The 144,179-nt window shown below is 38.0% G+C and overlaps 4 protein-coding genes, 1 long non-coding RNA gene and 1 other non-coding gene across 13 annotated transcripts in view; 2 read left to right on the forward strand and 4 right to left on the reverse strand.

Annotated features, from left to right (window-relative positions):
- Nucleotides 1-55,923: 55,923 nt before the first annotated feature.
- On the forward strand, nt 55,924-61,542 carry LOC113357136. 4 transcript variants are annotated; one of them, XM_026600426.1, is made up of 13 exons: nt 55,924-56,182; nt 57,255-57,427; nt 57,612-57,811; nt 57,917-57,974; nt 58,259-58,383; nt 58,453-58,654; nt 58,933-59,233; nt 59,308-59,368; nt 59,455-59,539; nt 59,641-59,816; nt 59,957-60,262; nt 60,340-60,558; nt 60,649-61,542. In XM_026600426.1, exons 2-13 carry the CDS (start codon nt 57,346-57,348, stop codon nt 61,108-61,110), a joined length of 2,277 nt encoding a protein of 758 aa, XP_026456211.1. In that variant the 5' UTR covers nt 55,924-56,182; nt 57,255-57,345; the 3' UTR covers nt 61,111-61,542. The 4 variants fall into 4 exon arrangements, with proteins under 4 accessions (XP_026456211.1, XP_026456212.1, XP_026456213.1 ...); XM_026600427.1 differs by having other exon boundaries at nt 60,652-61,542; XM_026600428.1 differs by having other exon boundaries at nt 58,462-58,654.
- A 101-nt stretch (nt 61,543-61,643) lies between these two features.
- Nucleotides 61,644-61,716, forward strand: TRNAR-CCU. Its single transcript has one exon. It is a non-coding gene; the product is annotated as a tRNA-Arg (tRNA).
- Nucleotides 61,717-61,951: 235 nt separating this feature from the next.
- LOC113357137 (AP-2 complex subunit sigma) lies at nt 61,952-64,379 on the reverse strand. The gene is made up of 6 exons (XM_026600430.1): nt 64,235-64,379; nt 63,990-64,088; nt 63,818-63,868; nt 62,708-62,881; nt 62,513-62,572; nt 61,952-62,305 (listed from the first exon to the last, which is right to left on the reverse strand). The coding sequence occupies exons 1-6, from the start codon at nt 64,235-64,237 to the stop codon at nt 62,264-62,266; spliced, it is 429 nt and encodes a 142-aa protein (XP_026456215.1). The 5' UTR covers nt 64,238-64,379; the 3' UTR covers nt 61,952-62,263.
- A 26,493-nt stretch (nt 64,380-90,872) lies between these two features.
- LOC113361573 (hexokinase-4, chloroplastic-like) lies at nt 90,873-94,742 on the reverse strand. Its single transcript, XM_026604777.1, has 8 exons — nt 94,441-94,742; nt 94,188-94,329; nt 93,743-93,820; nt 93,472-93,636; nt 92,273-92,359; nt 92,013-92,131; nt 91,715-91,797; nt 90,873-91,627 (listed from the first exon to the last, which is right to left on the reverse strand). The coding sequence occupies exons 1-8, from the start codon at nt 94,629-94,631 to the stop codon at nt 91,581-91,583; spliced, it is 912 nt and encodes a 303-aa protein (XP_026460562.1). The 5' UTR covers nt 94,632-94,742; the 3' UTR covers nt 90,873-91,580.
- Nucleotides 94,743-95,685: 943 nt separating this feature from the next.
- Nucleotides 95,686-99,049, reverse strand: LOC113357138 (hexokinase-2, chloroplastic-like). Its single transcript, XM_026600431.1, has 9 exons — nt 98,477-99,049; nt 98,243-98,393; nt 97,950-98,132; nt 97,795-97,869; nt 97,150-97,314; nt 96,830-96,925; nt 96,559-96,689; nt 96,268-96,349; nt 95,686-96,181 (listed from the first exon to the last, which is right to left on the reverse strand). The coding sequence occupies exons 1-9, from the start codon at nt 98,779-98,781 to the stop codon at nt 95,822-95,824; spliced, it is 1,548 nt and encodes a 515-aa protein (XP_026456216.1). The 5' UTR covers nt 98,782-99,049; the 3' UTR covers nt 95,686-95,821.
- Nucleotides 99,050-144,159: 45,110 nt separating this feature from the next.
- The window catches only part of LOC113357139, a 4,922-nt gene continuing 4,902 nt past the window's right edge, over nt 144,160-144,179 (reverse strand). For all 5 annotated transcript variants that reach the window (XR_003363511.1, XR_003363510.1, XR_003363512.1 and 2 more), the window contains one exon: nt 144,160-144,179. This exon is cut by the window's right edge. This is a non-coding gene — a long non-coding RNA (uncharacterized LOC113357139).

Here is a 144,179-nt window from a genome sequence, read left to right on the forward strand (position 1 = left end):
TGTGATCTTTCTTATTGTGACATTAAACAGAACTAATCATTAGCATTCAACAGAACTAATCATTAGCAGTTATTAACTTCCCAATCATTACACAGAATTAGCATTTATTAAACAGAAGTAACAGAACAAGCATTAAATTTCCACTAACAGTTATTAACATTCAATGCATTGACTTCAGGTTAGCATCAAATTCAACACAGTCTTTATTCCTGAAGCATTAATCACTAACTACTAATCATTTACATTAACTGAATCATTAACATTAACATTTATTTCTGGAGCACTAATCATTGATCATTGATACCAATCATTCACATTAACTGAATAGCAGACTTGGAGGCAGGACATTACACTAATTCAATCATTGAGATTGAAGCAAAGTTACACAGAGAACTGAAGATGAACAAGCAAATGAGGAGGGGAAAATTTCTGAACAGTAATAAGGATATGGTGAATCAGATGAATGGAAACTAGGGTTGAGAATTCACCTCTCAGCCCATACTAGCATGTGAACCAATGAACTACTTTAGTTTCTTTGAATAGATAAATTACCTCCAATCACTAAATCAAGGCAAGCATTAGTTGTCTGTTTAAAGCACAACTAATCAAACACAATAACAAGCAATGTAGAGTCAGTGAACAAACATAGAGGAATTCTAACTACCTAGGATGCTTGACATTCTAGGTGAAAGCAACATGTATTCATCAACAAAAATTCATCTTACACAATTATCTTGGCATAAACAGCAGCACATCAGCACACAAATTAGCATTCAGGCTAAGGGTTTCATCTTAGCCCCAGTTAAGATGTTTAGTTCATAGTTAGAGAGCCTAACATGATACTAAGAGGGTTATTATACATGGAGAAAAGCTACAGGGACAGAACACAGAACAAAAACCAATTGATAGAGAAAATTCTTACTGAAATTAAACTTGGGTCTCCTCCCTCTTTTTTCACAATGTTACACAGTGTACAATTTATACCAGAACACTAACCCTAATTGTAAATCCCCAAATCAGAAAATTAGGGTTTTTTTAAATTACACAAAATTTAACTTACAAACTCCCAAAATCTGCTCGACCCATGCCTCCTCTAGTCCTTGATGCTCTTCCTCTGCTCCTATTGTCCCCTAATTTCGAGTTATTTTACTCACCCCAAAACCTAGGGTTTCAGAGGTTGTGAGGAGAAGAAAATAACTAGGCTAGGGATATGGGGGTGTTGTCGGTGAAGAGATAGTAGTGGCAGTGATGGAACTGGTGGTGGTGACGGAAGTGACAGCGGCAGAGAGGGGAGGTGGTGGAGTTGCAGAGCTCTGCAACTGTCGGGTGAAGGAGATGAAGTTTTGGGAAGAAGGAGGTGTTTGGGTGGTAGTATAGGCATCGGTGCTAGGGTGTGAAGCGGGAACATCTGATTCGATGTTTGGCGAGCTGATCCGTAGGATGTGACGATGGTAGGTGGATCCAACGATGAGATGGGAGGCTGTGGGTAGCGACCGTCGGATGGAGGAATGCAACGAAAAGGACGGCCCAAGATGGAGATCGGCGTTGCGATGTAAAGCGGGAGCTTCGGAGTTTGATGTGCGATGATGGAGCGACCGTAGGATGCTGAGATGCTTCAATCTGACGGCTGAAATCCGATACGGGCTTGGGTAGTGGAAATGGGTTTGAGAAAGGGTTTTGGGCCTTGGGTATGCCAGGCCCATAACTTCTTTAAGAACAATTCCTCCTTCTTGAGCCCATTTCTACCCTCTTGGTCTTGTGCACAACATTCTTCGCGGCTTCCTTGCGTAATTCCTCCCGGCTTTTCACTACTTTTCTGCTCTTTTTGCTCCTCACTTCATCCAGATTTTATTTGTTACCTAAAAATGAAAAATTAAGTAAGAAAAATATTTATTCTTGAAAACAATGAAAATACAGAATATGGGATAAAATGTAGAATTAATGCACAAAAGATGAGTTAAATGCCAACAAAAATATATATAAATATGCACTATTTAGCACTCATCAAATACCCCCAAACCTGAATTTTACTTGTCCTCAAGTAAAACAAAACTAAGGAAATCCTACCTATACCACTGTCGCTGGTCTCTCGAATGCATTTAGCGTATGCACTAAGCCTTTTAAACCACTAAGTGTCCCTAGTGGACGAGTTGAAGTCTCGTGAAGGTTTGCTTAGAACGTACCTACAAAGTTCTAGGTCAAAATATAAGCTCAGATTCCATCAAATGTGACATGTGCAAGACAGTAGAAGCTCACAGCAAAATGGAGATGTCAATCTAGCTATCAAGGCACAATCCTAGCACTGATAACAAATAAGGACATGTGATAAGAGTGTAAAGTGTATCTACACATGTGTAAAGAAAGATCTGAAGTCATGACTACTAATCACCAAGAGATAGTTTCTCAGGCTAAGAACTGAGGTCGAAATCTAGCTAGCTGTCCGGACTTTACGAGAATTGTGAATGAGTTGGAGGTATTTCACAATTTCTCGCGTTGTACATCAATGGCATACACCCTCCTTGCTTATTACAAAAGAAACAACAAAAGATGATTATTTACATGACTCTTATTTACATTGACAAATCTCTTTTTATTTTTGGAACAAGAGATGATGGAATTGATAAATACTTGATTTTTTTTTTTTGGTATTTTTCTGATATTTTTTTTTTTTTTTTTCTGAATATACATCGTTTTTTTTTTTTTTTTTTTTTTTTTTTTTTTTTTTTTTTTTGGATAGAGAACACAGAACACTTTTGATACATAAACAACAAGAAATAAAATTACATGACACTTTGCAAGAGGTAGCCCTTTTGATGCACCCAGTTAAATTCGATGGTTGTTTTTCTTAATGTAACCTCCACCTTCTATCCCAACCAACCAAAGAACAAGCTAGTCAAGTTTCGTTCAGTATTCTAAAGTGATTGGCAATCGTAACTTCCTATCCAACACCTTGAAGATCGAGGCCATACATGTATTGGTAGATCGTGCGCGTGCAAATTTCTTATCACTATGTGAATTGTGCTAGAATCAGGGTGCCTAAATATCTAGACTAAGACTCCTAATAAAAATACATATTTGCACAAGAGTCAACATTTCAAGGTAAATGAGCTCCATTTTTATGTTTTTTTCATTTTTTTTTTTTTTTTTTTTTTAATAATTTTTTTTTTTTTGAATTTTTCGATTTTTTCAAAAAGAAGAAGGAGTTCGTTTTCAATTATAGCATATTATCATGGTATCCATTCCATACCCCCAAACCTAAACTAAACATTGTCCTCAATGTTTCAAAACATGGAAAGAATTAAAATGCAACATATGGAAAGGGACATGCTGAGTAGAGTAAAAGGAGAGAGAATACCCGATTTCGGCGAAAGCAGAATTAAAACTCCGTTATTCAAGGCAAAAATCCAACATATTTCAGCCGAGATCATATTGGATTAGCAAAATATATACAAAAGGAACAAAAGGGTTTTTAAGAAATTTTATCTACTGGATTATATACAAAAATTCACCATACACTAACAATCTAAAGAGTTGAGGATCAACCCAAAAGACAAAGTGTAGCGGTTTCAACAACTTCACACAATAATAATATGATAGAAACGCAAGTGAAACTGTGAAACAAAATGAGCTACCCCCAAACCTGGATTTTTCAACGGATAAAATTTTGGAAACAAAATCTCGCAGTTTTGGGGGTTCATCATGTACAAGGTCTAGCTCAAAGTGAACTGTGCTAGGGACGGGCAAACATGCTAATTCCAGCTGTGGTTCCTCAAATGTATTATACTTAGAAGCAAAATAGTCCAAGAGGACTTGGGAAGCACACAGTTCCAAACCTAGATTAGGGACTCTCAGAAAAGTCGGTTTGACAATATGGGTACAAACCAAATCTAGGTTGGGTGGAAGGCCATCAGATTGTGACTTATGTAGGACGATAGGCACATCATTATTAATCAAATCAAAATCTCCTAAATCATCTACACATGTCACACCATGCTCACAATCATCAAACAAATTGGCAAGATCACAATCAGAGTCATCGACATCATCAACAGATTCATTCTCATGCATCGGCAAATCAGGAGAAATATCACAATGTGACCTAGGTAGAGAATCAGACACATCAAATATATTTTCATGCATATTAGTGTCTACAGAAGATTCAACTATTCCTATGTCATGCTCATCTTCACAGAATAATTGTACGAATCCCATGTCAATATCAAAATCATATGAATTACAATGAGTATTAGAAAGAACAACATGCATGACGGTCGAGGGCGAGAAGCCATATGTTATTGAACCAACAGGTTCCACAATATTTTCATGTTCTTCTAACACATCATCATAATCATCATAATCATCATCATGGTAGCATGCATATTGGTCCTCATTAAAAGTGGTGGTGTCGTTAGTCAATTCATGTTCCTCTAAATTAGGTTCATATTCAACATCATTTACATGAATGGGACTAGACACTTCATTAGGGACAACATACATTTCCTCATGAATTTCCTCCTTTTGTAGGTGAAGCAAAATCTGATCTAAATATGCCTGAATTCGTGATGTAGATCTATCGAAGTTTTGCTCACTGAGTCTGAAAGCTTCTGTGGTGGAGTCTAAATTCATGGGAGTACAAAATTCTTCATGTTCAAATTGTGGTGATTGGTACATGTGTGCATGGTCATTAGGGTTTATAAAAGATTGATCGCAACCCTCAAAGGATTGATTATGGTCCCAATGACTACCATTCTCACAATTTATGGGCATTTCATACCTTGGATTTTCTCTAGATTCCCTAAAATTATGCAAAATATGACAATTCTCAACAGGGTGGTCTAAACTACCACATGCGGGACATGCATAGATTTTAGGTTGCCTAAGGAAATTAGATGTGACAGACTCCTCATGTGATTGCATTTCTAAAGCTGCGATTCGAGCTTCTAATTGATCCACAAGAGATGATTGTGTGAGTGAGGCATTAGCAAAATGTTCATTTTCACGTTGTGGCGAATGATGCATGTGTGAATAGTCATTAGGGTTCATGTATTGAGGCTCGGGACTTTGAAAATGTCCATAATAATTCCTATGACTATTGACATCATGGTCTATGGGAGGTTCATAACGTGAAGTTTGTCCATACGCAAGTTCTCTAAGGGATTCGTTGTATTCCCCAACTGTAGAAAAAGATCTATACATGATTGGGCTCAAAGGCTAAGTAAAGAGTTTACAAAGCTCAAAATTTGGTTTTTAAGGGATTGGACTTTTTGGAAAAATTTGGTTTTGTTGGGAAAATTTTGGTTTTGGCGGGAGACATTTGAAAATTTGGTTTTGATGGGAAAAAGAAAAATTTTGGTTTTTAGGGAAAGATTTGGAAAACTTTTTGGTTTTTATGGGAGAATTTTGGTTTTGTCGGGATAAGGAGGAAGAAAAAATTTGGTTGTTAATGTGGGAGCAAAATAAAATTTGGTTTTAAAATCTGGGAACAGGTAAAATTTTTTTTTTTTTTTTTTTTTTTTTTTAGAAATTATCCTAGCATAAATTAGCACAACCCATAAAAGAAAATAAAAACAACAATAATAATTACAAACCCAAAAAAAAAAAAAGAAGAAAAAGAAAAATTATTACAAGCCCAAATAAAAAAATAAAGAAAAACAAAAATTATTACAAGCCCACAAATTAAAAATGGAAGCCCACAGGTTGGGTTCTCTTAATGGGTTTAGGCTTACTTGCTTAAGCACAGCCCAGCTGCTCAGTTAGGTTGCAAAAGCCCAGTTGGGCTTTGGATCATCCTAAGCTTTGGCTTTTCTGTGGCCCAATTGGGTATTTCAGTTGCAAAGCCCAGTTGGGCTTTGTTCTTTTTCAGCTGCTTGGAATCAGCCCAGTTGGGCTTTGGATCAGGACCAGCAGGGGGTAGCAGCAGCTTGCCTTTGCACAGCAGCAACAGCTGAGGCACAGCTTCAGCAACAGGAGCAATTCAGCAGCTGCACCAGGGTCAGGCAGCTTCTCCTAGCACCAGCTCCAACAGCACCAGTAGAAGGCAGAGCCCATCAGTTGGCAGCCCAGTTCAATAGCAGGCTTAGCAACAGCAGCAGATTTTCAACAGCACCACAGCAGATTTCAAGCAGCAGCAGCAGTTCAGTGGCAGACTTAGCAACAACTCAACAGGAGTTACAGCAAGCAAAATCAGCAAGCAAGCAGAGGAGTTACAACAAGCAGAGTTCAGTAACAACCCAAAAGAAAGAAAGAGCAATTGCGCCGCAACCGAGTCCCCGGCAGCGGCGCCAAAAACTTGTTGGGGCTAGAAATGTAGTCCTAAAAATTCTACTGCAAGTGCACAGTGTCGGCAAGCAACACAGGGCAAGCACAGGTCAGTTCCACAGGGACAAGGGGGAGCAAGTGTGATCTTTCTTATTGTGACATTAAACAGAACTAATCATTAGCATTCAACAGAACTAATCATTAGCAGTTATTAACTTCCCAATCATTACACAGAATTAGCATTTATTAAACAGAAGTAACAGAACAAGCATTAAATTTCCACTAACAGTTATTAACATTCAATGCATTGACTTCAGGTTAGCATCAAATTCAACACAGTCTTTATTCCTGAAGCATTAATCACTAACTACTAATCATTTACATTAACTGAATCATTAACATTAACATTTATTTCTGGAGCACTAATCATTGATCATTGATACCAATCATTCACATTAACTGAATAGCAGACTTGGAGGCAGGACATTACACTAATTCAATCATTGAGATTGAAGCAAAGTTACACAGAGAACTGAAGATGAACAAGCAAATGAGGAGGGGAAAATTTCTGAACAGTAATAAGGATATGGTGAATCAGATGAATGGAAACTAGGGTTGAGAATTCACCTCTCAGCCCATACTAGCATGTGAACCAATGAACTACTTTAGTTTCTTTGAATAGATAAATTACCTCCAATCACTAAATCAAGGCAAGCATTAGTTGTCTGTTTAAAGCACAACTAATCAAACACAATAACAAGCAATGTAGAGTCAGTGAACAAACATAGAGGAATTCTAACTACCTAGGATGCTTGACATTCTAGGTGAAAGCAACATGTATTCATCAACAAAAATTCATCTTACACAATTATCTTGGCATAAACAGCAGCACATCAGCACACAAATTAGCATTCAGGCTAAGGGTTTCATCTTAGCCCCAGTTAAGATGTTTAGTTCATAGTTAGAGAGCCTAACATGATACTAAGAGGGTTATTATACATGGAGAAAAGCTACAGGGACAGAACACAGAACAAAAACCAATTGATAGAGAAAATTCTTACTGAAATTAAACTTGGGTCTCCTCCCTCTTTTTTCACAATGTTACACAGTGTACAATTTATACCAGAACACTAACCCTAATTGTAAATCCCCAAATCAGAAAATTAGGGTTTTTTTAAATTACACAAAATTTAACTTACAAACTCCCAAAATCTGCTCGACCCATGCCTCCTCTAGTCCTTGATGCTCTTCCTCTGCTCCTATTGTCCCCTAATTTCGAGTTATTTTACTCACCCAAAACCTAGGGTTTCAGAGGTTGTGAGGAGAAGAAAATACTAGGCTAGGGATATGGGGGTGTTGTCGGTGAAGAGATAGTAGTGGCAGTGATGGAACTGGTGGTGGTGACGGAAGTGACAGCGGCAGAGAGGGGAGGTGGTGGAGTTGCAGAGCTCTGCAACTGTCGGGTGAAGGAGATGAAGTTTTGGGAAGAAGGAGGTGTTTGGGTGGTAGTATAGGCATCGGTGCTAGGGTGTGAAGCGGGAACATCTGATTCGATGTTTGGCGAGCTGATCCGTAGGATGTGACGATGGTAGGTGGATCCAACGATGAGGTGGGAGGCTATGGGTAGCGACCGTCGGATGGAGGAATACAACGAAATGGACGGCCCAAGATGGAGATCGGCGCTGCGATGTAAAGCAGGAGCTTCGGAGATTGATGTGCGACGATGGAGCGACCGTAGGATGCTGAGATGCTTCAATCTGACGGCTGAAATCCGATACGGGCTTGGGTAGTGGAAATGGGTTTGAGAAAGGGTTTTGGGCCTTGGGTATGCCAGGCCCATAACTTCTTTAAGAACAATTCCTCCTTCTTGAGCCCATTTCTACCCTCTTGGTCTTGTGCACAACATTCTTCGCGGCTTCCTTGCGTAATTCCTCCCGGCTTTTCACTACTTTTCTGCTCTTTTTGCTCCTCACTTCATCCAGATTTTATTTGTTACCTAAAAATGAAAAATTAAGTAAGAAAAATATTTATTCTTGAAAACAATGAAAATACAGAATATGGGATAAAATGTAGAATTAATGCACAAAAGATGAGTTAAATGCCAACAAAAATATATATAAATATGCACTATTTAGCACTCATCACCTGCAACCTTTGGATCTCAGAAAGACCTTCACAGAACCAGGAGACGTTGAACTCAAAGCCTACGCACATATCCCGGTGAAACTTCCAACTCGAGATTATATCTATGGAAATGGTATGGCCAGTCACGTTGCACATATCATGAATTGAAGATAATGTTTCTTCCACCCGCTTAACCAACGCAAACCGGCTGGTGATCTTTTTGGTTGTTGCGATATGACCATACCTTTCCCATATTCTGGTATACAACTCTGCATACTTAGTTGGTACACTGAAGCCTCCGATCTGCACATGATATTCATGAGGAGTCAAAAATGGAGGGTCGAAAGTGGCGCCTGCAACTGATTTCGCGACCAGCAGGGATTCCTTGGCGACAATCGCACCTGCATCCATGGGAGCGTTTTCTGTCATTTGAAATGTAGCAGCATCTTTACGACGATCAATCTCCATCTCCAGATTGCTAGCAGGTACGACTTCCATGGTTGGAGGAAATACCACATCTTCATTGCGACGAATCTCCATCTCAGGGTTATCTTCGATGCCTTCTTCATGAGATAACACCGATTGAGTATTTATTCCGAATAAATGAATAGTATAAAAAAAAGGGCGTGGCAAACTCACCGACTCATTTGTGGGCCCACTGGAAGAAGACTCTCTATTCCATTCAGAAGTGCTCCTCTCACCACCGGATCTCGAACTTTCTTCCTCCTCGGATTCTTCTTCAAGAGATTCAGTCTTGTCACCTCCTTCCTCAAGAGGCGTCGGCTTTTGGTCGTGGGAAAGTATAGCAAAGATATTCGAGTTGTCAAGACCCTGAGTAAAAAAAAAAAAGGAGTCAATGACGAAATGGAAAATCTTTGTAATTCAGCCAGAGAATCATACACACCTGCGTGTTGAAAGAACTGAAAGTCACAAGAGCCGTCGAATCCGATTGGAAGCCACCTGCACGATTTTTCGACCTTTGCTCCTTTTTCCGGGGACTGTCTGCATCCGAGCTAGAAGATTTTCGCTTTCCCGAAGGAAGCTTTCAACAATTTATGCTTTGCTAGAACCGTAGAGGAAGGTTTTCCACGTGGCTTTGTCACAACATCCTGCACGAACTGATGAATGGCGAGAAACTCATCTTTACAGAAGACATTATATTTGGGAGTCTTCACGGGTTTTCGTTCTGAGAGCAGGAAGGGAAGACTTTTATCTGGTGCAAAGACGTTGTAATCAAGAATGGCGGGTAACAATTCATCTGGAGCTGTCAGTGGGCGACGAAATGGGACTCCCTGATCAAAGCATATATGTCGAGCAGCCCTGTCAATGTTGTAAGAGATTATTCCACAATATCCCATGAAAAAACATGGCACATACTGATCGCAGTCGTATGCGTCAAAAATAATTTCACTTTCCTAAAGTATATGATAAGAAAGAGTTCGTTTCCACAGAGAGGCAATTGTAGTTATTATGTATTCAATTTCCTAAAGTAACCAATTGGGGGATTTCTGATTTTTATGTAAACAATAAAAGTAAATCAAAAGCAAAGTAAATTGGAGAAATAATCAATGAGAGAAAGTATTGGTCAAGGAATTCATCTTCAATCTTAAACGAGTGCTTGCATACATGATTAGAGTTACAATTTAATCTCTTCATCATCAAAATCCTAGAGTATCAAGAGAGCAAGATATTCCATTAGTTTCCTAAGTTTATCAACACACACATTAGAGCCGCGTATGTGAATTATACCTAAAGAATAACCTAACGCCTTGTACTAATTAAGTTCAATTCCTAAGAGCATTAAGTTTTGGAAATAGGCTAATCAATGAAATTGCCATACATTGCGCATGACAATTCGGACAATGGTCAAACTCTACATATGATCACGAGAGTGTATCACTACAAACCGTGATCATATTATGCTACTTGTATTTGGGGTTATCGCTCGATGAAAAACCCTAAAATAGCTATGGACAAGGATGCAAGTTCAATTAATTGGCCACTTAACTAAACGAACACCTAAATCCTATCACAATACATCAATCATGTGATTATTAAAAACAATAGAGATTTGAAATATAATCAAGATAGAAAACTAATGCATTAATCAAGCACAAGTTGTAGATATAGGACTACATCCTTAACCAATAATGAATAAATTAGCTACTCCTAGCTATGGAGTTCATCATAATCAATAATCAAATAAAGAAGATGAAAGCAAAGCAAACCCTAGTAGCGTAAACAAAAGCGGCTCTCACCTTAGCTCCAAGTAGAATACGTGATGTGATGTTGTAGAAGATTTTTTTCTTTTGTAGCTCCTCTTGTCCAAAATTAGGTCCAAGTCTTCAAAGTCCATTAGATAAAAATCCAGCAATCCCATATGTGAGAAAAACCCACGTAGAAATTATCCCAAAAATATGTCGCCGGAAAATTGGGTCCACCACCGGAAATTGGTCGGAAGAGTAGTCGGAAAGTAGCTCAAGTGACCGGTAAAGTCCGCCCGGTCATCGGTCAACAAGTCAGCTCGGTCGGGTCAACTGAATGAACTCGGGTCAAGCACTGAGTCATACCGAGTCATCTATTTAACTCGGCTGATTGGTCTCTAGGCCAGAGCTGTTGCATATCCTGAGCCATCTTGCACAGGCCGAACCTTTATGTTGCATAATGATTGCACTTCACAGCTTCAGTCACAACCATGATGGTTGGTCATTCTCTTCTCTTCTGTAGCTTCTCCACTTGCAACTCTAATCACAGCCAGTCCATTGCATCATTCATCTACAACATTCAACAACACAACCTCAAGATACTTCCTGCAACAACACACAACTCCACCAACAATATCAGTGCACCAGTTCTCAGCTCAAAGCCTCAAACATTGGCAACTGCATTTGTAGCTCCATCTCCGAAATCAACATCTCAAGGGAATCCACACATCATTCAATTCTCAACTCAAACTTGAGTGTACCCCTGTCAGCTTCAGCCTTGCGATGCCTCAAATTCATTACCAAAGAAAACCCATATCACCAATTCCCTAATTGATTCTCGCCATCAACACAGCAAACATTATTGATTCAGCATCACCATTCCATTACCACCTACACTTCCCTGTCTATCCAAACTCGATCTCTGCCAATCTTAGATTCAAATCACAGTGATTAATAACATCAATAACTCTCCTCAAAGTCTTCTGCAACCACCACCAATGCCTTATTGCAGCTGCAACTCAGCCAACAAACCACATTCATCCATTGCAGTTCAATCCTGCAATGCAGCTGCTCCATTACCCATTTCAATTCAGTTCCTGCAATTCATTTATACCCAACCCCCAAAGTCCATTGCAGTCACTATTTTCAGCTGTTCTAACACCTCAAGCACCACAACACCGCAAACTGCACATTCCATTGTAGTTGTAGCCATCAATCATACCACCTGCAATTTCCTACACATACATCTAAAGCACTCATTTCATGCACCTGCCAATTCACAATACAGTTCCTTCACCTTCCACAGGACTTCGAATCACCCTTAGCAACAACTGCACCCTTTCCTGCATTCTACTTCTGTCTCGGACCATCTTCCTTCATTCTTCAACGCCCTTAGTCTTCACCAGAGACCACCATTAACACCATCTGTATCTACAACTTCACTACAATATATCACTGCTTCAGTCCATGGATTAATCACCAACACAAACTGCAGCCCTTGCTTACAACTGCATTTGCACATTCGTCATGGATAATTCTGATGCTCTCTGCCTCTCTTACAGCATCAATGGAATCAAACTCACTTCGAATTTCAACCCCATTGTAGCTTCAACTCTTCCTCACTTCTTCTTCTTGTTGTCTGCAACAACAACATTAAACTAACACATCCATCTCCAGTTCACCCACCAGAAACACTGCTACATGTCATTCAGTTGCAACTACTCCATCATACAAGTACATACCACCATCAGCAAACAACATAACCACAGACCAATCCACCATCTGAACCCTTCCACCATCTCTCTGGGTTGGATTCAGTTCAATATTCAAACCAAATCAATTTTCACATCAAACCATCATCAAAACGTCCAATTTTATTGAATCTGAACCAAACCCAAATTGACAGATCTTATTTGAACCCAAGAACACCCAATTCAGCTTCAGAAACCCTAGTTTCTTCATCTGCACTTCAATTCCCTCTGCCATCACCATTTCTGCTTGAATTCCAGAACCCTTGCCCTATCATACATCTAAATCTTCTCATGACTCGACTTAGACTCAAATCTGAGATGGACCCCTCTGATTCTTCATACTCACGACCATCGACAACAACAGATTCCTCAGTATTCATAGAAACTGAATCTAATCATCTCTTCTCTGTGTTAATCACTCAAACATCATCAGAACTCGATCCTCTCTCATGAATTTTCTATTTCTTTCTCTTCAGTAATGGTGCCGCCATCCTTTATCTCGGTTTCAGTCAGAGCAGTAATGAGAATATAAGAGAAAATGATTTCTCTGAATTTTAGGTTTACTGTAGGAATGAGTATGGCTATACCCATTTCATAGACACATTTTTGTGTCTAATTTGTCCTCAATGTTCTGTATTGTTAGTACTCTATTTCGTACTTATTATGGTGTTTTATGTATTTGTAGATGTTTTTGGAAAAATAAGCTCTTGCGGCGAAATTGGCTCGATAAGTGGTGTTTTACACCCCCGAAATGTGTTAAAAGGCAGCCCAGAAATGCACTGAAGAAATCCCAGAAAAATTACTATTTACGCCCAAAAATACTATTTGCACCCCAGGGAAAGTGCTAAAGGGACACCCGTACAGGATTAAGGGGAGGACATCTTCTTCCCAAAATTCAAAAATGAAAAAAGGCGGGAAAAATGGCAGCAACAATGGCAGAGTTTTCGATCGGATTTTGGAGGAGTTTTTGTGTGATTCAATCGCTGAAACTTCATGGGTAGTTGTGATATGTCCTAACAAAGCTAGTATGGGTGTTTGTTTCGATCAAATTTGTCTGGATAACTTGGTTTAATCCAAAAAGGGAGTTGGAGGAAAAACATGAGCTTACACGAGTTGTGGTGAATCTAAACGTGTACTGCACGTGTTTGGAAGCCTTAATCAACACTTTGGAACGTGAAGAATATTTATAAGGAATTTAATCCAGCTACAGATGCGTAAAAATCAAAATCATTGATAACAAAAGAAAGAAAATATCCTGAGTAAAAGAAGATTATTTGGGATTAATGGAGGAGATTCAACGCGTGTTTTTTATTTAAATAGATTCCATGGGAGTCCTAGAGAGGGGGTCGAGATTTTGGGGGGGATTTAGAAGGGCTGAGGAGTGAGAAATCAAGACGAACAACAAGCTTCCTGTTGTTGTTTTCTGCTGTTGTTGGTGTTGAAGAACGCGAAGAAAAGACTCTCAGAGACAGTTGTTTTTTAACAGTGTCAGCGACACAGAGGCGAGGGTCGCAGCACAGTGTTTACAACACTTTCTGTCTGTCGTTTTCTGTCACAGCTGGTTTGTAACACTTATAACTGTTACAAACCCGGTTTTATTGTATTTCTCATATTCTCATCATTTGTAAATCATTTTTTAGCATCAATGAAATTCTTTGAGAGGTTTTCCAACATGATGAGCGGCTAATTCTCTCACAACCAAGGCAATGAGGAAGCTATTTACGCATGAATAATTGGTAATTATCTATTCTCTCTAATTTATAATTTATAATTCACTCAATCACTGCTTTTGCGGAGTTTTTAATTGTTTGCAAAAAATTTCTTCATTAGTTGTGATTCAATTAGATAGGTTATGCTTTGTTTAGATAATCTATGCTTAGGGGATACAATTAATTTTTGAGAATTTTCCAGATTATTTGTGAATTAAGAAATAAGAGTCTTAAAAGATAATTAGAGTTTTGAAATATGTATCATTCAATTTTGCGTCATAGTAGAATCTAGTGTCTTGGTTACCTCTCGCCCACTTTGTTAATATTTTTGTATATAATTTTATTAAATCTTTAAATTTAATCTTCACAAGTCCGAGAGTTTGAACCTCATTACTACAACATCATTCTTATCATCAATTTTTGGCGCCGCCGACTCGGATTTGTTTATAGATTTGTTTTTAGGTTTTATTTTATTTGTTCTTTTTTACGCGTTTTGGTACTTTTATTTGCTTTCAGATTTGGAGCTAAGCTAAAGAAAAAGAGAAGTGCTGAAAAGAAAGGCGAAGCCCAAAAAGGAAAGAAAAGAGAAATCCAAAAGGAGTGAAGAAGAAGATTTTGTAAATAATTTTTTTTAGAAACTGTAATTAAGTTTTTTTATTTTTGTAAAGTTTTATTTTTGGACATTTTTATTTTTGGACATTGGACATTTTTTTTTTAAAACCCTACGGAAGGGTAGTTTTAAATATAAACTGTGTGTAGAGAAGGACGACGATTACGATATCGTCTCGGCCCCTCGGGTTCGTACAATGACATTGGAGTCGGTGGCACGATTCGACTTCAACGGTTCATCCCCCGTCTGGAACGGGAGGTAAGAATTCTAAACACCCGCGAATCCCCTGTCAGCGGGTTTACTAGATGATTTTGTATGCCTATATGTTGAGGACCTGAAATCGGATTTAATTTTCTAGTAAAGGGCAAGGCCTGGAAAAATCAAGATAAGGACTCGGATTTCATCACCATTTCCTTCTTTCCCGCCTTAGGAACACGTAACCTACGCGAACCTAAGCCTAAAATTTTGACTAGAACGAGACCAATAGGGTAACGAGCTTAATAGGAAAGTCATTCGAGAAATATTGGTTACTCTTTTAAGCATACTTCGAAGTTCATGATGGTTTCTGTGAGTTGAATGCGTGACTGCGCCGCCTTGTAATGCGGTGAGGCCTTGGGTATCAAAGCTCCATGCAGCTTCCCTCGCCTCTATTCAACTTACTTTGACTCGGATTGATTCCAGAGGGGTTTGCTCAAATTGTAACGAATTCCCTTTCGAAGGAGTAGAAGTTGTTCTAGAAACAATCTAAGTGGAGCCATCATGCTTTTTGTTTGCTAGATAAAATAAGCTTGTTGTGGTCGAGTCAGCCTTCTTTGTGTTTGTTTAGAATTCTCTTGCAGTTAGGATGTCGAACTGGTATTATAATAGCCAATACAATGAGTATCCGACTGAGCAACTTAGACATTATCCTTTTTATGACCATAGTGTGAATAGATTGGGAACGCGAAACCTTTGAAGGTTATGGTCCATACCATTTTGAGCCCAATTACTATCCACATACCCACAGGTCATACGAGCAAAACAATCCTTCTATTTCTCTAGAAGAGTCTCTCAGGAGTTTCAATGAGTCAACACGGAAGTTATTTATGAAAGATACTTATAATATTCTTCTCCCAGAAGAGTCTGTAGAGCAGTCAACTAAGATATCTCTAGAAGAGACCCTCAAGCAATTTACTGAGAGTACAAATAGGATTGTGGAAAAACTTGCTCAGGATAGTCTTAATTTCCAGTGTAGTTTTCCCAATACCACCCTCGAAAATAAGGATAGTTTTTATTCACATAATCAAGATGACGAGGTTAGAATTGGTAACACTACTTGTTTTGATAAGGTTCGATCATTTTCATGTTATTATAGTGATGATTATGATGAGGATAGTATCGATGAAGAACATGAAATATGTAGGCATAGTGATCAGGAATTTGTTACTCTGATTTAGCTTTATAATGATAGTGTTGTTTCTAGTACAAATCCAAATAATTTTAATAATTATTCACCTATTCAAAAGGATGGGGATTTGACTAGAGATACCACCGTTTTAGACGATGTAGTTCATGATCCTTTAGCCTGCAGTATGTTGGATAATCCATTATTTGATGTGCCTATCAGTGAATCGAAAGAAGTAACCATGATTAACACCTTAGTTAATGAGCCTTTATATGAAACTTTCTCTGATAATCCTTTATATGATTGTGATGATGGTTTGGAGGAAAGAGTTTACGCTGAGAATATTTTTTTAGAGTCTAGCGATTTAGAAACACTAATCTTAGAAGATGATAAACTCGTAGAAATGAGTGAGGATGAACCCAACTTAGAAGAATTTATTGACCATTTCCAGGAATCTGATGACCTAGAAATTAGGGAAGTTGTGACTAGTCTTTCTAGAGACACGGAAAACTCTAAGTTTGGGGGTGATTATCATTCTCCGTGTGCTTTAACTCTTAGAAAGTACCCTCCTGTAGGACTTGACATTTGTGCCTCAACCATCTTACAAGATTATCTTCATACACGTTTTCCCGAACCTAATGATGTCCAGAAAGAATCTCAGTTGTTAGAAACCCATCCTCTGGTTGATGTGGTTAACCCAGGTTATGATACCAAGATTGACTTTGTTTTCCCACCAAAAACTTTTCTTCCAATTGTGGGAACTTTTGATTTTAATATGTGTCGGTTATAAAGTTTTGAGACTAAACCTAATCACTTTAGGATATTAGGGTCGACACATTTTCTTAAGGAAGACCATCTCTTTCATTGTGGTCAGCTGTGTGAGTCAAATCTAATTGACTTAGAGGATCCCCAATTATTCAGGTTGTTGTTATGTGCTTCTAAGTTCTTAGTTGAGTTTTTCCAGACTCTAATACCGAACCGGATCTTAGCATTGAGGAAATCTAACCGATGAAAACCTGTTATCTAGACCCAGTTATATAACCTAAACCTGAGCCACAACTAGATGTAGTTGTCTTAAACAAGGGTAAGTTCGGTATCTTTTTGGTCTGTTGCAGTTTCCTCTTCTTGTGGTTAATACTTTTTGATCCAGATGACCCACAGTTATTCCGGCTACTTCTATATGATTCTATGAGGTGACAAATTCTTCCAATGTCTGGCTGAAGACTTTAAACTTAGCACTTCTTGGGAGGTAACCCAATATTCTTGCGACACGGTAATATGTTTCCTTATCTCTTTTGCTTCAAGTGGTAACAGTTTCTCCTTGTTCATGCTTTTAATTTTATCTTTAGAACATTGAGCACAATGTTAGATTTAAGTTTGGGGGTATTTTATTCGCATTTTTGAAACTTCTAGCGTCACATGGTATCCGGTTAGCTAAGTTTACATACTGTTTCTCACCGACAATATAGAAATTGGAATGCTAAAGATAACAATCTATTGAGACATTAGAGAAAAATACATTGAGATCCTTGAAATTCAGGAGAGAACTTGTTCCTTTTAGAGGGTAACCGTGATGGACCTAACCATCCATGATGGAAAGGCAAGTGCGTCAGGAAATGCCAGAAAGACAAAGCAACCTCACAATGTAGTCTTAGTTACTGGATTACGACTCTCTCTCAGTAGAAACTTATCATCATCAACAAGCAGAGCGACATCAAAATTTATGAAGAAAGTTGAAGACGTTTAAGGTTTAGAAGCAACAATAGAAAAGAATAATTCAAAAAAAAAAGCTTGGGGGTATTTGATAGACACATTTTTGTGTCTAATTTGTCCTCAATGTTTTGTATTGTTAGTACTCGATTTCGTACTTATTATGGTGTTTTATGTTTTTGTAGATGTTATTGGATAAATAAGCTCTTGTGGCGAAATTGGCTCGAAAAGTGTTGTTTTACACCCCCGAAATGTGTTAAAGGCACCACAGAAATGCGCTGAAGGAATCCCAGAAAAATTATTATTTACGCCCAAAAATACTATTTGCACCCCAGGGCAAGTGCTAAAGGGACACCCGTACAGGATTGTTGAAGTTCTGATACCAAGTTATAAGAGCAAATGATATAAGTTGTTGAAGTTCATGATACCAAGACATCACAAGTTGCGAAGATCCAAGTTCTAAAGTCCTTCTATCATGGCCATTTAAATTTTTGTCTTGTTATTTTTGTGTTGAAAAAAAAAATGAAATGAAAAATGAAAAATGAAAAAAATCATCGTTACGTTTTGTTCAATAAGGCCAACGGGAAGTAGAAATTTATAAGTCAATGAAGAAATCGAAGAGAAGAGTTAATTGTCAAGGTTCTATGAGGTTCGATAGTTTATCATCAATAGTTGAAGACCGAAGAAGACGTTGTTTCTACTGAGCACTATGAGAGATTCGAAGAAAGATACATTTGGTTGCTTTGTTAGTCCGCTTTCAATCTGGCACAAGATCTTTCTAGCACTGGTTTAACTCATCGCACGTAATTAGTCCAGCTGTGTAGCAGATATCCCTCTCATCTTTATCTCTCTCCTAATCTTATCCAACTGTAAAGCAGCGGAGGCATCTTACAACGTTTATCTATCTGTGTAGCGGATATCTCTTTATCTAGCAGTGTTGCGGATGTGTCTCCCCTTTTCTTCAGTCAGCTTTAGAGCTGACACCTTTAATTTCTCTGGCATTATAGTTACTTGAAGATAGGTTGAGAATATGTATGTCCTCATAGCTCTTTGGATACTTGTGACCAATTAGAAGTAATGGTTTTGTGGGTACACCTCTGGTAAACCCTCCCGAGATTAACTCGGTTTTATTTTTTATTAGTTTTGCTCGAGGACTAGCAAATAATAAGTTTGGGGGTATTTGATAGACACATCTTTATGTCTAATTTGTCCTCAATGTTCTGTATTGTTAGTACTCGATTTCGTACTTATTATGGTGTTTTATGTTTTTGTAGATGTTACTGGAAAAATAAGCTCTTGCGGCGAAATTGGCTCGAAAAGTGGTGTTTTACACCCCCGAAATGTGTTAAAGGCACCCCAGAAATGCGCTGAAGGAATCCCAGAAAAATTACTATTTACGCCCAAAAATACTATTTGCATCCCAGGGCAAGTGCTAAAGGGACACCCGTACAGGATTAAGGGGAGGACATCTTCTTCCCAAAATTCAAAAATGAAAAAAGGCGGGAAAAAAGGCAGCAACAATGGCAGAGTTTTCGATCGGATTTTGGAGGAGTTTTTGTGTGATTCAATCGCTGAAACTTCATGGGCAGTTGTGATATGTCCTAACAAAGCTAGTATGGGTGTTTGTTTCGATCAAATTTGTCTGGATAACTTGGTTTAATCCAAACAGGGAGTTGGAGGAAAAACATGATCTTACACGAGTTGTGGTGAATATAAACGTGTATTGCACGTGTTTGGAAGCCTTAATCAACACTTTGGAACGTGAAGAAGATTTATAAGGAATTTAATCCAGCTGCAGATGCGTAAAAATCAAAATCATTGATAAAAAAAGAAAGAAAATATCCCGAGTAAAAGAAGATTATTTGGGATTAATGGAGGAGATTCAATGCGTGTTTTTTTCTTTTAATAGTTTCCCTGGGAGTCCTAAAGAGGGGGTCGAGATTTTGGGGGGGCTTTAGAAGAGCTGCTGAGGAGTGAGAAATCAAGACGAACAACAAGCTTCCTGCTGCTGTTTTCTGTTGTTGCTGGTGCTGAAGAACGCGAAGAACAGACTCCCAGAGACAGTCGTTTTTTAACAGTGTCAGCGACACAGAGGCGAGGGTCGCAGCATAGTGTTTACTGCACTTTCTGTCTATCGTTTTCTGTCACAGCTGGTTTGTAACACTTATAACTGTTACAAACCCGGTTTTATTGTATTTCTCATATTCCAATCATTTGTAAACCATTTTTGAGCATCAATGAAATTCTTTGAGAGGTTTTCCAATATGATGAGCGGCTAATTCTCTCACAACCAAGGCAATGAGGAAGCTATTTACGCATGAATAATTGGTAATTATTTATTCTCTCTAATTTATAATTTATAATTCACTCAATCACTGCTTTTGCAGAGTTTTTAATTGTTTGCAAAAATTTTCTTCATTAGTTGTGATTCAATTAGATAGGTTATGCTTTGTTTAGATAATCTATGCTTAAGGGATACAATTAATTTTTGAGAATTTTCCAGATTATTTGTGAATTAAGAAATAAGAGTCTTAAAAGATAATTAGAGTTTTGAAATATGTATCATTCAATTTTGCGTCATAGTGGAATCTAGTGTCTTGGTTACCTCTCGCCCACTTTGTTAATATTTTTGTATATAATTTTATTAAATCTTTAAATTTAATCTTCACAAGTCCGAGAATTTGAACCTCATTACTACAACATCATTCAAAATTATCATCACCATTCGAGTGAAGTAGATAGGGGATACCCAGAATAACTCTAGGCACACGTGAATAGGATAAAGGCCAACCAAATGGCAAACCCTATGTTGACTTAGCTCGACCCCATGTCATTTGCGTGCACCCCTACACTGCAATTGAACGCTTTCTCCTTCTCTCGAGTTCCTCCACTAGCAGGAGCCGCCTCTTACTTCTCAAACCCACTTCATCTCTTCAATTTCTATTCATCACTAAAGCAGTCGTACTTTTCAGACAAAAATTGCATCACTAAAGCCGACATACTTTTCAGACAGAGATGAAAAAATAAAAGCAAACAATGAGAAATAATCCGCCTCCAACAGCATTTGCACCTTTTTGCCTTGTTTCTTCTTCTTTTGTTCCAAATGACTCCAAAGTACCTAAATACTCAAAAAAAAACATAAGATACATAATTTACAAGAAAAATTTGCAAAGAAAGCATAAACAATAGATAAATATTAAGGTGTTTTAGACACCTATCACATAACCAGGTATGCAGCTTCGCAAGAACACAGTTTCTCCAATGCTCATATTCTCGTCAGCAGAATGCAATATCATGTTCGGTGCAGAAGCAAAAGTGTTTGGTTGAACTATGGAGATGTGAATCGGAGCCCAGGGACGAAATTTAACTGCATGCGCGTTGTCGAGAAAGTCAATGAGCTTTGAGCCAGGCCTTGGACGCCTATCCAACCAACGGAGTATCCTAGAGCCGCCATATGTATCAGGAAATAAGGTTTTCGACTTAGGAGCATAATGTTTGAAATGCTTCCACAACCATGCTTGGAGAAAGGAGACATGGATATACGAGTCTACTTTCATGTACCCATTAGAGACATACATGTCCGCTACCAAGTGATCCAGATGGGTGTACAAAGAGCCAAGAAACAAACTACCGATAGGAAGAGCAACGCCTTTCGCTAGCTTGATAGCAAATTTGATGAGCTTCTGCCTTATCTCCTTCTTGCCAAAACCATCATCAAAAATGTCTCTGGATAGCCATAGAACTAAAAATGCAGCAACATGGAGTGTATCATCCAACACTTGATCCGACTCTGTCTCATCAGGGAGCCACTCAGACACCCCACCAATTATAGAAGCACTTTTCCTCATAATTCTTTCGAACATATCCTGTTGTTTTCGTAACCAAAGTGGCATGTATTTCTTCTTCTTCCTGAGACAAGACAACGTCAAGTTTCCCAATTATTGGAAGACTCGACATAACGGCCACGCTTTCCAAGGAAATAGTTATCTCACCCCATCTACATATAGCCGCGTGAGTTTCCGGACACCATATGGAGATGAAAGTAATCAAGCCTGCAGCGTCTTTCCTAATTTGAAGTGTTGCAGAAGCCATGACAGCATTCACGATTTGCGGCCCAGTCATATTAGATCTTACATGGTCTCGGCTCATCATGAATTTCATCAATTTGTTATAAGAGCGCAATGGGCTATGACAGATTTTCAAGTCTATGGGAGAAGCTAGATACTCTTTCTTCTGAAGGAAAAACCTCACTATACGCCCTGGATAGACTGATGGGAATTCTCCATCATTCTTTGAATCAGTCAGAAGAGTTGCCACAAATTTAGGATGGGTCCTTGTAACCGTAGCATACTTCGTAAAGAACTCATCATCTGTGTTCGGCTTGGAGTTTTTAACACTTCTCGGTGCGGCGGCAGAACTGCTTTCAGGTGACATCTTAACAAAATTCCTTATACTATTTCCACTTTCGAGGTAACTACAACAAAGCAGAATGAAAGTTACTACTTTGATGAGAAACATACATGGAGATTTTGTCAGGATCTGGGTACAATAATCAAGAGACAACAACAAATTTTCTACGGGAAGATTTTCCTTTGGCCACATGTTATGGCACTCACGGATAAAAGGAATGGGGACTGATGCGTGCTCAACGGGATACATGTGATGTCGCGGGAGGTATGCTCTTGGCCGAAACTAGACAATGTCGCGGGGAACATGTAAAACCGCGGGAAGTATGCCCTCGGCCAAGTTACGCTTGGGCAAGGGAATTGTGCTCATGGACAAAAGGAAACCCTACATCTAGGTTTTGATGGAGGAAAGAACAAACGAAGTCAGCCTCCCATACATGCTCACTTAACACAATAATTGGTTTCGTTGTTGTGGCTAATGCTACTACAATACTACTAGCAAAGAGGAATCATTCATATTGAAGTATTTTTACAAGTTCATGGAGGTCGTGCCTATGGATAGGGTTTACACCAACATGGAGGAGCAAACAAAGGAAGAAACGTTAGAATACATACCTGAAATATGCTTGCTTCCTCTTGATGCCTTTTTCCTTCCGATTGACTGGCTCACGATCGACGCACCTTACTGCCAATATGAAGACGCACGAACAAAGGCAACGATACAAAAAAAAATCTAGGCAACACCTTTTATATGCAAAGTGCTTTTGGAGTTTGAGTAGGAGGAGGTTTCCTTTTTGGGCCATGTGCTGAAAAAGGCAGCTGGGCCCGCAGAGGCAACGCTCCATGGCGCCAACAGTCCGCGTCTAAGACAGTGCCAACAGCCCGCGTCCAAGCCAGTAGCCATCTCTGTCGTTCCGCATCCATGCCAGCAACACCACGCCCGTGCCAAAGTCCGCGTACCAAACAAGCCAGCGCCAACGCTCCATGGCTCCATCCTCACTCGCTCCACAACCAAGCCAGCGCCAATAGTCCACGCCTTAACCAACATCGCCATTGATCATGCCATATCCAGCCAAAGCGGCGCCATCTACCTTTCCTATCCAGCCAGCGCCCGTTCCACAAACAAGTTGCAGTGCCACCTCTGCCGATCAGTAGCAAAGTTGCAGCGCTGATGCCAACACCCTATGGCCAAGTCGAATTTATGCAATGCAAGGATCACAAATTCTTCATACCTCCTGACAAAGGTTAGCCAAATCTTCCTGACAATCTCTTCATGACGTGCCGTTTTCGATTTTATCCTTACCTGTCACCATCTAATGCTTACCCCGCAACAATGCCACTGTTCCGAGCTAAGCATGGGACTTAATGTTGATGGTGGTTTGTAGCTTAGGGTTAAAATTGTAAAAACCTTGCATCTGATGTGACGTCACTCTGTAAGGAAACGGAGCCTTGAGTGTTAAACTCTCCACTGACATATTTATTGAGCCGTTCAATATATTTACATGAAATTTATCCAGACTGGCGCATGTAGCAACCATCCCAGATGTTCTGTAAATTTCGGCGCCTTGCCTATATTCACTTAATATAAGTTTCTTTGAATACTTTATGTGCTATGTTCCTCGGCTGAACCCTTAATGTTGATATGGCATGACAATTTGTGTTCACTCGCAGCAGAGTAGCAGGAATTTCCAAATATCAAGGATAAGGTCTTTGCATAAGGTATTCAATCAGAAAGCATGCTGCTCTCTGGAAATGAACTTAAAAGAACTCTTTGTCAACACATAGAATTCAATCGATTACCCTGACTAATTTGTAAAAGTTAGGATTTTGCGCCTTGCGCAGTACATCAGACCTTGCTTGTCGAAATTTAAGCCTAGGAAAACTAGGTAATTAACCCGCCACGGATTAGTAGGTGCAAAACCTTGCCCAGAATCAGCAAACAAGGAGCCACAGGACAGCAAAGGGAGGCTTGGCCATTCTTTAGGCTAGTCGGCGCCACTTGCCATTGGCCACACCCCCATCCTAAACCGGCCCTACTTCCGTCGACCAATCAGGTTGCCTTAAAACCGCCACGCTCACACCAGTTGTGGCTGGGCCCATACATGCCGTCCCCAGTTTCCATCGACCAATCAGGTCGCTCTAAAGCCGCCACACTCACGCTGGAAGTGTGGCCACACCATGTTTGTTCGGCCTTCCCTTTTTTCGACCAATCAGGTTGCTCTAAACCTACCACAGCTTTAAAAGAGGTGTGAATATGTCGCCATACCATGTTGGCTTCCCGAAACCGCGCCAACATACTAACGGCATGCCAAGCATGCCAATCGCACACGCCAAACAGGCATGCCAAGTGCACGTACCAAACATGCCACTTACCGCATCAACATGCTAACGACATGTCAAACATGCCAAAACACGCCAAACGTGCCAAAGCGCCATAAATAGCGCCCTACGTGCTAACCTACCTCCTGTTCGGGAAAAACGCCATGACAAGCTAAAATTAAGGTTTTCTAGTCAGAAGCACGAACCTGCATTAACCAAAACCCTAATTTTCGCAACACAAACTATGCCACTTCGGCCCCACAACATGCCACGAGCCGTGTGGGGAACAGGAAATCCTAAGAATGGCGCCATATCATAGCCACCCACGACAATCCTTACTCATGTGGTCATTTCCACTCTATGGCCTCGCTATAGTTCCTTTGGCATAGCTATGGCACCGTTTGCACAAAAAGTGTCGCCATGTCGCGACCGCATGCCACACGCACCAATTAGGGTTTCGACATGCCAAACCCTAATTTGGGCAAAGTTGCTACGCCAACCAAGCCAAGTAACGTTTCCCGGAGCGTTGGGATTGATGTGGCAACATGGCCAATGTTGCCACGCCACATTTGGGTCTAACACCGATGTGACAAAGTAGCCATGGCCGCTACTTCGTGCCACTGGCATGTGCCAACTATGCCAGCCACGCCACCATGCCACAGTCATGCCGCATGTGATACATAGAGTTGCGATGCGCCAAATCATAATTTAGCTAAAAGTTGCCATGCCAACTGGGTCCAGTAACTCTCCTAAGACCTCAGGATTAACTTAGCAACAGGGTGAATGCTACCAGAGCTATATTTGGGTCTAACACCAATATGCCAAAACAGCTGCCACGGTTACGCCACTGACATGCTGCTATGCCATGGCTACGCCAGGTGCCAATATGCCAATGGCGCCACTTTGCTATACGACAAGATATGTCCATAATCAATGGTCATCCTTCCTCATGAGATGCAATCTCAGCCGTCCAAGTTCGCCACTGAACTGACAGACTTGTGGCAAGCTTCAGGCGACCAACTGCCTAAATCTAGTGGCCATGGCTACGCCAGGCGCAACTTGCACCACCGTGCCACTGGCATGCACAAGCCATGCCACATTTCCACTGGCGTACACCAAAACGCCACTGCGCCATTATCAGGCGCCAACACAAGGTATCCATAATCAACGGCTACCCTTCCTCATGAAATGCGGTCTCATCCATCAAAGTTCGCCACCAAACTAACAGACTTGTGGCAAGTTTTAGGCGACCGTCCAAGACGAGTCTAATAGCATCACATGCTATTTTCCTACGACAAACCTCTTGATTTTAACTTGCCACACGTAGCAAAATGCTACATGTTTTCCACAAAAATACTCAAGACATCAAATATGTCACAAACTGGGGGATACTCATCAGGGTATTGGTCTGGCGGTTTACAGCGTGCCGCGTGCAATACCTGTTATAAGAAAGTGTCATGAAGTAGGACAATTAACGGCGGCAAGAAGTAACGGGTGTAAACGGATCCACTTCCTTCATCATGGAAGCATGGGTTTCTGACGATTATACGTTACTCCATTCTTCCACCACTCAATAGTCTCCACTTCCTACGAGACCAGGATACGTTTCAATATGATTTGTATAAATAGGCTTCACCTATTTTCACCAAACATCACATGGTAGTTTTCCATTTTGCTAGCCAGTTCTACTTTCAGATACAAGTCATAAACAACCACACCTTCAGAATCAACTATTCCGGTCTCAACACTCTCTTCGCTTCCCTCCCTAATACCAACCCTTCTCATTCACTTTGTGACCGAATTAAGCCTGGAACAGCCATTTCTTGGTTTAGGCCAGGATTGTACAGATTGATCTCTCGAATCAAAAGTACTCCCGTGCAGTGCATTGTTTAGGGTTTAGATTTGTTTCTCATCCACACACCCGAAATTACCAAAATCAGCAGAAACGATTTTCACCCACAAACATCATCATTCTGGATAAATTTCATAAATATGTTGAATTGCTCAGTACATATGTAAGTAAAGAGGTTTATGCACTCATTACTTTTAAACGGCCTTTATTCCTTTACAGGATGACAACGCTAAATATTGGGTTTTACGATTCTAACCCTGAACTGAAAACCACCATCAACACTTGGTAACAAAGAATTCAATATTCACTGTTAGATGAAAACCTGATTAGACTCAAGCTAATATCTTTCAACCGTTAGATCGAACTTAGCTTGTTACACACAAATGAAAAGTGACTTCATTTAGATATGAGTAATCGTACCTAAAACATGTGCACCTTTTTTGGCCCAACAATAGTTAATCGAAGTTAGCCATATGAACACTTTCATATCAACCTTATTCATCCTAACCATAACTAGTTCAAATGACTCAAATGAAACTAGTTCTAGAGTTGTTCAATTGTTTATATTCTCATAGACGTATACAAGACACAATTGAAGCAAAATTGATTTTGGTTCACTCGAATCAATTCATAAACATTATAGCCATGTTTTGCAAAAGACAGCATTCCCTATTATATAAATGTATTAGTTCTTGAACAAACCGATTTTAGAACATAACCTACTCAAGTATGCAAACGGGTACGCATACATTAAGTGGCTGGACTAAGTTTGGGTTCGCCAGTACGCGAACGGGTATACATACCACCAAACTCAGTAAAGTCCCGGAACTTGAACCTCACACCAGTACGCGTACCGGTATGCGTACTTAGTTCCCGGACCTAACTAAACCAATCAGTACGCATACGAGTATGCATACCATGGTTCCCGGACTTGGATTACACATATGCGAGCACGCATATTGTGCTTATATCCAATTGTTCTAAACTCTCATTTCAACCATTGAAACATTATCGGAAGACGACAATAGCTGTCTCACACCAACTATTAGCCTCAAAGCAATTTTCAAGTGATCGAATGATCAATACGAAACATTCCGAGTCTACATCAAATGACTGTCTCACACAAATCATGTAAGATGTTTCCAGGCGAGTTTCACATGATCATCTTTTGACTTTCGTTAAGAATATAAGATGAACTTGGTTAAAGCTAAAGCTTGCCAACACATATTTCGAGAAATATGTAAGCGAGTTAAACTCAACTCGAAATATCAAATGTGTGTAATTGAAGTCTATATAGCTATACGACTTTTGTTTCAAATAGGACATAGAGTAGACAGACTTTTGAGTGATAGATGAGTTCAAGTCTCCACATACCTTTTGTTGATAAAGTTCCACAAGCTCTCCTTAGTAGTTCTTCGTCTTTGATCGATGAACGTCGTGAAGTCTAAAGCTCAACTACACTTTCTATTCTAATCCGAGACTTAGCTATAAGTAGACTAGAAATCAAGACTTATAGTTTTGACAACTAAACTTGACAACAAGCTTGAGATAGCAACGCTTGCGAGTTCGACCGAGCAGTGCTCTAACAAAGTTAACTTCGGACTGGAATATAGTTGAGCCCTAACCAATCTCACACTGATTAAGAAACAGTCGTATTCCTTACGCCTTTGAATCCCAGCTGGACTCTACGCACTTGATTCCCTTAGCTGATCTCACCCACAACTAAGAGTTGCTACGACCCAAAGTCGAAGACTTGATAAACAAATCTGTCTCACACAGAAAAGTCTATTGAATATATAAATCTGTCTCCCATAGAAATACCTATGAGTTTTTTAGTTCCGTTTTTTGATAAATCAAGGTGAACATGAACTAATTGATACACCGGACTTATATTTCCGAAGAACATACTAGTAATATCAATCACCTCACCATGATCTTAACCGTATGGTAGCGGAACAAGATATTGTCACAAACGATGAGACAAAGATGTTTGTGACTACTTTTTATCTTATATATCGGAGATTGAATCTCGAGCAAATCTTAGAGAAGATAGTACTCAATACGATAGAATAAAGTAAGATCAGAACACGCAACTACATAGAAAATAGTTGGGTCTGGATTCAGAATTCCAATGAAGTCTTTAAGTCGTTAACCTACAATGGTTTTAGAAAAAACTAGGTTAAAGGAGAATCGACTCTAATCGCAACTAGTATCACACAGGAGGTGTGGGGATTAGGCTTCTCAGTTGCTAGAGTTATCCCTTATATAGTCTTCAAATCAGGGTATGCAATCAATGCTATCTCGAGCATTCAATATTCATCGTTAGATGAAAACCTGATTAAATTCAAGCTAATATCTTTCAACAGTTAGATTGAACTTAGCTTGTTACACACAAATGAAATGTGCCTTCATTTAGATATGGGTAACTGTACCTAAACGTGTACACTTGGTTGGCTCAACAATAGTAAACCGAAGTTAGCCATATGAACACTTTTATATCAACCTTGTTCATCTTTATCACAACTAGTTCAAATGACTCAAATGAAACTAGTTATAGAGTTGTTCAATTGTTTATATTCTAATAGAAGTATGCAAGACACAATTGAAGCAAAATCGATTTTGATTCACTCGAATCAATTCATGAACATTATAGCCACGGTTTGCAAAAGATTGCATTCCTTATTATATAAATGTATTTGTTCATGAACATACCGATTTTAGAACTTAACCCACTCAAGTATGCAAACAGGAACGCATACTTAGAGGTCCGGACTTAGTATGTCCGTCAGTATGCGAACGGGTAGGCATATTGTCGTTCACAACCGAACTCAGTTGAATTAGTATGCAAACGAGTACGCAAACTAAATTCCCGTACTTTAATTGTTAAGCCAGTAGGCCCAGTACGCATACTGGTATGCATACTAAGTTCCCGGACTTCAACTGTTAAACCAGTATGCACACGAGTATGCATACTATGGTTCCCGGACTTGAAATAACTTACAACAGTTAGCATACAAGTACGCCTACTATGCTATATCCAATCAATGGTTAATTGTTCTAAACTCCATTTTAATCATTGAAACGTTCTTAGAAGACGGGAATAGTTGTCTTAATAGGTGTAGAATACATCGTATTTATTATCTATGGTTTATGCTTTCTTTGCTATTTTTCTTGTAAATTATGTATTTTACGTGTTTTTTTGAGTTATTAGGTATTTTGGAGTCGCGCGGAGGAAAATAAGTAGAAATCACCCAATTGTTATGGGAAAAGGGATTCTATTCCTAAGAGGATTGCAAGGAAATTGAAGCCTATAAATAGAGAAGTTCTTTACTTTTCTCTATACACTTCGACACCTCCACACCTCTACACACACAACACTTTGGTTTTTACTCTATTTCTTTTCTTTATTCTTTGTGAACTCCAAATTATGTGTGGCTAATTTTCTTATTGATTGGGGATGAATTCCTAGTTCTTGACGTGATTTGAGTTTTGTTTTAATTCTATCTTGAAGTTTTTCACATGATTATCGTTTGTTTTTGCTAATAAGAATGTTTATGCTTGATTAAAAGATCTTTTAGGTGGCCAACTAAATTGATTTTTTAATTGATCTAAAGCTAGTATAAGTTAGGGGATAAGTAATCGTTTCTTGACTATTTACATAAGTAGAAAACACGAGACCTTGTGGAGGGATTCCGTGGAGCAATTGTGTGTGAAAACAACGTTAGCAAGTAGACCTTGATCTAAGAGTCTAACTACTAATATCAACCTAATAAATTCATAAATCTTAATGCGTTTAACTAAATTATATCTTGAGTGATCTACTACTAGGTGGTTTGGTAAATAGAATCCGGTAGTCGAGAACTTCCGTATCCGGTGATACCAGGGATTTAGGGGTTAGTACTGATCTAGCTGCTATACCTATGGTTGGTGATAATTGACTAATAAAAAGTGGAAAAGAACATAACTTGAAACATTGTTTTGCAACGAATATCGATTCCTTGATCTTGTCTCTCTTATTGATTTTCCTTTATCTTTTAATTGCTTTATTTATTTATTTTTCTTTATAAAATCTAAAACCAAAACCCTCCTTTTTTTGATATTATAAGACAACTAAAACCTCTTGCTCCTCGTGGGAACGATCCTTACTATCGCTATACTACTAGTTAATTAGTGAGAAATATCTTAATTAATTTGGTGTGGTTACGACACGCATCAAATTTTGGCGCCGCTGCCGGGGAGCAGCGGAGCAGCTTTAGTTGTTTTTCTTTTATTTTCTAACTTAATTTTCTAGAATTTTTATTTCAGGTACTCCATGTATGGTGTATAAGCGCAAGCATATCACAACAATCAATACGATTTGCAACCTCAACATTATGGAAACTTCAACCATCCTTAGGATACAATCAAAACCAATCTTTTGGCTATGATCAATATCCTACGGAACCTTATGGATACTCTCATGCATATCAACAACCTTATGACGGGTATGTAAGTGAACAATCACGAGGATGGAAGGATAGTTATACTTGTAATCAGTTGTTTTCTAGTGTTGCGCAAAGGACCAAGAGTTTGGAACTAAAAACTTATAATACCGAAATAGGATATACTCCTCTTCATCGTGCTTTTACTTCACTCTTTCCAAAAGAGGAGGTACAGTCTGAAAATTCTATTAATGGTGGAAAGCGTATTAACGTCAGAAAACTCTATGCGCGATACAACCAATTGGAAGAAGTTGGTGCATCAGAAAAGACTCTTCGAGAAATTGACAAGGTCATAGAAATGGAATTTCAACATCGTTGTGATAATGATGATTTTGAAGAGGATTCCGATTGTAATGACGAGGTTATTGAAGAGATAAAGATTGAGAATGAAACCAAATTGATTGAAGTCGTGGAAGACCCAATTAAACTTGCCAAGGATTATAATGATTCTGAAATTTTGTTTGAAGCAAAAATTAAAAGTTTGATAGAGGACCACGATATACAAGAGGTAAGTAATTCACTTGAATTCTATAAGGATGAAGATGATTCCATAAAACAAGAGATTGTGCAAGATTTGTCTAACTCTTTGCATATTGATTCTTCTCCTTTACCTCTTATTGGTTTGAATTTATGTGCTTCGGAAGTATTTTTGAATGATTTTGTTTCTCGATATCCGCCATTGGAAACACTTGATGCTAACACCATGTAGGTTTGCCAAGAGGAATCCGAAGAAATTCCCAAATTCTATGTTCTTTATACACTTCCGAGCGTGGACAAGAATAAGTGTGCGGGAAATTTCTATCAAGCGATAACTGAAAAGGCGAGGGTATCCAAATATACCTCAAGCTAAAATATTTCCTTCCTATAAGTCCTTTCTCCGAAAGTGATTGTCTATGGACTGAGTCGAGACAATACAACTAATCGGTTCATACTTCGTGTGATCGTCTATGGATACGAGATCGAGACAATACAACAACGAAGTATGTTTACTTGATATAAAGGTTCGAATTGAACCAAACACAATAGGATTGCGTATCAAGTAAATAGGAGTTAACGTTTGTGTAATTACTTTAATTATAATAAAACAATTATAATGCGTAAATATAAAGCAAATGACACAGCAAGATTTTGTTAACGAGGAAAACCGAAAATGCAGAAAAATCCCGGGATCTTGTCCAGAATTGAATACTCTCAAGATTAAGCCGCTATACAAAATAAACCAACTTCGTATAGTTGAGACCAATCAACTAAACCTATAGTTCACCTAGTTTCGTCTGTATTCCCACGCCTCCGACCTGTAAACAAGTCACGTACTTGGACCAATTCCTCTGGTCCGTATTCCAAACAGTAAAGGAACAACAAATCTTTTTGGTATCAACTCTCTTCAACCAAGTGATATGAGTTGGACAAATGCTCTTTTGTTTATCTTAACATAAACTCCTTTGCCAGGTTCCAAGATCTATCTTATGTTCAATTACCAAAAGGTAATCTTTAATATTTTGCAATTAATACCTTTAATCCCAAGGAAACGTATTGATGCCGATCTACACAACTATTCTATCAAAATACCACAAGGATAGATCGATTATAGTTGGATCCTCTTTTACCGAAACAAGTATTGTGCACACCAAAGATTTATATAACCAAGTCAGAAATCTTTTATCTCTTCTTTGTCTTCAAATCTTCTTAGATCTTCAATAAACACCTGCACACAACTACTTGAATCTCTTGTGATCAATCACACACAGAACGGAGTCTGTTAACAATGGATTATCACAAGATCGTCTTTAGCACTAAAAACAGTCTAAAGATCCCTGTCGAAACTTTGAACTAGTTTGAGTGCATCTTTTATCAGAAGAGAAGATTCTCAAGCATAAACAAACTAGGTGAAATCAAAGTTCAACCACCGTTAGTCAATCAAATCAATATGAAAATAAAAGATAAACCGCAATTATCTAGTTTCCCACCAACGGTACGCGCTAGAGATTCTCAATTCCAAAGAAGACATTAAACTGAGCGGCAGTAAGAGATTTCACCTGATTAGGTTACTCTCCTCTCTGAATAGGCGGCTTCGCCAGTAACAGTATAACAGAGGAAGTTTACTGTCACGAAGGATTAGTTTGCTATAAAGGAAAACTTCAAGTATAGACAAGGAAGTTTGGACACCAAGGAATTTCCAAAACCGAAAATATTCTCAAGATATTCTATAATAATTTCCATATTCAGTTTTCATAATTCCTGAGAATGCTCTGTCCAAAATAATGCGCATAATTCCTGAGATATTCTTTAACTAGCAAATGCACATTACTAATTCTTATTTTCCATATATAATTAAAAACCTTAATTAAAAGATTCTTAACTTATTTAAATTTGATCCTGGGATTTACTTCCTTCTTAGCAGTTAAGGAATATCTTTGAACAATAAAAAATATACGCATTACTGCATGTGTTCAAAGTGTATCGACATCCTTTCTTTGTAAGTCCTCTTTCATACTTACTCACTTGAAACCGATTTACCACATTTCCAAACAATTTTAGAATTGGTTCATCTGACTTTCAAGAGCTATGCGATTGATCAAGAACTTCTCAATCATAAATCATGGGTTTAATAGTTCTACCAAAACAAGTTTCGGTTCTACCTCCATGTGAGTACTGTGCATAGTCACACTAGCTTCCCAAAATTCGGTTGAATAGGTACTAGGATCGATTCCCCACATGTATATGGTATCTAACTCATATGTGTTGCACATGTCCATAGGATCGGTTCCCCTTTCTGCTATTAACCTTGTTTCACCCCATACAAGGATCGATTCCCCTTTGTGACGTGTTGCACCTCTTACTAGGATCGGTTCCCCTTTACCCAGTGTTATGCCTTACAAACTACACAAACTCGATCGTACCAACAGGTGATTACTTAAGATCGGTTTCACTAATAAAAGTGATACCAATACAAAAGTCAGGCTTCATGTGAATAGTTTTACCAAGAACACAAACAAGTCATGAGCGGTTATACTAATCACACATATTAGTCGTTCATAAGATATGCAATGAAGAACATCCCCAATAACGCCTGGAGATTTCCTTTTTGGTTCAAAAACAAAGTTCATGAACTTACTTCCTTAAAACACATGTAACAACATTGTTTCCTAGGATGAAATCCTCACCTCATACCCATGCATAATCACAATAGCATTCATATGATAATTGATGTGTTTTCAAAGTTGTTGTAGATAGTGATAAAAGGGTTGTTTTAAGACTTGTGAAGGCAACGAATTTTAGACTTAATAAAAATTTAAAAAACAAAGAAAACTTATTACAAAATTGACTTCAAAATATTAGAAAACAACCAAGACACTGATTTCACTATTACACATGAATAAATTATGGTAAACAATCCAAAACTCTAATTATATTTTAAGACTCTTATTTCTTAATTCACAAATAATCTGGAAAATTCTCGAAAATTAATTGTATCCCTAAGCATAGATTATCTAAACAAAGCATAACCTATCTAATTGAATCACAACTAATGAAGAAATTTTTTACAAACAATTAAAAACTCTGCAAAAGCAGTGATTGATTGAATTATAAATTATAAATTAGAGAAAATAAATGATTACCAATTATTCATGCGTAAATAGCTTCCTCACTGCCTTGGTTATGGGAGAATTAGCTCATCATCATGTTGTAAAACCTCTCAAAATATTTCATTGATGCTCACAAGTGTTTTACAAGTGATGAAAAGGAAAATAATTGAGTAAATCGGGTGTTTGCAACACTTATAATTGTTGCAGAACACTATTACAGAAACGATAGAAATAAACTGTTGTTGACGGTAATTCTAAGACCCTCACGTGTTAGTCGTTATCACTGTTGAAGAACGACTGCCCTGGTCTGTCCGTTCTTCGTGTTCTTCAATGGCAGCAGCAGCAGCAGAAACTTTCCTGTAACTTGATTTTCTCGCTCTGTTAATGCTCTATACTTCTCCCAAACTCTCAATCCCCCTTTCTGCTCGACCCCAGTAGCCTATTTATACACCTTTGGACTAAGAATCTTCGCTCATTACTCCAGAAAATCTTCCCATATCTCGACAGTAAAGAAAAAATAATAAAGGAAATTTTCTTTCCTTTCTTGCCTCTTCACACGCCTGCTGATGTCGATATACTCTCAGGGCATTGTTTTCACGTTCCACCAGAAGTAAAACTCTATCAATCCACACGCCAACTACACAGAACTCGTGATGGAGCAACCAAAACCCGAGCAACCCTGTTTTCTTCACTGCCGATTATCCAACCAAATCCGGATGATTTTGAAGCCCATACCACGCATGTATATCTCAGTCAAGTGTTCCCGTGAAGTTTTAGCCATTGAATCACACTATAACATCTTTAAATTTCGATCGAAAATTCTCAGAGAGCTGCCACATTTTTCCCGCCAATTTTTAAGTTTCAAACGAAGAAGATGGTGTCCCCCTAACCAGTTGTGGGGTGCGAATAGCAGCTGCCTTTTTGGGGGTGCCCCTTAGTAATTGAGGTGCCCCTTAACCAAATCTGGGCTCCGTATAGCAAGTGTCCTCCGGGGGTGTTCCGAGTGATTTTTCGAGCCGATTTTTCCAACAATATTTATTTTCCAAAAATACCTAAAAATACACAAAACACCATAATAAGGACGAAAACGAGTACCAACAATACGAAACATTGAGGACAATTTAGGCACATAAATGCGCCTATCAATTATGTTGATGTCTTATCTACAAAGTTTAATGGTTAAGCAATAAACCTCGTATTGAATTCCTTAATACTATGTCTATATAGAGTGTTCATGCTTCGCAGTTTTGTTTTCAACATGCACGACTTGAAAGATACGTTAGGGAATGAAACAAATCAAGTCAAATATCACTAACCTCAAGTGGAAGGATGATGTTGTGGTTGTAGCTCCGTACTTCTTCACTTCTTCAAGTCTTCGCAATACTTGTAATGTCTCATATCCTAATACTTTCAAGCTAACCTATACGAAGTTGACTCTAGTACGTTTAATAAAGCGACTCTTAAATGAGTTTTGGTTCACTAAAACATGACAACCAAACTTGACATACCAACGCTTGGTGGGTTCAACCGAGCTATGCTCTAACAATCTCCCCCTTTGTCAATTTTAGTGACAAAACTCTTACAATCATATGGATAAAGAAATTACAAGAATTCATTACACATACGCTTGATTCCCGAATTCAACAACACATAACCTGCATACATTCAATCCTTAAAAATGCAACAACTGTTGACATTATAATAACAAAGCTCATACTCCCCCTAAAGGTGAGATAGGTAGATTTGTAATCCTCGTGTATTTGTTATACCAAATCATATGATATGTTACTCCCCCTTAGTCTGTGTTTTTCCTCATTCGTAGATAAACGTTCAAGCACCATTGTCCTCTTCCCTAGTGACACCAATCAATATAAATTGACATCAGCATCACTTGTTTACTCCATATATTTCTCCCCCTTTTTGTCACAAAATTACAAAGAAACGAAAAAATAAAGGACAACACGAAAAGGATCTTACAAATCTCAAAATAGACTTGCAACCTGTTGAGTCAAGCACGAGGGTTCCACACACCATTTTTGATAACCAATATCAAAACCAAAACTACAAAGTAATTATGTTTTGATATGTTATCATGGAAACAATTGCCCGAAGAAATTTTCCCAACTAGTTTAGCAAACCAAAAATCAACTAATCACATTAGTTCCTTTGCTAAACCGATTGTATAAATACAACCGCTTCATTCGATAAGACCAAAACAAAGATAAACTCTATTTTTCTCATCAGGTTCTAATTATCCATATAAGTTAGACCTTTAAATTTTAAACAAGCCAAATACTAGGTTAGTTAACTAGCGTTTCCTTGTTTATACATTCGATTAGACTTGAATAACCGAAACCTCCACTTTGATAAGTCTAACTAAGATCATAATTAACTTAGTTTATCTTATCCGGAATCGAATTGGACTAAACAACTCATCTAGTCAACATATTCTTTTGTCAAGCCATAAATAATTCATACAAACCAAAACAAATCAACTTGCATAATTATTCACCTCAACCGGAAGCAATTGAAACAACATAAACATTAAAGCACTGTAATTGCACCTTACAAATTTTGTAAGCCTAAACGATTGATACCACACACCAAAGTAGGATAACAATAGTTTTTCTTAACCGGAACCAATTGAATCGCACACACATCCATACACTCATAATGGAATAAAAACATCAATTGTACCGAAATTTTGTTAAGCAAAAGCAAAAAGATACAAGCAATAACATTAGGCTTTTCTTAAACAGGAAAACAATTAACTAAAAAGATTGTTACCTCAATTTCGCATCTAACTTCTCCAAAATGATCGCATCTTCTTCTTCCGGGGAGAATTGATATCGAAATACCATTATGTTGTCATCCTTATGCAAAAACAAAAGAATAACAACAACCAACCTTTATCAGAGAAAGGTTGAAAATCAGTTTTTAACTATTGCAAGCAAAAGTTGAAAACCTGCGAAACACATATGCTTTTATGCTAAACCAAAACCGATCCAACGTATTGTGACTTTTTCACATATTGTTTTCTATCAGAACCCCTCATGATCCTTTGATAAATCCTACCAACATGGGCTAGAACTTAATCCTGCTAAATCAAAAATTCGCCCAAACCATAAGGGTTCACATCATATTATGAGATCGAATATCAAGGTAACAAAACCGAAATCAAACATCCCATAAACATTCATAGCAATAAATAAAGCATTCAAGCACAAGTTATGAAAATCAAAAACTATCACAAGAAAAATTACCAATCAAATAATTTTTATTCATAATAGTTTTTATTTATAATAGACTTAATACAATCAATGAAAGAAATCAAAAATTGCAGCATATTCTTGTAGATTAAGTATTACAACAAATAACTTAATCTCTAGTGGTGCTCTTGTTGTTCACCGAGGTTTCTTCAGTGTTCAAACTTTTAAAGCATGTCTCAAGAGACTTGTCTGCAACCACTTCTTGTTTTTCAAGATCTTCAATTAGAACCTTAAGTTCAGCAAGATCTCCTTTTGATCCTTCAATCTTTTCTATTAACCAATCTTGATGTCGAATAGTCATAACAAGATTGGTTTCTAATTCTTCAAAATCTTTGATATATTGAGACATACTGTCCGACCGAATCCACTTGGTTTTGGTTGGATCTTGCTTATTGTAGGCCAACAAACATGACTCATCTTGTGATCCTTCTGAACTATCAGAATCATAATCAGACATAATTTATGATATATTTCTCTTCTTCCTCTCTGTATTGATTCCTTGACAATCTTTGACCTTTTGAGTTTCCTTCTTATCTGCCTTTGAGATACTGCGAGTTATTGGAGGCATGCTCGAATATATATATATATATATATATATATATGTATATGTATATATAAGGGATTAATCAGGGTTTCAATAAAGAAGGCAGGAGATAGTTTTTTTCCCTTTAGAAGAGACAACTTTCAGACTGAAAACCGAGAACCGAAAATATTACAGAAAAATATTTCGTTTCCTTTTGTCCGATCTTTTCAAGACGGAAGGTTTATTAAAATTCGAAAACTCCAAATAAAACCTTATTTCTGAAAATCATGTTAAACATGAACATTTTAATCAACCACGGATTCACAGCTATCCATAAAATGTCACAACTTTTCTGATAATCAACTACACAAACATATGTGCTCCAGATTTATTGTGCCTTCCCATCCATGAATATGAGCACGGAAAAAGGATGAGGGTGCATAATTTTGATACAACTATGTTGCATCGGAATAAGCTTTTTCAAGCTTACAGTGAATATCAGAAACATAGTTCATGCTTCTTTTAGGGAATTTCTGCCCAATATATTTTCTCCCAAGACGATGATCTTTTCTAACTTTAGAGATATGATCATGTGGAGAAACTGTAGTGATATGAGAATTCTCAAAGATTGATAGATCTCTATTTATTCTTTCAATGAAATTTTCATATGATTTTCTCATTCTAAGGACTTCCTTATGATTCACATCAGTGTGATTATCTGAAACAATTATTGGAAATTCCTCATTATTTGTTTTGGCAGAGATTCTTACTTTCCCTTCCTTCTGGAATAGTTCTTCATCAAAACAGTTGTTTTGATGTGGGTGTGGAGGAACCTTTTTCCAGAAGCGATTATCAACTCTTTCCTCTTATCCTTTTGAGTTGATCTTATTGGGTTGTGGTTCAATCTGTCTTCCTACTGAGAAATGGTCTTTCAGTTTTTTAAGACAAGAAACTTCCTTCAAAAATTTTACCACGGTATGTTGAAGAAGTATAAGTTTCCTATCAAGTGACTGAAAGTTGTATTCCTTAAGATCACCATTACGTAATCGGTTCAAAGTTTCCTTTGCACAAGATTTCGTTTGATCATCAGTAGACATAGAAGCTGGTTTCTTATCCTCTTCTGACTTGATGTAGTTAGGCAAACTACCATCATATTGATTTGTTTCAGTCGTGACCAAACCAGTTTTATCACAATCTATAAAAGTCGAACAGGGACTTTTAGTTTCCTCAGTATCAGAAGAAATCACAACAGAATCATTTGTCAGAATCATAGGACATGACTCTTTTCCTTGAGTAACAGATTTACCAAGAGCTTCTAATTTGATAGTGAGATTTAAATTCTCTTCATCCATACTATGCAGTTGACTGTCTTTATCTCTGATCTCCTGTTTAAGAAGATTTGTCTCTGTCTTCAATATAAGAACTTTAGAAGACAGAGATTTTATGGGCTTTAGGAGTTTTACCAACCCTTTATCAGCATCTTCCTTTTCATCAGAAAAAGACGTAGATGTTTTCGCAACTCCTGGATCATGAGCTAACGAAGTATTAACATCTTCAACTTTTGAGCATTCAAACTCTTGCACAACATTAACCGAATCGATCATAGATTCAATTCTTATAGGATGGATCGCACCAAACATAGATTTTTAGATCTTTTCGTGTTTGCCTGCTCTGATACCAATTGGAAAGGCGAGGGTACCCAAATATACCTCAAGCTAAAACTTTTCGTTCCTATAATTCCTTTCTCCGAAAGTGATTGTCTATGGACTGAGTCGAGACAATACAACAAATCGGTTCACACTTCGTGTGATCGTCTATGGATACGAGATCGAGACAATACAACAACGAAGTATGTATACTTGATACAAAGGTTCGGACTTAACCAAACACCATAGGATTGTCTATCAAGTAAATAGGAATTAACGTTTGTGTAATTTACTTTAATTATAATAAAAGAATTATAATGCGGAAATATAAAGTAAATGACATAGCAAGATTTTGTTAACGAGGAAAACCGCAAATACAGAAAAACCCCGGGACCTTGTCCAGAATTGAATACTCTCGGGATTAAGCCGCTATACAAAATAAACCAACTTCGTATAGGCGAGATCAAGCAACTAAACCTATAGTTCACCTAGTTTCGTCTGTATTCCCACGCCTCCGACCTGTAAACAAGTCACGTACTTGGACCAATTCTTTTGGTTCATATTCCAAACAGTAAAGGAACAACAAATCTATTTGGTATCAACTCTCTTCAACCAAGTGATATGAGTTGGACAAAGACTCTTCTGTTTATCTTAACATAAACTCCTTTGCCAGGTTCCAAGATCTATCTTATGTTCAATTACCAAAAGGTAATCGTTAAGATTTTGCATTCAATACCTTTAATCCCAAGGAAACATATTGATGCCGATCTACACAACTATTCTATCAAAATACTACAAGGATAGATCGATTATAGTTGGATCCTCTTTTACCGAAAAAAGTATTATGCCCACCAAAGATTTATATAACCAAGTCAAAAATCTTCTTAGATCTTCAATAAACACCTGCACACAACTACTTGAATTTCTTGTGGTCAATCACACACATAACGAGTCTGTTAACAATAGATTATCATAAGATCGTCTTTAGCACTAACAACAGTCTAAAGATCACTGTCGAAACCTTGAACTAGTTTGAGTGAATCTTATATCAGAAGAGAAGATTCTTAATCATAAACAAACTAGGTGCAATCAAAGTTCAACCACCGTTAGTCAATCAAATCAATATGAAAACAAAAGATAAACCACAATTATCTAGTTTCCCACCAACGGTACGCGCTAGAGATTCTCAATAAAAAGAAGAATATAAACTGATCGGACGTAAGAGATTTCTCCTAATTAGGTTACGCTCCTCTCCGAATAGGCAGCTTCACCAGTAACAGTACAACATAAGAAGTTTACTGTCACGAAGGATTAGTTTGCTAGAAAGGCAAACTTCAAGTATTTATACACAAGGAAGTTTGAACACCAAGGAATTTCCAAAACCGAAAATATTCTCAAAATATTCTATAATAATTTCCATATTCGGTTTTCATAATTCCTGAGAATACTCTGTCCAAAATAATGATCGAAAATCTCCTTGGAAAATATTTAACTAGCAAATGCACATTACTAATTCTTATTTTCCATATATAATTAAAAACCTTAATTAAAAGATTCTTAACTTATTTAATTTCGATCCTGGGATTTACTTCCTTCTTAGCCGTTAAGGAATATCTTTGAACAATAAAAAATATACGCATTACTGCATGTGTTCAAAGTGTGTCGACATCCTTTCTTTGTAAGTCCTATTTCATACTTACTCACTTGAAACTGATTTACCACACTTCCAAACAAGTTTAGAATTGGTTCACCTGACTTTCAAGAGCCATGTGATTGATCAAGAACTTCTCAATCACAAATCATGGTTTTAACGGTTCTACCAAAACAAGTTTCGGTTCTACCTCCATGTGAGTACTGTGCATAGTCACACTAGCTTCCCAAAATTCAGTTGACTAGGTACTAGGATCGGTTCCCCACATATATATGGTATCTAACTCATATGTGTTGCACATGTCCATATGATCGGTTCCCCTTTGCCTAAAAACGTGTTGCACATGTCCATAGGATCGGTTCCCCTTTCTGTTATAAACCTTGCTGCACCCATACAAGGATCGATTCCCCTTTGTGACGTGTTGCACCTCTTACTAGGATCGGTTCCTCTTTACCCAGTGTTAGGCCTTACAAACTACACCAACTCGATCATACCAACAGGTGATTACTTAAGATCGGTTTCACTAATAAAAGTCATACCAATACAAAAGTCAGGCCTCATGTGAATGGTTTTACCAAGAACACAAACAAGTCATGAGCGGTTACACTAATCACACATATTGGTCGTTCATAAGATATGCAATGAAAAACAGCCCCAATAACGCCTGGAGATTTCTTTTTCGGTTCACAAAAAAAGTTCATGAACTTACTTCCTTAACACATGTAACAACATTGTTTCCTAGGATGAAATCCTCACCTAATACCCATACATAATCACAATAGCATTCATACGATTATGTTGATGTCTTATCTACAAAGTTTAATGGTTAAGCAGTAAACCTCGTATTGAATTCCTTGATACCATGTCTATCTAGAGTGTTCATGCTTCGCAGTTTTGTTTTAAATATGCACGACTTGAAAGATAAGTTAGGGAATGAAACAGTTCAAGTCAAATATCACTAACCTAAAGTGGAAGGATGATTTTGTGGTTGTAGCTCCGTACTTCTTCACTTCTTCAAGTCTTTGCAGTACTTGTAATGTCTCATATCCTAATACTTTCAAGCTAACCTATACGAAGTTGACTCTAGTACATTTAATCAAGCGACTCTTAAATGAGTTTTGGTTCACTAAAATATGACAACCAAACTTGGCATACCAACGCTTGGTGGGTTCAACCGATCTATGCTCTAACAATAACATCATTATTACTTTCTTGTGCTAATATTTGTATGAAGCTATTGTGTGCAAAACAGGTACCATGGGTGGATCCCCAAATTTTCCGATTGTTAGTATATGGGGAATGAATCTTACAAGTGCTAAGTCGGACCGATGACGTTAAACAAGCGCTTCATGGGAGGCAACCCATTGGTTTTGTGTTTCTTATCCCTTTGCTTTTTATTTTGTTTATTTTTCTTCTTCCATTTCATGTTAGGATTTCCCACCTTGACTATACTAGTACGATTCAATTACATTGAGGACAATGTAAGGTTTAAGTGTGGGGAAGTGGTTAAGCATATTTAAAAAAAAAAATTCATAAAACCTCCAACTTGTAGAGATTTTAGAGTCACTAGCATACTTCTAGGTATGTTTACATAGAGAATTCTGACCGACATAACTGAACTTGGAAGTGTTAGGGAACTACATTCGGATTTCATACTTGTTAAAGTGTTAAATAATGGATTTAATCATGCTGGTGGCAAATGAGGTGCATCTAGAAATGCATTATTAGAGTTGCTGATCAATCATTAGTGGAGACTACCCGTATTTATATCATGTGAGGCACCAACCAAAAATTCTGTGTAGCTGACTAAAAAAGCTTTGTTTTGAGTGTGTGTCACCGTACGTTAATTCCGGGTAGAATGGTGAGCTACCCAACTTCACACCAATTTCCAGCACTATTTTTGATCTCTTGATTGCTAATTTTGTCAATCATGAGGGTGACGTCTATAGATGAAAGCCTCCTTCTTGCTGTTCGATTTGCAGTTAGCACCATTCTCTCGACAACAACGGATCCATAGAAACACCATTATCATCAACAAGGGAGCGACATCAAAATATACAAGGAAAGTTGAAGACGTTTAAGGTTAACAAGCAACGAAACAAGAAAATAGAAAATTTCATATTCAAGTAAAGCAACATACAATGAGCAGATTTTGATATATAAGTTGAAGACTTATTTACAAGAGCAAAGGAAATAAAAAGGTGAGAATTATTGAAGTTTATGATTTCGAGACGATACAAGTTGTGAAGAATCAAGCGGTAAAGTACTTTTCCCATGGCCATGGTTTGTTTTATTTTCACTTTGTTTAAAAAAAAAATTCTCTTTTTAATTTGAAAAAAAATTGAAAAAAAATGAGACAAGAGAAATTTTAGTCTTGTATTTGTTTAATAAGCCGTGGGGAAGGAAAATCTATAAGGAAGTTTCAAGCGACAAGGATTTAAGGGAAAGGTTACAAATTGTCAAGGATCTACGAAGTTCGAGAGTTTATCATCAATAGTTGAAGCCGAAGACTAAGACCAAGAAGATAAAGACGAGGAGCGGAAGACATTTCTATTGGATGCTGTGAGAGTGGTGTTATCATCATTGCAGCCGGATGTGAAGGTGAGTAAGTAATCTTATCCTCGATAATAGTGGTTGATTTCCTTTCTTAGAGATTGCCAGAAAAATCATTTTTCAAAATGTTAAAAGATGTGGGTTTTTAAAATATTTCAGAAGTTGTCCTTCCCACCATTCAACGTGTTGCAGGAATTCTCTCTTCATTCCCACATGCACACATGTGATAACCACAAAAGTACGTCTTTTGAGTGCAATTTCATAAAACCTTTTTTGGTGAGGCAGAAGTCGAGGCGAAATGTTTATTGATCGCTCTCAAACACGCGTTCTCTCATTATGGTGTGGTTATTTCTCACTCAACATTTAAGAATGAGAATATGTTCTTTAGTATTTCTAACTTCTTATTACTAGCATGCAAAAATCTATGTTCTCATAGCTCTCTGGATGCTTGGGATGCTGGAATGCTTTGAAGTTGTAAGTTTTAGTTTGATTTGATCGAGGATTAGCAAAGTCTAAGTGTGGGGGATTTTGATAGTTGTAGAATACACCGTATTTCTTATCTATAGTTTATGATTTCTTTGCTATTTTTCTTGTGAATTATGTATTTTACGTGTGTTTTTGAGTTATTAGGTATTTTGGAGTCGCGCGGAGGAAAAGAAGTAGAATTCACCCAATTATTATGGGAAAAGGGATTCTATTGCTAAGAGGATTGCAAGGAAATTGAAGCCTATAAATAGAGAAGTTCTCTACTTTTCTCTATACACTTCGACACCTCCACACCTCTACACATACAACACTTTGGTTTTTGCTCTATTTCTTTTCTTTATTTTTTGTGAACTACAAATTATGTGTGGCTAATTTTCTTATTGATTGGGGATGAATTACTAGTTCTTGACGTGATTTGAGTTTTGTTTTAATTCTATCTTGAAGTTTTTCACATGACTATCGTTTGTTTTTGCTAATAAGAATGTTTATGCTTGATTAATAGATCTTTTAGGTGGCCAACTAAATTGATTTGTTAATTGATCTAAAGCTAGTAAAAGTTAGGGGATAAGTAATCGTTTCTTGACTATTTACATAAGTAGAAAACATGAGACCTTGTGGAGGGATTCCATTGAGCAATTGTGTGTGAAAACAACGTTAGCAAGTAGACCTTGATCTAAGAGTCTAACTACTAATATCAACCTAATAAATGCATAAATCTTCATGCGTTTAACTGAATTACATCTTGAGTGATCTACTACTAGGTGGTTTGGTAAATAGAATCCGGTAGTCGAGAACTTCCGTATCCGGTGATACAAGGGATTTAGGGGTTAGCACTGATCTAGCTGCTATACCTACGGTTGGTGATAATCTGTGACTAATAAAAAGTGGAAAAGAACATAACTTGACACATTGTTTTGCAATGAAGAACGATTCCTTGATCTTGTCTCTCTTATTGATTTTCCTTTATCTTTTAATTGCTTTGTTTATTTATTTTGCTTTATAAAATCTAAAACCAAAACCTCCCTTTTTGTGACATTATAAGACAACTAAAACCTCTTGCTCCTCGTGGGAACGATCCTTACTATCGCTACATTACTAGTTAATTAGTGAGAAATATCTTAATTAATTTGTTGTGGTTACGACACGCATCATGCCTCACACAAACTATTAGCTTCAAATCCATTTTCAAGTGATCAATATATCAATATGAAACATTCCGAGTCTACATCGAATGACTGTCTCACACAAATCATGTAAGATGTCACCAGGCGATTTTCACATGATCATCTTTTGACTTTCGTCAAGAATAAAAGATGAACTTGGTTAAAGCGAAAGCTTACCAACACATATTTCGAGAAATATGTAAACGAGTTAAACTCAGCTCGAAATATCAAATGTGTATAAAGTAAAGTCTATATAGTTATACGACTTTTGTCTCGATAGGAGATAGAATAAAAAAAAGACTTCTGAGTGATAAATGAGTTCAAGTCTCCACATACCTTTTGTTGATGAAGTTCCACAATCTCCCCTTAGTATTTCTTCGTTTTCAATCGATGAACGCCGTGAAGTTTAAAGCTCAACTACACATTCTATCATAACCCGAGACATAGTTATAAGTAGGCTAGAAATCAAGACTTATAGTTTTGGCAACTAAACTTGACAAACAAGCTTGAGATAGCAACACTTGCGAGTTCGACCGAGCAATGCTCTTACAGTGATGAATGATGGTTATAGAAGCAAGAAGATGAAGCTAAAGAAGTTGAGGGACACATACAGTGGGACCAAAAAGATTTTTGATGAGGAGGGAAGTGTGGACGAAGTGCGAGTCAATGCTATCCTGTCCGCTTATTTTCCATACGTCCTGGGTAACTGTGTCTTCCCTGACAGTTCTGGAAACTTGGTCGATGCCAAGTATCTCCAACTATTGCATCCCTTTGATGAGATGCATAAGTATTCATGGGGTACTACGGTGGTTGGCCACTTGAATGCAGAATTGACGAAGGCTTCAAGGTCACTAGTGAAGCAAGTTAACGGGAATCTAAGCCTATTTCAGGTAATTCAATTGTCTAAATCATTTATATTCGCAAAATATTTGTGTAGTTAGTGTTTGGTAAGATGAGATTCTTACTATAGTTAGTGTTTTCATATATTTGGATATGCAAGAACTTCCTATCCTTGGTGAAAGACAACCCCAACATCAAAGTCAAGACTGACCTTGCAAAGCACAAGCCTAGAGGACGCAGGTAAACTTTTACTGGATGTCAGGATAAGGATATGCCTCAGCAGCTTATTAACATGCGAGTTGCCTTGCACAACATGACTGTGGATGAGGTAATCTTCGATCTGATCGAGACAATAGAAAAGATAAAATAATCATAATGAGAAATGATGTTACATTTTACTACAATCCCTTGTTTTACCCCCAAGAATTTTCAATGTACGATCCATATCGAGTAATGCAACAAATCAGATACATCCAAGAAGAACTCCATCCTGGTGATCAAACATTGTTTAAATTATTAAGGGAGGAGTACAACACGTCCCAAAAATCTATTGACGTTGTTTACGTTCTGAAAAGGAGAGGGTACCCAAATATACCTCAAGCTAAAAATTTTCCTACATATAAGTCCTTTCTACGAAAGTGATTGTCTATGGACTGAGTCGAGACAATGCAACTAATCGGTTCACACTTCGTGTGATCGTCTATGGATACGAGATCGATACAATACAACAACGAAGTATGTTTACTTGATAAAAAGGTTTGGACTTAACCAAACACAATAGGATTGTTATCAAGTAAATAGGAATTAACGTTTGCGTAATTTACTTTAATTATAATAAAACAATTATAATGCGGAAAATAAAAGTAAATGACACGGAAAGATTTTGTTAACGAGGAAACCGCAAATGCAGAAAAACCCTGGGAGCTTGTCCAGAATTGAATACTCTCAGGATTAAGCCGCCACACAAAATTAAACCAACTTCGTATAGTTGAGACCAAGCAACTAAACCTATAGTTCACCTAGTTCCGTCTGTATTCCCACGCCTCCAACATATGAATAAGTCACGTACTTGGAACAATTTCTTTGGTTCATATTCCAAACAGTAAAGGAACAACAAATCTGTTTGGTATCAACTCTCTTCAACCAAGTGATGTGAGTTCGACAAAGGCTCTTCTGTTTATCTCAAATAAACTCCTTCCTCGGGTTCTTAGATATATCTTATATTCAACTACCAAAGGTAATTGTTAAGATTCTGTAATCAATACTTTTAATCACAAAGAATTGTATTGATGCCGATCTACACAACTAATCAATCCAATCTACCACAAGGATAAACCGATTATAGTTGGATCCTCTTATACCGAAACAAGTATTGTGCACACCAAAGATTATGAATCCAAAATCAGAAATCTTCAATATCTTCTTTTTCTTCAAATCTTCTTAGATCTTCAATAAACACCCGCACACAACAACTTGAATCTCTTAATCACGCATAGAACGGAGTATGTTAACAACGGATTATCACAAGATCGTCTTTAGCACTAACAACAGTCTAAAGATCCCTGTCCAAACTTCGATCTAGTTTGAGTGAATCTTATATCAGAAGAGAAGATTCTCAAGCATAAACAAACTAGATGCAATCAAAGTTCAACCACCTTTAGTCAATCAAATCAATCGAAAACACAAGATAAACCGCAATTATCTAGTTTCCCGCCAACGGTACTAAAAAGGCGAGGGTACCCAAATATACCTCAAGCTAAAACTTTTCCTACCTATAAGTCCTTTCTCCGAAAGTGATTGTCTATGGACTGAGTCGAGACAATGCAACTAATCGGTTCACACTTCGTGTGATCGTCTATGGATACGAGATCGAGACAATACAACAACGAAGTATGCTTACTTGATAAAAAGGTTCGGACTTAACCAAATACAATAGGATTGCTTATCAAGTAAATAGGAATTAACGTTTGTGTAATTTACTTTAATTATAATAAAACAATTATAATACGGAAAATAAAAGTAAATGACACAACAAGATTTTGTTAACGAGGAAACCGCAAATACAGAAAAACATCGGGACCTTGTCCAGAATGGAATACTCTCAGGATTAAGCCGCTACACAAAATTAAACCAACTTCGTATAGTTGAGACCAAGCAACTAAACCTATAGTTCACCTAGTTCCTTCTGTATTCCCACGCCTCCAACTTATGAATAAGTCACGTACTTGAAACAATTCCTTTGGTTCGTCTTCCAAACAGTAAAGGAACAACAAATATGTTTGGTATCCACTCTATTCAACCAAGTGATGTGAGTCAGACAAAGGCTCTTCTGTTTATCTTAAAATAAACTCCTTCGTCGGGTTCTTAGATCTATCTTATATTCAATCAACAAAGGTAATTGTTAAGATTTTGCAATCAACACTTTTAATCACAAAGAATTATATTGATGCCGATCTACACAACTAATCAATCCAATCTACCACAAGGATAAACAGATTATAGTTGGATCCTCTTATACCGAAACAAGTATTGTGCACACCAAAGATTATGAACCCCAAATCAGAAATCTTCAATATCTTCTTTGTCTTCAAATCTTCTTAGATCTTCAATAAACACCTGCACACAACAACTTGAATCTCTTGTGATCAATCACGCACAGAACGGAGTCTGATAAAAATGGATTATCACAAGATCGTCTTTAGCACTAACAACAGTCTAAATATCCTTGTCGAAACTTCGATCTAGTTTGAGTGAATCTTATATCAGAAGAGAAGATTCTCAAGCATAAACAAACTAAGTGCAATCAAAGTTCAACCACCGTTAGTCAATCAAATCTTATCTAGTTTCTCACAAACGGTACTCATAGAGCTTCTCAATCCCAAAGAAGACCTTAAACTGAGCGGCCGTAAGAGATTTCGCCTAATTAGGTTACTCTCCTCTCTGAATAGGCGGCTACACCAGTAACAACAGAACCGAGGAAGTTTGCTGTCACGAAGGATTAGTTTACTAGAAATGCAAACTTCAAGTATTATAGACAAAGAAGTTTGGACACCAAGGAATTTCCAAAACCGAAAATATTCTCAAAGATATTCAATATATTCCAAATTCGGTTTTCATAATTTCTGGAAATGCTCTGTCCTAAATAATGACCGAAAATCTCTTTGGAAAATCTCAACTAGTAAATGCACATTACTAATTCTCATTTTTCTAAAATAAAATTAACAACCTTAATTAAAAGATTGTTAACTTATTTATATTTCGATCTTGGGATTTTCTTCTTGTAGTTATTAAGGAATAACTTTGAACAATAAAAGATAAACATTACTATACGTGTTCAAAGTATGTAGACATCCTTACTTTGTAAGTCCTCTTTCATACTTACAACCTTGAAACCGATTTGCCACACTTCCAAACAAGTTTAGAATTTGTTCAACTGACTTTCAAGAACTATGCGATTGATTAAGAAACACTCAATCACAAATCATGGGTTTAACGGTTCTACCATAACAAGTTTCGGTTCTACCTCCATGTGAGTACTATGCATACTCACACTAGCTTTCCAATATTCGGTTGACTAGGTACTAGGATCGGTTCCTCACATATATATGGTATCTAACTTATATGTGTTGCACATATCCATAGGATCGGTTCCCCTTTGCCTAAAAACGTGTTGCACATGTCCATAGGATCAATTCCCCTTTCAGCTACAAACTTGTTGCACCTCATACAAGGATCGATTCCCCTATGTGATGTGTTGCACCTCTTCATAGGATCGGTTCCCCTTTATCCAGATTCGGTTCAACAAATCACAAACTCGAACATACCATCTCAGGTGATTACTTAAGATTTGTTTCACTAATAAAAGTCATACCAATACATAAGTCAGGCCTTTGTGAATAGTTTTACCAAGAACACAAACAAGTCGTGAGCGGTTATACTAAATCACACATATTGGATGTTCACAAGATATGCAATGAATAACAATCCCAATAACGCCTGGAGATTTCCTTTTCAATTCATAAACAAGTTTATGAACTTACTTCCTTAAAACAAATTTAAAAACATTGTTTCCTAGGATGAAATCCTCACCTCATACCCATACATAATCACGATAGCATTTAAACGATTATGTCGATGTCTTATCTACAAAGTTTAATGGTTAAGCAATAAACTTCATATTGTACTCCTTCATACTATGTCTATCTAGAGTGTTCATGCTTCGCAGTTTCGTTTTCAATATGCACGACTTGAAAGATAAGTTAGGGAATGAAATAGTTCAAGTGAAGTATCACTAACCTCAAGTGGAAGGATGATGTTGTCGTTGTAGCTTCTTACTTCTTCACTTCTTTAAGTCTTCGCAATACTTGTAATGTCTCATATCCTAATACTTTCAAGCTAACCTATACGAAGTTGACTCTAGTACATAATCAAGCGACTCTTAAAATGAGTTTTGATTCACTAAAATATGACAACCAAACTTGACATACCAACGCTTGGTGGGTTCAACCGAGATATGCTCTAACAGGTACTAATAGAGCTTCTCAATCCCAAAGAAGACTTTAAACTGAGCGGTCGTAAGAGATTTCACCTAATTAGGTTACTTTCCTCTCGGAATAGGCGGCTACACCAGTAACAACACAACCGAGGAAGTTTGCTGTCACGAAGGATTAATTTGCTAGAAATGCAAATTTCAAGTATTTATAGACAAGGAAGTTTGTACACCAAGGAATTTCCAAAACCGAAAATATTCTCAAGATATGCAATATATTCCAAATTCGGTTTCCTTAATTCCTGGAAATGCTTTGTCCAAAATGTTGACCGAAAATATCTTTGGAAAATCTTTAACTAGTAAATGCACATTACTAATTCTTATTTTCCTAAAATAAAATTAACAACCTTAAATAAAAGATTCTTAACTTATTTATATTTCGATCCTGGGATTTTCTTCCTTTATCTATTAAGGAATAACTTTGAATAATAAAAGATAAACATTACTGTACGTGTTCAAAGTATGTCGACATCCTTACTTTGTAAATCCTATTCCATACTTACAACCTTGAAACCGATGTGCCACACTTCCAAACAAGTTTAGAATTGGTTCATCTGACTTTCAAGAACTATATGATTGGTCAAGAACATTCAATCACAAAACATGGGTTTAACGGTTCTACCAAAACAAGTTTCGGTTCTACCTCCATGTGAGTATTGTGCATAGTAACACTAGCTTTCCGAAATTCGGTTGACTAGGTACTAGGATCGGTTCCTCACATATATATGGTATCTAACTTATATCTAACTTTTAATTAAACTAATTAATCTAACAACATTAATTAAGTAAAATAGAAACAAATTTATTAGTGCTAATTAAACAAGGGCAGTTTAGCCATTTTTGAAAATATATGGATAAGGGGCTTTGGGTTTTGCTTCCTAATGACCCTATTTTTTATTTATTAGGTTTACCCCAAATTAATCTGGAATTTGGGAACATACATTTGAGGGTTTGTGAGGTGGGTATGCTACTACCGGTAATCTGATGGATTGTGAGGTGAAATAACAAGAGGTTCCAAGAATCTACAATGTTATGACAGTGAAGCAGAATGTGAGCGGACGTTGCAGGATTAATACTGCATTGTGGGCATAGGTTGGAGTCGGTTAGGTGGATGCGGTTGAGAACATGGAGGGTTGGCAAACCATCATTAAGTGCTTTCCAAGAGAAAATATGTACTTTTTTGGGACATGGAAGTCCCCAAAGGAAGTTGGATGTGGAAGGGGTTTTTGTTGAGTTTTCCCTGATGTGCCGATGAGGCTGTTGTATCATGATGTTGTAGTATATTTTCCGTTATTGGTGAAAGACCATATAATCTTATACGGTTGGCTATCTCGGGTAACGTGGATGTTAATGATCCGCTGCATTATGGATGTGGGAGTAGGTTCAATTTATTATGATCCCAGTTCCTCGTTGACGGGTCGATAATGTCGGTAACTGATTGGACGGGATAACATAGCGATGTGTTAATGTTATTATTGAATTGTGGGATCCATTTTGCCTGGATAGAGTTAATCATTCCAAATCTGATAGAAGAGATGATGTTTGAAGATTGATATGAGGGAAGCCAGTTACCTCCATTCTGGGATGGGTAAGGACGGAATGGGCAGGATGTTTTCAAAAATGAGGTTCTATTTAAGATATTTTGAGTTATGTAAGGTGGATAATGTATAGGTAGGCTTCCCGTGGAGGTTCCAAATTGTTTTCATGAGTAACACCTTGTTGTGTTCGCTGCTGCTTCAGATGCCAAGTCTTCATTGAGCTTTTGATTTGTGGGGCTTACCTCTTCCTAGAAAGTGAAGTTTCTTCATGGAGGAGTCGTGTTCCCAGAAAAAATTCCGAGGGATATGATCCCTTTTGTGGTGGATGTGTGTAGGAAGAATTTGGGTTTGCATGAGATGGTTGGCGGTAGAGGTGAGGGATGATTTTGTGAGCGCTATTCTTCCCGCCTGGGTTAAGCATTTAGTCATCCACCCTTTCGCTTTGCGTGCTAGCCGTTGAAGATTAGGGTAAAAATATGATGAAAGGATCTACCTTGCTTAAACTGCACGTCTAAATAAATAGGAGGGGTTGATGTTGTTGGCATGCCGAAAACTTGTTTTAAATCATCAAGCCGACGTTGTTTAATCTTTGGGTGATAGATTATCGTGGATTTTGCACCGTTGATGTGTTGACCTGTTAAGGTGCCATAAGCTTGTATGAGAAGCTTAAGATGAGTGGTGCCTTCCGGAGTTTCTTTATATGTTGTTAAATGGTCATCCACATACATAAAATGCAGAATTACCGGTGCCTTTTGGAAAATGCAGAGTCCCTCTAACTTTTTTGGGTTTCCAGGATACATAGGTTCTTAGATAGTATTTCCGCACAAATAATAAATACATAGGAGGAGAGGGGGTTGCGTTGCTTTATTTCCCTAGTTTGGGTGGTGTAACTATGTGGTGCGCCATTGATATTGATTGAGTAGGTCACTGTTGAAATACACAACATAATATAATCTACGAAGTTTAAAGGGAATCCTAAGCTGGAAAATGCCCGTTTGATGAAACCCCAGTCCAAGAAGTCATAGGCTTTTTGAATATCTGATTTCAGAGCTACTCTGGGGTCTTTAGTGCAGTTTGAAGTTTTGATGGTGTGAAAAAGTTCGGCAGCAATTTCTTACTCATAAATTAGATTTTTGGAGAGGGTAGAGGATGCTTCTAAACTCTTATTTTTTTATCCATAGATTAGATATTTGGAGAGGGTATAAGAAAAGGTGAGGAAAATAAAACATAACGTTCAATATATTTCAACCAATATATAATTGTAAAAGTAAAGTATTTTGTGATATACTCCATCTGATTCTGGAAAAAAAGATACTATCACTTTTTCATTTTAGCTTAAAAATAGGTCAAATTGAAAAATGATAATTTTGTGTAGTTTACAAATATCAATTTCAAGGAGATAAATTGTTTACTTATTTGACATGAGATATAACAAATACCAGAGATTTTCAAACAATTTTTTTTTTTGTAAAATGCACCAAGTTCGTGACATTAATTCACATTTGGACGAAAATGCTTTGTTACAGAACTCGGAAGATTTTATTCGTGTAACCTACAATTTACCTTATTTGGGTTTCACATAAGGGTCAGTGAATTTCCGAGAATTCAAAAAATCAGTCCGAACTCGTATTTAGTTTTTATCCGAAGACATAACTTGTCAAGTACAATTTTGAACACAAAATTATCCGCGTCCAAGTTATCTGCATCCAAAATTAGATATAATTGCCACTTATACAAATGCTCTGCTTTTAATATTTATTTATTTGTTTATTTCAAAATATTATTATGATTCTATAAAGAAAATCATTTATGATTATCTTAATCTCCAATTTCTTATTACCATGTGGTATTTAATTCCTTGTAAAAATACAAATAATTTATTGTTTCATTTTGTTTAGTAATGGGGAATTGAATATTGTCTGATATGTGGATAAAATTTTGGGATCAAATTTGAAGAAAAAAGGAACTAGATTTATTATGATTTTAAGGTTTTCGGATATGAATTCAAAATGAAAAAGAATTATATTTATTTTGGTTTCAAATTGAATTCGTGTCTTGGATGGTACTTTTAGATTCGAAAATTGAATTCGGGTCTTGGATGGTACTTTTAGATTCGAATACGAAAAATATAAATGCGTCTTTTCTATTTTAGTTTCATCTCCGAGAAATTTAAGGATTTGGGGTTTCGGTTTTCAAGCAAACTCCACGACAACACGCAAGCAGCGACGTAGCTATATATGGACAAGTAGGTGCTTAGACTCCACTTATTTTCCTATTTTACGGAAATTTAAACTTAGTCTTACGTCGGAACGAAACAGATACAGAAAAGTAAAATTTTAAGTTTTTTTAATGGATTGACCCATGAAGAAAAAGGTCTGGCTCCGATACGGCAATACTATGGACTAATGAAGGATGATATGATTTCAGAGTAAATGAGGGAGTCTTTCGTAATAAGGCAAGCAAAAACAGAAATAACGAAAGTCACTCAGTGGAATGACTTTCCTCCCACGACTCTCAATTTTCTCTGCCCGAAGAATCAAATCATCACTTGTGCTTCCTCTCTCTCTCCGTCAAATAAATGCCCAACCCAACCAACTGATTCACAAAAATTTCTTGCTCCAGATGACTAAATCTCCGCTCTTCCTCGTCTCCTTTACTACTACTAGACTCTCCCCCTTGATCCTCGTTTCCCCATTTTCCATTTTTCAAGCCCCACCGATCCACTCAACAATTAAATTCCTACACATTTTAGAGAGAAAAAGAGACTACCCAGTCAGAAAGCGAGAATATTGTCCTTTTTGCAGAACAGATAACACGAAAAGCGGGTGCATAGAAAGATCTGTATACTACGGTACACGTGTCGTCCATCTAAACACTCTTTAAATATCACCGGTTAGATTGCCGCCTACATGAAGGTTTCCCTGTGCTTGAGTTTCAGTTACTGGATTTGAACTAGGGCCAGCGTGCAGACGTGCAGACAGACTTTTCCAAGTTAACCATCCCCATCACATTGGGGAACGCTTGGTACGATCTATTAAATGAATGATATCATCCAACGGTTACGATCGTCTGTTGTGTTATCATAAAAAGCATCCTGACCACTCACTAGAGGAGGTGCCACGGCGATTTCATAAGTTCATTTAAGATCCGACGTGTTTATGACACGTGGATAGTCTTGTCGGATGAGATCTAACGGTGGTGAGAAGATGTGAGGTTTGAAACGTTAGATGGTTGGTAATGAAGTAGACTGATCCACATAAATGCTGAATGCTTGTGATTCTTGTATATTATATTTACACAGAAGGAAGGAGAGAGTGTTTTGTTTCTATAGAGAGAGAGATGGGGAAAGCGTTTGTTGTGAGAATTATTATGTGATGCATTAAAAACGCGAGTATTTTGGCAGAGAAGAAGAAGAAAGCAAAGCTTCGGTTTTGCCGTCTCTTTCTGAAGCAGAAAGGCGATTCTGTAAGCTCATCGAAGAAGAAGAAGAATCAGATTTTCTACTACTTGGTTCTTCATTATCAGAGAGATCGTAGTAGAATTGTTGTACTTGGAATTATATTTAAAAGGTTAATTGATTTTACTCTCTCTTTTACTGTTATAAAAAAGTTGATTAGATTCATTCAGGGGAAAAGAATTTTGGAATTCGAAAGATTTTTTTCATAATTTAATAATCTGGGTTTTTTTTAATTGTTGTTTTTGAGATGGGTTTTGTCTTCTTCACGTTGTCTGATATTGTTTTCATGAAGATCCATCCAACTAAACTGATAACAGAGAGCTATAGAAGAGAAGAAATGAAGTCTCTCTTATTTCCATTTCTGTTCTAATTACTCTGATCATAATAATAATAATGGATAGGTTCCCTTTAGAAATTGAGAATAAAAAATAAGCTCTAGATTTTTTTTATGATTTTTAATGAAGTCATTTTTTTAATTGGTTTTTAATGGATGAGATCCAGTCAATTTCTTAGGATTTTTGTTGTCTTTTACTTTTTTAGCTTTTTCTCTAAGATTCTTAAGGGAGAGTACTAGTACTACCCTATACGCCCCCCCATTGTTGTTATTATTTTTTCTCTGAGTCTGCTTTAGGTCTGCTTCTGCTATAAAGAAAAGAAAAGAAGAAGAACCTTATTATTAATATTATTATGAAATCGGAGCTGCTATTCCGCACACTTAATTGCAGCACTACTTAGCACTCAATCACATCCAGACCCTAGATTTAGGGATTTTGGTGAAAAGTTGGGTCACAGCTTAACAATCTTGACCAATAATAATGGGACACATGGATTTGAGCTGTAAGTAGTGTGATTAGAGCACTGAATAGCATTACTGTTATGAAATATTCTTCTTCTTTAGAGTTTAACTCATTCATCTTTTTCTTTTTCCACTTTCTGTGAGTTTCTCTTGTTTTCCACTTTTCTCTACAGAGAGAGAGACAGAGACAGACTGAGTTTTCTTACTTTCTTTAGATACCCAAACTTCCTTTTTCTAATCCGACTTTTTTTACGCTACAAAAAGTAAAACCAATCTCTCATAACTTTACTCTTCTTCTTCCCCTCCTTCACTTCTTCTTCTCTCATTTCCCCTGTTTTTCGAGCTCTGTTCTTTTACATTATTGATTTTTATTTATTCTTTTGTGAAGGAATTAAGTTAATTGCAGAGAAGGAAGATCAGGAGAGTTGTCATTGATCTAGTAGTAGTATTGTTACTGATGCTAATAACAAGACACAGAAATGGACAAACCAAAGAAAACCAATCGATTCTTCTCAACACCTTCCTCTAATAAGAAACAACAACACCTGTTGAAACATTCTGGTAACCAATGCAATTTATTATTATTAATTTACAAATATCTCCTTCATTTCTTATCCATTTTACCAGTTCTGAATCTTCTGATGAACTCAAATTTTGTCTTTACTTAGTAGTATATTTTCTGAGTTACATGGATTTTTTTAATTCAGTTTATTTAATTTGATCTTTATATAATAATAAAAACCAGGTTCGAAAGATGGTGGGGACGTGGAAGTAGTTATGGAGAGATCAAAGAGGAAAGAAAAAGTTAAAGGTTTAAGTTCAATTGGTAGTGCAGCTAAAGAAAATAGTCAAATGGGTGGTGGTGGTGGGTCTGATGATGGTGAAGAGGAGCTGCTGCTTAAGACTAGTGCTACTGCTGCTAAAAGATTCAAAGTCCACAGTAAAGTATGTTATACTTGCCATGTGTCTCTGATTTCTAATTTAATGGACTAGATTATGATTTTGACTTCTGTGTGTATTCTAATTTCTTGGGTCTTATTTTTATTTCAGCCATTAAATGATTGTAATGCCATTGATCTTGCTGTTGTCCCTCGGAAAATACGGTCAGGTAAGAGTCTTATGGTACAAATGAGCAATGGTCTTACTCTTTTTTTTCTTTTTAGAAGTAAGAATTATTTTGTTTGAAAACTAATTAAAGCATAATAATGGAGAATCTTGAATTTATGCTAATATACTTTTTTTAGGTGTAAAGTATACTAGATTTTTTCCTCGTAGAATCATTCTTTTCTATTAGTTCTGTCTGAAGATATTCAATATTTGAATTGAAGAAAGCAGAAGTGTAGGTAGGCATAATTCAGGTTTTCATAGTTACTGATGTGCGTGTCTTCTCAGCTATGATCAAGAGGAATCGCGAATCTCTATCTCCACCTTTGCCTGAAGCTAAGAAACCCCACCGTACACCCAATGGAACACATCAGCCTCATCTCAGTAGTACGCAGAAAGCCAAACAAAAGATGGTAAGCTACAGTTTTATCGGATTTCTTGTGCACTTCTATGTAAGCAGCTTGATTAAACAGTTCTTGTAGTTATTCCAGAAACAAGGAGTCCCCGGGCAGCTTGAATGCATTCCAATTACCAAAGATGAGGAAGAAGTTGCGGAAACCTTATTTGCATTGGCTAGAATGATTCCCGACAAGCCTGTTAATTATCGAGTTGATCAAAAAAATACAGAAGCAAAGCCTTCTCCTGTGCGGCGAACAACTGAGGTTCCCATGCTTGCATCTGAAGGTGTAGTTAATTTCCTTTTCTTGTCCTCTTAGCTATATTTTCATGATATAAAGTCGGATTATATATCTGACATTGAATCCACGACTTAGCTCAGGAGAGTGATTTTAGGTTGAGCTTGACACTGGCCAATGGTCATGGAGATTTTAGACATTCTGTCGCATTACGTTTTTTCTTTTTCTTTTCCTGTTTCTGTTTTTCTGTTCTTGCATTACCCTGAATGCACACACACTTTTAACTATCTAGTCTGTGCTGACACGTCAATTTATCTGGTTCTGCAGCTTTGAAAAACGAGAGTGCGAAGTCTCTGAAGGAGGATATTATTGTAGAAGCTACTAATATTCCTTCCAGTGTAGAAGGATCAGGTAGTGATGCAGGGACGGTCAACTTTCTACCTGATACCTCTATGATGCATCGGCCTTCCATCATCAGGAATTCGAAATTTATGCTTGATCGGGGTATTATAGGACCACTGTCAGATTCTAGAATTTCCCAGTTCCAAAAGAATGAGCATACGGATCTGACATCCTTGAGTGTTGCTTCAACATCAGGGGTTCTGATCAATCCATGTCACACAAATAGGTTGGTATCTTTAAGGTTCACTTTGAAACTGACAAGAATTACTGGTTGATCGTGCTTACTCTTGCTTCCAACAGCCGGTTACAGGGCACACAACATAAAGCCTCACTTTGTGATCAGAAAACAGAATTGTGGCCGGTATGCGTTTACTTTCAGATACCATTGCAGCAACACTATCTAAGCAGAATAGTTTTGATTTAGAATGGTAAATTGGATTCTTTCAGGTTGCGGCCATTTTGAAGAAACAGGAGGAACATTCTATGAAGGAGAATAATGATGGGGATAAACGTTTCCCATCATGTATGGAAGGTACTTTGTAACAAAAACGAAATATACTTGAAACTGCTGAATAACATACAGGATTTTCCAAGCTAACTGTCTGACAAATCACACATGTTTTCTTCCAAAAGGTACTCCAGCCTTATCCCTGATAGAAGGAAACAACCACAATGGCAGTGGATTGGGCTTGTCTTTGGCGGGTTCACGCGACCGTGAATTAGCTTGGTCATCCGAAAGTAAAGTTCCTTCTTGGCTGAATTCTGCTAAAAAACCCGATCTAGCTGGGGATGGCGTCTTAAAAGAAAAGGTGTAATTGACTGATTACTATAAATATTACAAGTTCCTTGTGTCGTTTTTTTGCAACAAAATCATTACAAGTCTGTGTCTAGGGGTACTTCAATTTTCTTTCATCATGCTAATGACTCGTGTGATATTGTTGATTCACAGGTTAATTCAGTTCTGGTCGGTAAAACCCAGCCATGGAAGAAATGTACCACTCATGTCCACATAAGTCGTCTCATCAGTGTGCACCAAGCTTCAGAGGAAAAGTCTATGTTGCCACCTACCACCAATCAGATGCTACCAAATGGGACAAAGCATGGTGCCTCAGCTCCTAGTAGCTTGAATGGGCTTATTTCCTTGAGTGACAAAAATGGACTTAATAGATTTATATCCATTGATGGCTGCTTAAGTGATGGTGACGCAGGAACGAATATGCATGAAGTACGAAATAGGATTCTCCGGGACAAGCAGGTTTGCTTACAACCTTTTTTTGATTCTCTAAGGACATTCCTCTTCTCATTCTTCTAATTGGTTCTGTTTGCTAGCAGAATCGTGATTTCCTGTCCTTGTCAACTGGTGGAAGCCTGGGATCCGCAGCTCCATTTAACGCTGTTAATCAGAGAACAAATAAATTGGACTCCTCAGTTCAATTTCATGTACCTTATCTGCATTCAGTCGCCCAGAATCCATCTCCCGTGCCTTTTAATGTCCATGGCCGTTCTTCCTCTCTTTATCCAGACCATTTAACAGTCAGAGCCACACAACAGGTCTCTATAGGATTTTCAGTAGTCATTTGATTGCATCATATTTTCCGGCTTTCAAGATGATATCTGATGCGATTTATATTTTTGAATCAGCAGTTGAAGTCAGAACAAATGGCGAGCCCATTCTGTAGCCCACAACATGCGGTTCATGCCAATTCAGCAAATCATCATCATCATCATCAGCAGCAGCAGCAACAACAACAACAACAGATGTGGGCTGCTCATTACATGTCTGGACGGAACTCCACGGCGTCCTACTCATCAAATTGGCAACACGGGAAGCAGGACTCTCCTATTTATATACCTGGGGAATGCAGTCAGCCACCTGCCCACTCTTCATCATCTCTTCGTCATGAAGGTTTTAGTGCGAAGTTCCCCTCGAACATGCAACTACAACAACAGCAGCAGCAGCAACAACAGCTCTTTTTTCTCTCTTCATTATCTGCATCATCATCTAGGGGAAAGATGCATCATCCTCACCACCACCCTCACCACCTTGCTGGCGGCTATGATGGAGCCAGTGGAGGGTCCATGTTGACAGCTCGTCTCACTTGAAGCTGGTCTTGTCTCACTTGAAGCTGGTCTTTAATGGCGCTGAATTTTGCAAAGAGCAAAATCACGTAATGTTGTTCCATATGGAACCAGGGCTGTGGACCACCTGCGGCATCACGATTTAACGTGATACACTCTGGCTGGATGAAATAGAGTTTGTGACAAAAATGTTGAATGACACCGGAGGCTAAAATTTGGCAGGAAAACCGCAGTTAAATCGTTAGAACATGCATTGTCAAGACGTGGTTGACAGTTTATATTAGCATTGAAGGTATAGCTCAGTTCGTGAAAAATTCGGAGTCACGAGACTGGAAAAACTAAGAGTTGTAGTTTAGACTCGTAATGTATAAGCAATATTACATCACAGAAATATATAATATATAGAGTTTTTATGAGCAGTCAGATTTCGTGATCTGCCTGATGAATTTGGACGTATAGATTCTTGTTTCTGGCTATCGCTTCTCTTTTTTCTGATTTAGAAGGGCAAGCCCTTTAAAAATTAGTGTGAAGATGTCCAGTGGTTGAAAGTGTAACTAGCGCCTGTAGCTCAGTGGATAGAGCGTCTGTTTCCTAAGCAGAAAGTCGTAGGTTCGACCCCTACCTGGCGCGCATTATGTTTTTGGGAGAGCGTTTCCCCTTGCTTTTCTGGCATTTTTTTCAGTGAGGATTGTTTTAAAACTACATCTAATTACAAATGATAGACCATAATTCCTGGTTTCACTGCAGAAAACATGAGAGACGCAAATAAAAAGTAGGATCTTCCAAGTTTTGCTTATGTGCTGGTCAAGACCAATTTAGGAGGGTAAGAATGTACGGCGGTATCTGTTGATGATAAAAGAATTCATAGAAAGAAAGAAAATAAAATGTTTTTGCAACAAAATCAAGGGATAACAACTGAGAGCTTCCTGTTAGTGATGCAACTCTATTCAAGTACAGATATACAATACAAATTACAAGGACCTTTCAACTCATGGGATCGCCCATAATAATAATCTCTCTGCAGCAACCAGCTCACCATTTCAAGGTCAGCTGGCTTCTTACGTCAATAATGGCGTAATCTCACACAATTTTGTTCATTCTAAGAGAACATATAACTGCAGAAGGCTGTGGAATAGAAAGAAATGCACCACGACTCATTCTTTTCCTCAACCATTTCTCACTCTTGCTTTTCTAACTCCCCCATTCTCTCAATGATTGCCTGCACGTTTAAAATGCTGTCAGTGATTCAAACTTTTAAAGTGATAAAAACTACTTCAAACGTATGAACATTCATTTATATACTGTGTAGTTATAAATTTAACGTGCAGAGATAATAGGACATGATGTAGCTTGTGTTCTCACACAAAAATGAATAATATGACTAATAGGGCATGGCATTAGCGAGTTAAGTTAAAAAAGTAAGCACCTTCTTGCTTGTCTCTTGGAGCTCCCCAGCAAGAATGAATTCATCGAGTATCAAATAAACCTTTTACCAAGATTTCATAACTGGTAGTTAGTGGGGAATAGGAGCAATAATGGAATGGATTTAAAATTCCCTCTTGATAAACACAACCAATGCGACCACGCGCTTAAAAATTTAACTACAAAGTAGATCACAAACCTTGTGAAAGTTAAAAACCAAATCTAGCTCACAAACATTGCTGAAGAAATGGTCCAGTATCTCCACAAATAGATGGATACACTCCAAGTAAGCCAACTCGTTATCTGTGATGTCCACACACGTTGAAAAGAACAACCCTGCATATCGCCTGTAGATAACCTTGTGTGTACGAAACTGCAGTAACAAACATGTCACTCCTTAAAAAATCACATGTAAAATAATCAACTGTAGTTCTTGCCTTCTTAGCAACTGAACAGTAAAATGAAATAACTGGGATAAGAAAGTTTTACGCTATTAATAGAAAAAACTCGAAATTCATCTTGTTTAAAGAGGATGGGAAAAGCATTGGCTGAAGAAGCTGTCACTTATTGATTCCAGTTCACATGGTTACATGAAAGCTTAGCGACGCACAAATATACTCTAAGGAATCCTACAAAGGCTTGTGGCCTATGGACTGACCCCCAGTCCCCCGTGCTTAAATCCTAGCCTTCTAGATAATTTTTCTGTCCATGAAGCACAGTTCCAAAACCTCCTCTTCCGTAAAAGAAGAGCACAAACCTTGAGCACATAAGCCACCTCCGATACTAACAGCAATAAAATTTCTTTTTCTTTATAACCCGACCAACAACGGTTATTATTCTTACCCTAATTGCACCAGTGATGGTGGAACAGCCTGAAAGGGCTCTAACATTCTAGCTCGCTGAACTTCTTGTCCAATTGGTAATCAGCCATGTCCGGTTATTGGTGGAAAATGCATCGAGGAAGTGACTGTGATATGTTGAGAAGATCAAGAACCTAATTCTCAACAAATATATCCCAAGAGGCTTAGACAGCTAAAGACCAACAGCGTACAGACTTCACAACATTGACTCCAGAGTAGACACAAAATTCAGTAAGCTGAAACATTACCAGCCCTATAGAAAGTCTAAATTACAGTTGGGGTATCGAAAGAATGCAAAACTAAACAGGAAGCGGGCACCCCCATGGATACTCCTCCATGGCCTTGTTTTCTTGGCACTAATGCAAATTGGGCATTCTTCTCTGATCAAACCAATAAGTACTAATGTTTACCATATTCACATTAAACCAATAAGTAAAACCATTACCAACCTCAACAAAATTGGTGAATTTAGGATCCCTGTTAACTACCAGACGGTGCACCTGTAGTGTACACAAGTCCAGATTTCAGAACCTTAGATTAATTTCATATATTCACTCCAAAAATAAAATAAAATTGAGATTTTATGCAAAAATGAAAAGAGAAGGAAAGAAGTTAACGAACCTCATATTCAACCTTGTGTTTCTCAGATTCTTCTAGAGGAACATAATACTTGGCAAGACGAGTCTTACCTTGTCTGTTCTGTAGCAATATAAATCGGATCTGCCATCATCATTAAAGACACTCCATATCAGGGAAAGGGATCATCAATCAATCAATTATATAAAGGAAAGAAATTTCTAAGTTGTTTAATCTTCTTTTATTCATCAGATATTAAAACACTACTTTCAGGAATTGACATAACCTACCATTTTCAAAGCGAGGAAAGGAAATATAAACAGCGAGGAAGTTTACAGAGGCACCAGCAAGCTTTTTAGAATTTAGAGAGAGAAGAAAGACAAAAAAGGACTTCCTTCACTCTGACGATCAAAATGTGTACCTCCCACCCGGGCCTGGGTTTGGACCCTACCGACAAAACTATCTAACACGCTTTTTTGTCTTACAATTTTCATCGCAAGGGTTGTACGTCTGTACATGATAACAATTATCCGCTAAAACCGAACGAACCAAGCTGATTGGAGGAAAACCGAATTGGGTCATTTACTAATGGTTGATTTTGATTTTAGAAAATAAAAATTGAGATTAACGACTTCTGTTTTGGTTTGACGTAAAAACCGATAGTAATGGTTTCAGTTTTGGTTTCGCTTAATAAGTCATCGTAATTTGTGTGCTAGTAGCAATGCGTCGTGGACTTTTACTTGGCCTAGTCAGTAAATCTGCGAATTTCCTTGTCTAATTTGCAAATTTGCCCGTATAAAACGTACATTTGGTATTTCAGACTTTATTTTTCGATTTTTGGGAAAACGATATGTCTATTTAAGAATCATTGGATTACCATTTCTTGTTATATTTTGATTTTTAAAATCTTACACACGTGGATACACCAATTTAATGTTTATATTACTTATATTGCACTAGTTTAGTCGCACGCATGATGTGCCTGCCAATCCATTTCATAATTACTCAATAAAAAAAATTCTGACAACAACTTCAAGGTGTTTAGTAAAATCCAACCCGGCGTACAACATCATTTTTTGTGCTCTCCATGCATGGTCGAACCTCTAATGGTATCATGTTTGCATCTCTTAAGCGTCTGGTTTTGTGGCAGTGGGAAAAACGTATACACTAGTCCTTCCTCCACATGTTCCTACAGTGAAATATATTTTATTAATGTTACGTAAACTCCACCGGTAAAAAACCTTAGGGCAGTTACTAACTCTATTTATGGTAATCACTTGGATAACGTAAAAATAAAAGAACAGTTAGCACAAACGTTAAGGACCGATATATCAAGATAATCCATTAAAAGTAATTAAATTATTGCATATTGTATTTTATTAATTACTGCATATTAACTGTTGTAATTACAGAGTATGTCTTGCCATCCTTAATTGAAAAAAATATTACCACTAACAATTGCATTATCTTGAGAAGTAATGCTTTATTTGTTATTCTGATCGGATTCACCTGTATTAGACGATAACAAATTGTTCCTCTGATGTATAAGAGAAATAACCAACACGATGATTTTTTAGGATATAGCCAACATTTATAAGGTTAACGTTGTTACTACAATACATCAACATAACATCTAAGCATACATAAATGACATAAAACTCATAGCCGGAAAACTTTCTCATGTGATCCATCAAATGTCAATACATTTCTTATTGTAATTGAGGAATAAATTGGTGATAACAAAGGCTTTTTTCGTACCATATATTCATGGGTCACGAAAATTGGTTCCAACAATATAAAAAGGGTCCTTCCCCTGCGACAAGAATATTCTACCATTACCTAGACAACCAATAATATCCCTTTGTAAATTTTACTTTTTCTAGATACTGACTGTACTAACATTTCTCCGGCACACTTAGAAATTTTACTTACTTTGAATACTGACTCGATATATATAAAAGAAAATATCACATAAACTTTCTCTACTTTTAGGTTAGCAATTTCTGGTTCAAATTCCCAAGACTTGCTAGGACAATTATTAGCCACAATAAGAAAAATATGCATGAAAAACTGCACTTTGTAATTAGGGAAAAAACAACACAAACTAAACTTTTCTTTCGATTATGTCGGTACACATTAAGACCTAATAAGTCTGTGTTTGAAGTAGACTGACTATATTGACATGAGTGCAATCTCTATGAATGTATCACCAACGTTTCATGGCTCAAATTACTTATGGTGGAAAATCGCTATGCATTCCTTTTTACAAGCCTGTGACTTTGAGACATGGAAACTTGTAGTTATTAGATACGAAGCACCAACATTTGTTAAAGCAGGAAATACTGTTGCGAAGCCATTAAGAGAATATAGTGAATCTGGGATAAGTGTTGTAAAGCATAAGGGATAATTGGAGTTTGGTACTCAGATTTAGACCAACACTGGACTTTGATCTAACATTTGTCCAGCGTTAGGGCTTGGTACCTGGACCAAACGTTGACTCGGGTTGACTGTCCTGATAATTGATTTCTGTCTAATTGTAATTAAAAAGTTTTCCAAAAAAAGTAGATAAAACAAAATTACCAAATCAGTTTACAGTCATGCCCTTAATTTTATCATTATTTACATCATAACCATATAAGGTGTCACACGCCTGACCTATAATACAAGGCCAGGAATCATCTTCTATTCATTCTCCAAACCCATCACCATTTTTTTCTCTCTATCACTACCAGTAGAACCACCATGTCTATCACCATTTCTCCCCACGGGACCTTCTACTCAATAACTACATCACAACTTCTTTGTATTAAGAACACCAAAACATCAAATACAATTTCAATTTCACATATCTAAACAATCACTAAACCAGGGTTTTGTTTGATTCGGTAATAAATATGGGTTTTGTTTGCTTCAGAATTGGGAATTTGATTTGGAAAAGTAATTGATTAAATCGCTTTGTGACTGAAGAAACCAGGGAAGAAGTTGATGGGGTTTGAATCACCAACAGTTCCTTATCAAATTCAAGAATCACACAAACCCTAACCATTCTTCACCTGTAATTCATGTTCTTCAAAACTCGGTTTCTCTGTCTAAACACCAGCAGCTTGAATTTCTTATTCCGATCTCGGTCAAACCCATATGTTCTTCTCAATCTCTTGTTCAATTTCAGATTCCTTAAAACAGCTTCATTTCACAATTTCAAACTCGAATTCATCTCACAATATATTAATCTTCTTTGAATCTTGCAATAACATCATATCTTCTCGATCTCAAACTGAAGCGTCTTCTGCAAATCAAACCCAACAAAGATCTGATCCATCTCGGTTCTTCAGTCAAACCCTAACCAATAAATTCAAACCTTCCCAAATCACCATGAAGACCTTCTCTGGCTTCACAAAAACAAATTAGAGTAGAAAGAAGCACAGGAAACAACACCTGATGTCCATGTATACAGGTGATAGACGCATTTATGTGTCTAATATAGCTCATTTGTATATATTGTTAGTACTCGATATTGTACTTATTTGATTATTTTATGTATTTGTAGGTGTTTTTGGAAAATAATCACTTGCGGCGAATTTGGCTAAAAATGTGGCATTTGGACCTCCATTGATAACGACACCTGATGTCCATGTATACAGGCAATGCGAATGCTGCTATTGAGATGTGAAAACAGTGAATAAGAAGATGTTGGTTTGGTGGAGAAATACAGGGATTTCGAAGTTAGAAGGTAATGAAGATTGGGTAAAATTCTATTTGGGTTTACAACAAAAATTGAAGCAAAGAAAAAGTAAGAATTTCAAAATTAGAAAATGGGTTTGATTTGGATTTATGTCTGTCGGAGAGATGGCTTGAGATTTGAGCTATTCTTGAACTGTAAAATCGAACCCAAGACCTGATTGAAATTGGTTAGAATGGGTTATTGTATATTGTTGAAATCTCTGTAGGGAAGGCAGGATTGAATTGATCTGGGGTTGTATCTGTCATTGATATGAATGTTAGGAATGTATGAACTGAATGCAGGGAAGGAGGTATAACAAGGGTTAGAAGAGAGAGACAAACTCATTCGAGTCGTTGACTACATATATTTTTTCTAGGGCTAGACTTGTAAACTCACTATTTCTACAGATTTTTATTTTACAAATTTTAATTAAAGTCAGGTCATAGACAGTCAACCAGGTCAACGTCTGGTCCAGGTACTAAGCCCTAACGTTTGACAAATGTTAGACCAAAGCCTAGTATTGGTCTAAATCTGAGTACCAAACTCCAATTATCCCAAAGCATAATTATGACGGGTTGAACGTTATTATACACACCATAATCCCAGATCTTCAGCACCATGTGACCTCGTGCTCTAAGTCTAGAGATGCTTGAGATATCTTAGAAACCGTATTTGAAGGAGATACCTCAGAGAAAGATGTTAGGCTTCAAAACCTAACTTCTGACTGGAAAAATCTTCGCATGTCTGATGAAGATTCGTTTGAAGAACTTAATCAAAAGGTGTCTAGTATTGTTAATGCTTGTTTTGCATTAGGGAAGAATATCTCCCAAAAGGACATTGTAATGAAAATTCTCCGATCTTTATCAGCAAGATACGAGTCTAATAAACATGCCATCATGAAAGGAAATAACCTTGATACACTTTCCAGAAACAATCTCGTTGAAAAGTTAAAGATCTTTGATCTAGAACACAAAATAGACGTTCATTATATTTTCAAATGTGGAAAGAAATTTTAGTGACAAATTTATAAGTCCTGAAAAATTGATGAAAAAGATGAGAATATCCTTAATCGAACTCTGTCACTGTTTATTCAACAGATGAAGAAAACTCTTAGACAGAGAAAAAGGAAAAATCATAAAAAATCATCAATCAAGAATAAGGATAAAAGTGTTCAAATAGACAACGATGCTATCGTCTGTTCAAAATGTCTTGGTCATGGTCGTCATATATCCATGTGTCCCAACAAGGACCATTGTGAGAAAACTAAAGCTTGGATGACAACCTTAGACTATTGTCCCGAGGATGAATCACCCAATGCAGTTCTTCTCAATATGTTGATAATGAACAAAAACATGATTTAAACAATTTTAGCAAATCCGCATTGGAAAATGCACCTTCCATAAAAGAAAAAATCGATCTCTTGAATGACGAAATTCGTCCGGTGAAGGCTGAATTTCAACAAAAAAGGGACATGTTGACTAAAAGAATTGAGAATCTAGAATGTGAACTGGAGAAATTGAAACATGAACAAAGATGCTCATGTCATCTGGTGGAATCAACTGTTCATAAAAAAGAAAGAAACGGTCTCGACCGAAAAACTCTTGTAAAAACAGCAAGTACCACTCTTCGTATGATGTCTTGAATGAATCCCCCACACTTAAACAAGATAAATTTAAGACTAGGAGTAAGAAGATGATATGCAAACCTCCAAGGGTCCTGAACGAAAATCATACTTATCCAAGGGATAAAACTGTTATAAAGTCTAACTCCTTTACAACTATATTATTTCAAAAACATGAGAAAATCCACAAAAGGGAGATGTCTGAACTCTCAAGAGAAGTGAACAGGGAGATTCACAGACTACGAGGAACAACCAACAGGTTTAATAAGACATTACATGAGGCAAAGGTAACAAATTCACCTCATGTCTCTCAAACCCTTATCAAGTTAAGTAGAAGATATAGACTAAATAAGTTTGTTCCCAAAAAGCCACCTGATCCTTCACAATGTGGAGGAAGTTGACACATGCAGTAATTCTCTAGTTGGTTCTTATCCTTCCCTTGGATGAGAATTAAAACTTAAATGGGAATGAGTGTCAAATTTTATATATGAGTAGATGGTAGAGTTTCACTCCCTAAAACAATCTATGACATAACAAGTCTGATACTCCTTGTGCTCTAAATTTATTTATTGAGCTAAGTAAGAAAATTATTGTGACAAATACTTATTTATCCCACATGATCATGTGAGGTTGACAAACTTCTGTAAAATACCTCAAGTCTAGGGTAAAGGATGTAATGGGAATTTATCAGTAAACTCAAAGATATATTTGAATTCTCTAAGTTCAGTAACCTGGTTTGCAAAAAAGTTTATTTCTTTTTCAAGAACCATTTTAGGTTCGGTAATACCTCATGTCTTCTTCAAGCTTCTCAAGCAAGGAGGATGAAGTCTGGATTGTCCAATTTCCAACAAGGAAAATCAGGTTTGAATCATCAGAGAGTAATTCTTGTCAAGACAAGGGTGAATCTACACCTTGTGACAATCAACCTGGATCTCAATTTGATAAGTTATCCCTCAAACTGAATCTTGTTCTAGAACCAGTACAAGCACTATGCTCTGAACTACAAGCCTCCACAAAAAGGATTGAAGAGAAAATAGAACCAGTTGAATCCAGATTGGATCTTATTGTAGAGGAACTTGATGACTACAGAAACTATAAAAATAGACTGGGAATCTCAGAGTAAACTAGATCATTTTTATCTAGCAAACTTCTTTTGAGAATAATTTCTTGAGAAGGATAACTAGGGTTTTGTATAGCAAAGATTGTGATTACACATAACTATTTCCAACGTTTTTCATCTTGCATGTTTTTAGATTTATTTATTTAAATTCTAGAGTTGTTGGAAGATGAATTTGCAGTATGTAATCATTATTGGTTTAATAATTGCAAAAGTCTTAATGAAATATTTGTGCGCATTTACGTTCTCGTGAATCGAGTTAATATTTCATATATGCTCAGAAGTTAAATCTATTATGTTTTATAAACGGAAAATATAACAAATTCCTTGCGATTTTTCTTATAGTATTGATCTACTTGTGATCACACTTTTATGTTTTTGCTGCTTGACACACTCCGTAAAATTCTCTTATGTTGAGTAAAATCGAGTAAAATTGTCTCTTTGTTCGTAACTGTCCTTGAGATTAATTTATGTCGATACTTCGGATACAAATCCTTGTGGTTTGTTAATGTCCACCAAAATCCTTCTTTTTTCACAAAAGCGAGGTCACTCATGTTGTTCTCTTGAGAATGACATTTAAAGGGGATGCCTGTATCTTTTTAATCTCTTAGGATGAGCGCTAAGTATTTATCACTATGTGGTATCATATAAATAAGTTGATATGAGGAGTTGCATTTTAACTATGTTATTATGTAGTATCTATATCTTCCTTAAAACTTGAGATATCTTTTGGTTGTATTCATTAAGATACCGCGATTTTCGTACCTTTGTTAATTTTATTGACAAAAGGGGGAGAATTATCTAGTATTTTCATACTACATATGTAATACCCCGATTTCGGCAGTGGTTCGCCAATGGAATAGAATATAGGTAATGGTTTGTCCTTTCCTAACACCGAGGCGTGATGGGTATACTTGACTGAGTTGCGGGAAAAACTTCTCAATTAAGCATGCTCGGACGAGAGTAGTTACAAGATGGGTGACCTCTCGGGAAGCTGCTGCTAGATGACCAAAGTAGTGCCGTTAAAAATCCCACACTGCTGGATAACTGCAGCGGGTAAGTGAGAACAATATTCGTATTAGTTGGGATACAACTAGGAACGGGTTGCTTGTGCTCGGATGAGAGAGTATGCTAGGCCTTTGAGCTAGATACTGGTCTCACAAGAGGTAAGGAACGTCTACATTATACCCAGGCCTTTTCAGCACCACTGGCTCCGAGTTGGCAGAAAACTCTGCAGTTAAGCGTGCTCGGGCGGGAGTAATCCAGGGCTAGGTGACCTCCCGGGAAGTTGCTGCTGGATGACCGCAGCGATGCCCGTTCAAAACCCCACACTGCCGGATGACCGCAGCGATGCCCGTTAAAAACCCCACACTGGCTAAGTTGGGACAGTATCGATGGAGGGACCGGTCATTACAACATACATATGGTTTACAGATCATTATGTAAGGGGGAGTCAATCATTAAGAAATATGTTTTACTTATTGTACAAAAGATGTAAGTGTTGATTAAGGGGGAGAAACATATCACCATAGTATTACTTCAGAGTGGAGATACAATTGAACTTTGGAGAGAAGATAATAATACTATGTTTTTGTATAACGATGAAAGTTGTTATAGATACGGATCTTCAACAACAACGATGTTGAGTTGAACACGTTCAGAATCATTGCAACTTGAAATAACGAAGAATTCAAGGAGAGTTGAAGAAACCAAGGAAATCAAGGCATGATGGATCAAAGAGTTTTTCGAATTTTCGGTATCCATATGTATTAATAGTTTTCTCACTAAAATTGACAAAGAGGGATATTGTTAGAGCGTTGCTTGGTCGAACTCACAAGTGTTGTTATCTCAAGCTTGTTGTCAAATTTAGTTGTCAAAACTATATCTTGAGTTCTAGTCTACAATTAGTTAAGTCTCGGTAATGGTTTGTCCATACAGATTGACTACGAAAAAGTTGGTGCTGTATTTTGGTACCCCTAGTGTTTTCACTGATAGCGGTTGTTTGTCGATATAATAGTATGCAATGTTATTTTGTGACGTAATGACACACGTAACATTATATTATAGAAGTCTGGTTGATTTTCTTTAGTGTTAAAATAAACTTTGTTATATTACAAAAGAGAACATGAGCATGAGAAATAATTTTCATCACTTTATATAGTAACAACAAATGAATGACACATGCAAGGTAGTTAATAACTTGTATCGGTCTCGTATCGGCAGGGTCCGATACACTTATACAAAAGATTATATCGGTTTTATCGGTGATACACCATTAAAACTAGAATTTTAAATATTTATAATACTTTAGTAAAAAATAACAAGAATCATACACATATCTCAAATTTCCAAAATACAAGGTCGTTTATTAGCTAGCATCTTGATTTCTGTCTCATTATGTCGGAAAATCTTTCTTATTATCCTTCACTTTTATCTTTTATATTTCCTTGCCTTGCAATTGAATATGGTTTCCATCTTATATCCTACCATATAGTCATTGATTTTACATCATAAATATATATTAGGAATTTTTACCTTCTCCAATTGCCGTTGTATTTGTCTGTAAAGGCTAGATGCATGTTGATGAAAAACTTATTCACTGAAACCGATATTATCAATGTATATGTAAAACCGATTATCGTCTTGTACCGACCTGTACAACCGATAATATCGTTCCGTCTTTGTATCAGCAATATTTTCTATATCGTATAGTTATTTTCCGGTACCCGATAAAAACTTGTAATATCGGGCAGTACAACCAATATTGACTACCTTGGACACAGGTCAAAACTAACTAGAGTTGCACAAAAACACCCGATGAACCGGTGGGTTTTTAATCCGAACCCACCCGTAGGAGTTGGTAGTTGGTTATGAATATAAAAACCCAATATAGATGGGCTGGTAGTTGGTTATGATTCTAAACCCGCCCGAATCCACCCGATAAACCCTGTAGATACAACCTAGCCCTCCACATTTATAACAATAACATCATACCTTTCTTTTATTCATGCATAGCACACTTTAACAGATTCAGAATCAAAATTAGCTATCATATATGATAAGAGAGAAAGATACATCATAACTAAAACACCAAATTGAGATTTTTTTTTTACCACTATAGATTGTAATCTCATCTGGCTGGCTTATACCACCAAAATTGAGACATCACCATCAGATTTAGCCTATATTACTTCATCAGTTCATCTTACTCTGCAGAATTAGTCAATCAAACATTAATAAATCACAATCAACAAAATTAAACTCACACAAGAAATCTGTTGGTAATAAAATAAATTAATAATAGAAATGGAGAGTGAAATGTGAGTGAGATTCACCAAATTCCTAGTAGTTCAATTAGGATTCGACATCACTTGATTTGACCAGAGTAGTTGTGGGTTGCTGATAGGCTTTGGATTCCTAGTAGTTCAATTAGTTTGTAAATGTTGGTTACAACCTGAACCGGGTTAGCACGGGTTTAAACCCGAAACCGATCGGCTTGTAGCGGGCATGTCTTTGTTATGAATATAAATACTCGATATAGATGGGTTGGTAGGTGGTATTAGATGAAACCCGAACCGCCCGATCCATGTGCGGCTCTAAAACTAACATGCAATCTTATTTTACTTATTATGGAGTCTGTGCCTTTATGACACGGGTTAAACTCTATTACATTTATAAATAGCATTGCAGCAATTTTTTTACCTAAAATCATTAATAGAAGTTGGATTTTTCACTTTTGCAATAAGAGTAACAAATGTGTTATTTACCTCTTTAAAAAGATTATATTTATTAAAGAAATTCAAGCATCACCTACAACCGACCAAACTATTTTAAAAAAATAATTGGAAAATCCATCAGGTCCCCGTGAATAAGAAGACTTAATAATAGAGAGAGTATACACCACTTTATCCCTAGAAACAAGTCTAATTAACTTCTCAACATCAGAACTACCAAATTTTTTCTCAAGAACGAATTCATAATAGACACTATATCCTTACAACATGAGTCATTCCAACGAATTTATCTTACTTTGCATTTATCCAGTTTTTTTTTTTGTTTTTGTTTTATTGATCTAATTTATCCAGTAAATTTTGCCAAATAAAACTAACAATATTGCTAAATAAAATTTTTGTTATAGGGAAAGCTGATTTATTTAGAGGGAAAGCTGAAAATATTTGACTACAGTATATCTCGTTTGACTTTGGGCCGTTAAAGGGGAGGAGTAAAAAATTGTTTTCCCCTTACCAAAATACTGGAATTTACCGTTTGGTCCTCAACTAATTAACCTAATCTTAATAATCGGTCTTAACCTAACCCTATAGTTGAGCTACTGTATGATTAACCATGATTAATCGTTGTCCATTTTTATGGTTAAATCCATCTTTCTTCCCTTCTCACAAAATCCAGCATACAAGAAGATACCGGCTGGAGCTATATATGTACATCAATTACAAAATCCAAAATCCAGCAAATTCTCCCTTTTCCAATGGAATATGGTCATTCGCTAATTCTTGAGACATGAATATATGGGAAACACCGTGCCTCTTTATCACTATGAGAAAGTTTACTTAAGCTCAATATATAACTCTAGTAACGGATTAAAGTTCTGTGTGGATCATAGATTTTGTTAAGCTAGTTCGAAAATGAAGTAATAAATATCACCAGGAAAGATATAAGTCATCCATCTATGATTGATGCCAGTAGATTTCCCGAGTAATTCATTCTTTTCCGAAAACAAAATTCTTAAGAACATCAGAAGATTCGTTGGTAGCATAAAATAAAATTTCATTAAGCCATGATCAAAGAACACGAGATAAATTTAAGAAAGAATATCCAGAAGATACTTGTGTTTCTTTTCCTCTTTTGGGTGAGAAATTCTTTTGTCGGCTGTAACATTGTTCATGGTAGTTGCGTATAGGTTCGGTAAGAGGATAAATGGATAATACAAAATAATATATGAAAGACAAATTCAGTGATTATTTCCCCTATACATATCTAATTCCTGGCTAAATTGGGGTCTAAGCCACTTAATTGGAGCCTATGAATTTTTTCATCCACCCCATAAAGAATGATAAGGGGTGTCTAAGTTTGATCAAACTACCATTTTACCCTCTATCAAATATTAATGCTACTAATTTGTCCCCATCAAATCCTAATCATAAAATTAAAAACTAAAATCAAAATCATAAAACTAAAATCATAAAATTAAAAACTAAAATCAAAATCAAATTCATTTCCATCTCCACTTCAACTGATTCTTCTTCTTTTCTTCTCAACCCAATCCTATAAACTAGGTTTTAGTAACATAAAATTGCTCAAAATTTGAAAATTTTGAAATCAAATTTTTCCTGGTTTATCAGAATCGGTTAACGTTAATGTATTTGTGATCCGATTGCAAATAGAAACGGTTTATGTTCATGCCCACAAAGACCGATTGTCCTTGATATGTTTTCTGGTTCGAGAATTTGAACCAGAATCGGATTACATTATCACTTATAAAAACCGATTGTTGATGTATAATGTTAGAATCAGGTTTTATGTGTGTCTAGTAAACCGATTGTTGTTCTCAATTTTTCAGTATTTTTTTTTTGTTAGAATCAGATTACATGAGCATTCTTATAAACCGATTTCTGATCGTTTAAGAAGTTTATACCAATGACAATCGGTTTATGTTCATGTCCATATAAACCGATTTTGGATAATCGGTTGATTTTCATATCCAGATAAACCGACTCTGGGTAGAAGCAAGTTTCAAAAAATCTCTGTATGTTTTTGAGGTTACAATCGGTTTATACCAATGACAACATAAACCGATTCTTAGTTAGTGTTCTTCAAAAAAAAAATTAATTTTTTTCATATTCAGATTATTCATTAACACAAGTTAATTTCACATCTAACACGAAATTTTATCACTAATCATCTAAATTAACACTAATTAATCAGGGGTAAATTTACCATTAAAAAAATAGTTGATTAAGGGGTTTTCCATTTTACTTCACAATGTCTCTTTTTTGTCACGTAGTGATAAGCCCAAATTAATTCCTATAGGCCCCAATTTAGCCAGGTATCTAATAACAATAGCTTTTCCCTTAAAATGCTTTCCTCCTAAACAAATCAGCTTTCCCTATAACAAAAATCTCAAATAAACTAACAATAAAAATAGATAATTAATAAGGGGAAAACCACATTTACTAAAGAAAAAGCTGACTTTGGGGTGAATCAAAAAAAGATCTCCCAAACATTAATCATTTTAAGTAGGAATCTTATTATACCCGCGGTAAAATATATTAAAGCATAATGAGTTTAGAATACACAGTCAGTCTAGAACTGCATCAGCAATCAAGTAATGCCTTAGAGTAAGTGGATTCTCTTTCAAGAACTACGAGATTTTTAATCAAGCTATATACTCACAAGTGTAGCTTGGACCGAATCAAATTACTTCCCTGCAACGGAATGAAACAGCTTCGTAATAAATGAAGTGAAATCTCAGGACATGGTCCAAGGACTCGCCCCTGTTTAACAGCAAACTTGGAACTCAATGTTATAACGACAGTGTTGAATCCACTAGTATACAAGAACGATCAAGCCTTGAGTAACACCCAACCTTCCCAATTCTAATTTCATAGAGACTCTTCGACAAACTGCCGTAGTAATTCTGCAAATCTAGCAACGTACGTGTAATGTCATTTTTGACCGTGTACACCGAATTTTCACCTTAGTTATCAGCTTATGTTATCAGTTGGATTGTCTTTGTGAACACGTACATCACCAAGGCATCTATATGTTCACAAACAATGTTCGCATTCTATACACGTGCTCGCACTGATGAGACGATTGTATTGATTCTTTGGCTCAAAACCTTCCGATTTATCATTGCCTCGTCTAATATCATCACCAGAGGCGTTCACATAGAGGAAGATAAAGAAAACGAAGTGTAAAAGTAATACTCGTGGAGTATGAACTGGATGTAAAGTGCTGAAATGTAAATAAGACTGGGATTTACGTGGTTCAGCACTAAGGCCTACATCCACGGGGTTGTCGTTTTCACTATGCATTTGATGATTACAGAGGTAGTCGAATGACTTTGGAGTTTACATAGGTCTGCGAATTTTAAAAGGTAAACTTACACTAACAATTCTTCTCTCCCGACTTCTCTCTAAACCTCCCTCTGTTTTTCGATCCCCTCTCTCTTGGTGGAGAGGGGGTATTTATAGGGTTAGAGTGTGGGACCCGTTTCTGAGAGCCGTTGGAACCTTATCTTCTTGTGCTTTGTGTCCATCACGCAGAGGTCTTCGTTCATTGCTTGATCACGCAGAGTCATCCTCGTTCGTTCCACGGGTTGATCGACACGTACACTGCTCAGAGTGTTTAATGCGGGTAGTTGAGACGCATGCTCGTGTCAGACAAGTGTCTTCTGCCCATGTCACGTCCATGTCAGTCAACCTTATCTTCACCGTTGATCTTGGCTTGTTTTGGGGATAAGATAAAGCAACTCTTCGGGAGTTATTTGGTGCTCCGCAGTACACCGTGCTTTTGGTACATCCTTTAACTTCTGCCCTTGGATTTGTTCGGGCGAAGATCCGACGTCGACGGGATGGGCTTCTTGGCTGTGGGCGTGTGTCATCATGTTTTGATGACTTGGTCCGCATGCTCTCCACGTGTCTTCTCACATACACGTATTTGATGATGAAATATGTACACACAATTTGCCCATTTTCTTCGGGCTTGAGTGTTTAGTGGGAGCATTGAAGAAAACAGACGTTACATATTCCTCCTCTCTCCTAATAACTTCTCCTATATACTTGGGTACGTTTCTCACTCGTGCATTAACTGCTCATTTAATGGGCACGTTTCCTATTCCTCCATTAACTTCCTTCTCTTTCTTTCGAGTATATAAAGGAGCGGATAAAAAATTAATTTCATTCTCCTTGAAAATTAATTTCATTCTCCCTGTCAGACTTCATCATTTGTTCTTCAACCATTAAATTCTCTCTGCCCTAGCATTAATCACGCTCGTTTCTTCTTTGTTTCTGGTTTGTTCTCTCATTTGTCTTCTTTTGTGATTTTGTTTGTGGTGGTAAGGTTTCTTTTCTTCGTTTCTGTTGTTTTAAATTTTGTGTTGATTGTGTTGATTGTAAATTTCCCGCTGCTGTTGTACCTTGTTTGTGATGAAGAACATCTTTCGATGCATGTATGCTAGTTTGCCCCTGTTCTTCTTCTCAAGTCGAGGAGGCCAGTATTTCAATTGTATTGATTGATTGATTTTTTTTTTTTTTTAGTTTTAGAGTTTCTGGGCTATGCTGAGATGAACTGTTAATTTTGTGGTTTTTTGATCTTTGGTGATGCCCTCGTGTTTGCTTCTAACTTGTTTTTTGTACCTCCTCGCAGCCATGTCTGACCGTCCGCGACTTCCTTATCAAACTCCGCCTTCCAGTCTGCCGAGATCCCCTCCGCGTAGAGAGTATGATACATCTCCACATGGGGGAGATCTCTCTAAATTGTGGCAGATGGATCCCCGCGGTAGTAGAGTTTCGTCTTCTTCTGGGACGAAGGCTTCACCTCCTAGGAAGGGAGATCCATCGAAGGGCCCTTCCGGGTCTCGATACGCTGCCAGCCGTGCTCCTTATCGTCCTCGTGATGACTCCAGGTGTACGCAGACACCTCCTCGCGGTGACACCTTCGATATTCCCCCTCTTCGTTCTATAGTGCCCGTGCAGAACCCTCTGCCGCCGCCTCCAGTACTTTCTTTCAAAGGGAAGAACTCCAAAGGTGCTGTGCCGAGAGCTGAAACATCTAAAAATTCTCCTTTCAAAAGAAAAGCTTCCGAAGCTTTTGTTGGTTCGTCCGATCCCGCGGAAGAAGAGGAGGCTGTCCCGGTGATACGCAGTGTTTCGGTTAGCAAGAAGAAAGTCACGTTTGAGCACATTGACCTTGAAGTTTTCAAGGAAAAGCATGAGATCCAAGCCTTCGAGGTTCGTTTCTATGCCCTTGAGGATGATATTACTTACGAGCTCATCTCGAAGTATCAGTTTGATGAGTTTCATCTGTTGACTACGGTTGGAGCCTTCGAGGCGGGTCTTATGCTGTCGTTGTATATGTCTGGTGATTCCTTTTATTATGATGTGCTGGCTGGTCGCGAAGGCTCTTCCACCAATACTCATAGTCGTTCCGTGTCGCAATTATCGGGGAACTATCTCCGTGCACTGAGGGAATGTTATCTGCGGAGTAAGGGGAGACGACGATGACATGTTACATTCCAAATCCCGCTGAGACGGAGTGGTATACTCCTGAAAACTTCAACATCTCCTTTGGGTATTATGTCAATAGTAGGAACCGTAAATCGTGGAGTGTTAGTCTTCGTAACCTCGCTGCTCCTCGGGGCGAAATTCTTCTCTTAAGTGAGGTGAGCGATGTCAAACTGAAATACGTTCCAGGCACCGAGGGGTCGGCTCAGCGGAAACTTTTTCCTGCTCGTGAAAGGATCAAGCGTGACCATGATTATGAGTGGCATGCCACTGTTATTGAAATTGTTGGTCCTTGGGCGTATGGTTGGATTCCCGGTCCGCGCGGTTGGCGTCCTTCTGAGAGTAGCAGGCCTCGTGAATCTCCTCCTGCTCGTTATGGAGATTTCTGTCCCTGGCGTTTAAATTTCGAGGGCATGAACTTTCCTTATGCTCTCGACGTTGTTGATGGAGACGAGGAAGAGGGTTCTGGTGCTATACTTCCACCGAAGAGTGCCGCTACTACCAAGGTATGGTTATTGCAGATTCTGGCCGCGCCCCTCCTTTTTTGAAAATCAAACTTTGTGTATGAGGAAATAACTCTTTTTGTGGAACGTGTATTGGTTTGCAGGTGTCGAAAAAGAAAAAGATTGGGCCCAAGCAGTCTTCTACCATTGTGACGGGTGAGGCTGAGGTTCATGAAGAAGTTACCAGTCCAGTGAACGAAGAGTTTGCCGAGGATGAGGCAATGTCTGATGGGGAAGAACGCACTGATACTTCCCCTCCTGATGTCGAGGAAGAGGTTGGTGCGGGTTGTGATGGTGTTGATGGGGGAAATAATACCGCGGTGGCCGAGGGAAGTGTTACCGCGGAAATGTCTGCTCCTGCTGGTGATAACCCTGGTGGTCCGGAATTTATCGGAGGGGGTGAGGCTGGAAACTCTCCCCACCATTTCTCAAGAGTTCTCCTTTGACAGGATATATTCCGCAGGGGAACTCTTTGATGATGCCCTCGGTTTTCCCGAAGACTTTTCTTTGCTTTCCCCCAATGATGATTGGGATGTGCTCGGGGATTTTGGTAAGGAAAATGCTGCTGTTCAGAATGAGGGCGCGGATGATCACATTGCGCGTGGTGATGCCGAGACTTGTGCTGATGGGGAAATGACAGCAAAGGGGAAGTCTGTGGTTGACTCACCTTCCGAGGATTTCCCTCACTCGCTGATGTTTGAGGGTGAGGATGCCATAATGGATTGGCTCAAGAAAAAGAGTCTGTGTGTTTGTTCCCCATCCTGCCCCGGTGGTGCTGGCGAGAAAGATTCTGATGCTTATACTCGTCGGATGATGGAACTATCTTCCGAGGCGCGTGTTGCCGAGATGTGGGGGAAAAGCTTGAGTGTTCCAGAGGCTACCCTCGTAGCGGACCCTCCATCTTCTGTTGCTGAAATGATGGCCATAGCCGATGGGTACCAATATGGTTTTCCCCAGCAGCGTGTCTTGGAGGTAAGTCCTCGTACATATCTCTTCGTGACACTCGAATCCTTCGGTGTAATAATGTTTGCCGTTTGATGTGTAGATGATGAGGAGTGAGCATTGTAACCATGTGTTGTATCAATTCTTTAAAGCGAAATCTTTGAAGCTGGAGGCTAAGCTTCGTCACAGGGAAAAGGCATTATCTGCGGCTGAGGTGGAGATAGAAGAACTGAAGAATAGCCTTAAAGAGAAAGAAAGGCTGGGTGAAGCGGAGGCTGGTCTTCGTTCAGAGCTTGCCACCGTTCGCGCTGAGTTAGAGCAAACTCGCGGCAAAGTTTCAGCTTTCACAGGTTTAGTTCTTCTCCATCTTTTATCCCTCGTAATTCCTTTCTACTACTTTGTTGTTCTGTCTGAGTCTCCCCACCCTATCTTCAGTGGGTGGAGTCCCCGAGCTGATATGGCTTCGGAATGAAAGGGCACGACAAAAATCTCGTATCAAAGAGTTGGTCGAAAAAATTAAGAGCGAAGCCAAAAAGTGGGACGCTCGGGCTGAGGGATGGCGCGCAAGGCATGTTCAGATGGTTGATATGCAGAATCTGTATAACCATGACCGTATTTTGTTCAATGGTACGCTGTGGACACGTGAGAATCTGCGGGAATCCCGTGAGCGTACTTCGTTATTAGAGGCTAGAATACATCTTCTGGAAGAGGAATTACGAAAGGCTCGCTCCCTTCCGTTTCCGGGAATTAGGGAGAGTATGTTGTGTCTTACCAGAGAAAGGGACGATGCCAGAGCCGAGGTTGGGGCTCTCAGCAAAGCCCTTGCTGCGTCTCGCGCTGAAATAGCCCGCCAGGCTGAGTCTGAGAGAAATCTCGAAGTATGCATGTACAGACTTAACAAAGGGGTAACAGAGATAAACAACGAAGTCAACCATCTTCGTCACATGGATTCGATGAAGCAGGTAGAATTAGATGCAAGTCAATTTGCTCTCACCAACCTTCAACTAGATTATAAGAAACTATCCGAGGAATATGACTATCTTGACGAAGCGCGAGACGCGGTTGTTAATGAGTATGAAGAGGCTTCGGCTTGTGTCGAAGGTATAACCTCATTTCATCGAGTGTGATTATGTCTTTTCTGTGCTAACTCCCTTGTGTTGTCTTTTTCAGAGCTCGAGGGACAACTCCGCGCTGCAAATGAAAAATTTGAAAAGGCTCAATCTTCCTTAGTGCAGCAGGAAGGACAGACTAATTATTTTAAGAGTCTGGTGGCATCCCGCGAGGAGGCCGTTGGTGCTGCTTCTAAAGAAGTGAATCGTCTGTCCTCGTTGTTATCTCAAGCCCACCAGCGAACGACAGTTATTATGCATAAGGCTCGGTGTCAATTGGCGGAGGAGACAAACAAGATGCTGGAGAAGATTGAGCTTGGCCTTAAGACCGATCATGGCCTCGTCAAGAGCTATCCGCGTCGTCCTGTACCTGCCTCCTTGCCTGGCTCCTCGGGACCCTCTTCTGGTGGGAGCGTCCCTTCAACTCTTCGGAACAACCCTGCTGATGGGGCGGCATCTTCCAAGTAGAAACCACGGCATTAGCCTTCAGTTAGATTTTGCTAGTATTTTGTAAAGAGAATGTTTTTGATGTGTTTTTTCTTTGAATTGGCCTTGCCGCTCTTTGTAACCAACCCTTATGAAATGGATCATTCTTTTGGTATACCTGCAGTATCAGTTTGTTTTTTATTTTAAGCATTGTGAGGAAGGACATTAAAAACAAAAGAAGAATGTTTTAAGTGTTTGGGTGCGATACCGAAGGGAGGTACCTTCGTGATCGTCTTGAGACCTGTCACCCGCTGGCGAACCCTGGGCCAGAGGATTCCCAGACGGTGGGGGCCGAGGCAACGTTCTAGGATATGGGGTTAAAATATTTACATACACCCATTCCGTCGACCCGTTGCCTTAAGATTGGTTGGGTATCTCTTTCTGCTGGGTGCCTTCCCCCTGGTCTTACACTCATAGACACTGATGGGGGAGCCCTGAGAGATTGTAGATTAACTACTTTCCCCAATATTGATAGTTTATTACTCGATGTGCCGTATGTACAGGTGCTCGTCCCGCGGATCTGTTTGTTCATCCCGCGGAATTGCTTCGGAATTTGCAAAGAGTTCGTTTGATTGATAGATTGAGGTCTGCTAATCCTCGTCCAGAGATAGAAACAAGTAAAGCGGTTACGCTGCCTTCTTCTTCTGGTATTCTTCACGCAGATGCAAAGCTGCGTTGCTCCTATGGGTAGTACGGTTTGAGCCACTTAGCATTCCAAGGATGCCGGAGGACCTCGCCTTTCAGATTGCGAAGATAGTAGGAACCGTTTCCCGCAATGTCGTGTATTATAAAAGGTCCTCCCCATGTAGGTGCTAACTTTCCCCATTTCTTCTCTCGTTGATACTGTGGGATTGTTCTTAGCACATACTGCCCTTCTACAAAATTTCGAAGCTTTACCTTTTTGTTGTACTCCCTCGCTAGTCTTCGTTGATAATTTTCCATCTTCTGCAATGCTGCTTCCCTCCTTCCTTCCAGGTCGTCCAATCTCTCTAACATCATGTCTGTTGTGAGATTTTTCTCCCATGCTTCGGTCTTTGTGGTTGGCATGAGGATCTCTGTTGGGATGACTGCTTCAGCTCCATAAGTGAGGAGAAACGGGGATTCCCCAGTGGCAGATCTTCGTGTTGTCCTGTATGCCCATAACACATTGTGCAGCTGTTCACACCATCGCCCCTTATGTTCGTCTAATTGCTTTTTGAGGATAAGGGCGAGGGTCTTGTTAGTGGCTTCCGCTTGTCCGTTGCTTTGAGGGTATATGGGGGTGGATTTGTTCTTCCTTATTTTGAAAGTATCGAAGAGCATGTCTATTTTTCCCCTGCAATTGCTTACCATTATCGGACACGATTTCCGCTGGTATGCCGAACCTGCAAATGATGTTTTGGAATATGAAAGTAAACACATCCACGTCTCTGATCCTGGTTAAGGCTTTAGCTTCCACCCATTTACTGAAGTAGTCCGTGGCTACTATCAAAAATCGTTTTTCCCTGATCCTTCGATGAAAGGCCCGACGATATCTATGCCCCATTTTGCAAATGGCCACGGGCTATCTACAGAATTTAACGTTGTTGCTGGCGCGTGTATTTTTGGCGAAACGCTGACATTCTTCACATCGTCGGGACATTCTTGCGGCATCCTGTATCATTGTGGGCCAGTAATATCCTTGCATTTTTGCTTTGTCGGCTAGTGATCTCATGCCGCTATGATTCCCTGCGTCACCATAATGGATGTCGTTTAGAATTCGATGCCCCTCTTTCCTGGATAAGCAACGTAGTAACGGTCCGAGGAAGGATTTCTTGTACAGGACCCCATCCCGAAGATCATATCTTCCTACTTTGGAGAGTATTTCCTGGCTTGTTTATGATCCGCGGGTAAGGTTCCATCTTCGAGAAACGCATGGATCACCATTCTCCAATCATCTTCGTTGCTGAAATCTTCGTCTTGATTTGCTCTTGACAGGATATCTTCTTCGTCAAAATCGTTATGGATGTCTTCTCCTACCTGATCTTCGATATTTTCTTCCACTGTATCTTGATTGGTAGCAAAGGAGAATTGCGATGCAATTGAAGGCTCGTATACCCTTGTTATTTTAATAGCTTCGATGCTTTTGTCCTTCAGCATGGATGATATATATGCTAGGGCATCCGCGTGCCTGAGATCCCTTCTGCATAAGTGCCGGAACTTGATGTTCGGAATTTGTGATGCCAATGTTTGGACCAAGGCCATGTAAGCTGAGAGGGTGTCGTCGTACACATTGTACTCGAGCCCTATTTGCCGTATGACAAGCTGCGAATCACTTGTCAGTCTTACATCGGTTACCCCCATCTATTATTAAGCGGAGGGCATGTACGACTGCCTCGTATTCGACGATGTTGTTAGTATGCTCTTTGAATTCTAACCTGAGTGCCTGTACGATCCTTTCTCCAGTTGGGGTGGTGATGACAATGCCTATTCCTGCCCCTTCCTTATTTTTGGAACCATCGACGAAGACTTCCCATTGTCTTTGACTCGCGGGTTCGAGGACATCAATTGGATCCTTGCTTTCTTCATCGGCTTCTGGTATTCCCTTAATCTCTTCGTCGTTGTCCAGGGGGAGGTCTGCTAAGAAATCCGCCAAAACTTGGGATTTTTGGGAATGTTGAATTTCATGAATGATGTTGAATTGGTCCAGGTGGGTGTTCCACTTGGCTATTCTGCCTACTTTTCCCGCGCTTTTGAGGACTGCTTCCAGTGGTGCTTTGCATGGGACGCGGATGAAGTGAGTTAGGAAATAGGTTCTCAGCTTTTGAGTAGCCCACACCAATGCCAGGATAAGTTGTTCGATTCGTGTAGTTCCTTTCCGCAGAATTGAGGGTCTTACTGACATAATAGATAGGTTGTTCTATCTTCGTATTGGTTTTGACCAACACTGCGCTAACTGCGTCTTCTGTCGCTGCTATGTACAATGCCAAAACCTCATCAGGATCAGGCTTCTGCAGGATTGGAATTGAAGCCAGGTGTTCTTTGATTTTTTGGAAGGCTTCTTCGCATTCTGCGGTCCATTCAAACTTACTTCCTTTTTTGAGAATATTGAAAAAATGTTTGCATTTGTCCGAGGATCGGGCAATAAATCTGCCCAAGGCTGCTATGGACCCATTGAGCTTCTGCACTTCTTTTAAATTCTTCGGGGATGGCATTTCTACTATGGCCTGAATCTTCGCTGGGTCTACCTCAATGCCCCTTTTTGTTACCAGATATCCGAGGAATTTCCCTGAGGTGACACCGAAAGTGCATTTTTCTGGATTTACTTTCATGTGATGTTTCCTCATTGCTTCGAAGATATCTCTCAGATCCTGGTGGTGATCTTTGCGCAGCTTACTTTTGACGAGCATGTCATCAACGTAGACTTCTAAGGTACTACCAATCCATGGCCTGAAGATAGCATCGACCATTCTTTGGTACGTTGCCCCTGCGTTTCGAAGTCCAAAGGGAATTCTAGTGTAGCAATAAAGGCCATGTGGGGTGTAGAATGCTGTGTGTAGTTGATCTTCTTCTGCCAGGGCTACTTGGTTGTAGCCAGAATATCCATCCATGAATGACAGCTCTTCGTATCCTTCTACTGCTTCAACCAGCTGATCTATGCTTGGCAGGGGATAACTGTCCTTTGGACATGCCTTGTTGAGGTTAGTAAAATCGATGCATATCCTAACCCCTCCATTTTTCTTAGGAACAACGACCATGTTGGAGATCCATGTAGGGTACTTGACTTCCTTGATGAACCCTGCTTCTAGTAGTTTCCGAAGTTGTTTTTCCACTGCCTTATGATACTCCGGTGCAACTTTTCTTATTTTCTGCTTGAAAGGTGGCGTGCCTGGTTTGATGCGCAGCTCGTGTTGGATTATTTTCGGGTTAATCCCGGGCATATCTCCTAGCTTCCAGGCGAATACATCCACGTATTATTTAAGTAATTTGGTTAAGGAATATTCTCTTATTTCGTCCATTATGGTCCCTACTTTGATCATCTTCGGGTTTTCTTCCGTTCCTATGTTGATTTCTTTTACGGGCTCTACTGGTGTGAACACCGGCTTCGGATCCCCGAGGACTGGGACGTTCTTTGATTGCTATTTGGTATGTTTCTGTCCTTCGTTGGCTGCTGAAGTACCTGTTTCTGTGTTTATGACATTATCATCTTTTGTCAAAACCCTCCCTGTGGTTTCCTTGAGGAACAGATCTATGGCCTTTTCTTTCGCGGCTTCTTTATTTTTAATTCTTCGGGTTTTTTGCTGCTCTTCTTGTTCGCTGTTGATACGATCCTGAGTGGTTTGGCACTCTTTTGCAGAGACCCGATCTCCCTTGATTTCCATCACTCCCTCAGGTGTAGGGAATCTGAGATATTGGTAGTAAGTTTCCGCCACTCCTTTGAGTTTATGTAACCACTTTCGTCCAATAATGGCGTTATAGGGGGATGGGGCGTCAACCACGCTGAATCGTGTTTCTACTTTCATGGGTCCGGTGTTAACCTGCAACACGATGTCTCCCAATGGCTTCGTGGGTGCTCCATTGAATCCGTAGATGGTGTAATAAGAGGTCATTAGCTGTTCATCATGGAGCTTCATTCGTTTGAATGCGTCGTATAATAGAACGTTTACTGAGATTCCCCCTCTATGAGGATCTTTTTGAGGTTACATCCAGCCACTGGTAGTGTTAGGACCAAGGGATCGTTATGATCTTCCATATCTTCTTCGATATCTTCAGCATCGAAGATAATAGGTGTGTCCATCCACTCTTCATGTTCGTCCACCTCTACACCATCAATCTTATATAATTCGCAGTGGTCCTCGAATTGCTTCCGTAGCCTCTTTCCTATCTGCGCTGTAAGGGAGAGCCCCGCGGCTTCGGAACACGAGATGGTGTTGATTGTGCGGTTTCCCTCTGGAAGTTGGACTGGCTTGGTCCGTTTGGATCTATCCTCGGCGACCTCCTTTCGTATGTAATGTTTGAGTTCGCCAACATCAATCAGTTTTTGGATTATTATTTTGAGGTTTTTGCATTTTTCGGTCTGGTGTCCATTGAAGCAGTGATATTCACAGTAATCTTTAGACTTCTCGGTTCTTGGGGGCTGTTTTCCCTTAGACCACGGCCACTCCAAAATTTCCCTTCCTTTGATCTCTCGCAAGATCCGAGCGTAGCTAGCATTGAGCTTCGTGTAAACTTGATCTTCGAATTTTCGATCGTCTTTTCGTCGTTCATCTCTTCGTTCCTTCCTATCTTCGTGAGGCCGTTCCACTGAGCTATTTCTTTTGGCCTCATTGGTTTGTTCTGCGGAATTAGTACGGTGAGACCTCTGCATGTGTGCCCTCGGGTTTTCACGCTGGATTTCTTCAAGACGAGCGTACTTTTCAATAATTATTCGAAGATCTCCTTCTGTCTTAGGCACGCTTCCATGAATCTCAAAAAATAGTGGACTCATTCGGTCTAATCCCCACTTGTAGCAGTTGATACTTACTACTGGGTCCACACTCCCTATGGCTTGGCAGATCTTGTGCCATATGTTAGTGTATTCCCTCGTGTTTTCCTTGTAGCCAATTGCCATAGAAAAAAGCTTATCCATTCCAGTGTTGACAGCTTTGTTGTACATGTATGTCCTCAGAAATTTCTCTGCGAGTTGATCGTAGGAGTTGATGGAATCAGGTGGTAGGTTGTCAAACCAAGACAAAGCCGATCCCTTCAGACTTGACGGGAAATATCTACATAGGACGGCGTCGTTATGACTCCATCGGGCTAAGATACGGTTATAATACCGGATATGTTCCGCGGGATCACTGTATCCGTCGTAGCATTCAAAAGTTGGGACATGGCACTTTAACGGAATGGGGGTATTTGCCAGGCGATGAGTTAGGGGCATGGAGTTAGCTTATTTCATCACCTCTTCGAGCCTTCCTCCGCCTTGTCTGGATTTTAACTGTTTGATCTCAGCCATCATATCATCGCGCAGCTCCTCCATTGCGCGGTAATATCCCATGTTCTCATGCTCAGTTGAGCGTTTCTTTCTTCGATCTTCGCTGTCATAATAATCTAACTCTTCGGTGGCATATTCCGGATCTGATGCGCTGCTTCCCATGGCGTCATTTTATAGGATGACTCTTCGGTCACGATTGGGCTCTGGCGCTTTAGAATTTGCTTCGTCCAGTTGTTGGCTAGTCTTCGTGCTTTGGGAAATCTTATCTTTCAAGTCTTGGTTCTCCCTGGCCAGAAGAGCTACGGCATCTGCATAGACCTGCTGGCTCTTTTTCAATTCTTCGAGCTCTACCATCAGTCGGTGGGATTGGTTTGATCCCTGATTGGGAGTTCCGGCTGGTACCCCTACGGCCACAGTTCCCCATTCGTCTACAGTGTGTATTAAGGGTGGCCGAGGATCTGCTTCAATCGTTGATATCTCCAAGTTTGGTCCCCTCGGTTGAATTTCCGCCCGTGGTCCTAAAAGCAATGGTATGGTTTGATTCTGACCGTTGGTTGACGACATTCCGAAGATTGGTGGATGTGCGGGCTGATGCGTCATGGATTCTGCTACCCCTTCTTTTTGTTGATGGATTTGTCTTGGGACCCAAGTCTTGTTAGCTTCTGTAGTCTGGGGGGCCACAACAGTCTTCGTGGCTGCAGCTTTGAGGGCCGCGACTGCTATGGAGTTAGTGTTCATAGGTGAAGTGATTTCCGCAGCATCCTGCCTCTGAGCAGTTGTTTTAGCTTTGTCTCCTTTCTGCTTGCTTCGGGTCATGACCGAGGTAACCCTCGGTGTCTCCTTTGATGAGGCTTTGGTTTTTCCTGCCTCTAATATCTTTTCCATGTTTAATCCTTTCCTGCATAGGGAAATAAATAAGAAGAACCAAAGATATCCACGAGGATAGGGTTAGCGTCATTCGTACCCGCAAGACTATTGGAATAGAATGAAATGAGTTGCCCAAGGGCCCTTAATAGAAGAGAAATGCAAAGATTTCATGGGTCTAGTTTTTGAAATACAAATCTTTTAATAAACGATCATGAATCTTGTTTTCAGACTAATTTTGAAAAAGAACTCTTGAAAAGGCAGATCTGTCACGAGGACTCACGAATCTGGATTATTAAGTCTTAGTTGGAGAAAACACCTCATGTGCAAATCGGTGATAGATAGCCGCGGGTTTGTCTGCTTTGAAATGGTGTTTGTGAAAATGAAGAACATGAAACCAAAAAATAAAAAAGGTTTTGAAGACACGCTGAACCCAAAAAAGGGCACAACCATAGTGCGTGTTCTAAGGTGAAATCACAGGATAAGATAAATCTTTTACCGGGACAGAGTCCCTTTTTCTAGCCCCAGATTTTGAACACGTAAATCACGAAGGCATCTATATGTTCAAAAAAAATGTTCGCATTCTACACACATGCTCGCACTGATGAGACGATTGTATTGATTCCTTGGCTCAAAACCTTCCGGTTTATCATTGCCTCGTCTAATATCATCACCAGAGGTGTTCACATAGAGGAAGATAAAGAAAACGAAGTGTAAAAGTAATACTCGGGGAGTATGAACTGGATGTAAAGTGCTGAAATGTAAATAAGACTGGGATTTACGTGGTTCAGCACTAAGGCCTACATCCACGGGGTTGTCGTTTTCGCTATGCATTTGATGATTACAGAGGTAGTCGAATGACTTTGGAGTTTACATAGGTCTGCGAATTTTAAAAGGTAAACTTACACTAACAATTCTTCTCTCCCGACTTCTCTCTAAACCTCCCTCTCTTTTTCGATCCCCCTCTCTTGGTGGAGAGGGGGTATTTGTAGGGTTAGAGTGTGGGACCCGTTTCTGAGAGCCGTTGGAACCTTATCTTCTTGTGCTTTGTGTCCATCACGCAGAGGTCTTCGTTCATTGCTTGATCACGCAGAGTCATCCTCGTTCGTTCCACGGGTTGATCGACACGTACACTGCTCAGAGTGTTTAATGCGGGTAGTTGAGACGCATGCTCGTGTCAGACAAGTGTCTTCTGCCCCTGTCACGTCCATGTCAGTCAACCTTCTCTTCACCGTTGATCTTGGCTTCTTTTGGGGATGAGATAAAGCAACTCTTAGGGAGTTATTTGGTGCTCCGCAGTACACCGTGCTTTTGGTACATCCTTTAACTTCTGCCCTTGGATTTGTTCGGGCGAAGATCCGACGTCGACGGGATGGGCTTCTTGGCTGTGGACGTGTGTCATCATGTTTTGATGACTTGGTCCGCATGCTCTCCACGTGTCTTCTCACATACACGTGTTTGATGATGAAATATGTACACACAGTCTTCATCCTGAAGAGCACAACATGCAATACATACGACCATCAAGGGTTCGTTTCCAATTTGATTATATGTAGTTTTAGACGGTGATATGACGGGGGAAGTTTTTTTTAAATCCACCCAGAATTCATCTTTCCCTCTAGTAAAAGGGGCTTTTCCCCTAACAATTATCTAAAAATATACTAGTATTAAAATCGACATTCATATTGCTTCTGATTGCTACTCGTCTTCGGGCTGTTTGTGTTTTATTTGGGTGGGCCGTTAAGGTCTCCTAGCGCCTGCAGCTACATGTTAAAAGCTAATCCGTTCACTCACAAACCTCACGAGGCAGATGATACACTTTGGAATTAGTATCGGCCAATAAAGCAGCTCCAACTCCGGAAGCATCATGGAGTTGTTGTATAACCACATATTCAAATTTCTCTGGACCAAGCAGCTCCTTAACTGCTTCTTTGAGATATAATTTGTACTGTGGATATTGTTCATATAAACTTCCATCAATGGCCACCACGGACCTTTTCCCATAAATAAATCCCTCCGTATCTTGTTCCATTTTCTTAAGAATTCCGACTATGCCTGCACCAGCTAATCGTGCTCCTCTTTTGACAATAGCATCAATCACCTCTACAGCAGTTTTTCTCGTGCTTAGGGTGGTCTCGACCTGTTCACAAAATAAATACATGATATCTATTGATGATTTTAAGTAGAAAACTGGATGTCTGACAGACAGACAGATAAGAGAAGTTACCTTGAATGTTTCTTTTAATATTGATCCAACACTTTTCAGGTCGTCGGAATCGTCCTGCTTGCATTTCATTTAATTCCCGTGTACTGTAAAATAGAATTGCAGACTTCAAATATTAGGAGTGGTATCTGTTATCCTACCAAGTTCGTTTTTTACACAGAAGTATTCTATTTAGAGTGAAAACAAAGAAAGTCTGCCGTGGCTAGTGCTGTTCTGTGCGGCAGTACGCCCAGACCTGCCACCTATGACCACAAAATCGAGTACGTATGCAAAACAAAGATTTAGTAGGAATAATATTTGCCTTAGTACAGCAGAAGGCGTGTCGTGTTCACCAAACAAATTCTCCGATTCAGCCATCTTGAGCAAAATTCTAGTCACAATTTCCCCCAGGTATTTACCAGATATCATCTTCTCAAATATCTGTTTACGGCAATTGAGAATACATAATATCAGTTTAGCTTATTTGCAAGGGAAGCTTCGGCAATTGAGAATACATATAGCATTCCTACCAGACCACATAACAAGCAAACATTAAGTACGAAAGATTGAGGGTTGTCTTACCTGTTTACCCAAATCAGTACCCAAGTCTTGATCAAATTCTGTTAAAGGAAGTCCTTCACAAAATGCTCCCCACTCTGTATTAATGATCTGAAATTCAATGAAGACATTCGTCAAAGTAGGGCTTCAAACCAAAAAGAGTATGCTGCAACACTAGTATCATTTTTAGAGCACAAACACGAATCAAATTTCAAGAATTAATCTATTTACGACGAGTCTGAAATCCTGACTATCAGGACTAAATGATGGAATTAAAATGATAGGTACAAGAGCATAGCTTAGTGGTATCCCATCAACTCCAGTAAGGAGGAAGTCAGGGGTTCAATCCCCGCCGCCATAAAGATTTGTAGTAGATTAATTGTATAGTGGGTTGAGCGATGTTGGGTCCAAGAGCATAGCTCAGTGGTATCCCATCAACTCCAGTAAGGAGGAAGTCAGAGGTTCAATCCCCGCCGCCGTAAAGATTTGTAGTAGACTAGGTGTGACGCCCGTGCTCTGCACGGGCCAAGATATTTGCAATATTTTGCTTCCCGTAAAATAAAAATATATTATTTTTTGCCGGTGAAGTATTTTTTTCACTCGAGATTTTTTTTTTTACCCATGAAGTATTTTTCTGCCACTCAAGATATTTTTTCCTTTTACCCGTGTATATGTTTTTTTTAACTCAAGATATATGTCTTTTTCCAAAAGAATAAATTAATAAAAGGATAGAAAGATAAAAAAAAATTACATGATAAAAAAAAATTGCCCGCAAAGTATCGTTTTTATTCAATATTTATTTTTCTTTTACCCGTGATTTTTGTTTTTCTTTTACTTAAAAATTATTTTCAGGTGGGGCCGGTAAGATTCTTTTATTTAATTTTTTTTTTTATATTTAAAAAATTATTTATGGTGGGGGTCAGAAACTATTATTTACTATTGGTCTAAATTTTTTCAAAAGATTTTATTGGTCTAAATATTTTCTGATGGGGCTAGAAGTTCTAAGAAGAGAGCTTGATTCAGCTTTTAACCACAGAATAGGAAAATCACCTGAAATCATATTATTAATAGTTGTATAGTGGGTTGAGCGGTGTTTTGTCTGGCAGTGGGGCCAGTCCAACTGGCTGAGTTCAGTTAGGGGTCTGGATCCTGCTTTCGCGTATAAAAAAAAAATAAAAAAATAAAATAAATACCATGGAATTAAAATAGAATCGGTTACACACCGTATTTCCAGTAACGTGACCCTGATTCCCCTGTCTATTGAGTTTTGGAATCACATCCGTTCGTTCTCTGTAACACGCGTTAGTTCCGGTGCCCCAAATGACAGCAACTTTCACATCACTGTCCTTGTATCTTGCTCCAGCGAGCGTTCCCACAGTATCATTAACCTGCAAGCATTCAGCAAGTGTAAATTAGTTGTTCTAGGCATCATTCACTTAACTTTGTGTCGCATTGAAGACACTATGCTACAAGCAGACGACCAAGAAACCTTACCAGCGCAGTTACAGAAAACATATCAAGTTCTTGTTCTTTCATAGCTTCTACCAAACAAGCAACTACATCTTCTCCTATCTGCAGGGGTCATCAATTTCTCAATCCATTAAAACTGACAAATAAAAAGGAACATCAATGAAAGAAAAAAGAAATACGCACTGTATCTGAGATATTGAATTCTTTTGTCCATTCGATTAATGTCCCTTTATTAATAGACGTCTGTTCCACTGGGAATGAAAATGTAAAACCTATATCCCGTTTCGTATGTTTTTGAATACCAAATTCCTCAAATTCCCAATTTACAAGTTCCCGTAGACCCAAGGCAATAAAACCAAATAACTCCCGACGTTACACAAATGCAAACATCTATAAGGTTTCAGAGGAAAACAGAGAAATCAAAGGAAGAAAAAAGAGTGAAACATAAGAAAAAATGACATACTATTACCTTAGAGGTACCAGTTTTCAGCAATGCTGGTATCTCCCTGGATATTTTATGGATGTCAATATCTTCCCCATCTAACTTAACCCTTAACACACGACAATTCGTCCCTCCAATATCCAAAGCATAAAACAGCCCCGTCTCCTGCCTAATCAACGAAGTTCAAAGTGATACACATGTTAAACACCAGATAAGAGCAAAGCAATAAAATGAAGGAATTAATCAGATAGGTCCAGTTAAGATTAATTGAAGAACATACTTAGTAGGCAAGCTATTAACATAACTTAGAAGCATTTTAAGATCACGTGCACCATCAACATTAAATCCAGCTTTCATATGAGTAATCATTGAATCTGCAACGCGGTTGAGTACCTCAATAGGAGTAGCACACTCATCCTGCAGGATTTCGAGGATTGAATTTTCAGAAATGGTTTTTGAACAATCGCCCATCCTCCGTCTTCCGCCTCGTTTGGGAGAATGTAAAAATTGCTGGTGATAATGATAACAATAGTGACAGTTAATGGTGATTGTTCAGCAAATTCTCTTGTAGTTGAAGATGACCAGAATGTGGAGAAACTAGAATATATGTATAGACCGCGCTTGGATAGAAACTTTACAGATAAAAGAAACTTTTATTAGCAACTAACATTAAAATATGGATCGTGGTTAGATAATGCATGTACATACTGTTAGCATTTCCTTGGTTTGAATGAAAATGAAATATTAGATTGTTTGTCGCATTCTGACTATTCTGTACGGCGGAATGATTTATTAGATTAGAACTAGATTATTAGTCGTATACTGACTTTTCTTTCAGCACAGTGGAATGCTTTATTAATGTAATTGTCAATTATTTTGTGGTGGTTTGCGCCCCTAGTTAGTTATGCCAAGATGAAGATCAATGGTTTGATCAATAATACTAGTATAATTTCGCAAGCATGATGACGTATATCCTGATGATTTCCTAGATATGTCGGAGAGTGAACCACTTTGAATCTCTGACCAGAGAAGAGAAGTCAGAAGTGACTTGGTCCCTTAAGGTGACTTTGGATCAAATGTAGTGCAGAAAATCGGAACCTTTTCTCGGGCATTCTCGGTAACTGCCAAGTAACTGTCACACACTCGAAGACAACAGTTGAAGAATTTCCAACGCCGGGGCTATTTATTGGTTGAAGTCTGAGTCATCGGAGTAGTCATTCAAGAAAGGGGTAAAGAATAAAGAGGCCTGCAGCAATGGTGAGCCGAGTTAGTGAGACGAAACAAATTAGTGAGTGAGTTTTGTTACCCTGTCTATCTTGGCATGAAGATTACCCAAGGATGTGGTGTAAGGGAATGATTATCTTCGTGGGAGTTATTGTGGATAGTCTCGGTGGAAAAATCACAACAATCCTCCTAATTTGTACTTCCATGAAGTTAAAAAGTCCTACAACTATACCATGTTGTCTTTTTGCAAGAACTATGGACCGGTGCACATAGTCATGACTCATGTGTGGCGAGTACGCAATTTGTAAAAATATATCTCAAGTTAATCTGTTTGGATGTCCAAAGTCCAAGTTACACGAGGCGAAACAAGACCTCAACTCACAAAAACATCAAATGAAAAGAATATCGCAACTACAAAAAAATGTACTGCACAAATTTTACAGAATGGCTTCTCCCTTTTGATAATCGTTAGTGTACTTGGAATTAGAAGCGGCCAATAATGCTGCTCCAATTCCAGACCCATCCTTCGAGTGCTCTATTATCACATTTTTGGAGATGTCTGAACCAAGTAACTCAGTAACTGCATCTTGAAGATATTCTCTGTATTGTGGATAATTTTCATATAAACCTCCATCCATGGCCACCACGGTCCTTTTTCCGTATATAAGTCCCTTATAATCTTCTTCCATTTTTTGAAGAATTCCAACTATACCTGCACCAGCTAACCGCCCTCCTCTTTTCACTATGGCGTCGATCACCTCTACAACAGTTTTCCTTGTGCATAAGTTGGTCTGTACCTGTAAGGGAAATGGTTCAAATTGATTGGTAGTTTGGATCCAAGCTTTTCCACAATTGAATTATGAATGACATGTAAAGGGTTTACCTCAAATTTGCTGCTTAGTATTGAGCCCACAGATTTGAGATCACTGGAGTTGTCTTGTTGCATAGCACATAGATCAGGTGTCCTGTAAAATATGTTTATATACTTCAAACTGTAAGAGCATCTATCTGAAATGGTTTATTTTCATCTACCATAACTAATAGCAAGGAAAGAAAATCCACTAGGTACTATGTGAAACGGCCAATTGGCGCCCACTGAACCTAAAGAGGGTCACGAAAATTGACTATACATGCAGAAGGACACAAATAAAAGATGGAGAGGTATTGAACGTGCCTTAGAACAAGAGGTGTTGAGAGCTTTTCGGGTATAGATTCACCAAACAAATTTCCCACTTCAGCCATCTTTACTAATACTCTCCTAACGATTTCACCTAGGTACATTCCCGAAATCGTCTTCTCAAATATCTGTTTTGTGCATTTTTGAGTGAAGAAGAAAAGAATGGATACAATTTAATTGAGCGTGATGTGAAATCAGAACATCATTTGTCTGTAGTTTGCAACCTTAATATAATGACTTATTTCCGGTTTGGAAGTGAAGGTTTTACCTGCTCACCAGGATTAATACTTGCATCATCCATATCTTTATCAAAATCTGTTAAAGGAAGTCCTTTTGAAAATGCTCCCCACTCAGTGTTAATGATCTGCATTATTGTGAAGAAGCTCGTTAGTATTCAAACTTGAAAACTATATAAACATCATTTCTACATGCGAACCATATCAATATTAAGAGCAGGTTAAAGTATGAACCGTCTGAAAACAGACTAGGCTATATCTTTGGCAGTCCGTGGAACACTACTACAAGTGAGCAATTTGAGGTTAAAGTATGAATCTGAAAACTTTTGATTGACTAGAAATTTGCTTACACAGTACTCCCAGATATAGGCACTTGGTCACCCTGGCATTGCAGTTTCAAAATAGCATCCATGCGTTCTACATAACAAGCATTTGTTCCAGTCCCTAAAATGACAGCAACCATCACATTGTCGTCCCAATATCTTGCTCCAGCGAGCGTTCCCACACTATCATTAACCTGTGTTAACAGTTCAAATCACACGATTATATATGAACTGTTGGACAATGGGTTCAAATAGAGGATGAAATAAATAGAAAAGAAATTGTTGTACTCCTGACTTTCAAGGCTCGAATAGATTTCTTTTAGACGATTATTTCTATCCTCCCAATATCAATTGGCGATTGCAACAGGTACGTGAAATAATGCTTTCAGGATAAAATGCAAGCCCTACAACAGAGAAATTGGATTCAAGGTTTGCACCCCTTGACCCAACCAAGAACACACGAGAGATGTTTCTGATGATGCTTTAGAAAGAGAGAAAACAAGTTGAAATTGATTGTAAGAATAGGAGAACGTCTTTCATTCATCGACCCCCTAGACCCCCAAAATAAAACCAGGTCGATCACCGTAAATTCTGCGTAGCGGCAAACAATATTGAAAATATCTAACATTCATCGATCAACTTAATAGCGTAGATAAGCACATGTTTGAATTTACCAAAGCAGACACCCGCATATCAAGTCCTTGTCTTTCCATTGCTTCATTCAAACAAACAACTACATCTTTTCCTCTCTGTCATTAGTCATCAATTCACAATCACATTTAACATCAACACATACTACAATCCAAAAGAAAATGTGATCATAACCCACCGTTCCTGAAACAGCAAACCCTTTAGTCCATTTAATCAATATTCCTGAATCAATGGCAGTCTGTTTTACTGGGAAAGAAAATGTAAAGCCAATTTCCCTTTTCTTTCCACTTGGAAAACCAAATCTCTCGCTTTCCTTCTCTACGAATTTCGACAAACCAGAAGCAATAAAATCAAACAACTCCTAAACAGCACCACAAAAAAATAAATAAAACCATATAAGAAATCAACATCAGTTAATTAAGACATTTGAAAGATGATCCAAAAATTAATTATGACATTGATATATCAGACCTCTGAGGTACCAGACATAAGTTGTTTAGGAATGGACACTTGGTCGAATTCTGTATCGACAACACGTCCACTTTTCCCACCTAATTGTACCCTTAATACACGAAAATTTGTTCCTCCAAGATCTAAAGCGTAAAACAACCCATCCTCATTCCTATTCAATCAACCAAAAAGTACCCAGTTTGTTCCAAGTTTAGTGGAAATTGAAATTTAGTAATTTGAGATGCAAATACATACCCAGTGGGTAGGCTGTTGACATAACTGAGAATCATTTTAAGAGAACTACCACCATCAACGGCCAGACCAGCTCTCATATCATCGGTCATTGAATCTGCCACGTGGCGAAGTATAGGAAGAGGAGTAGCACAGTTATTCTGAAGGTTGGTTAGAATCGAAGTAGTACTTACAGAGAGACTATAACTGTTACTTGATCTGACGGCCATCATCCTTAGCTGTGACTGTGAAACTCGTTTAACTGACCATACTGGTGATAGTGGTGAGTATGATCTGACAGATACTGATGATGGTGACGCAATTGCCATTTTAATTGAGATCTGAACAGAAAATGGAGATGAGACATGAGAGAAGAGAGTAGAAGTCTGTGATCTCAATTTCTCCTTCTCTTCTCTTCTCTCGGGCAACGTTTTTCTTTCCTGGCAATTCCGATTAATAATATAAAACGACAAGACGTATCAGCAGTAACTTAACGGACATTTTTAAGTAATTTTGCCGAGTCATGTTCATTTTTGTCTGAACTTCTGGCTCTAGATCTGAAGAAGTCGGTATTAAGGACTTTTGGCTACATCTCAAGGCAGAATAACTGTATGCTTGTCATTTACCGTTGCTATCGACGAAGTAAAAAACGTTTATGTTATCCACTATGGAAAACTATCCACATGCTTAATTACTAGATTGAGCCAATGAGAGCATTTTGCTCCCACTATGGACTCAACAAACATGAAAAATGAATGTTCAAACCAACAAATTTGTTGGTTTGTTCATTGAGTTGGAGGATGTAGCGAGCGTTTGATGATAGGTCGGGTGATCTTGCCTCAAACGCCAGCGTTTGAGACACAAGCGCTGGCGCTTTCTCAGGCAGCGCGCGATTTTCACAAAAACGCCAGAGCTTGTCCTTCCAGCGCGCGTTTGTCATAAAAGCGCCAACGACTGAATCTAGACGGCCAGAAACTCTTGTGATCTAACGGCTATAATTTTTGAGTTCTATAAATACTCCTCATTTCAACTCCAAATTCACACATTCTACACATTCTTCACTCTCAAATCATCTACAAAAATGCCTCCTAGAGTTTGTGGTGTTAGATACACTCAACAAGAGGATTTAGCTATTTGCAGAGCCTACGTTATTCACAGTCAAGATGTTGCCGATACCGGTAGGAATGTATCCCAATCGACATTCTGGGAGAAAGTATTTGAAATGTTCGCCGCTGAAACGATGAACATTCATGGGCGTGATTGTCACGGATTGGTGCATCGTTTTAGTGTAATTTCGTGTAATGTATCGGAATTCGTCGCTCAACTAATGGAGAATCACAAAAATAAGCTCAACGGTGAAGCCGAACATGAAGTGTTGCCCAGAACTCTAGCGATGTGGCCAGCATCTCACCGCGGTCGTCCTTTCGACTTCCATGCTTGTTTCAACATTCTTAGGGTGCTCATCAAATACGATCCCTACATCGTCCTAGAAATTCCACCACCCGCCGAGAATTGACGCCTATGTAGTAGTTGTTTTAATTTAATGTATTTCTTTTATTCTCATGTATGATGTGGTTGTTCAATGCAGTATGTTTTTATTTATGAAATTGATGGTTCAATGTTTAATCGAGGAAAAAATTTAAATTACTTATGATATTGATAGTTTTAAATAATCGTAATAACAAAAAATAAACAACAAATTAAATAATATAATACCATGGTGAATCGATTTGTACTTCAGCTTCAATCAGCCCACTCCACCAAAAAACAATTAGGACATTCCCAGAAATGCCTACCATATGTGTTTTCTTCATAAGAAGTCCGCAAATGCATAAAAGTCTTGCAATAGGGCGTTGGTAATTCAAACAGACGATTTTAGTAAAGTCGCGCGGTTTTACCAAAGAACGCCAATTCCTATGGTAATTCAAATGGGCGCTTAAAGGAAAGTCGCGCGCGGTTGTATTACCAACTCCAACGGCTAAATTCCCAACGGCTCGATTTCTTTCTCGACCTATAAATTCCATTCCCCCCATCTCCAAAATCACATCTTCTTATTTTTCTTCTTTTTTTTCTAAAACTCTTCAGAAATGTCTGTTAGAAATCGTGGTCCCAAGTTTACTGAAGATGAGGATATAACTATATGCAAAGCATATTTTTTTCATAGGGTAATCACTGGTGTTGTTATTTTTCATGACGGTTCTTTTTGGGAGAACGTTTTCCAATGTTCGTCTCACTGACGGGAAACCGAGATGCTCGTCGATTGCGTGCTCGTTTTCAATCTATTAGACTTGCAGTCAAGCCATTTCATGTTCTGGTAATGGAAATCGATCGAGAAAAGTTCAGCGGTGTAACTGAAGATGAAGTGATCCAAACAGCTCTTGATAATTGAGAGGAAGTTCACGGTAAAACTTTTCGTTACGAAGCATGTTTTAGAATTCTAAAAGATGGTCCATCTCAAGCACATCGTTACTGCACTCGAATGTCGCTCCTTGTCTTTACAATAGAAGAAGATGTTGCTCTTGTTCGATGTTGGTTACATCGTATGATGAGACCAATGAACAATGACGATTTTTGGGAAAGAGTATTGGGACATTTTGTAGCATCGCGGAATGAAGCCATAAGAAACAGTAAGAGCCTAGACCTAAGAATTGCATTCACCACTAAGGAAGTCAAACATTATATGGAAGTTTTGTGGATGGTTCACCGTAGCTATTCTGGATTATCCAACGAAGAACTGGTGAGTATCTTACCTTTTTCCTCACTGATCAACTGCATCATAAATATCTGAACTTGTTGTTTATCTGTTTTACAGAAAACCATCGCTCAGACCAAGTTTACTGAAGAAAGCAGAAGAGAGTTTAAGCATTTTGAATGCTATGAACTCTACAGAGAGAATGTCACTGGATTTGATGTAGTTTGATGTTTTTGTTGTAGATTGATATTATTTTCAAGTTCAAATTGTAATAAATTTCGCTTAATCTGAAGTGGAAATCTCTATTTTAAAATCTAAATATTTTCGTCCATTGATGCCAATTCTTTTACAAGATATAAACTTAGGCAATAATAAAACGTACTAAACAACTTCAAATAAAAATCAAGTACAAGTTTTGTCTCCTGTTTATCTTCATTTGACGTATCTTCCATTCAACGCGCTCTTTGACAGTTTCGCCTTTGTTTTTGAATATTTTGTTGTTAACTTTCAAAACTGGAGCTCTTCTTTGCCTTTTAGCGGAACATTTTCTTGGAGCAACTTCAAAAACTTGCACTTCCCTCTTACAATTTTCAATCTTTTTAAAACTTCAACATATCTTAGAAACAGCATCTTCAAGTTTTGCATGGAAAAAAAGTGTGATCGCCTTTTCAGCCATTGAGAAATAGATTTTAGAAGAGAAAATTCAAGAGAAGTGAATTTTGGTGTGAGTGAATTGTTTGAAATTGATGGTAAATTATAGAGGTAAAAAGTGAATTTTGAATTCTAAAAAACTACCCGTTGACGTTTTTGCTTAAAACGCCAGTGACATACGTTCAAGCGCCGCGTTTGTGCTTTAAGCACTGGCGCTTGTCCTTCCAACGCCGACGCTTTTCGTTCAAAATCCATCGTTTGTTTTTCGCTCGCGCGTTTAGTTATCTAACGCCTAGTGCTTTATCATAGTGGAAAAACCAGTTTGGCCATCCACCTGGCTCAACAAAGATATGGGGTTGTTCATTCCCATAAGAATTGCCCTAAGTGGTCAATTAAATCAGCATACATCAGATTTAGGTCAAATGGAAGATAAGCGCCCAATATTTCAGCATTTTATGTAATATTTTGTTTGATCGATAAAGGAATTATTCCTATCGTTTTTGGAAAAGACTTACGGACCTTACGGTAGCAAAACCTCTTTATATTAATATTTTTGAGCATTCATAAAATTATTAAATATCCGGTGTATGTTCAATGTACTTATTGTTGTATCTAGGGATGTATAGGAACCGTCCGTCTCTTGGAACCGTACCAGAACTGAAGGAACCGTAACAGTACCGTCCCGTAACTGAGGTTAGATGGGACAGGAACAAGTACCAAAAAAAGGAACCAGGCCTAGAGTAGGTACAAGTAACGGTCCTAGGCTATTCCTGTCCTGTCACGTAGTACCGAGGATCTGTATCCGTTGATATTAGGGATTAATTCCAGCCGTTGATAGTAGGGGTTATATATATACCCTTTTTATCCTATTCTCCTCCATCTCTCCTCATTTCCTTCTTCTTCTTCCCTCTTTCAGCTTTCAGGCTTTCTTCTCAGAGAAGAGAAATACGTCTCGTAGACCATCATCCACCATCTTCTAATCGTCATCACCAGATTTACCACCAACTTCTCAGCCACCATCTGACCATCTTCTAATCTTCATTTTCTATTTACTGCAAGTCTGCAACGGCCAACAGGTAGTAACAACTAATAATAGTTAGGGTTTTTGAAAACTAATTAGTTTTGATTTTATTTTTTTTTGAAAACTAATTAGTTTTTGTTTATTTATATTTAATTTTTGTTTATTTCTTTAGATTTGAAACTGATTGTAATTTTTGATTTTTGATTTTAAGGTTTTGGAATCTCCGGTGTGGTTCATAACGTCATATGGACTGATGGTTTGGTCAACAACAAACAACAACAGGTAAACATTAAAATTGAATCTATTGATACATCACACATGTTCTGATTTTTTCTGTTGATGAATCTAATTTTTGATTTTAGGGTTTTGATGCATTTGAACTGAATGTATTTATGTTAGATTTTGTTTGTTGTTTTGCATGATGGGTTTTCTGATTTACTCAAAAACATGAGTGTGATTGGTTTCATAACATGAGTATGTGAATGCTATAATGTTGGCCCTGTTATACTTTCATAGATGTCCAGTGTATATATTCATGGCGTTTGTGTTGGTTTATGAATGTAAGTTAGGGTTGGACATGGTTTAGGAGCTCTCAGCTTAACACTTTAACTTGTATTTTCATTTCATATGGATGCAAATACAACTCAAAGTCAAGATGCAACTGAAGTTGGTTCCTTTATTCACCCTACATTTGTACATGCTTCTACTGCTAATGCCCAGCAAGTTGCACCATGAGATCCAAGTGAAGCTACAACTGTTGCTGGTGATGTAGCCGTGAAGCCGAAAGTCAAATCAAAATTTTGGGAGGATTTTATAAGGATAAATGGAGAATGGGAACAATGTAAGCATTGTAAGAAGAAATCTAAAGCCGGGAGTCAAAAGAACGGTACTTCTGGATTATGGAAACATTCGAGACTTTGCTCTGTTGTCAAAGCTGGTTACAGAAACCCATTGATCTTCTAGCTGTTTCTTACTTTGCTTTCCGTTTTTTATATTTAAGCCTTAAACAGTTGAAGTTGTTGAACTTAGAACTTTGAAGATTTTTTTGCTTTGCTTTCTTTTTTATAATTTTACACATGCTACAGGTAAAGGACCGGTCCCGTCCCGTACCGAGTTAAACAGGTACATGTCATGTCCCGTACTCCATAGGTACAGGTACATGTTCCGACTATAGGGAGGTACAGGTACTGAGCTAGACAAAAACTCGTACTGTCCCATATTGTGTGCATCCCTAGTTGTATTAGATGGCGCACATATATTTTTTATTGCTACGTACACAAATACATGTATGTAGCTAGAAATTTGTAAGCTACTAGTGAATTTTTGATGTTTTGTACAGCTATAAAAAACATTAGGTGTAGTAGAAAATAATATAGCGGTTTAATTTCTTTCCAACAAATCAAAATGTTATCGAAGGTTAGGAAAAGAACTTATATAGATGATATAATTTGTGTAGCAAGATTTATAGTTCTAATACCGATTGTTCATATATGGAGGTACATCCTTTAGGTGGAACTGAAAAAAGAATCATTAATATTAAAATGTAAAAGTTATTACTGTCTATCAATGGCGCAAATTGGGACCATGATTTTTTATTAATATGTAGAGGTTATTAATATATGGAGTATCAATATATAAAGGTTATACTGTATCATTTTTTTCAATTTGGCATAATTTTACCTTCCTAGTTCGAAGCATGTTACTAAAAGACAAAAAGGGCCATTGGAAATTAATTTCACACAACCGCAACCAATTATTCTCTTACACCTATTTTCCCCTAATTAATTTACGGTTAATTGATCGTTTTAGGTGTTACTTAACCGTATTAGATGTGAGATCAACTAATTAAAATCAATCTTCAAAACAACAAACAATTGAAAATTTTTGATTTCTTTTTTCCGAAAACACTGCCAGAATCAGTTTACGTTCATGCACTCGTAAACCAATTCTAGGTTGGTTTTTTGTAATTCATGAAGGACATCAAGAACCGTGCATAGATAAAATCTGATTCTTATAATCGGATTTTTGGCGTCATATATAAACAGATTGTTTCATTTTCGTAAAAAATAAACAATTTTTCATACTTTCATTAATTTCAAATCTACTCATTTTCGTAGGAATCATGGATGCAGTTAGCACATGCATCAATACTTTGAACCCCTAGGCGACCCTAGTGGACGAGTTATAGTCTCGCGAGGGTTTACATAGAGATCTACACACAAAGTCTACACGAAAACTCCTAAAACTATCAATCTTCATCCGAGGAATCCGAGTGTGACTCACCCACCATAAAGTCAGGGGCATACTCCAGGATTTTGGATATCATGAAGTGATAGATTTCATCGAATATGAATGCTTCCCCCTTTTCCTCTAAGTAGCGCGCTTTCACGGTTTCATGCTACAAAAACATGACACAAACTTACTTTGTTAGTTGCAAATTGATAAATATAGATTGTGTAGAATAAACTATAAAGATACTTACAAATTGTTGAAGGGACAAGCTAAAGTGGTTAGGGTTCAAAATCCGTTGTTGGATAACTATAAAAGAAACTATCGCATTTTGGATGACTTGGTGCCTGTCGTGGATTTGTTGAAGACTTCTTCTCTTCGGGTTCCCATAATCTTGCCTATATTTTTCATATATCTTCGCCCAAAAGGTTTCGGATTCTATCCATATGGGGGAGTGATCTACAACTCGACTTTAGACGTATTATGCTTTGATGATTGCCAAATCTTCGGCGGAGTGAAACGATGCCATGCTTGTATATGGAGGTATGAAATGAGTAGTAGTAGACTATATGGAATACGAGTGAATATAATGAGAAAGTTTGAGGAAAACTAGGTCAGGGTTGAGGTCTCTTTATATAGAAAAATACCCCAATGAGTAGTTTTTTTTTCCGAAAAAAGTGAAATAATTGAACACAATCGGTCGTCTCGAATGTCCATAAAAACCGATTACGTTTTTATGCCCAACAGAATCGGTCTTTATGTTTGGAAACATAAACCGATTGAGCCTGAAAAGTCAACATAAACAAATTGAACTTTCCATTGACAGTAATCGGTTCATATATTTCACATGTAATCCGATTCTCGCCAGAAAAAGATACAGAAACCTGACATTTCTGAGGCATGAAGAATCATATTATACTGATAACCATATAAACTGATTCCTTGATGAAGCCTCAAAAATCGCTTTATAGGTGCAATCATATAGCTCGATTGTCTGCCTGTATTTGCAAAACAAAGTTTGAAGCATGCATAAACTTATTTTACCATAGACCCATTATACACATAACTATAATTAAAACTTTAAGTGCATTTAAATTCACACCATAATATCCAAAAAATAAACCATAATTATCCAAAAAAATGTTAAAAACCTAAAACTTGAACCACCAAAAATCTTAAAACTTAAACTTATAATATCTATAAGAAAGCATCAATATCATGGAGCAGTAGCATCATGAACAACAACATCACCTGCATTGGCAGCAACAACTTCAACCATTTCTTCAAACAGAATATTCAAATGTCTGACGTGGGTCCTCTGAGCGGCAATTTCATCCTTCATTCGCCTGGCAAACCTGATGAGATCAACGATCTCTTCAAATGCAAGCTTGTCATCCAGGGCTTGCTCCAAATGGGTCTCACAACCATAGCCGGACTTGTACATGTTTCTAGGTACCATGACATGTGGCCTCTTGTGAACATCCTCCTGTTGGAGCTCTCGAGAATAAAAGGCTAAGTGTCCAAAGTCCATATCTACAAAATATATATATATATATATATATATATATATATATATATATATATATATATATATATATCTAGTTCAACAATCGGTCCATAGGATAACATATGTAATCCGATTCTTAGAAGAAAAATACACAGGAAAATAAAACACCAGGAATCGGTTTATATGCTAAAAATATAAAAACCGGTTGTGATATGGAATCTGAACAGATAATTTCTAAATCGGTACATTAACCACGTACATAAAAACCGATTGTAGGAGCACAAAGTTCAAAAAAAATTAGAACCCATAATCGGTTTATGTTGATGGACTTATAAATCGATTCTAGTGATGTCTTTACATATTCTGATTCTACCCAGAATCGGTCGATGCTAATCGTCCTATAAACCGGTTCCTCTACATGTTCTTCATGGAACGAAGAATAAAACCCAGAATCGGTTGGTACGATAGATACACATAAACCGATTCAAGGTAAATCAAAGATTTTGATTTTCAAAATTGAGGTTTTAAACATGTAAATCAATGAATAAATGCTAATAATAGAATGGGCTGATGGAGATTTACCTTTTCTTGGTTGGATCAGAGATCGTTGGACGTGAAGATCAACAAAAAAAATTTGATTAGGGTTTATGGAATTTGGAAAGATTAGAAGAGCAGGTAAAGTTTTTTTTTCTGTTTTAGGTTTTTAAGTTTTTGGTTTTTTACTGAAAATGGTAATGGAGGCGTATTATATGGGTTAGTATTAGGATTAATTTGAAGCTAAATTAGTTTTTTTGTCAAATTTGACACCACTTAGTCATTTGCAAAAGTTGGGAGAGGAAATTGATAGGCCTCAATTAAAACCCCTAAGCCTCAAACTAGGAATGTATTTTTATGCTAAAAATGAAGAAATGATAGTACCTCTTTTTCGTAAGTGGAACTAATATTATTTAAAACTAGGTAAAAAAGTGCTAAACCAAAAAAAAAAAAGAAAAAATCACTAAAAACTAACGAAAATGTAAACCTGCTGCTTCATATATAACAAAACGAAAAACTTATGTTTTAAGTCGAATGCTTTATTACCTAACAATACCAGATATCTTCAAAATCCTTGAAAACAAGAGCCTAAGAGCAAGTGCAGTGGTGCGAGTATAACCAAAAATTAAAGACAAAAAAAAACGATCAAATTTGAGTTTAGTCTGGTGTGTGACGCTACGGGTTGAAAACTAAATTTGGTCGAGTGTACACTATACGTTCGCCTGGTGTGGGTCGTAAACTATACGTACGCCCGATGAAATTCAAAAAAAAATAAAAATAAAAAATAAATAATGGGGCGGAGTTATAAAGCCCGCCCCATATATAAAGTGAATAAAAAAAAAGAGTGGGGCGGAGGTATAAACCCCTCCCCACCCAAAAGAAAAAAAATAAAAATAAATGGGTCGGAGGTATAAAGCACGCCTGGTGTGGGGCGGGGACTTTATGCACGCCTGGTGTGGGGCGGGGACTATACACCCGCCTGGTGGTGGGGCGTTAACTATACGTTCGCTCGACTATATTTGGTTTTGGTCTTGGTCTTGGACCAAATATAGTCTGGGATTAGGTCTTTGGTCCGGATTTTAATCGATAGTCTGTCCGCTGTATCTCGTTTTTTGACCAAATATTTGGTTATACTCGCCCACTGTGGTTGCTCTAAGAAAAAAAATTCTATTTGATATTCTGAATCAATTGAATAACAATCTTCGGTTTGGATTAAAATATTCTCGAGTTTCTTTTTGCCCACAGACTCTAAACAATAGCGGCGAATAATATTTCTTTGAAAACAAATTATTTTCCTAGGAATAACTGCAGAATCAACATTTGTGGCATAGCAAAAAACTAACCAAGTTGCAATTTTAAAAAAATAAATCCAAAATTCACTCACAAAAAATCAGTGCAGAACAAATGTGGTGCAGTTTTTTTCGTGATAACATAAAACACAATTAGGAGGAACAACAATACATCTCCGATAAACAAAATCTCTTGTGGTTAGATTACCATGGAACAAAAACCAGAAAAGGCAGCCTCCTTTGGTGCTTTGGTGGAAACTTTAGGCCCAAAATAAACTTAGATATGTGTTACTTATACATCGAACTCACTACAAGATAAGAACTCACAATGAATAACTTCTTTAAAGCTGGATACTACATTATGTCGTTTATATCAGCGTGAAAAAAGATGGTTCTAGTTAAAGTAATAAGGAAGCATAAGCGTTGGTGCATGTAGTACTTAAGCATCTTGGGAACTCAAGGTTCCCGGCGATTCCAGTATCATGAACAACAACAACTCCGACAACATCCTTATATTTGGAATAAGCTGCAAAATAAAAGGATGGAAAAACATCCTTCCCATATATATATACTTAGAACTCAAACATCCCCAAAATAAAACCATGTACCATATTTCGATCAGAGCTTCGAGTATATTGCTTAAAGGAATCAAGTTTTGCATACACGATACCGAATTGATCTGTCATATGGACATCTTCGGGTTCTATGAAAACCAGTTATTGCCCATGTCATTTTTATTAATCATGTTTCTCCACAAATTTATTTGAAACGTAGCAATGAAAAACAAATAAAATTAAATTTAAAATTATCGAACATAAATTGAAGCAATATTGATGGACATAGACACTTGTCCGAGTTGTCCTTTGAAAAATATTGCATGATTACTCTTCAAAAGAGTGATGTAATGATCTAACATTGCACTTATGTCTGGGATAAAACTGTTTGATGTAATTATGAATAATACACCACATATCACCTAATTATTAGCACCAGAGAAGAAAGAAAGAAACTAAACACACAACATGCAAAAGAATGCATGAGGTGAAAAAATAATAGGACAATAGTTGGTTCCGGGATGAGAAGAAATATACTCAAGTTTGATTTTTCATAGGCAGATTCAAGAGGTTCACTGATGGTGTAATTAATCAAGAATAAACTATAATATAAGTAGTTTTTCGAAGTACAAACGGTCTAAAATGTTTTGAAAATAAATTAAGCTCATATATAACAAAATTAATTTATGTTTTATGTTTTAACTTTCGTTTTGAATTATAAAAATTGAAATAATTAAAGTTTGTCCAAATAATAAATTTTAGTGTATCGACACCTTCAACCCATGCTCACACCCCGACCAATCCCGTGTAGATAGAGATTGTTCTGTATTACCGTTAGCCAATTTCCTCTTCAAGAACCAAGAACTAAGCCTTTTCGTTCCAAACAAGTTTGGGTAGTCTAGAAATGAAAGCCAGTAAACAAGTTGAGGATGGCTCGCCTCACTTTTTTTCAGCATGACGCGTCGCAAAGAGGGTAATTCTCTAGTGCTATATCTTTTGGGTTTCATGTGGTGTGATATGAACGAGTTTTACGTTGCTCGTCAAGCCTGTCACTGCCTTGTCCTTTTATCTTTGGTTGAGGACAAGCTATGCAAGAATCTATGTGTTGATGGTGAATTTTCGACAAAGGCTAAAATCGTAAAATCATGGTGTTGCATATTTCTGACACGACTTCAGACACGTATGTGAAATTCATATTTTAGGATTCGTGAAAGCTCATTTCACAATCTCTGATCGAGCGTACACCCTCTAAGAGCATGCATGAATATGTGTTTCGTAAAGCCTCTCAACTGAGCTTTCGATACTTCGCATATTTCATCAATACTTCTGTATAGGAGTCAATAATGATTGGACGGCTCCTACACATATTTCATGCTAGTATAGAGAATTAACATCTTCAGGTTGTCTCAATGTTCCCTGACTATACAGAACAAATATTCAGAACGAGTATGATGTCTCTATCATATCATACCTCGATTCTCGAACAAACGCTCCTAGACATATTACATGCTAGTATAGAACAACTCATAGATTAATTCTAGCGCAACATTCATCAATTGAATTCCTAGAAAATAATCTATTTCATCCCATTACTCCGTTTCATGGCTTATTCTCAGCTGAATTCCATGAATTAGTAATAGATACCCGATCTATCTCATTACTCTGTTTCATGGCTTATTCTCAGCTGAATTTCATGGATTAGTAATATATATTCACTTTTCGGGCACTTAGGCCAGCGGCCCAGCACCGAGAAAATGGTGCGAGTGTACTTAACAATAATGCACTAACGAGCACCCAAGTATGCATGAGTGAGCACCCAAATGCTTAAACGAGCGTTCAAAAATATGGACGAACGAGGAAACCTATGCAAAATAGGGAAGAAAAATAATAATAAAAATAAAAATAAAAGAGAGGCGCGCACGGGACGGGGCCCACCGGACGACCAGTTATGCTGCCGTAGCCGGTCTCACGCCTCCCCTTTTATTTTTAAATCTTATTTCATTATTTTCCTTGTCTCATGAAAACTCCTTGTTTGAGCAAACTTCCTCGTTTGAGAAAAACTCCTAGTTTTTCCATATTTCCTCACACAATGAAAAATAATAACATAAAATAGGGAAGAGTGTCACGGGACCGGGCCTACTAGCCGGCCGGCCATGCCCTAGCCGTGGACGGTCCATTCCCCCGTTTGGGAAAAAAACCTATTTTTTCCATATTTCTCCAATTTTGCTCAAACTACCAAAAGGTCAAAAAGTCAAATGGTCACACAACCATCCGGGATTCTCACGGAAAATATTAGAATATCATTAATTTTAATATTCTCAGAATTTTGGTCGCACGAGCAAACTTCTACTTGCTCATTCAAGCAAAATCGAGAGTTTCAGTCAAGATCAAACTTTTATGAAAATCCAAAATATTGCTCGAACGCGCACCAAAAAATACGAAAATTTTCAGAATTGAGTCACGGAAAATATAATGACACGGGCATGCTACCTTGACCGACCAAGGTTGTCCCACACCCTATCATAATTTTGACCTAATTAATCTTCCATAATTCATATTGGGTTCAAACTCTTTCCAAACAACTTGGAATTTGATCAATTGACCATCAGTTGGTCCCACAACTACTAGGGTCGGTTTCATATCCCTTGGTCGGTCCCTCCTCTCTCCATAATTAGGTTTTACCACCTAATGCTAAGACGATCACTATTCTAATGATGATTAAATGAGCATTTAATCATCCTTTCACCAACTGGTCTATAAAGGACTTTGGTGTATGCTCGTTCGAGCACCTGGGCGCTACATGGTCGTCCCATCATCCCATGCAGCCGGTCCTTCTCTCACTCATTTGGTTGATTTTCAGTAAATCATCAATTGATCAACAATCAATCAAAATTAGGGTTTCAAACCAAATACTCTGCAAACCATAATTTTGAGCAAGTTCAAACACTAATAATTTTATGTTGATCCAACAATCAACATCTTGATTAATTATATATAATATTCGGTCCAGCTACCAATATTTTCAATTAATATTTTATTTGGTCCTGCTACCAATAATTCATGAAACAAGCAATATTTACTTAAACTAGCAATATTTATTTTGCTCATCTATCAACACTAAATTGCTTAAGCTAGCAAAATACACAATCAACTGGCTTCAGAACTCATTGATTCAACTATCAATTGCTCGACCGAGAAATATTCCTCATGTTGATTCAACTATCAACATTCTAGAATTCTGTAGATCCAGCAATCAATATTCTAATTTATAGTTGATCCTGCTACCAACATTTTTTCTCGACTGAGCAACATGGTTCGAACAGACGACCATTCAATATTTCTGATTGATTATTCATGATATATTAGATCAGAAATGAGCATTCTGTATAATTCAACAATATCTTTGATTTTATCAAAATAAGTCATTGATCGAGTAATCTCATCGACGCCTGATCCAAATATCATTATTACTTCGACTGGTAAAATGATATATCACTATTCATCAAGTCTCATCATCTTTCCATTATTATGTCCCAGCAAACACCTTATGCTCAATCCATGAGTCTCAGAGTAAACCATATTCGTTCATTATGCTCGACTCATCAAGGCTAAGACTCATCATCTAGTCAAGTCAACAACTGACTAATTTATACATGTCTTCCTTGCAGACTCCACACTCGTGAGACATCAATCTCGTCACATGGGGGATAATCACTAGGGTTTTGGTATGGCGGCCTACGGCATGTGCGTACACCCGCGATGACAAATGTGTGTAAGTCGTACAAGCGGTTTAGGAAGTCAGCAAAGTAGTGGATGGAAAATCAACCAAGTCTTCGCATGACATGAAACTAGTTTAACCACGATTTCTCACTTTTCCACTATTTCACTCCAGCAACCGTCACACTTACCAGGATCAAATTGTATACTATTCTGGCAATATAAATAAGTTCTGAATCCACGATTGAACAACAATAATTTCGACCAACAAGAAAATATCGCTCAATCAATCAAAACTCGTCTCAGAATTCAATAGTTCTCACAAAATTTGTAGAAATCATCAACACATACGCAATCCTTGATCATCATTAATCCCCCACACACTTCTCAGCTTCCCTCCTATAGATCGACCTTCATCCCTCTTTATGACCAAATTGAATCTGGAACGACTATTTTCTTGGTTTAGGCCGGGGTCCTACAGATTCATCTCTCGAACTCAAAGCACTCCCGTGCAATGCATCTATTTGAAAAAGGTTCCCGTGCAATGCATCTATTTGAAAAAGGTTTAGGCAATTTTCTCGGTCGAGGAGTCTCCGCCAGCACGCTCGAGTTTTCATTTTCCTAATAAACCAGCAAATTGTTTTCACCCATCAACAGATTGGTGACCACCGTGGGAGATTAATCTCTCGGTTGCAATCTTAATTTTCACAAATATGGTCGGTCTTAGGTCTGATCCACCTACTCCTGATTCCGATTAGAATCTTTCGAATGGATATACTCTTCATGCTCCTTTGAACAATTCCTGTAATGGTCATCGCTCCTATTTTACCACTCCCTTCGTCTCTATTGATGCATTCGATGAAGAAATTCCAACATTGGCTGAACTAGTACAGAGGCAAGAGATTCCGCCAAGAAATGTGAATCGACTGAAGGGAGAAATTGATAATCTATTCAAATGCATGCTGGATTTGACAAGAATTTTGGGAGCTCAAGTGGTGGAACGTTCATCTCCTGATACCACTGATTCCCATCCTCAATCCAAAAGTTTCACTACTTATGGGAAGCCGGTGGATCATGAAGTTATACATATAATCAAAAATTTATGTGAACTCCTGCATTTCTCCAAAGTCAGCGTACGAACACGTTTATTGCACTCAACCAAATATCATCTGATGTGCAAATAAGTCCGTCGTCTCTAGCAGTTGAAGAAGTATCCATGGTGTCTGAATATTCGATACACAATATTACCTTCACTGAAAAAGATCGAATGGCAGAATAAGGATGTAATCCAGCCTTGTACGTGACTGCTTTTATCAAAGACTCTGAATTCAGGAGAGCTCTCGTCGATACAGGCCCTTCTACCAATCTTATCTCCATGAAAACTCTCAGGGAGGCCAAAGTCCCATAAAGAAAAATCGTCCATCATCCCATATTGATGACAGGGTTTGAGGGAAGTCAGATCCATACATACTGGTACGCCTGTGTGGATCTGAAAGTGGGACCTACTCAATCAATGATCAAATTTCATGTGATTGAGAAAGACCCTGACTATCACATGATACTCGGAAGACTATGGCTCCATGATAACAAGGTCGTTCCCTCGACATATCATCAAAGTATGAAGGCTCTTCTCAACAACAAGATTGTCTGAATTGCATCTTCATCATCTCCTTATGCTCCAATTTATAATGTTGAGTTCCTCGAACCTTAAAAAAGCATCACTGAACCTCCAAGCAGAGTCTACAACACTCCGCTCCCGAGATGGAAGTCTACAGAAAAAGCTTCCGACAAACCATCATCTTCAATGGATAATGTTAGATCCTCCAAGCTACCTGCCACACCGCTCAAGCGTCACCAGGATCAAGTCTCGGCTCACGATCATACTAAGATGGGATCTAACTTTATAACTAGCTACGATGCGGAAGGAAGGATCATTTACCTCTGATGCAGAGATTATCAATTAACATGAGAGGTCATAAAACGTCTCCCCGCTCTGAAGAGTCATGTCAGAACAAAAAATCGTCTGATGAAGAAATTCAAGATGCTTCACAGCAATTGTAAGACGACACTGACTCCACTACTGACGATCTTGAAACAATCAACATTGGAACGTAGGAAGATCCAAGACCAATCTTGATCAGTTCTGCACTGTCACCAGATGAACGAATAGGATTGATAAGCCTGCTGAAGGAGTATCAAGATATTTTTGCTTGGACGTACGAGTAAATACCCGGTCTGGATGAAAAATTGGTCACGCATCACTTGCACATAAATCCCGGATTTAAACCTGTCAAAAAACCGCCCATGCAGTTCAGGAATGAAGTCGAGGAACAAACTAATGCTGAAGTTCAGAAACTACTAGCAGCAAGATTCATTAAACCCATTCAGCAACCGACGTGGCTGGAGAATGTTTTCCCGGCCAAGAAGAAAAATGGTCAGATCCGATGTTGTGTAGATTTCATAAATCTGAACAAGTGTTGCCCGAAGGATGACTTTACCTTACCCAACATTGACATGCTCGTAGATGCAACCAGTTGTCATGGCATGTGCTCATTTATGGATGGATACAGTGGCTACAACTAGATCAAGATGTATGAGCATGATGCGTAAAGCTGCGTTTCGAACTCCCATCGGAAATTTTCAATATACAGTGGCTATAACTAGATCAAGATGTATGAGCATGATGCGCAAAACTGCGTTTCGAACTCGCATCGGAAATTTTCACTACACTGTGATGCCTTTCGAATTGAAGAATACAGGGTGATACCAATCAATGAGCACTGAATGTTATCTTACATGACATGATGCATAAAAAAGTAGAAGACTATGTCGACGATGTGGTTGTCAAATCGAAAACTCGATCATCCCACATAGATGTTTTGAGACAAGTTCTCGAAAGATGCAGAAAATATAAATTGAAGATGAATCCCATTAAATGCGCATTTGATGTTTCTTTTGGAAAGTTTCTAGGGTTCCAAGTCACTGCAGAAGGGATCAAAGTCGACCCAGACAAGACAAAACCTATTACCACCATGCCTCCTCCACGCACTATGAAAGAGCTTCAGAGCTTTATGGGCAAGGTAAATTACATCCGACATTTCATTCCAGGATTAGCTTAACTTATTGCTTCATTCACTCCTATGCCGAGGAAAAAAGCAAATTTTGTATGGACGATTATCCAACAAGATGCTTTTCAAAAGATCCAGCAGATACTATTATCACCTGCTGTCATGAAATCCCCGGTGCAAGGACGATAGTTGATACTTTACACAAGTTCTAGTGATGTTGTTGTTGTTGAGGCTCTCCTTGCCCAAGAGGACGAGGAAGGTGTCGAACATCCGATGTACTACTTTAAACGTACAGTGAGAGACGTTGAACTATGGTACCCTATAGCTGAGCATACTTAGCATTGGTTCATGCGATCCAGAAATTTAGACATTATTTGGTGTCAAACAGAGTGGTGCTCATTGCTAAAGTTGATCCTATAAAATTCTTACTATCAAAACCAGCCTTGATAGGGAGGCCTGCAAAGTGGCTACTTCATATGTTAGAGTTTGACATAGCATGTGTCTCACCCAAATAATTAAAAGTCCAAGTAGTTGCATACTTACTCGCTGCCTTTCCAGGGGAAGACATCACAATGCTGCATGAAGATGTGCCGCGTGAATTTCCAAAAATTTCAGTCATTAAAGAAGAAACATGGTTGTTATACTTTGATGGATTCGCCACTCCTAAAAATGATACTGGTGGAGTAGGCGTGGTGTTAGTATCCAAAGTATTCTCACATTCGTTCAAGTTGGATTTCCACTGCACCAACAATTCAACAAAATACGAGGCTTTCTTGTTATGATTATCCCTGGCCAAGCAAGCAGGAGCAATGCATCTAGAGATAAGAGCAGACTCAAAGTTATTAGTCAATCAGATGAATAATGTATACTCTCTAAAAGAAGTAACACTTGCTCCATTCAGAGCCGAAGCGCAATGACTATTGGCCCATTTTGCCGATGTAACGATCGTCCATACCGATCGTACCAATAACAGGCATGCTGACTGTTTGGAAACTCTTGCTTCCAAAATGCAATTTGAAGGATCAGAGAAGTCCATTACTGTACAAAAATATTCTGTGTCATCCACCTGGATCACTCAAGTTGAAGATGCTCAAGCAAGCGACTGGCGGGCACCTGTCATTCATGAATTGAGCAGTTCTCTTAGAGAAGGGAAAATTAGCCTCAAGGAATTAAAGAACTTTTTTCTGCTATATAGGGCATTATATTAATGCAACCCTGGTGGATCTCTGTCGCGATGCCTCAGAGATGAAGAATCGAGCGAGAAACTCAAGCGCATACATGGGCAAATATGCGGACAAATGTTGGTGGTGACACTTTACAGGATGCTCCAAAGGCTCAGGTACTACTGTCCGTCCATGGAGGCTCAGTCGAGGATGTTGCGAACACCGCCTCATCATTTAGAATCTTTAACGATCCACTATATTGAGGACTGGAGAGAACCTTATATCAAATACCTTCACGACAAATGATTTTCCATTAGAGAAGAAAGAAGCAATCAAACTCTCCCAAAGAGCTAAGCGGTTTGTCTATCTAGAAGGGATTTTGTATCGCAATAACTTTGGTGGGAACTTGCTGAGATGCCTACCCAAGCAAGAAATCCCAACAATCTTGAAAGAAATGCACGAATGTTACATCAAGTAAAGAGGAAACTATTTCTTCAGATTCATGAGAAATATTATTGGCCGACCATGGAAGACGATGCAGCTGCCTATGTTCAGAAATGTCATCAATGCCAAGTCCATGGTAACCTAATTCACACTCCTTGTCTCCCATTACATTCTGTGATCAATCCATGGACTTTCTACAGCTGGGGACTGGACATCATTGGAAAAATCAATCCAGCATCTTCGAAGCAACATGAATACATCATCACAACAACTGAGTATTTCACCAAATGGGTTGAAGCTATCCCTCTTCAAAGCACCATTATAGTCACGATTGCAGCTTTCATCAAGGAATATATCATATGTAGATTTAGCGTTCCTAAACATCTTATCACAGATAATGTAACTCCTTTTGCCAACAAACATGTGAAAGAATTGCTTGAAGAATATGGTATCAAACAAATTTTCTCTACACCGTATTATCCCCAAGGAAATGGACAAGCGGAGAGTACCAAAAAGACTTTGATCCAGATTCTCAGTCGAACGGTTCATGATAATTCTCGAACGTGGCATGAACAACTGCCCATGGCTTTGTGGGCCTATCGAATCGCACCAAGGAGTTCGATTAGAACTTCACCATACTCCCTCGTTTATGGTGCTGATGCTATTCTCCCAGCCGAGATCAAGATCCCTTCAACAAGGATTGCAACATCCAGTGGGGTACAATAGGATGAAACTGAAATGTCTACTTCAAGGATTGCTGAATTGGACATGCTCGAGTCAAGGAGGGCCAACGTGGAAAAATATGCAGAAGCTTACAAACAAAGGATTTCCAGAGCATACAACAAAATGGTAAGACCTCGAATATTCCAAGTAGGAGATTTGGTGCTAAAAACAGCAAAGCATATTCAACAAGACATGTCTGCTCCCAAGTTCTCTCCAAAATGGGAAGGGCCATACGTAATCATCAAAGAATTATCCAGTAGATATTACAAAATTTTGGCTGTTATTGGAGGAGTGGAAGGGAACATAATCAACGGCAAGTGGCTCAAAGCATATTATTCCTGAACATGCAGTAAACAATTACTTTAATTTCGAAATGTAATTTCTATTCCTTCAAAGAGCGTGCAAAATGCTCATTCGTTCAAAACTCAAAAAAGATTTCATTAATCTAAACAGAGAAATTCCTTCATTAACATCATGATTAATCATTCTACCTCATTCAAAAAAAAAAATCTTATACCTACAGGAAACAACCTCAAACGCTCATTCAGAGAAAACCATTTAGCAATGGATACTTTTTGTCGAATACCATTTTGATATTATTCTGGAAATTTTCAGTTTTCACCATCAATTCTTGGATTGCCTTGTCAACCGTTATTGACTCTAGCACGAGTGCCTTCTCTTCCTTCATGATGGTAGTTGAAGCAGAAATCATATTAGAAGCAACAGCCGCTCTATCAATCTTGATAACCTCGAGCTGGAAACGGAGCCAACCTATGTTGAACTTCAAGGTCTCACAGTTCGAGATCATGTCATCCCATCGGAAAATCTCTTTGTTCTTGACATCTCGCAAATTTTTATTGTTCATTTCATCAATAATGGGCAACAGTTTAGCAGCTGTGGTCAAAAGAGTCGGTAGAAAGTTCTTCCACACTTTAGTAGTGGAAACATGCCCGTAATTTCTCCAGATCCTGGTGTAGAGAGGTGCATAACACTTGGCCATGATGAAGCCGCCAACGAGTTGATTATCTGAGCAAGAATTTTCCATAAGGATGTCAAATGGGAGTCCAGCTGCCGGGTACTCACGAACAGGAGCTCCAAGATCAGCATCTACAGAGCTGATTGAATTATTGCTAGCACGATCATCATCATCAGCTATAACCGTGGACTTTCTATTTGTTCTCTTCTCAGCGTCAACAACGTGAACATCAACCTGCAACGGAGAGACATCTAAGTTTAGTGAAGGTTTAAAGAATTGCTCAAATAAATCTCTGATTATAAACACACTCACAGATGTTCCAGCGTCCGTACGAGCCGGTTTGAACCGAGCAGGTATTTTGACGGTCCGTTTGGGTCTTAAATTATAAGTAGCGGAGGAAAGTCGATCATCATGATTTATCTGCAACAAATATTCTTAATCAGCCATTGATCGCACAAAACGAAAATAAAGGGAAAAATACTTCATACCAGATTATTCACTTCCTCGCCTCGTTGGAGATAGGCTTTGGAAAGATGAACTATTATCATACATTTTGTTACGAGGTATGATTATGATTAAAAAAATTTTTGTGCGGTTAAGCTCAATATGGAATAAGATATACTCGTTTAAATAGAAAACCCTAAGTCTTGAAGGTTAATACATAAGACATGGTGGATAGTTATCCTTTACAGATAGTCAAATCAGGTACGATTTCTACTTAAACCCTAAATTTCAAACAAGATTGATATCGGTGAAGCATAGGAAAAGTAATAATATTAGGGACTAACGGTCCAAGACCATGACTAGACGCGGTCAAGGGTCAATATATTAATTTGGGATTGATTGTGTGCATGTCACACGTTTTTCCTTAGCTCATACAATGTTCGTGCATATCATACTTCAAGAAATTATGATCGACTTTCATGCACATGGACATTGGTCCACTTCATTCCATCAAAGGAGATGGACATTCAAAAATCTTAATGCAATATCTACGCAACAAAGTTGCTCGAATGATCAAGATAACATCTACGAAAAATGAAAATGTTCAACTAAGAGAGATTGCAAGAAGACTAATCATCAGATTCGTCGTCTCCATGGAATCTTCATCAAGTTCTTCTTCGGAGTTAGAATTCTTATAGGAACTTCTTCCAAGTGGTCTTCAAGGTCATCATAAATTGCATTTAAATATTCATGTTCTTCAAATTCGGCCCGGAGATCAGCTTTGGCCAATCGTTCAGCCTTCATACTAGGTGGATATGGCTTAACTTTGCGATTAGTGGGTTTCCAGACAGACTCAACTTCTTCAGAGTCTGAATCAGAAGCTACACCATCGACACGAGGTCGAGCCTCATCTTCAGTCACTAGTCTCGCTTGGTGGAGTCGACGCCGTTTCTGCTAATAAGCTGCGATCTTTTCATCTTCGGCTATTTTCCTCTGAGATATCTCATCACGTCTCTGCTTCTCTTCCGCATCCACTAAAGCCAAGAAAGCATTGATTCCACCACGGACGACTCACAGATGATCAAGAGACATACCATGTATCAGCTTTCCAGCATTCCTGAAAGATTGATTTACTTTGGAACGAACATTTGTAGAAGTTTTCATCTTTGGCCTGGTATTTTTGGAATGTTCCACAAAAGAGCCAGAAGAGTGGTTGTGACTATGAATCACCATTATCTGGGGCGAAAGATATGAAGTCACAGATACGTCAAAAACAAACACGCGACAAAAAAGGTAAAAATCCAACTTTACCTGTTTACAATTTCACTAACAGTAGTGATTATAACGCAAACGCTTCGATAATTTGTTCGTTCATTCAAACCTGTAAAGACAAGCAAAATTCATTATCCAAAAATCAAAACTTGATTTTTATAAACTGTGAACGACTTGCGTAATTCTTTACTGTGTGAACATCCACTAATTTTTATGAAACCGTGAACAATTCACATAATTTTCACCGTGTGAGCATCCACCATCAAATTATGAAAATTCACATAAAGATATTATTTCGTTGCAAATAATTGTTTATTTTCAACAATTGTTCAAAATCAAAATTTTATTTTAAAAAAAAACAAAATCAAGTGAAACTCACGTAAAAATAAATAAAATAAAAAATCTTTTCTCGTTCGAACGAGCATCCGTCTATGAAACGAGAGTCTTTTCTATTTCTGCGAAAATCCGCATATTCAAAATAAAATTTTGTTTTCATGAAAGCTCATAGAAAAAATTTTCTTCACTACAATGAGATCATGTTTATTCAAAAAATACATATTTATCTCTCTTATATTAGGGATTATTGTTCGTTTCTTAAACGGATGGACGGCCGAACGTCTGTTCGTTTCTTGTGCAAAAACTCACATCTATATGTATACATATACACATGATTTTTTTTTAAACATGACCATTTCATGAACGTAAACAAAAATAATTTTTACCTGGTCGGCGTCGGCCGGAACTTGTCTGGACGGTGGCAGTGACGGCTGGTGGCGACGGAACTCCGGCGAATTTTTTCTCCTCCACTGCTCGGACGTGAGGGATATGAAGAGAGGGGTTGTCGGTCAGTCAAAAAATAATTAAAAAAAGGGTTTCTTCCCTTTTATAATAATATATTTATTTCCAAAACCTAATTAAACTCTTTTTTTTTTGGGCCCGGGCCCGTAACGTTAAACCGACAAAAATTGGGTGTTCGACCACCCAGATCAGCGGTGCCTCATCTCTTCACACTCACCGGACGACGTTCTATCATACTACCAGAAATCCTTTTCAAACTATTGCTCGCGCACGATATTGGATCAAATCGAGGATTCTGGTAATATCTCTTATGACTAAGCTCAGCTGCTTATTTCGTTTGTAGTCAGGAAAATCACCATCCATTGCCTATTGTGGAGCATGAATGTCCCTCACTAAGCATGGACTTAATGTTGATGGTAGATTTTCGACAAAGGCCAAAATCATAAAATCATGATCTTGCATATTTCTGACACGGCTACAGACACGTATGTGAAACTCATATTTTCGGATTCGTGAAAGCTCATTTCACAATATCTGATCGAGCGTACACACTCTCAGAGCATGGTTGAATATGTGATTCGTAAAGCCTTCGACACTTCGCATATTTCATCAATACTTCTGTATAGGAATCGATAATGATTGGACGGCTCCTAGACATATTGCATGTTAGCATAGAGCGTTAACGTCTTCAGGATGCCTCAATGTTCCCTGACTATACAAAACAAATATTCAGAACGAGTATGATGTCTTTATCATCTCATACCTCGATTCTCGAACAAACGTTCAAAGATGTATTGCATGCTAGTATAAAGCAATTCATAGATTAATTCTAGCGCAACATTCATCAATTGAATTCCTAGAAAATAATCAATTCATCTCATTACTACTTTTAATGGCTTATTCTCAACTGAATTCCAGGGATTAATAATAGATATATTATCTATCTAATTACTCTGTTTCATGGCTTATTCTCAGCTGAATTCCATGGATTAATAATAGATATTCACTTTTCGCGCATTTAAGCCAGCACCGAGGAAGCATCAAGAGAAAATGGTGCGAGTGTACTTAAAAATAATGCATGAACAGGCACCCAAATATGCATGAGTGAGCACCCAAATGCATAAACGAGCATTCAAACATATGAACGGACGAGGAAACCTATGCAAAATAGGGAATAAAAATAATAATAATAAAAATAAAAGAGAGGCGCGCACGGGACTAGGCCCACCGGCCGGACGGTCCCACGCCTCCCCTTTTATTTTTAAATCTTATTTTATTATTTTCCTTGTCTCATGAAAACTCCTTGTTTGAGCAAACCTCCTCGTTTGAGCAAAACTCCTAGTTTTTCCATATTTCCTCGCACAATGAAAAACAATAACATAAAATAGAGAAGAGTGTCACGAGACCAGGCCTAGTAGCCGTCCGGTCATGCCCTAGCCGTGGCCGGTCCCACACCTCCCTAATTCCTTAACCTAATTTTTCCATATTTCTCCAATTTTGCTCAAACTACCAAAAGGAATGGTCACACGAATGTCCAGATTTCTCACGATAAATATTAAAATATCATTTATTTTAATATTTTCAGAATTTTGGTCGCACATGCAAAGTTCTACTTGCTCATTCAAGCAAAATCGAGAGTTTCAGTCAAGATCAAACTTTTCTGAAAATCCAAAATATTGCTCGAACGCGCACCAGAAAATACCAAAATTCTCAGAATTGAGTCACGGGTAATATGGTGACACAGGCATGCTACCTTGACTGACCAACGTCGGCCCTTTGGCTTGCAAAAGCCAGTCCCACACCCTATCATAATTTTGACCTAATTAATCTTCCATAATTTATATTGAGTTCAAACTCTTTCCAAACAACTTTGAATTTGATCAATTGACCATCAGTTGGTCCCACGACCACGACGGCTGGTTTCATACCCCTTGGTCGGTCCATCTTCGGTCCATAATTAGGTTTTACCACCTAATGCTTAGACGAGCATTATTTTAATAATGATTAAATGAGCATTTAGTATGAGTGGTGTTTGGTCTTCGGTGCTAGTTGGTCCCCCGTTTCACGCGGCGACAACAAGCCCGACTACCTCTTCAGCTTCATCCCTGAGTTGCCAGAGGGTAAGACCCGTTTGGTCCCTGTGCTTATCTGTCGAAAAGTTATCGACTATTTCCCCTTACAACAGTGAACATGTGAAATCATCCTAGCATATGTGAAGGGAGGGACTCCCTCCTATGGCTATGCAGGAAACAGGATCGTGAAAGGGGGGACTCCTCCCTGTAGTCCTGCATGCCCGGGCATGGATAAAGTAGGTATGCTATTTTAACGGTCGCGAATGCGTAAACCCTACTAAAATGGTGTGACCATCCCCTGTTCCACCAGCGGCATGGAAGGTGCCAAGGATTTACTACTGTCTCCGACAGGTTGCCCAGGCAGGTGAGCCGGCGTAGAAACTTAACCATATTTTGGAGATAAGATATTCACGAGATATTATCTATGCCCTACCTGGTACTTGCTACTGTAAAAAGGGATTCAGTTATTGGTAAATGAGCATTGTTAGAGCATAGATCGGTTGAACCCACCAAGCGTTGGTATGTCAAGTTTGGTTGTCATATTTTAGTGAACCAAAACTCATTTAAGAGTAGTTTGATTAAATGTACTAGAGTCAACTTCGTATAGGTTAGCTTGAAAGTATTAGGATATGAGACATTAAAAGTATTGCGAAGACTTGAAGAAGTGAAGAAGTAAGGAGATACAACCACAACATCATCCTTCCACTTGAGGTTAGTGATATTTGACTTGAACTGTTTCATTCCCTAACGTATCTTTCAAGTCGTGCGTATTGAAAACAAAACTGTGAAGCATGAACACTCTAGATAGACATAATATTAAGGAATACAATACGAGGTTTATTGTTTAACCATTAAACTTTGTAGATAAGACATCGACATAATCGTTTGAATGCTATTGTGATTATGTATGGGTATGAGGTGAGGATTTCATCCTAGGAAACAATGTTTTTACATGTGTTTTAAGGAAGTAAGTTCATGAACTTTGTTTGTGAATCGAAAAGGAAATCGCCAGGCGTTATTGGGATTGTTCTTCTTTGCATATCTTATGAACGACCAATATGTGTGATTAGTATAACCGCTCATGAATTGTTTGTGTTCTTGGTAAAACTATTCACATGAGGCCTGACTTTTGTATTGATATGACTTTTATTAGTGAAACCGATCTTAAGTAATCACCTGATGGTATGATCGAGTTTGTGTAGTTTGTAATACCTAACACTGGGTAAAGGGGAACCGATCCTAGTAAGAGGTGCAACACATCACAAAGGGGAATCGATCCTTGTATGGGGTGCAACAAGGTTTATAGCAGAAAGGGGAACCGATCCTATGGACATGTGCAACACATATGAGTTAGATACCATATATATGTGGGGAACCGATCCTAGTACCTAGTCAACCGAATTTTGGAAAGCTAGTGTGACTATGCACAATACTCACATGGAGGTAGAACCGAAACTTGTTTTGGTAGAACCGTTAAACCCATGATTTACGATTGAGATTTCTTAATCAATCGCATATCTCTTGAAAGTCATATGAACCAGTTATAAACTTGTTTGGAAGCATGGTAAATCGGTTTCAAGTGTGTAAGTATGAAAGAGGACTTACAAAGTAAGGATGTCGACACACTTTGAACACGTGCATTTATGCGTATCTTTTATTGTTCAAATATATTCCTTAACAACTAAGAAGGAAGTAAATCCCAGGATCGAAATTAAATAAGTTAAGAATCTTTTAATTAAGGTTTTTAAGTATATATGGAAAATAAGAATTGGTAATGTGCATTTGCTAGTTAAGATTTTCCTATGAGATTTTCGATCAATATTTTGGACAGAGCATTCTCAGGAATTATGAAAACCGAATATGGAAATTATTATTGAATATCTTGAGAATTTTTCGGTTTTAGAAATTCCTGGGTGTCCAAACTTCCTTGTCTATAAATACTTGAAGTTTGCATTTCTAGTAAACTAATCCTTCGTGACAGTAAACTTCCCCTGTTGTATTGTTACTGGTGAAGCCGCCTATTCGGAGAGGAGAGTAACCTAATTAGGCGAAATCTCTTACGGCCGCGTAATTTAAAGACTTCTTTGGGATTGAGAATCTCTACGAGTACCGTTGGTAGGAAACTAGATAATTGCGGTTTATCTTTTGTTTTCGATTGATTTGATTGACTAACGTTTGAACTTTGATTGCACCTAGTTTGTTTATGCTTGAGAATCTTCTCTTCTGATATAAGATTCACTCAAACTAGTTCCAAGTTTCGACAGGGATCTTTATACTGTTGTGAGTGCTAATGACGATCTTGTGATAATCCATTGTTAACAGACTCCGTTCTGTGTGTGATTGATCACAAGAGATTCAAGTAGTTGTGTGCAGGTGTTTATTGAAGATCTAAGAAGATTTGAAGACAAAGAAGAGATAGAAGATTTCTGACTTGGTTATATAAATCTTTGGTGTGCACAATACTTGTTTTGGTAAAAAGAGGATCTCACTATAATCGGTATATCCTTGTGATAGATTGGATAGAATAGTTGAGTAGATCGGCATCAATACGGTTCCTTAGGATTAAAGGTATTGATTGCAAAATATTATGATTACTTTGGGTAATTGAACATAAGATAGATATAAGAACCTGACGAAGGATTTTATGTTAAGATAAACAGAAGAGCCTTTGTCCGACTCATATCACTTGGTTGAAGAGAGTTGATACCAAACAGATTTGTTGTTCCTTTACTGTTTGGAATACGAACCAAAGGAATTGTTCCAAATACGTGACTTATTTATAAGTTGGAGGCGTGGGAATACAGACGGAACTAGGTCAACTATAGGTTTAGTTGCTTGGTCTCAACTATACGAAGTTGGTTTATTTTGTATAGCGGCTTAATCCTAAGAGTATTCAATTCTGGACAAGGTCCCGGGGTTTTTCTGCATTTGCGGTTTTCCTCGTTAACAAAATCTTGCTGTGTCATTTACTTTTATTTTCCGCGTTATAATTGTTTTATTATAATTAAAGTAAATTACACAAACGTTAATTCCTATTTACTTGATAAGCAATCCTATTGTGTTTGGTTAAGTCCGAACCTTTGTATCAAGTAAACATACTTCGTTGTTGTATCGTCTCGATCTTGTATCCATAGACGATCACACGAAGTGTGAACCGATTAGTTGTATTGTCTCGACTCAGTGCATAGACAATCACTTCCGGAGAAAGTACTTATAGGAAGGAAAAGTTTTAACTTGAGGTTGGGTACCCTCGCCTTTTCAAGCATTTAATCATCCTTTCACCAACTGTTCTACAAAGGACTTTAGTGCATGCTCATTCGAGCACCTGGGCGCTACATGGTCGTCCCATCGTCCCATGTAGCCGGTCCCTCTCTCACTCATTTGGTTGATTTTCAGTAAATCATCAATTGATCAACAATCGATTAAAATTAGGGTTTCAAACCAAATGCTCTGCAAACCATAATTCTGAGCAAGTTCAAATATTGATCCAGCAATCAACATCTTGAATAATTATATAATATTCGGTCCAGCTACCAGTATTTTTAATTAATATTTTATTGGTCCTGCTACCAATAATTCATGAATCGAGCAATATTTGCTTAAACTAGCAATATTTATTTTTGTCATCTATCAAAACTAAATTGCTTAAGCTAGCAAAATATACAATCATCTGGGTTCATAAATCATTGATTCAACCATCAATTGCTCGACCGAGCAACATTCCTCATGTTGATTCAACTATCAACATTCGAGAATTCTATTTATCCAGCTATCAATATTCTAATTTATATTTAATGATTGGTTCGGCTACCAACATTTTTGCTCTACTGAGCAACATGGTTCGAACGGACGACCATCCAATATTTCTGATTGGTTATTCATGATAGGATCAGAAATGAACATTATGTATAATTCAACAATATCTTTGATTTCCTGTCGAATACTCGACATATCAAAATAAGTCCTTGATCGAGCAATCTCATCGATGCCTGATCCAAATATCATTATTACTTCGACTGGTAAATGATATATCACACTTCATCAAGACTCAATATTTTTCCATTATTGTGTCCAGGCAGACACCTTATGCTCAATCCATGAGTCTCAGAGCATACCACATTCGTTCATTATGCTCGAATCATCAAGGCTAAGACTCATCGTTTAGTCAAGTCAACAACTGACTAATTTATACATGTCTGCCTTGCAGACTCCACATTCGTGAGACATCAATCACGTCACATGGGGGATAATCACTAGGTTTTTGGTCTGGCGGCCTACGGCACGTGTGTACACCCACATGAGATATGTGTGTAAGTCATATAATAAGTTGAGGAAGTTATCAAAGTAGTGGATGGACAATCAACCAAGTCTCCGCACGACATGGAACTGGTTTAACCACGATTTCTCACTTTTCCACTGTTTCACTCCAGCAACCGTCACACTTACTGGGATCAACGTGTCTACTATTCTGACAATATAAATAAGTCTTGAATGCACGATTGAACAACAAAAATTTCTACCAACAAGAAATTATCTCTCAATCGATCAAAACTTATTTCAGAACTCAACGGTTCACACAAAATTTGCATAAATCATCAATACATATGCAATCCTTGATCATCATTCATCTCACACACACTTCTCAGCTTCCCTCCTACAGATCGACCTTCATCCCTTTTTGTGACCGAATTGACTATGAAACAGCCATTTTCTTGGTTTAGGACGGAGTCCTACAAATTGATCTCTTGAACTCAAAGCACTCCCGTGCAATGCATCTGTTTGAAAAAGTTATAGGAAATTTGCTCGGTCGAGGAGTCTCCACCCGCACGCTTGAGTCTCCACTTTCCAAAAAACCAGCAAATCATTTTCACCCATCAACACTATGCAGAAGGAGTTAATCCTTGACACTTTTGGCGCCCTGGCTTCACTTTTGGCATATGGAAAGGGTGTTATCTATATCCCCATCCAGAATGGGTTCACATGTTCGTAGGTTATGATCATCTCAGGATGAAATCAAATATATAAACCAAGAGAACGACTCGCCTTATTTTTTTTTCAACATGACGCGTCGGAAAGAGGGTAACGCCTACCTTTATATCTTTTGGGTTTCATGTCATGGTGATGCGGCTGGGTTTCACGTCAGTTCTCCAAGACTGTATTACCTTTTCCTTTTTTCATGGCTGAGGATACGCTATGCACGAAGAAGCTACAGATGTGGAGTTAATCCTTGCGATTTTCGCACCCTGGCTTAACTTTTGTCGGCACGGGAGGAGTGTGTTAAACCAGCTCCCCAACCGAATCTTGGATTCACGAGTTTGCAGGTTGTTGCCATATCGATATTAGGTAATCGATCTTGTCGTTCTCCATGCAGAGTGAAGAGCCAACCATCCACAAGAACCAAACACTACTCATATGCCAACACGTATTACACATCAAAAGACAACCATCTCGAGTAAATTAACAATTCAAGCAAATTAAGTCAAGGGAAACAAGAACACCATATACAAATTACTCAGGTGAACATGTTGTGCATGCAAGCTAATATCCTCTCCCTCGTACCAAAATTTGTTGTCCCAAGGGTGATATCTTAGATTGATAAAATTGTACTAATATGGATAACTTTCGTATTTTATTAATTTCGCTAACGTAAAAATAAGCTAAATAAGCTAACATAAAATTGTACTAATATGCAAGCTAATATCCTCTCCCTTTAGTTCATAGATCAACTCCCACAAGACCACAAAATCTAATTATAATCTATTTTCTCTAACAAAATCATCACATATACTATAAAAAACCATTTTGAAAAGGCGAGGGTACCCAAATATACCTCAAGCTAAAACTTTTCCTACCTATAAGTCCTTTCTCCGAAAGTGATTGTCTATAGACTGAGTCGAGACAATACAACTAATCGGTTCACACTTCGTTTGGTATCAACTTTATTCAACCAAGTGATATGAGTCGGACAAAGGCTCTTCCGTTTATCTTAACATAAACTCCTTCGTCGGGTTCTTAGATCTATCTTATGTTCAATTACCGAAGTAATCGTTTAAGATTAAGACAACAACACTCTTAATCCAAAGAACTGTGTTGATGCCGATCTACTCAATTAATCAATCCAATCTACCGCAAGGATAAACCGATTATTAATTGGATCCTCTTTTACCAAAACAAGTATTGTGCACACCAAAGATTATAAAACCCAAGTCAGATCTTCAATATCTTCTTTGTCTTCAAACCTTCTTAAATCTTCAATAAAAACCTGCACACAATCACTTGAATCTCTGGTGATCAATCATGCACAGAACAGAGTATGTTAACAATGGATTATCACAAGATCGTCTTTAGAACTCACAACAGTCTAAAGATCCTTGTCGAAACTCTGAACTAGTTTGAGTGAATCTTATATCAGAATAGAAGATTCTGAAGAATAAAAAAACTAGGTGCAATCATATTTCAACCACCGTTAGTCAATCAAATCAATCTAAAACAAAAGATAAACCGCAATTATCTAGTTTCCCACCAACGGTACACGCTAGAGCTTCTCAATCCCAAAGAAGACTTTAAACTGAGCGGCCGTAAGAGATTACGCTTAATTAGGTTACTCTCCTTTCCGAATAGGCGGCTAAACCAGTATTAACAACAAAAGAGGAAGTCTGTTGTTACGAAGGATTAGTTTGCTAGAAAGGCAAACTTCAAGTATTTATAGACAAGGAATTTTGGACACCAAGGAATTTCCAAAACCGGAAATATTTTCAAGATATTCATCAAAGCACAAATTCGGTTTTCATAATTCCTGGAAATGCTCTGTCCAAAAATAATGATCGAAATCTCTTGGAAAATCTAATTAGTAAATGCACATTACTAATTCTGGAATTTCTCTACAAAATGAAATTAATAACCATAATTAAAAGATTCTTAACTTACTTATGTTTCGATCCTGTGATTCTGTTTCCTTAGCCGTTAAGGAATATCTTTGAACAATTAAAGAAATAAACATTCACAACACATGTTCAAAGTATGTCGACATCCTTACTTTGTAAGTTCTCTTTCACACTTACAACCTTGAAACCGATTTTCCACGCTTCCCAACAAGTTTAGAGTTGGTTCATCTGACTTTCAAGAACTATGAGATTGATCAAACCAACATTCAATCACAATCATGGGTTTAACGGTTCTACCAAAACAAGTTTTGGTTCTACCTCCATGTGAGTACTGTGTATAGTCACACTAGCTTTACAAAATTCGGTTGATTAGGTACTAGGATCGGTTCCCCACATATATATGGTATCTAACTTATATGTGTTGCACATGTCCATAGGATCGGTTCCCCTTTGCCTAAAAACGTGTTGCACATGTCCATAAGATCGGTTCCCCTTTCTGCTATAAACCTTGTTGCACCCCATACAAGGATAAATTCCCCTTTGTGATGTACTACACCTCTTACTAGGATCGGTTCCCCTTTCCCATATTTGGTCAGACAAAACACAAACCCGATCATACCATCTCAGGTGATTACTTAAGATCGGTTTCACTAATAAAAGTCATACCAATTCAGGCCTTTGTGAGTAGTTCTACCAAGAACACAAACAAGTTGTGAGCAATTATACTCAATCACACATATTGGTTGTTCATAAGATATGCAATGAATAACAAAACCAATATCACCTGGCAATTTCCTTTTCGGTTCACAAACAAGTTTATGAACTTACTTCCTTATAACACATGTAAACATTGTTCCCTAGGATGAAATCCTCACCTCATACCCATACATAATCACAATAGCATTCAAATGATTATGGCGATGTTTTATCTACAAAGTTTAATGGTTAATCAATAAACCTCGTATTGTATTCCTTAATACTATGTCTATCTAGAGTTCAAATATGCTTCGCAGTTATGTTTTCAATACGCACGACTTGAAAGATACGTTAGGGAATGAAACAGTTCAAGTCAAATATCACTAACCTCAAGTGGAAGGGTGATTGTTGTCGTTGTAGCTCCTTACTTCTTCACATCTTCAAGACTTCGCAATACTTGTAATGTCTCATATCCTAATACTTTCAATCTAACCTATACAAAGTTGACTCTAGTACATAATCAAGCGACTCTTAACATGAGTTTTAATTCACTAAAATATGACAACCAAACTTGACATACCAACGCTTGGTGGGTTCAACCGAGCCATTCTCTAACAATCTCCCCCTTTGTCAATTTTAGTGACAAAACTCTTACATCATATGGATAAACAAATTACAATAATTCATTAAACATCCGCTTGATTCCCGATTCAACAGCACAGTAAAACTGCTTACATTTCAATCCTTGAAAATGTCGTTGTTGACATTATAATAACAAAGTTCATACTCCCCCTAAGGAAGATAGGTAGATATTCAATCCACACGTCTTTGTTATACCAATTCATATGACATGTTACTCCCCCTTAGTCTGTGCTTTCACTCTTTCGTTAGATAAACGTTCAAGCACCATTGTTCTTTTCCTTAGCGATACCAATCAATATAAAATCAATACCAGTATCACCTTTTTACTCCATATATTTCTCCCTTTTTTTGTCACAAAAATGGCAAAGAAACGAAAAAATAAAGGACAACACGAAAATAATCTTACAAATTTCAAAATAGACTTGCAAACCTGTAAAGTTAGGCATGAGGGTTCCACACATCATGTTCTGATAACCAATATCAAAACCGAAACTACAAGTAGTTTTATTTTGATATGTTATCAAGGATTCAATTGTCCAAAACAATTTTTCCAATTTAGTTTAGCAAACTAAAAATTAACTAAGCACTTTAGTTCCTTTGCTAAACCGATTGTTCAAAAACAACCGCTTAATTCGATAAGACCAAAATAAAGATAAGATCTATTTTTCTAATCAGGTTCTAATTATCCATAAACTTAGACTTTCAATTTTAAACAAGACAAGTACTAAGTTAGTTAACTAGCATTTCTTGTTAAGGCATTCAATTAGACTTGAATAAACGAAACCTCACTTCGATAAGTCTAACTATGATCAGAATTAACTTAGTTTCTCTTATCTGGAATCGAATTGGACTAAACAACTCATCCAGAACACTTTTTTATTTCGTTAAGCCATAAATAATTCATACAAACCAAAATAAATCAACTTGCATAATTATTAACTTCAACCGGAAGCAATTGAAACATCATAGACATTAAAAGCACCGCAATTGCACCGACATTTTGTAAGCCTAAACAATTGATACCATACAAAAGCAAGATAACAATAGTTTTTCTTAACCGGAACCAATTGAATCACACACAACATCAATTGTACCGAAATTTTGTAAGCCTAAACAATTGATGCCAAACAATAAAGCAAGATAACAATAGTTTTTCTTAACTGGAACTAATTGAATCACACATCCACACACACATCATGGAATAAATATCAATTGTACCGAAATTTTGTTAAGCAAAAGCAAAAAATATATATAATATAGAGTCAAGATTTTCTTAAACAGGAAAACAATTAACTAACAAGATTGTTACCTCAAATTTCGCATCCACGTTTGCATCTTCGTCTAGGGAGAATTCATATCGAAATATCATCACGTTGTCATCCTTATGCCAATACAAAAGAATAACAAGAACCCTCAACCTTTACCAGAGAAAGGTTGAAAACCGGTTTTAACAATTGCAAGCAAGAGTTGAAAACCGTCGAAACACATATGCTTTTATGCTAAACCAAAGCCGATTCAACATATTGTGACTTTTTCACATATTGTTTCTACCAGAACCCTTCATGATTCTTTGATAAAGCCTACCAACATGGGCTAGAACTTAATCCTGCTAAACCAAAAAGTCACCCAAACCATAAGGGTTCACAATATATGAGATCGAATATTAAGGTAGTAAAACCGAAATCAAACATCCCATAAACATGCATAGCAATAAGATAAAAGCATTCAAGCACAGGCTATGTAAACCGAAAACTATCACAAGAAAAATTACCAATCAAATAATCATAATAGACTAATACAATCAATGAAAGAAATCAAAAATTGATGTCTATTAATCTAGATTAAGTGTTACAGTATATAACTTAATCTCTAATGGTGCTCTTGTTGTTCACTGAGGTCTCTTCAGTGTTCAAACTCTTAAGGCATGTCTCAAGGGACTTGGCAGCAACCACTTCTTGTTTCTCAAGTTTTTCGACTTGAATCTTCATATTAGCAATATCAGCTTTTGTCTCCTCAATCTTATTTTTGAGCCAATCTTGATTCCGAACCGTTGTAATGAGATTGGTTCTTAGTTCCTCAAAACCTTGGATATAATCTATCATACTGTCGGAATGAATCCACTTGGTTTTGGTTGGATCTTGTAGGTTGTAAGCCAACAGGCATGACTCATCTTTTGATCCAACTGAACTATCAGAGTCATAATCAGACATGATATTAGATATGCCCTTTTTCTTCCTCTATGTATTGATTCCTCGACAATCCTTAACCTTTTGAGCTTCCTCCTTATTAGCCTTTGAGACACTGCGAGTTACTGGAGGCATGCTCGGGTATGAATGAATATAAAAGGATTGCTCAGGGTTTCCGAATACAAACAAGAGAAAGTTTCTCCTTTTAAAAGAGATAACTTTCGGACCAAAAGACCTCTGGAAAATCCTAAAATATAAAAGAATATATTTCGTTTCCTTAGTCCGAATTTCTCAAGTTGGAAGGATTGTTAAAAATACGAAAATTCCAAATAACACCTATTTTTGGAAAATCATGTTAAACATGAACATATTAAGACTACCATGGATTCACAACAACCCATATACTGTCACATAAATTTTTCTGATAAACAACTACACAAAATACATGTGATCCTGTTTTATTGTGCATTTCCCATCCAATATCATGAGCACGAAAGGATGAGAATGCACAACATATGATACAACTAAGTTGTATCGGAGTAAGCTCTTTCCAGCTTACAGTGAATATCAGAAACATAGTTCATGTTTCTTTTAGGGAATTTCTGCCCAGAATATTTTTCTCCCAAGACGATGATCTTTTCTAACTCTATAGATATGATCATGTGGATAAAATGTACTAATGTTAGAATTCTCGGAGATAGCTAAATCTCTCTTAATTCTTTCAATGAGATTTTCATAAGATTTTCTCATTCTAAGGACTTCCTTATTATTCACATTAGTGTGATCATCTGAAACAACTATCGGAAATTCCTGATTGTTTCTTTTGGCAGAGATTCACTCTTTCCCTTCCTTATGGAGTCGTTCCTCATCAAAACCAGAACTGTTTCGATATGGGTGCGGAGGAACCTTTTTATAAAAGCAATTATCAACTCTTTCCTCTGACTCCTTTGAGTTGATATTATCGGGATGTGGTATCATTTGTGTTTCCACAAAGGAATGATCTTTCAGTTTTTTAAGACACGAAACTTCCTTCAAAAATTTTACCACTGTATGTTGAAGAAGTATAAGTTTCCTGACAAGTGACTGAAAATTGTATTCCTTACAATCACCACGAAATCGGTTCAAAGTTTCCTTTGGACAAGATTTCGTTTGATCATCAGTAGATCTAGAAGTTGATTTCTCATCCTCTTCTAACTTGATGTAGTTGGGAAAACTACCATCATCTTGATCTTTTTCAGATATGATTAAACCTTTTTTTCACAATATGTAAAAGTCGAGCAAGGACTTTTAGTTTCCTTATCAGAAGAAATCACAACAACATCATTAGTCAGAATCATAGGACGTGTCTCTTTATCTGTAAGAGATTTACCAAGAGCTTCTAGTTTGACAGCGAGATCCATTTTCTCTTTGGCTATACAATTCAGTTGAATGTCTTTTTCTATGATCTCCTATTTAAGAAGATTTGACTCTATCTTTGAAATAAGTACTTTAGAACACAGAGATTGTATAGGCTTTAAGAGTTTTACCAACTCTTTATCAGCATCTTCTCTTTCATTAGAGATAGACATAGATGTTTTCGTAACTCCAGGGTCATGAGTCAACGAAGTAGTAACTTCTTCAACTTTTGAGTATCCAGACTCTTGCATAACGTTAACTGAATCAGACATTAGATTCAATTCTTATAGGTTGGATCGCACCAAACACAGATTGTTAAATCTTTTCGCGTTTGCCTGCTCTGATACCAATTGAAAAGGCGAGGGTACCCAAATATACCTCAAGCTAAAACTTTTACTACCTATAAGTCCTTTCTCCGAAAGTGACTGTCTATGGACTGAGTCGAGACAATATAACTAATTGGTTCACACTTCGTGTGATCGTCTATGGATACGAGATCGAGACAATACAACAACGAAGTATGTTTACTTGAGACAAAGGTTCGGACTTAACCAAATACAATAGGATTTCTTATCAAGTAAATATGAATTAACATTTGTGCGATTTACTTTAATTATAATAAAACAATTATAACACGAAAATATAAAGTAAATGACACAACAAGATTTTGTTAACGAGGAAACCGTAAATACAGAAAAACCCCGGGACCTTGTCCAGAATTGAATACTCTCAGGATTAAGCCGCTACACAAAATTACACCTAACTTCGTATAGTTGGGACCAAGCAACTAAACCTATAGTTCACCTAGTTCCGCCTGTATTCCCACGCCTCCAACTTATAAATAAGTCACGTACTTGGAACAATTCCTTTGATTCGTATTCCAAACAGTAAAGGAGCAACAAATCTATTTGGTATCAACTCTATTCAACCAAGTGATATGAGTCGGACAAAGGCTCTTCCGTTTATCTTAACATAAACTCCTTCATCAGGTCCTTAGATCTATCTTATGTTCAATTACCGAAGTAATCGTTTAAGATTAAGCCAATAACACTCTTAATCCAAATAATTGTGTTGATGTCGATCTACCCAATTAATCAATCCAATCTACCACAAGGATAAACCGATTATTAATTGGATCCTGTTTTACCAAAAAAAGTATTGTGCACACCAAAGATTATAAAACCCAAGTCAGATCTTCAATATCTTCTTTGTCCTCAAATTTTCTTAAATCTTCAATAAAAACCTGCACACAATCACTTGAATCTCTTGTGATCAATCACACACAGAACGGAATCTGTTAACAATGGATTATCACAAGATCGTCTTTAGAACTCACAACAGTCTAAAGATGCATGTCGACACTCTGAACTAGTTTGAGTGAATCTTATATAAGAAGAGAAGATTCTCAAGAATAAACAAACTAGGTGTAATCAGATTTCAACCACCGTTAGTCAATCAAATCAAACGAAAACAAAATATAAACCGCAATTATCTAGTTTCCCACCAACAGTACATGCTAGAGCTTCTCAATCCCAAAGAAGACTTTAAACCGAGCGGCCGTAAGAGATTTCGCCTAATTAGGTTATTCTTCTCTCCGAATAGGCGGCTACACCACTAACAACAACAAAAGAGGAAGTCTGTTGTTACGAAGGATTAGTTTGCTAGAAAGGAAAACTTCAAGTATTTATACACAAGGAAGTTTGGACACCAAGGAATTTCCAAAACCGAAAATATTCTCAAGATATTCATTAAAGCACAAATTCGGTTTTCATAATTCCTGGAAATACTCTGTCCAAAAATAATGATCGAAATCTCTCGGAAAATCTAATTAGTAAATGCACATTACTAATTCTGGAATTTCTCTACAAAATGAAATTAATAACCTTAATTAAAAGATTTTTAACTTACTTATGTTTCGATCCTGGGATTCTCTTCCCTTAGCCGTTAAAGAATATCTTTGAACAATTAAAGAAATAAACATTCACAGCACATGTTCAAAGTATGTCGACATCCTTACTTTGTAAGTTCTCTTTCACATTTACAACCTTGAAACCGATTTGCCACACTTCCAAACAAGTTTAGAATTGGTTCATATGACTTTCAAGAACTATGAGATTGATCAAACCAACATTCAATCACAATCATAGGTTTAACGGTTCTACCAAAACAAGTTTCGGTTCTACCTCCATGTGAGTACTGTGCATAGCCACACTAGCTTTCCAAAATTCGGTCGATTAGGTACTAGGATCGGTTCCCCACATATATATGGTATCTAACTTATATGTGTTGCACATGTCCATAGGATCGGTTACCCTTTGCCTAAAAACGTGTTGCACATGTCCATAAGATCGGTTCCCCTTTCTGCTATAAACCTTGCTGCACCCCATACAAGGATCCATCCCCCTTTGTGATGTACTGCACCTCTTACTAGGATCGGTTCCCCTTTCCCATATTTGGTCAGACAAAACACAAACCCGATCATACAATCTCAGGTGATTACTTAAGATCGGTTTCACTAATAAAAGTCATACCAATACATAAGTCAGGCCTTTGTGAATAGTTCTACCAAGAACACAAACAAGTTGTGAGCGGTTATACTCAATCACACATATTGGTTGTTCATAAGATATGAAATGAATAACAAAACCAATAACACCTGGAAATTTCCTTTTCGGTTCACAAACAAGTTTATGAACTTACTTCCTTAAAACACATGTAAACATTGTTCCCTAGGATGAAATCCTCACCTCATACCAATACATAATCACAATAGCATTCAAATGATTATGGCGATGTCTTATCTACAAAGTTTAATGGTTAAGGAATAAACCTCGTATTGTATTCCTTAATACTATGTCTATCTAGAGTTCAGATATGCTTCATAGTTATGTTTTCAATATGCATGACTTGAAAGATACGTTAGGGAATAAAACAGTTCAAGTCAAATATCACTAACCTCAAGTGGAAGGATGATTGTTGTCGTTGTAGCTTCTTGCTTCTTCACATCTTCAAGACTTCGCAATAATTGTAATGTCTCATATCCTAATACTTTCAAGCTAACATATACGAAGTTGACTCTAGTACATAATCAAGCGACTCTTAACATGAGTTTTGATTCACTAAAATATGACAACCAAACATGACATACCAACGCTTGGTGGGTTCAACCGAGCCATGCTCTAACAATCTCCCCCTTTGTCAATTTTAGTGACAAAAATCTTACATCATATGGATAAACAAATTACAAGAATTCATTACACATCCGCTTGATTCCCGATTCAACAACACACTCAAACTACTTCCATTCAATCCTTGAAAATGTCGTTGTTGACATTATAATAACAAAGCTAATACTCCCCCTAAGGAAGATAGGTAGATATTCAATCCGCACGTCTTTGTTATACCAATTCATATGACATGTTACTCCCCCTTAGTCTGTGCTTTCACTCTTTCGTTAGATAAACGTTCAAGCACCATTGTTCTTTTCCTTAGCGATACCAATCAATATAAAATCAATGCCAGTATCACCTGTTTACTCCATATATTTCTCTCCTTTTTTGTCACAAAATGACAAAGAAACGAAAAAATAAAGGACAACACGAAAAGAATCTTACAAATCTCAAAATAGACTTGCAAACCTGTAGAGTTAGGCACGAGGGTTCCACACATCATGTTCTGATAACCAATATCAAAACCAAACTACAAGTAGTTTTATTTTGATACGTTATCAAGGATACAATTGTCCGAAATAATTTTTCCAATTTAGTTTAGCAAACCAAAAATCAACTATGCACTTTAGTTACGTTGCTAAACTGATTGTTCAAAAACAACCGCTAAATTCGATAAGACCAAAATCAAGATGAACTCTATTTTTCTCATCAGGTTCTAATTATCCATAAACTTAGACCTTTCAATTTTAAACAAGACAAGTACTAGGTTAGTTAACTAGCATTTCTTGTTAAGGCATTCAATTAGACTTGAATAACCGAAACCTCACTTCGATAAGTCTAACTATGATCAGAATTAACTTAGTTTCTCTTATCCGGAATCGAATTGGACTAAACAACTCATCCCGTATACTTTTTTATTTCGTTAAGCCATAAATAATTCATACAAACCAAAATAAATCAACTTGCATAATTATTCACCTCAACCGGAAGCAATTGAAACAACATAGACATTAAAAGCACCGCAATTGCATCGAAATTTAGTAAGCCTAAACAATTGATACCATACAAAAGCAAGATAACAATAGTTTTTCTTAAACGGAACCAATTGAATCACACACAACATCAATTGTACCGAAATTTTGTAAGCCTAAACAATTGATACCACACAATAAAGCAAGATAACAATAGTTTTTCTCAACCGGAACCAATTGAATCACACATCCACACACACATCATGGAATAAATATCAATTGTACCGAAATTTTGTTAAGAAAAAGCAACAAATATATACAATATAGACTCAGGCTTTTCTTAAACAGGAAAACAATTAACTAACAAGATTGTTACCTCAAATTTCGCATCCACTTCTCCAATATGTTTGCATCTTCGTCCAGGGAGAATTGATATCGAAATATCATCACGTTGTCATCCTTATGCCAAAACAAAAGAATAACAACAACCCTCAACCTTTACCAGAGAAAGGTTGAAAACCGGTTTTAACAATTGCAAGCAAGAATTGAAAACCGTCGAAACACATATGTTTTTATGCTAAACCAAAACCGATTTAGCATATTGTGACTTTTGCACATATTGTTTCTACCAGAACCCCTCATGATTCTTTGATAAATCCTACCAACATGGGATAGAACTTAATCCTGCTAAACCAATTCATTACACCAAAAACTGAAATTTACCACGTTTATTTCTGTTGCTAATAATTTCAGCAACGCTTATGGACGTTGCCCACACGGCGTCACAAATTATTTGTAACATTTATATTCGTCGCTTAAATTAATTAAAGCAACGTTTCAGGCGTTAATTCATCCGTTGCTTTAATTTGGTATAATACAACGTAAAAAATAATTTAAGCAACATCTATATACGTTGCAAAATTTATTACCAGAATTTTTTTTTCTTTTTTCATCAATATTCTTCTTTTTTTTACGTCATTATTAATTAGTTTACTCAATAAAAGAGTTCTTACATAGTAGGAAAGCGAGCAACAAGCTGCCCCGCAAGCCCTTTTTGAATTGAAAAGTCTATCCTTTTAAAAACAAACTCTCTCGAACCAGGGGTCATGACATTACTGTGCATGACTTTCTGGACTCTTTTGAGGAGTCCAACCGCCTCTGGAGCTAAGAAACCAAAAGTATCAAAAGCAAAGGGGATAAAAGCGTGCTCATTATTGCTACATGCTTTTTCATGCTTCGCTATCTTACCTGAGGCAGCCCTCAACGCTGCTTGGCCGACTGTAAATGAACCATATCCAATGCCTACTAACGAAGAAACCCCCGTGAGGTCGACACATGCGTGTTTTCCATTAGCCCATCCAAAAATAAGCACATCCGCTGGCCTGAGTGTGGATCTCCCCTCCAGTGGGTTTGTCAAAAAGTTGACAGGCGCTTCCTTCTTTGCTGAAATACTCGCTCGCCATAACACATCATATAAGGTATCTCTCACATGATCATGTCTATACTTAAAACCAGGATCTACCTTACAATGGACTGCATGTTCTCCATATGCGTCTAAGCATCCTGTGAAGGAAGCAGGGCAGCGTGAATCAGAAGGGTATAAAGGGATCATTAACCTGTACTTAAGGATGGATCGGTACTCCACAGGCGACATCTTCTTTCCAAGGCCCTCAATCGGAATTGCTAGGAGGAAGTCTTGGGCATGCGCTGCTCGTAGACAACCAAAAACCGCTTTCTGCCTGTCTGACAACTCGTAATCTCGATCCATGTCTTTAACCACTTTACCAAAAAGAGCACTCGTCAGGTTACTTTGTGCTTTAAGGGGGGCGGTGTCCTTACTAGTAAAGATGTTAAAGTCATAATCAGGAAGAGTCGCTTGTAATGACTCCAAAGCCTTATGAAAATTGTCATCCATTCCCTCCACTCCACCATCCCTTAATATATGATCTTGTAGACCCCAGGATTGCACACGTGATGCAAGAAAGGCATAATATGACGCCTCTTTAGCAGTGTATAAGCCTAGACCTCCACATCTAATAGGTAGGGTGGATAACCTCCACTGTAGATCCCCAAAAAAAGGACCTCCTCAAACCACGATACCCTCTACCACCTCCCTCAATCCTCTATCAAAAATATCTACCGCTTCTGTGGTGTATTCTGGACAGCAAATACGAAGCCCAAAGAGCAGCTTGGAGATGCCCATACATGCACGAAGGAGTAACAATTCGCTCTGAGGATCTCGAAGCTTGGATAAAACTTGCATTAAGTCTACTGCCTTCTCAGCTCTCTTAATGGCAAGTCCCTTCACAAATCCATCATCAAGGCTAACCGCACCACCCAATAGTTTGACCCCGTCACATGGCCTGGAGAGAGTAGGAAACATTCCATCTCTTACCTTTCTTCCATCACAGGAAGGCCAGAAAATTTATGTTTTCTTAATGTTCAATATAAGACCCAGCTCAGACCCTTCTGTCTGGACAATCGTGAGTGCCTTGGCCACTTCTACAGTGTCACCAATAATAGTACCATCATAAAGGTACCACGCCTGTAGAGATAGTGTGCACTGTTCATTTATCTTTGCTATAAGATGATGAAGCACCAAAGAAAATAACAGTGGCCCCAAAGGATTCCCTTGTTGTACTCCTGTAGACGAATAAATATAATAGTCTCCCACATACAATCTTGCAGGTTGTCCATACAAGTATTCCACCCACGACGAGATAGATGGACATAACTTACGCACCTCAAGAAGCATGGTTGTTCGGTCGACTAAATTAAAAGCATTTGTAAAGTCCACAGTTAACATGGTAAGGCTAGCATCTGTATGATGTTTACCAACATACCTGTTCACAGCGTGTAGAATTGCCTCAGCACCACCTGAGACACCTACACCGAACTGGAAATCCTGCAAGTAGGCTGCCATGTCTTTCCTAACTCCCTTCATAGCTACCTTGGACACAAGACGACGCCAAATCGTCCCAACAGCGATAGGTTGGATGCTTTTTTCTGGTTTAAGAAGTGATGTCAAGAGTGCTGATGCAATGAACTCCGCAAGATTAAGTGGGCATCTACCACTCAACCACAAATTGACCACCCTTGTTATTTCCGTGACTAAATCAGCAGCAATAGAGGACCCTTCTCCACAAAAAGCATCCAACAAATGTTGTGCCCTAAGGCCATCTTTTCCGCATGAAATTCCTTCGGGAAACGACTTAATACAACTTAAGACAGTCCCTTCTTCAGCTAACAGAGGTGTCTCATGCAGCGGAATGGTTGGCTTACGTGGAGGAGGCATGGCTGGATGTTTATCTTCAAGCGCTTTCCGTGTCTCCGCATTGTTTGGTGCTACCCCCGAAGAACTAATGGCTTTGACCGCAGCAGTAAAGTGCCCATCTGCCACTTTTCGTAAGCAAGTTGAAACATTTGTTAGCTTGTTGTCTATCTCTTTATCATCAGCATCAAGGCCTCTAAACCCTCCAGGTTGTGGTATCTTCAGGACTTCCTTAACAAGCTGTTGCGTTCCACCACTTTCACCCCAAGTTGCCAGTGCTCGCAATATTTGTGTCTGCTGCGTAGCTTTGCGATTCCCTGACCTGCACTCCGCTCTACCCTGTGGTCTGAAAACTTGCAGCGTACATCGAGGAAGAAGCAGCAAACGAACCCAATTGCTGGTGAGTGTAGGTTCTGCCGCAACCCTTAGAAGTGCAGCCTTGAAAGCATGGGAGAAAGCCAACCTACACCCTCTTGGAATACTTTTAACAGTGCGAATAGGAGCTCGAAAGACTGCGTCTAACGTCTCAGCATTAAGATCGATGTCACTATTCAGCGGGAGTGGAACTGAGCCAGGCCGTGGTACCCCTATGATTGTTTCGACTACCTCACCTGCAACTGTTACAGGCCTAACCTCCTTGTCTCCGTGTTTGCACGCCCTACTCCAGGCCTGTATACTCATACAATCGAAGCACATCCATTGCTTCAATGTCCTCAGCGTGTTCTCTAAACCCACAAACATACCCAAGTCGCAACTGATGGCCTGTTGTATTGCATTCTTCCTCTCCATGTTGCAGAAGTGCGGTCTCTTACGATGGGGAATTGAACGTACAAATCCCTTACTCCCAATTCCCCCATCTGGGCATCCGTGGAAATCCTTGAAGGGGCAGAGCATAACACCCTTGCCAGTATGCATCATTCAGGCGATAGACCAAACAATTACAGCTCAAACATAGAAGTATCTCAGTTCTGAAGAACATGCAGTTCTTACAGTATCAGACGTTACTCAAACGCAGAAAATTGAGTAGAAAAACTATACAATCAGAAAACTAAAACAGCGTAGAGCACTGGCTTCACGAGAGGGGAAAAACAGCGTAGAAAAACCTAACGAAAAAAACAAACAAAAAACGGAAAACTCCCCCACACCACCCTAACCCATCGAGATGATGGTGGTGATGTTGGGAAGTTAGGGAAGGTGGTTTACCGGCGAATCCTTAGTGGTTTAAGGTTTCTCTAAGGTTTTCTCTGGTTTAGGGTTTCATCAATATGAAATTATTTTACCAGAATTAAAAAAAATAATTTACAATAGGTATTGTATTAAAAAAAACTAAAAAAAATTAATTTACAATAGGTATTGTA

The sequence above is a fragment of the Papaver somniferum genome, chromosome 3, assembly GCF_003573695.1.
Source record: "Papaver somniferum cultivar HN1 chromosome 3, ASM357369v1, whole genome shotgun sequence".
NCBI classification, from domain to species: domain Eukaryota; kingdom Viridiplantae; phylum Streptophyta; class Magnoliopsida; order Ranunculales; family Papaveraceae; genus Papaver; species Papaver somniferum.

What these genes read in the sequence shown, in the direction of transcription:
- LOC113361573 (XM_026604777.1), bottom strand. Translation starts at nt 94,631, where the DNA reads ATGGGCGATTGTTCAAAAACCATTTCTGAAAATTCAATCCTCGAAATC. An exon ending in ACGCCTTCTGCTGTACTAAG is followed by an intron (nt 91,798 to 92,012) that starts GCAAATATTATT and finishes TCTATTTTACAG; the next exon opens with TACACGGGAATTAAATGAAA. An exon ending in TATTAAAAGAAACATTCAAG is followed by an intron (nt 91,628 to 91,714) that starts GTAACTTCTCTT and finishes TTTTGTGAACAG; the next exon opens with GTCGAGACCACCCTAAGCAC.
- LOC113357136 (XM_026600426.1), top strand. Translation starts at nt 57,346, where the DNA reads ATGGACAAACCAAAGAAAACCAATCGATTCTTCTCAACACCTTCCTCT. An exon ending in CCCTCGGAAAATACGGTCAG is followed by an intron (nt 57,975 to 58,258) that starts GTAAGAGTCTTA and finishes GTGTCTTCTCAG; the next exon opens with CTATGATCAAGAGGAATCGC. An exon ending in CAGTCAGAGCCACACAACAG is followed by an intron (nt 60,559 to 60,648) that starts GTCTCTATAGGA and finishes TTTTTGAATCAG; the next exon opens with CAGTTGAAGTCAGAACAAAT.
- LOC113357137 (XM_026600430.1), bottom strand. An exon ending in AACACAAGGTTGAATATGAG is followed by an intron (nt 63,869 to 63,989) that starts GTTCGTTAACTT and finishes TGTACACTACAG; the next exon opens with GTGCACCGTCTGGTAGTTAA. An exon ending in TCCAAGAGACAAGCAAGAAG is followed by an intron (nt 62,306 to 62,512) that starts GTGCTTACTTTT and finishes TTAAACGTGCAG; the next exon opens with GCAATCATTGAGAGAATGGG.
- LOC113357138 (XM_026600431.1), bottom strand. Translation starts at nt 98,781, where the DNA reads ATGGCAATTGCGTCACCATCATCAGTATCTGTCAGATCATACTCACCA. An exon ending in TTATGTCTGGTACCTCAGAG is followed by an intron (nt 98,133 to 98,242) that starts GTCTGATATATC and finishes GGTGCTGTTTAG; the next exon opens with GAGTTGTTTGATTTTATTGC. An exon ending in TGCCTATATCTGGGAGTACT is followed by an intron (nt 96,926 to 97,149) that starts GTGTAAGCAAAT and finishes ACAATAATGCAG; the next exon opens with ATCATTAACACTGAGTGGGG.